General features: G+C 41.0%; 4 protein-coding genes across 11 annotated transcripts; 2 read left to right on the top strand and 2 right to left on the bottom strand.

The window, feature by feature from the left end:
- Nucleotides 1-4061: 4061 nt before the first annotated feature.
- Nucleotides 4062-43639, bottom strand: PROS1 (protein S). The gene is made up of 15 exons (XM_083736684.1): nucleotides 43328-43639; nucleotides 35744-35901; nucleotides 28633-28657; nucleotides 25883-25969; nucleotides 22379-22501; nucleotides 22108-22239; nucleotides 21148-21273; nucleotides 17256-17377; nucleotides 15676-15794; nucleotides 15272-15461; nucleotides 14551-14718; nucleotides 12199-12367; nucleotides 10494-10645; nucleotides 8600-8816; nucleotides 4062-7134 (listed from the first exon to the last, which is right to left on the bottom strand). Exons 1-15 carry the CDS (start codon nucleotides 43404-43406, stop codon nucleotides 6947-6949), a joined length of 2055 nt encoding a protein of 684 aa, XP_083592810.1. The 5' UTR covers nucleotides 43407-43639; the 3' UTR covers nucleotides 4062-6946.
- Nucleotides 43640-46303: 2664 nt separating this feature from the next.
- On the top strand, nucleotides 46304-87258 carry ARL13B (ARF like GTPase 13B). 8 transcript variants are annotated; one of them, XM_083736990.1, is made up of 12 exons: nucleotides 46315-46471; nucleotides 46944-47104; nucleotides 48484-48554; nucleotides 52845-53094; nucleotides 72180-72285; nucleotides 73348-73550; nucleotides 77508-77622; nucleotides 79483-79738; nucleotides 81440-81556; nucleotides 82576-82647; nucleotides 83763-83806; nucleotides 85671-87258. In XM_083736990.1, exons 2-11 carry the CDS (start codon nucleotides 47046-47048, stop codon nucleotides 83768-83770), a joined length of 1257 nt encoding a protein of 418 aa, XP_083593116.1. In that variant the 5' UTR covers nucleotides 46315-46471; nucleotides 46944-47045; the 3' UTR covers nucleotides 83771-83806; nucleotides 85671-87258. The 8 variants fall into 8 exon arrangements, with proteins under 8 accessions (XP_083593117.1, XP_083593111.1, XP_083593116.1 ...); XM_083736991.1 differs by lacking the exon at nucleotides 82576-82647 and having other exon boundaries at nucleotides 46304-46471; XM_083736988.1 differs by lacking the exon at nucleotides 83763-83806 and having other exon boundaries at nucleotides 46317-46471.
- STX19 (syntaxin 19) lies at nucleotides 62803-71313 on the bottom strand. Its single transcript, XM_083734861.1, has 2 exons — nucleotides 71057-71313; nucleotides 62803-64688 (listed from the first exon to the last, which is right to left on the bottom strand). Exon 2 carries the CDS (start codon nucleotides 64630-64632, stop codon nucleotides 63757-63759), a length of 876 nt encoding a protein of 291 aa, XP_083590987.1. The 5' UTR covers nucleotides 64633-64688; nucleotides 71057-71313; the 3' UTR covers nucleotides 62803-63756.
- Nucleotides 87259-88349: 1091 nt separating the features above from the next.
- NSUN3 (NOP2/Sun RNA methyltransferase 3) lies at nucleotides 88350-104530 on the top strand (the record flags this gene model as incomplete). Its single annotated transcript, XM_083735023.1, has 6 exons — nucleotides 88350-88487; nucleotides 90937-91046; nucleotides 92628-92971; nucleotides 94766-94920; nucleotides 95774-95895; nucleotides 104263-104530. The coding sequence occupies 6 exons, from the start codon at nucleotides 88350-88352 to the stop codon at nucleotides 104522-104524; spliced, it is 1131 nt and encodes a 376-aa protein (XP_083591149.1). The 3' UTR covers nucleotides 104525-104530.
- Nucleotides 104531-121896: the final 17366 nt, after the last annotated feature.

Genomic DNA, 121896 nt, shown 5'->3' with positions numbered 1-121896 from the left:
GCAAAGGGACAAAACTGCTGAGTGTGTGTTATCACCCAGTGATAGCCTGGGCAGCAAGGTCAGCAGCCAGCTTTGAGTGCTGATGTACATTGAGCAGTTTGATACTGACACAGTACACAAGTAGTCAATCCCCATTCTGCTACTTCACGAAACTGTCAGGGAAGGTTGTTGTGTTCCTTTCTTGTGCGCTTCAGCACTCGGAAGCTCAAGGTACTGGGATTCAGATATGGAAACGTTAAATTCAAAATTATTTTGCATCCTATAGTCCTGAGAAGCATCAGAAACCCGTCATCAGCCTTTCTGAGTTCAAGCTACCAATAGTGATCTGCTAGCTGGTTGCTGGGGAACAAAACAAAGCAATTGAATAAATATAAAGAAGAAGAAGAAGAAGAAGAAGAAGAAGAAGAAGAAGAAGAAGAAGAAGAATTAGAAACAGCATCAGACAAAATCATTCATATGAGGGTCAGCAGTAAAATTAATAAATATCTTAGGAGAATAAAGTCATTCCGTATAGTTACTCTGTATAGGTCAAGCAGAGTTCTTGGGTGAGGGAAGTCTACAAGTGCATGAGGCCATCGGTGGAAACAGCCTGACCCTTGTATCCACCAACTTTATAAATCTTAAAGAGTGGGGTCTCTGAGGCTGATCTTAGGACCTGGGCGTATGGCTTTAAGAAGTCGTTCAAGTGACTGGGTCCCAAACGGTTCAGGGCTTTAAAGATTAATATTGGAATTTTAAATTGAGCCTGGTAATGAATAGGTACACAATGCAACAATGTTGTGAAACTGGTGTGTTAAGATTAAACTGCCTGGGTCCCACCAGCGTTCTGGCAGCTGAATTTTGCACCACCTGAAGTTTCCAGCAAACCTTTAAAAGCAGTCCTATGCAGAGAGCATGACCGTCCTTTGGTCCAGAAGTAACCAACACATGTGTGGCCATGGCCAAACTGATTTCTCCAGACAGGGTCACATCTGGAGAGCCAACCTAAGCTGGGAAAAGTCATGAAAGTAAACTGCAAAGAAGACACATTGTGAAAATAAGCAATTGCTCATTGCAATCAATAATTCCCTGAAAGGAATATTAGTGGCACAATATTGTAATGATGCACCTACATAGCTCTCATATGCTTGAAAATATACATTTTCAGTTGACTGGGCCTTTAAAGCAAAGGAAACCCCAAAATAACATGGTTTAAGTCCATAATCACCATTTCTGAATATTCAAACAACAATGTTCATGATGAAATGCCAGATTTTGGGTTTAAATAAAAATCTGCTTTCTACTTCTTTGATAAGAAAGAGTCCAAAGTGTTTAGTGAAATGATATTTCATAAGTTATTAGCATCATTTGAACTGAATTATTGCAGTCACTCAGCTCCATCTTCTGGTCTCCAAATGCACAACACCAGTTTTTTAATATGTACATGGATGGAGTGGAGTTTGGCTTTTGGTTGTATAGCTGCCTTATGAAACATTAGCAGTCATTTATATTGCAATGTTTAGTGTGCAAAATGCATGAATAGTCCATTCTCCTTTCTGAATCATTATCCGCCATCCCTGTAAAGAAAACCGAAGCTAATAGACAGATTGATATATAAATAGTTTGTTCCACCCTTCCTACAAGGAGCTCAAAATGGCTCGCTGCAATTATTTGAAACAGGTTAGACTCAGACGGTGACTTGCTTAAAACACCACGCTAGCCACAAATCTCACTGGACCATCTTTTGATTTGGCAAACCCACCCAAGGGAAGTGTAACTTTCAAGCTACATGCTGTTTGTTTGGGGAAGGGCTGGGCTTAGTGGTAGAGTAGCTGCTTTGCATGCAGAATCCCCAGTATCTCCAGGTAGGACTGGGAAACACCCCAGTCTAAAATGCTGGAGATCTGTTTCCAGAGAGTGTCGACCAAAGATTTGACTTGGTGTAAAGTTGCTTCCTAAGTTCCTGATTGTTCTCTGGTCCTGACTCCTGGCTGGTTCTACCCCTTCTGCATTCTTGTGTTGTCCTCTGATCGCAATTGTTTTCCAATTCTGATTTACAGCTCACAGATCCTAATTCACTCTGGACTGCTGCCCATAGCCTGTCCTTGACAGTTAAGCGGGAAACTGGTGGTGTTTAAATGTGGGTAACAGTAGTGTGTATGCTAAAGTCTGCTGAAGGGTAGTGAGACGAATGTTTGCAATGGAGGGAGCAGATGTTCCAGACTGAAAGGTCGACCCTGCTGTGAAGACATAGCAAAATACCTATCTGTGAGGGCAGTGAGACAGTCAAAAATAAAAATACTATTTAATAATAATAATATTCACAATTGGAAATAATAATAATATTTTTTTATCAATGAGAAGAAAATAGAAGTGTGTGCCACATAATTAGGCTATTGTATTGCTGGCTGGTTGGTGGCTGCTTAGCAATTGGAAATAATAGTCATTATAGTAATGTATTGGAATGTGTACAATGTAGTCACAAGAAACAAAATACTGATAAAGACAGAAAGAGAAAACTGAACACAGCTGTAAAAAAGCCTAAAAACTAAAAATTGGCAAAATCCTGTTCAGACTTCAAAACCCCTAAGCAAATAGCAGATTCAACTACTATGATCATTCTTGCTCAGTATGGCAAGAGTTGGAAGAACAATAAGACATACCACCAGAAACAATAATATTAATCTCTTGTTGCCATACATGGCACCATGAAAATACCCAAACATAGTACAGAAATGGAACTGGTTGTATTTCACTAAAAAGGACACATCCAAACTTATCCCCCCCCCCAAAAAAAAAGAAAAAGAAAAAGAGAGAGCTTGCTTCATGATTCAACTAAGATGTTAAAACTTAGTTATTTAGCAGCTGTTCCCATTCCCTGTAAACTGCACGGCTTTCCGTTTATATTCCTCAGCCGAGCGTTGTAAAGAGTTCATAGCTGAGCTATTAAAAAAGACCCCCTGGTGCTACTCCAGCTAGAATCTGAGCAGCCCGGATGGACTAAGACATGCTTTCCTGTCAAAGTGACATCTCTGTTTCAGGCTGAAGAGAAATGGCAGAGTCACCTGCTTCTTGGGTTCTCACAGGCTGAAAACTCTCAGTGGATCTTGTAAGCTTGACTTCGCTACAGTGCTACGTTTCAGACAGTAGGCAAGAAAAACATGGGGTGGGGGAAAGAAGGAGAGATGGCAGCTGTAGCACCACCTGAGTACCAACTGCATGAGGCATATAGGGTTGTTTATCTGTGCACCCAGGTAAGATTGAGTGCCTGTGCAGAAACTGCGTTTTGGCATTGCACTAGGGACATAAACCTTTTTTTCTGAATTGTGTGCATCAGGGGTTGACAGCATGACACCCTTGGGTGCCAACATGCCCACCAGTACCTCCTACTGCATGTGTGAAATCTCTCAGTGAATATTCCCTGAAAAATCCACAAAGGATATGAGACTGTTTCTTCTTTGCATAGGGGCTCACCTCTCCTACATCCTGAACACATCCTGTTAAGCAAGCCTACATTTCACTGGGGTTTTTTTCCCATTGATGGGAGGAGAGAGGAGCAAGGCTGCATCATTTTGTGATCCTTTTCCTTCCTGCTCTTTCTGATGCGGCAGTCAGTTTGTGCTACTTCACGCCCCTTCCCCAAACAGTCATTTCACAACTGGGATTCACACAGCAATTCCTCAAAATATCAAATGGCCTCCGAAAGGTTAAGCACCCCTGGTGGACTGGTGCAGAGAGAAAGCCTACAAGGCTGGCTGGCTGGCTGGCTTCTGCTTCTGTCTCTTGCAGGAAAGACTATATGACAAATAAGAATGAAAGCAAAATATACAAACAGACATTCGTATGAATAGTCACAGTAAGAATAGGAGTGAAGATGCTTTGAGCAAATGTGAACTACCCAAAACTCTAAATCAGTGTAGAAGATATTTGGAGAGGAAACACACATTTTTGTCTGTTTCTAGATTGTAAGCCTCTTGGGACAGGGACCAGCTCACTCATTCTTTGTAAAGTATAATGTACAGGGATGAGGCTACATTATTAATAATACTAAAGCAACAAGCATAGGGAAAGAAAATGAAAGGTTATTTTTTATTTTATTTTTTGTTAAAACAAAGCAGCATTTACACTTTGGTGAAAAACCCACCTCTGTAATTTACATTACAATATCCATACAGAAAAACAAAATAGAAATCAATTAATTGGTTTTGCAAACTTCTGTAGCAATATATTTGCTCAAACAGATCTCATTCTGAAAAATAATTACTGTCCACTACACTCTATGACTGCTACTATTAAAAAGACTGACATTTTTTAAAAAATAGGGGAAATGTTTGTTTGGTGATATTTTTTATCTGTTTGCATTTAACTACTACTTACATTTAGTGTTCTTAGAAAGATGTCATTTACAAACAAAACTATACAAAAAAAAGCCTCTGTTCATGACACAAACTTGCAATCTGCACATGACTTGCAGAACACAGTAAACCAAGGTTTGGCATAGCAAGTTGTCTGAACCCACTCTTGTGGCTAAACTTTGTTCTCACTAGCCACAAGCTGTAACCAAGGTTTGCTCTTGCTTTAGCTCAGCATGGTGCTGGACCAAAAGGGGGCTTGCATGTCCGTGCAGGCTTGCTAAGCTGTAGTTTGGCTTGCTGTTGTGTTGAACAAGACCAATATGTTGAGTATGGTTCCAATGCTGTGAACTGTGGCAGCATGTCAGAAAACCTCAAACAGATAAGTGCAAAGAAGTTATCTGACTATGCGGTGTCACTGCACCCAGGAATTCAGCCTGCCAAATCATTTTTAATACCTTTATTTAGAGCCTATCTATATCACTTTCTGCCAAAGGTGACCTCAAAGCCACCTTGCATATAACAGTCACACAATTTCAATTCAAATCATAAAAGGCAATAAAAACACCAGCCATAAACAATGAAAACCAATTCATCAAGAATAGTTGAGTTTGTAAAGCTCTCGAAAGGAAGCAACAAAAACTGGGCGTCTTCACACATTTCTTATGCTGGGCTCTGTCCAAGGATGTCAGGTGCTGATACCAGCCCTCTTCACCATATTACTTAAACTCAGTGCTTTTTTACTAAATAAAATAAAAAATGTTCAGGGGTAATCTCATTTTCCTACGCATACTGAAATCCTGCCCCCCCAATGAGGCCTAATTTAGATTAATAAAATGTTTAGGGGTATGCCCCCAGGAAAAAACACACTGCTCGTACTATTATTTGAGTTAGGTTGAAAAGCTTTTACTTGGCTCTTCTGAATTACAACCTCAATTATGCAAAAATAAGTTCCGTTAACACTTACTGTAAGCTCTAGGCTCTTGAGACTGTGATCCTAAGCATACTCACTCGAAAGTCATTCCTGTTGGCAACAGTGGGGATGTGTATCTTTAAATATGTGTAGGGTAGGATCAGGTATCAAAAATAAGGTTTGGGCTCAGATCTAAGCCATGATCCTAGGCATGATTCTGAGGGATTGGAGATCTCAGTTGTGCAGCAACTCCAGTAGGCTGAACTCCCCTCCTTCCCAGATCAAATGATGAACAGTGAATTCAACCATTCTTCCTGGATGGATAGACCATGTGAACTTGGTTGCTGAGCCAATCCAGCCACATATCTACCAACCCCACATCTGATGTCACATATGGATGTGATTTGGAGGAAATAGTCTTGCAGGCCAAAATGGGCCCAGATTTGGCCCAGAGGCTGGAGGGTCAATACCCCTGACATATAATTGACTTCTATTTGAAACTGCAGGTTTCCATTTGGAATTAAGGTGCCAAGTCATGAAGTTCTGACGCACTGGAATCATGATTCTAAACACATTCCCGTGGTTTATTTCATTGGACCTACTTAAGTGTGTCAAGGACCAAATTTGTAAAATTATTGTATGATTGGCATCCAAAGTTCCTTAAGCAGCATATAATGTTTCTGAGCTATGTTCTAGCCATGGCTAAAATATAGTGCAGGTTTCAGGCCTTATGCATGTTTTCCACTTAGAAATGGGAGGAGCATACTCTGTCAGCAACAGAGGTGTTATGCTATGAAGAAATCTAAATGGGATGTGTAGGAGGCTATCACGCTGCTCGCTAATAAAACATATATAGCATTCTTCCTAGAAGTGAAGCGCAAAGCTGGGATCCCTCATGGTGAATGGACAACATACTTTAATATCCATACAGACTTTCAAACTGTCCAATAAGTCAGATATATCGCTTTCATCATATCTTCCTCTATGAATATCATAACTTGAAATATAAAGTACAATGAGATCTTCCTGGCTCAGAATGTTTTATAAATGGAATGTCAGGTTACTCTATTATGACAACTTTTTGATAATAGAAGTTGTAGCCTGGTTGCTGCTGCTAATAGATCTGCTCTGAGAAAGAGATTGGACCCATTTAATATAATTGCTTAAAAATAGTAAAAATGCGTTGGGGCGGGGGTCTCATTTGTAATTTTCTTCTAAATATTTGTGTCACTATTATTTACCTGGGACCTTTGAGACAGGATCTTCATATATACTTGATTTGCTCTACCTCTGTAGACCTGTAACACTCTTTTCGTAGGATCTATGTGCAATATTATTCTTTAGAAAAAAAATGAAATGTCTTGGTTCAGTTTATTCAGTGTGATTATTTGCAGCCACAATACAATATATTAGAACCAAAACATTAAACTGAGTGCAGATAGATGTTTCTGGATTTATTCTCCAAGGTATAAAATATGAATGGTATAATTGTTGAACAGCAAACAATTGAACTAAAAACTCTTGAAATGTTATAACTGAAACTATTTTGATGAAATATTAATCTTGGTATAGTCCCTTTATTTTGGAAAAGGATGCAATTCTTTTGTTCTCAAAACACATTATTAGAAAAGGAGAACCTTTACAGTTCAATTTCTGTCCTTATTCATGTTGTGCAAAACAACCTGGATTTTCTCATGAGAGATTAATGAACAGATGGGAGATCAGTGGCAGCAACACTCAGCATCTCATCCATAAGCAATGGGCATGAATGCGATCTAATGTCATTCTTTTTGGAGATGGCTTCATCCAGATCCAGCTGTTTATCATTGATCTTCACCTCCATACAGCCATTATAAAACACTGTTACAGGGGTTGCCTCAAGTGGAACATCTGCATTAAAAAAAATCAACACTCTTTATTTAAATATTGATCCATGCTTCTTTTTATTTTTTGACATGTATAAATGCTAAAAGATGTATTCAGTTGTGTATCTCGTATTACACGTATAGAGACACACACATATTCAAATAAATGTAGAAATCAAACAAGAGTGAGGAATGTCACACACAGAGATAAAACAAATAAAATAACATGGAAGACAAACATTTCAGCTATTGAAAATGCTCTGCATACTCCTGACATTGGGCTCCAATCCTTTCTGCAAAACAGCGACAGTCTGTAGGTGTGTTCATAATGTGTTCATGCCATTTTTTGTTTTGTTTTTGTTATGGGTTTTGTTGTTAAGCCTAATTTTGCCGCATGAACTTCAAGCTGGAACACTTTTCAAGGAGGCTAATGGGATGGGGAGTAAATCTTATTGAAAAAGCTCCTCTTTATCCAGTCATTCCCAATCTCTTTTCTTAAAACATCTCATGGTTAAACTGTAGCCACATGGCTCAAACTATGAGGGAAACCTCTCTTAGGTGGCAATTGATGGTAGAAGATTGGGATTTTCCCAGAGAATTTCCCATTGACAAAAATGTGACTATAGGTGATGTGTCCTTTGACTTTCTGTTGTGTTGATTTATGTACCTGGATTATTTCTTTGTGTGTGCTAATTCTTTTCATGGTCCTTGAGAACTATGAAGCACGTGGTGGTTCCATGTGATTCTAATTTGCTCTTTCCCCATTACTTCTATTGCCAAGGTTTAGATCATCAGCATTATTTTTCTCAGCTAATCTCCCCTTTCTCAAATGAGAGGAAAACACACAAAAACGGCAACTACTGACCACTGGATAGCAAAGAATATGAAACTTCCATACAATGTGCTGAAGCTGATTCCACCCATAGCTAATCTAAACTCAAAGCTTACTTGCACCAGCTAGGTAACATTATTTATTAATGTTACCTCAGTGAATTTCGGTTATTCACAATTTCCAGGTTGATATTTACACACAGCATTTTTACACACACAGGGAAGTTCACCAAATCATAATAGCAGGTAGCATTTTGGATGGCCTTTCATAAAAAGGCTTTCCTTCACACATCTCCAAATTATTAATATGGAAATAATAGGTTGCAAAATACACTAGCTTAGTTACATTTCACATGTAATTCCTCAGTCTAGCCAGCAGAGGACACTTAAAGTATGCTGTAACAGCTTCATAAGATTACAGAGGGGGGGAAACATAAAGGAGTGGGCAGGGAAGGAGGGAAAATAGGTCCCCTAGGGTCATGTCCAAAAATAGACTTTGTGAGAGAAAGTCCTCTTCTATCAATGCTAAACTAATGCAGTTTTAACCACTATTGCAATACCAAGGAAACAAAAGGACAAATAAAATTGAAACAAAAAAGTATTAAAGCATAACTTAATTATTCTAATCAATTAAATTAATTAAAGGGAACAACACTTACCAGGAATGCCACCTAAGTAGGTATCGATAGAGCCATTCATCGCTTGATCAAGAGCAGAGAGCTCCTGTTCCAAGGAGGCAAGCAGCGTGTGTGAATCAGCTGTAAGTTCAAGCTGCTGTCTAGTCACTCTGAGTCTCAGCAGCGTTCTTCCTGAGGTACACAATCGCTTTGACTCCAACTGGGCCACAATGACATTCTCAACTGATACAATGATATCCTATGGACCGGAAGCAAAGAATGGCCTTGTTAATTGAATTTATTTATTTATTTTCTATCCACAAGGAAACTCGAAGCAGTAGAACAGTAAAACAAAGACAGCGATATCAAAAATCCACAGACAAACATGAAAAAAGTTACAACAAATCAACAAATGCTCTAATATCCTATAAATAAAATACCCAAGCAAAAAACCCATCACTTACCAAACAATGCACAATTCATAAATATTCAATCAATGCATCCTGACAGCAAAAGCATGGTAATAAACAACAAGGGGACATGTGCTTTAGTGGAATATAACCCCCAGCTGAAAATATACTGAAAATATTGTGACGCACCATTAAAGCAGGCAAATCCACTCTAGAGCCAGCAGGAGCTAAACAAAAGCAAAAGAGGAGCCCTGATGGATCACACTAAAGGCCTATCTAGTCGAGAATCCTCTCTCCAGGTGTTTATGGGAAGGCTCCTGGCAGTTTATTAACAAGATGGCCAGGCTAATCACAAGATCCTCTAACCAGGGAGGCACCCATTAGTACTCTTTCATCATAGGGAACTGAGAGTCATTATACCCCAATAGACCTTTATGGCAAGCCTGATGGCTGATACCAGGGGCTTCCCTAGACAACCTGTTTATTGAACATTCAACCTAATTTACTTGTACAAAGCTTACACAGTGGCTAGACAAGGTTCCAGTCTTTACTGAGCATTTCTTGTGATTTGTATGTGGGATGGATAACAGTGAGCACTCTTTCTGGTCATTCATCATTCATTCATCCTATATTTTCCAGTGCCTTCAGTGATAACTTCCCCAATTGCAAAGTCCCAGCTGTTGCTGTTTTAAAGTGGATTTGATGCACCAGGGCGAGAGAGCGCTTTAACTGCACAAACCTAAATTTACAGTGTGTGCTTGAATCCCTCCCACCGGAAAAAGAGAGACTGGGAAATATGGAGAGCCAGCCTTCTCCATTCTCCCAACTGGCAACATAAAGAGATGAGCTGCTGGAGGCAGTACTGGTTGTGACTGCAGCCCAGCCTGGGGAGTCCACACAAGGTGACAAAGCTGTACTTCAGTGCCAAGGGAATCTCTGGTCTACTACCTTTAGTTGTTACATGTTTTATTTTCACACTGTAGCACACGAGGAACCAACTGTAACAACGTTTTCAAAGAACTTCAAGCTCAGCATCATTATTTCTGATGAGGTAAAAGAACCTTTGCGGGACTGCAGTAACTGTACTATCATCCAGAGAAGAGTTTGCTTTAAAGAATCAGGTCGTAAAAATTCTGCACATAGTAAGCTAGCAGGTCAAGGAGAGATTTCAAGCACGTCATCTCCCCAAGGGCATTCTGGAGTGGTGCAGCCAAGAAAGGAAAGCTGCCCCTTTGAGTCACCTCAGAGTTCACCACTCTCAGTGGAAAAGCTCCATTCACAATTCCAAAACCAGCCTAGTCATTCACAAGTCCTAACAGTAGAACTGTCCCTCGAGACTTCACCTTGCTTTAAGCCTCTGTGGGGTGGCGGGTGGAGGAGGATACCGAATTTCAGTCAGATCAGATGCCATGGAGAGGTTGAGGGCTAAAATAGTATTCACACTTTCCCTCAACAAATTATCCCCCTGCCCCACTCAGCAAAAGAAAGAATCTGGCCAGCTCTGTCCACCATGCACGAAGAACTACCTGTGTGCCCTTGGAGTTGGAGTCAACTATGGACAAAGCAAGAGGCACCGTTTCACCAGAAACCAAGGCAAGCAGGACTCCAGTGCCTGTGGATGGCCGGATGGCCAGGGTCACGTTTATTAACCAATCTTCGGCGTTGTTCAGGCTGCTGTCTGTTTTATTTTAAACAAAGAAAGCAAGAGAAAATTGTCGATTTAGCAAGCCACAAAAGAATTGCTTTCTAGGTTTCTTGGAAAACTTGACTCTCTAACCAAATATTTAACAGTGGGGTTTTGTCCTTCCTGAACTTTTTTGTTTAACGACCAGTATGTAATTTCCTCAGAGATCCCCCTTTTGATGGTTATAAGCCTCCCAGGAAGCCCTGATAAAGAACAGGATCAGAGTGTGCCAGTTGCCCTGACATACTTATTCTTGGTTATTGGTCAAACTGTATGATTGCAATGTTCACAGAAAATAGGTAGCTGTTGATCTACAGCACATCACAAGAAGCTTTTCACCCGATAATCTAGTTAGAATCACATTCTGACAACAATTTAGGCCATCTAAATCTGAAGGACTGCCTACTTCCTTTTGCCTCCCTTGATGGTCTGATTTACAAGTGTTTACCTATATATGTTCAAAAAAAAATACGTCCCACCTCTCAGGGCAAAAGCAATTATATATAAAAAAATCAGAATGCTGCTTCTTAAATATTTTGAAATAAAAAGATGTATTGAAAGATGGTAGGGTAGGAGCCACTATATATCTCCCTAGGAATGAAATGGGGCAGGAGGCCTGTACTAAAAATGTGCTCTGACATTTCATTAGCCATACACAGAAGCAGAGCTGAGGCCTGGGAAATAACTCAAACTAAATACAGTGGTACCTGGGGTTACATATGCTTCAGGTTACATACACTTCAGGTTACAGACTCCGCTAACCCAGAAATAGTACCTCGGGTTAAGAACTTTGCTTCAGGATGAGAACAGAAATCATGCTCTGGCGGCGCAGCAGCAGCGGGAGGCCCCATTAGCTAAAGTGGTGCTTCAGGTTAAGAATAGTTTCAGGTTAAGAACGGACCTCCGGAACGAATTAAGTACTTAACCCGAGGTACCACTGTAGAGGACGCTGCCTCCTACTTTGGGTATTCTGGTACCACCTCAAGCCTACCACCCACATGGTTAGATGGAGAACATTTTTATAGTTCCACTGATTGCACTGAGGGCAAAGTGAAAGGCAATGCCCTCCCCTCTCTGTGTGCTGTTTCTTAAATATAGTAACTAAAAGGTAAAGGTAAAGGACCCCTGACAGTTAAGTCCAGTCACAGACGACTCTGGGGTTGCAGCGCTCATCTTGCTTTACAGGCCGAGGGAGCCAGCGTTTGTCAGCAGACATTTTTCCCGGGTCATGTGGCCAGCATGACTAAGCCACTTCTGGCGCAACAGAACACCGAAACAAGAGCAGCGCATGGAAACACCATTTACCTTCCCTCCGGAGTGCTACCTATTTATCTACTTGCACTTTGACGCGCTTTCGAACTGCCGGGTTGATAGGAACTGGGACTGAGCAATGGGAGATCTGTTGCGGGGATTCGAACCACCGACCTTCTGATCGGCAAGCCCAAGAGGCTCAGTGGTTTAGCCCACAGTGTCACCTGCGTCCCAAATGTAGTAACTACCCCAGCTGAAAAATGTTTTCAGAGAAAGTATGAGAAATAACTACTTACTGTAGTTAATATGAAACTTTGCTACTCCAGTGCCAGGATAGTAAGATCCTTTCCCAACGCTTACTAAACAGTGTTTGCTTTCTTTCTGTTGAATGATGTCTTTTACACCAGAATTTCCCTGATTCAACAAGTTCCAGGCACGAATGCAGCCATCCAGGCGTGGGTTAATCTGAAGAAAAAGTTGCAGCATTGTTTGTGGCAATCCACAATGGTCCAAAAACACATCCCATACTACATGTTACCAAATGTCATCTAGACACCTTTTTCTTTCTTTCTTTTTCGGAAAAAATTAATTAGTAAGTTTTATAAATATGCCAAATAGTATAATTTTATATGCTAACAAAATTATAAATGACATATTATATAGTGTTAAATTAGTACATTGAGGTTTGTTAGGAAAGTAAGCATTTTTTCCCCCAGTTTGCTCAAATATTTCACCACCAACCACAAAAATAGAGAACATGGGCTCTCTATTTCCCACAGAAATCCCACAGACTTTACATCAGTACCCAGGATTTCCCAGATCATGTACTTAGCTGCAAAATGAATTATGTTCCTAACTTGCCATAAATCCAATAATGTATACTATAGTTTCCGCCCTCTACAAGAATTGATAAATGTCACAAGGTTTGCACGTCAGCAGAAGAAAAGAATTATAGGCGAGACAAGATAGATTCACGGTTCTTTTTCTCTTATTCTGAAAATGCATAGTCACCCTGACACAGCAATTGCAATGAGCATGTGCAGTGGTATTCAAGGAAGGTCTGCTTCCACCCCCATCATAGTTCAGGAAAGAAAGAAAGAAAAATCTGCTTGGGATCAAGAGTTTTTTGTCCATCTCTGAAGTAAGATACAAAAGTTTTTTTTTAGCTCACAGTGAGGTTTTATCTAGCTAAAGAACTGTCAGTGCCCTGTGTGGTGCAGCTCAATTTTGCTTTCTGCTCTTTCTTCAGAGAGGTGGATTTTATTTTTATTTTTTGTCAACTGGACAGCAAGCTATACAAGAGCAATGAACAAAAGGACCTGAATTCTAATTTTTGGACAAGCCAATTTCCATGTAACTCTCGTAAAATAAGAGCTTGCAGTATGGAGACAGCTTTCTGTGGTCTGACTGGTTCTCAAAAAGAAACTTTAATTATATGCCCATCAAGCTAGATAGGGCCAGTGTTCACACTTGCAAGGAAAACTTCCATTGCAGCCACAGTTTGCTTGTATGCAAATGCTGCACAGGAGTCTAAGAACCCTTTAAATTCCTTTCCTTTTTACCACTGTTGCCGCAAGAGTCCAGGAGGTCAGTGCATCTGGCTGTTAACCAGAAGGTAAGGGGTTGAGCCCACCCAGGGCAGGATTCCTGCATTGTGAGTGCTTGGACTAGATAACCCTCTACAATTCTATGATGCTTGAAACTTAAAGCTGCTTCTTTTATCTGCCCCTTGTTTCCTGGCCTTTGCAGGAGTGGTTTCAAGGATATGGAATGGCTGGGGAAAACCCAGCCAGATGGGCAGAGTATAAATACTAAAATTACTACTACTACTACTACTACTACGGAATGTCCTTCCTTGGAAAACTCAGCAAGCTCCTTCTCTTTCAATCTTTAAGTCAAAGCACTTGAATTTAACTGGATTTTTGGATGTTTCTAAGTTGCATCCTGCTGCTACAATTAGTTTACTGTTGCTCTGGTAACCTGCACTTTGTTTCATTTTTCTTGAGGGAGTATATATTTATTATGATACATATATATATATATATTAAACTGCTATAATGTGGCCAAATGGCAGGATACAAATCTTCTAAAGGAATAAATCTAGCACAAGACTGCTAGCACAAATGGGCCTGTTGCAAATCTGGTGTTTCCAAGCCCTATTCTAGTCTTCTCCATTACAACCCTCAATGAGCTGAACCACTTTTTCCTCCATTCCAGGATGGCTTCCCTTTTTACTGAAGTTATTTGAATCTGCAGCAGTAGATACAATTGGTTGCATGCATCCTTGAATATTTGTTTCTGTTCTCCCCGACTTGAATGCCTTTCAAACTAATGTGTTTCCTTTTTTCTTTTCTTTTTATCTGGGGTCTGGAATTACCTGGAACGAGGAAAGCCAGACGTGTAGATTAATCTACAAAGTGGATGTGTGTTCTAAGAATAAAACTAAATAATGAAATTCACAAATCTACCTGGAAGGATAATCTCTCACTGGCCACTCAAATGCAGTGGTACAAAGTTTCGTAAAAGATCTCAGGAAATATTGTCCATGGTGATGTTTTTAAAAGGGGAGGGGGAATGCATTAACTCTAATTACAATAAAGGAGATAACGCAACACCTGATGTGTGACATTAGCACTGAAAACAATTACCGGTTTAATGAGAGTGTTGTCCACTTTGCGAGGTAGTCCTGCAATATACACCTTTGTCTCCAGAAAGCCATTGGAGGGCTTAAAAAGATTTCTTGGGCTATTGATGCTCATAACTGCTTCTTTTGCTATTTTTACACTGATGCTGTGCTCTAGTTCTTCCACGGAGATCTAAAGGTAAAAGAAACAGATATACTTGTGAATGTTGAGAGAAGTCGTCCCAAACCAACAAAGGGGATCTGTATTCAAAAAGCATTCTGCTTTGACTGGCACAAGGGAAAAGGAGCTCAGTTTGGTTAAAAAGATGAAAAAAAACCTGTGTCCAGCACCCAGGGTATGTGCACACTGATAGTATGTGCATACATCCATATACAGAAGTGTTGGGAGCATGAAACAATATCCACACAAGTGCATGTGCTCACAAAGGATAGGATCTGCTAGAAGTGAATTTTCCAGTTTTTCCTGCCATTCTTTAGAAAATGCCAGTATGAGCTCCTCTTGTCTGAATGAAGAATAGGAACTGTATCGAATCTTAGACTCAGAGCTCCAACGGAGGGTTCTTTTATTATGAAGACAAGGAAGTATTTTGAGGATATGAAAGTATTTTCTGAAAATGACAATCTGAAGCTAGTATTGCATATTCATCGAGGGGCTTTAAAAGTGGCTTCTTCTTTTATAAGCCATAAAATGTTCAGTTTCCTAACTAATGGGGGAGGTGGCTTACCATGTGCCACAAACCATCGTTAATGGCTTTGCCACCACTTGTTACTTTGGCTGCCAGTTCATTCTTGAATTGAATTTCAATCTTTCCATCACGCAGTGCAAGCAAAAACCATTCTGTGTTGTCGTGGGATTCGGCATACAGTATCACACCCTCATTATCGTAAGTCCGGAAGTCAAATTCTGCAGAAAATCTGGGTTGTTAGGAAGGGGGAGAATGAAATATGACTGATAAAGGAACTGGATCTGTACTTTAAGAACTTTGTAACAGAATGACAATACAATTAATAAATGGTACTGATAAGAGAGCTGCACGCTACTATTCAATAGAAACTGATAATAATAGGACTAAATGTGCATTCATACTGCTATCTACTTAAATGTGCATTCATACTGATATACACTTACCTTGTAACTTCTGGCAATCTGAACCTTAAATACAAAACAGGGATCCCTGAAAATTGCTCTGCCAGATAAAGCAATTCATAATACTTTTCAAGATTCAGGGCGAGACAATTCTGCACAACCTAGACATAACAGAAAATGAAATGTTACATTATGGTTTGATCAAGTGAGTCCACATTTCTGTTCTGAGCCAGTTTTTGTAATTTATTCCAAATCAATAGGATGAATTCAAGCAACTACCTCCTCCCCAACTATCTCCATGTACGTTGGCTCTTGCAGTCACCATGCAGTGAGGAGGTTTTACACATAAGCAATAATATTGATTATACTGGAATGATATTTAATTTAACTGGTTCCTGGTACTGAATTTCCCACACATTAGATTTGGAAACAGTTTCCACCCACTAAAGGGAATATTGTTAATAATCCTGCCCAGATTAACAAAGACTTCTGTTTATTCTGCCTAGTATTAAAAAATAAACCTATGAAGCTGAAATTTTCTAGGGCAATATTTACTCGGAAGATAAATGGCCTGCTTGCCAGTTCCATTATCTTCAGGGAATGGAATCACACTCCAGGTTGCCTAATCATTAAATCACAGTTAACTACCACTCACTAGGTTCTCTTAAGTACGTTCAAGCACAATAGCAACCTTTGATCTGTGAACTATTTAAGCCCCACTACATTGAACTGCGTCAAAGCTTGTTTTAAGTGGTAGCTGTCTGAATACATTTCAACATGCCCAGCCTTGCCAAAGAAGTATAAAGGAAGCTATTCATAGAGGAATGTTTTCATTGAAATCATGCACAGCCTCATGGTTTCCTCAGCAAGAAGTGTGCATGTTAAACTGCTTTGCCCACTTACTACACCTCTTACGAATTTTTAGCTTGCTGCGAGAGAATTAAATTATTTTTGAAAAAGCGGAGCCACATGTTAACGTTATAAAACAACTATACTAGTGATGGATAGTACAAACACAGGCTTTGAACCTATTATTAAACACTTCCTTTGGAGAACTATCTGAAGAAGTGTGCAAGCACACAAAATCTCATACCAATAACAAACTTAGTTGGTCTCTAAGGTGCTACTAGAAGGAATTTTTTTATTTTGGAGAACAGAGAAAGAGACAATCATTTGCAGGACTATTGAAAGTGTTATGATATGGACATGCCATTCTTAATTGTTTTCCCCTTTCACTGTCTCCGGTCAAACAGGGTTTAGAAGTTTCTGATGTGCTAGAAAACCCCTGCAAATTTAATTTTATGGATACCCTCAATGAAGGGTCTCCATCAATGACCTCAGGGCACAGGCAGGGATGTATGAGATGAAATGTTCCTTTAGGTATTGGGGTTCCAAGCCATACAGGGTTTTATAGGTCAAAACCAGCCCTTTGAATTGGGTCTGGAAACAAGCTTGAAGCAACTGAGATAGGGAGCGAGGACCAGCTTTATGTGGACCCAGTTTACATTCCCCTACCATATTCTGGACCATTTTGGACAAGTGGCTGGTGCACGTGTGGTTTTTCTCAGCCTCATTGGGGATAAATATTACTTTCCAAGAAAAGTAAGGAGGGGATACTTCACCTCACAGGTTTTCATGTCCTTAGAAAGCTTGAAGCCCTTCTTGCCATCACAATAGCAGGTGTAGCTTCCAGGAGTATTGACACACATTTGGGAACAGGCATTTTCAGCACATTCGTCCACATCTGCAGTGAAATGGGAAAAGGCAGTTTGACATTAGCACTTATCACGAGCCCAACCTCCTGGGAAGCAAACTGACATTTAAGTGGCATGAAGCTCAGGCAGTGTTGGGATTGCTCAACACATCCACTGTTAAATTACATGGCATGCAAGTTCCAGGTAATGGCTCCATGGTTCCCGTGCCTTTTTCCCAAAATGAATTTGGCATTCACCTCCTGTAAAACTGAATGGTCTGTGGACAAGAAACCCAAATGCAGCCCACCGGTTAGGTATTGTGGCTTAGCAGATACTTCACCCACACTCCAGTTTTGTAATCCTAGACTACCTCCACCAACTTCATCAAACTTTGTGATATTTTCATGCATCTTAAGGTGCAGCATGCATGAAATTTCACATTATGTGCAAAGGATGATAGGCAAATCTAACTCCCTAAGTCCATGTTTAGCTAAAAAAAGAGAAGGTTAAGAAGAGACATGAGAGTGTCTTCAAACACCCAAAGGGCTGCCATGCAGAACATGCAGAAGACTTGTCCCTGTAGATGGCAGAATGAGAATGAATGGGTGGAAATTGCAAGGAAGCAGATTTCGGCTAAGCATCAGGAGAAACTTCCTAATGGTAAGAGCTGCCTGACAGTGGAACAAGCTGCCTCGGGTGGTCCTTTGCTGGAGGTACTTCAGCAGAGGCTGAGTTCAATCTGTCAGGGATGCTGCAGTTGCATCCTGCATTGAAAATCCTGCACTGAGCAAAGGCTTGGACTTCAATGACTTCTAGAGTCCCTTTCAACTAGTGGAAGCGGTCCATTAAGATGAATGAAGCACTCCCCCACCAGCCTCCGTCTGCCCTCAGCCAGCCATCACCTGCCTGCCTTCTTATTGCAGGGAGTTGGCACTGACTGTCTGCTTCCTTCTTCTAGTCGTGGTTTTGCCCTTGTAAGAATCAGCAGGGAGGAGGATGAGGAATAAAAGCAGAATTAGTTGGCTCTGCTGATCCTTGGTTCTGGCTCCACCTAGCTTTGGCCACCTTGCCTTCTGTCCTACCACCCTTAATGGGAAACAGCCACTATTGCTTCTAGCTCTAGGCTTCCAGTTTATGTGGCTGTCTTTCTCAATCACAGCAACTCCAAAGCAGTTTCCCCAACCAACCACACTCCACTCATACAAATATGTTCTTGTTGGCATCCGTCTGTCTCGGGAGACAATGTAATCGCCTAGAAAATGTCTATAGTGGCTGTGAACTGCATAACCATGACTAACTGTTGGAGAAAAATATTCACAGAAATGAGCTGCAAAGCTAAAAAATAACAACAACAATAATAATCAGAGTGTAAATTGTGTGAGCAAGCTCAGACCAAGGTGCCTTAACCATGATATGATATACTGCTATTTTTAAAAAATGTAGCATCTCAAAATGGTCCCTATTATATGCTCAAACACTATGCACCGCATAGATACATGCTACCTTTGTGAAGCAAAAATCAGCTTGGTACAATTGCAGTGGGAGATGAGTGTGCGTGCCAAATTGCAAAGCCCAAGGGGCTTGGGAAGCATTCATTCAGAAAAGAAATGTGGGCTGACCAGGGCAAAACACATTTTGTCCTGACTGAGCGAAGCTGACTACGTTCTCTGCTTTGTTGACTAAGCACAATAAATAATTTAGAAGTGCAAGGCTGTGTGAAAGACAGCATTAGTAACTTGCCTTCTCTGAGAGTAAACAAGACTCCCACTGCCTGAGAAGATCCCACTGGGATCAAGCCCAGGAAATCTTGCAAATCCTGTTCCTAAAATATCACGCTTGCATGATAAAGACTTATCATGCCCTGAGATGTATAAAATTTAAGTTGCAGAGCTTGGTTTTGCAGCAGCCTAAGCATTTATGTGCATTGTCTGATTTGGAAAGCTAAAAATTTCCAGTGTATTCTAAACTGCAAAGTAGCTATAACCCTTCCACAGCTGCAGAAAAATATTGCTTTTTGCAATATTTCTGCCTCATTTTGGGTCACATAAACATGGTAAAATATAGTTTAACTGATAGAATGGAAGATACTTAGAAATTAACTAGGAAGATCTCATTTACTTAGATAATAAATTCATTGACTAAGGGTGGTTTTACCCTTTACACAGCAGGTGCCAGTTCTGTGAATACATGAGCATTACACCAGTCTTTCTGCAGTAGAACTTTACAATGTGCGGATGTCGTACCAATAGCTTTAAAAGTGGGTGGTTAAGCCTTTTCAAGCCAAGTATGGCAATCACCCATCAGCAACATGCGGGGGTGTTATAGGGGGCAGTCAAAATGGGTGTGGCCAATTGGTATTTTATAAATGGGAAAATGTGGAGTTCCTTTTGACATCACAGAATCATAGCAGCGGACCTAGCAGGAGTGGACAGGAGTGGACAGTACAAAAGAGTCTTTTTAAAAAAATAAAAGTTGACAAAATTTTGGGATGTCACAGAAAGCCCTTTGACATGATGGTACCACAAAGGAGCTGTAGGGGGAAGAGGCAGGTGTAGCCTGTGGGACACAGCTTTAAGCATTCAGCAGGGTGCCACAACTGGAAATATCTCGTCTCTGAGTGGCCATTGCAGCATACTCCAGGTCACATCTGCCACATGAAGTATGTAACTGCTTTCACCAAACCAAATTAGTAAAATGTTCCGAGAACTTTGGAAGGAAGTTTGCATGGCAATCCGTGTGGTGTGATGGCTACTGATCTTGGGTCTGGATACAGAATAGGCACATCCAAACTCCTACTCAGCTTTGAAGCTCAGATGGTGCTCTTATAGTTCAATCCTCAATATGTCTACTCAGAAGCATGTCCCACTGATTTCAAGTTTGCTTGTTTCTTTCTGGCATTTCTACGTAGCCTTTCAAGATAAGTTTTTTAGGTGATTTAAAATAATGTAAAAAAAATAGCATAAAGGTTCTTTAAAACCTTTGGTACTGAAAACGTAGGAGCAACGGAACCTAATTGACACCAGAGCTATTAGGAAGCAAAAAATATGGCTTGAGCCTCCCTACGGAAGGATGAGATGCAAATAACTCAACAGTGGAAACAGACATCACTAACCACATGGTAAAAGATTACATAGGGACAGAAGCTAACTGGACTGGAAGGTGAATCTTACTTCAGCACCAACCATAAGACACTGCAATTTTGAATAGTAGGGTAGTTTAGGGGGTGCAGAGCAGGCCAGTGTTGCTGCTTTAAACTGTTTTTATTGTTTTATTCCCAACCCCTTCAGCTGATGGAACCTAGGGTGGCTAGGACACACAGCTCTGTCCTACATCTTACTGCTACTTTCTGCCCCTCTGGCCTCTGCATCACTCTGCTGAATGGTAGGGTTAGCCCTGGAGAAAGGAAGGCAATAGTATAGGGCTCACTACTTCACATGTAGATGGTACATACAGATATTTTTTCTGTATTCTGCATATTTATTTGACTTCTTCACTGCTGGGTGGGCGTATGTTGTATATATTGATGGATATGGTGTTTTCTTTAAAGAAGATTCCCTTCTTTCAGCTTACTTTATGTTTTAGAAACAAGATGGTAGAAACTCAAGAGGGCTAATTTGGGTGGCATCGTCACAATATTGTGACATTTGCAATCTGTGTGAAAAGTAATCTAAACTGCCTATGCATTACCAAAAAAACCATGAAATCTATAAAACAAACCACACACAAACAAACGAAATAGAATGTGGAAAATCTGCAGAAAATAATGATGAATATGTCGAAAAAGGTAAGCTAAAACATCATTTAAAAACAAAAGTTCTACCTTCACACTTCTTTGTAGTTGAGTTATAGGCATAACCTGCCGGACATTCACACTCGTACTTCCCAGGAGTATTCTTGCACTGTGCTGTCCCACAAATCTTTGGGTCCAACATGCATTCATTCATGTCTGTAAATGCAAAATGCTATTATAAATTTCCCACAAAAACCGGAATGGATTGATTTCTGCTGCTATTGGCTATTGTTTCTTGCCACTTGCCCCAAGGGTAGAAGGGATCTAAAGAGACAATAGGAAATGGTGAAATATGCAAAATGTGAACAGCATAAACCAATCATGGCCAAACTTGGCCCTCCAGCTGTTTTGGGACTACAATGCCCATCATCCCCAGCTAACAGGACCAGTGGTCAGGGATGGTGGGAATTGTAGTCTCAAAACAGCTGGAGGGCCAAGTTTGGCCATCACTGGCATAAACCATAAACTCACAGAATCTAGACATTTCAAAAAAGTTGATAGCCATAAGAATGGGCAGTTTTCCAGAGATAATTATATTATTTTTCATATTTTCTCACAGGGCACTATATTTTCCTTGCATGTGCTTACTCATGGGGCAAGGTTCCATGTGATCAGGCTAAGCAGCTATTTTTGATATTGGAAGTACATGCTCCCCCATTTCCTTTTAATTAAGCAGTACGATTGCAATCCAGGGCCCTGCACGGGGTGGATGGTTAAGCAGCAAGCTAGACAGATGGCAAATTGTGAACACATGGGTCACACCAGGCATTAGTGGATTTACTGGTGTGTGCCAAAACTCTAAGGCTTTGCTACTCCTGTGGCGAAGGTTGCTAATACACACAGTTCCATTTAAGATATAAGACAAACATGTTGAAACTTGCCCGTATGGACCTTAGCACTGAAATCAATAGGTATAAATCCTGTTACATAATAAGACTGTCTTTTTGTTTTATGTGTTGCTGACATTTCTATGTTGAGCTTCTTCCTTACCCTCACAGTCCAGTTTATTTGGATGTATATAATAACCATCTTCACAATAACAACGGTAGCTTCCAGGAAAATTAATACAAGTTTGACTACACCCTCCATTTCTGTTTGTTAGGTCTTCACATTCATTGATATCTAGGGGGAAACAAAACAAAACCTTTACTAAGAAATTGCTTGCATCAATAGTGCTGGTTTGATATGGAAAGATATATTTAAAAGTGAGCCAGCTCTATTTTCCACCGTAGGGAGAGAGAAAAAACCTACGATTACGTACCCTCTTCACATTTCTCTCCTTGCCATCCAGGTTTACAGACACAGGTGAACTTGGCTTGCCCATCTCTGCATTCCTTATAACCTTCTTCATTGCATGGCAGTGGAATACACTGGTCTGATATTACTGCAAAGGCAGGTAGACAAAGCAGAAAAAGTGTCAGTCTTATGATCCACCTTTTCTTAATCTTGATAGTTCATCTTTTCTCTAAGAATGGAAAAACTTATCTACAAGAACAATAATTGACAAAGCCAATTCAGCCCTGAAAAATGTATTTTATTCCTTGCGGGGTCTTTGGGCACAGCTAATGGATGCCCGTTTGACATAGGTTTTATTTCCAACTTCTTTCACCGGTCTGAACAATAGTAAGCTTCCTATTTCTGATGAAGTGAGTGGAAATTCCTCAAGAGTTATGGTTGCCCCTTACATATGCAGCCTTTAGGAATTAGATCCAGAGACCTTTTTTTCCCTCCAGCCCTATAGAAACAGTTGATATAAAACATAATCTCCTGCTGGATCTAATTTTGTTAGTTTTGTTTCTTCCGATCCTTCCTCCTTTGAGAGGAAAGGCAGAATATAAAGCTAATAAATAAAAATAATATATTGTTAATGTTAAGAGCATTGTATCAATGTATATGTTTTACTAAATGTGTGCTGCCCTGGGAACCTTCAGGTTGAAAGGCAGCTGATTTTTTTTTTTTTTGAAAAATTAAAAATACAACACAATACAAATAGTAGGCCTTTCTTCCTTTGTGACCAGTATATGAAAGAATACAAGAACAAACAAAGGTTAAGACACCAGATTGCAGAACAATGAATTTGAGAACTTCATTCAGCATCAGTGTGTGTGCTAGAACAGAATGGGCAGATATACATTAAACATTTAACCAATGTACTGTACTTTTAAATCATGTGATTTCCCCCAAAGAATCCCGAATTGGAATTTCCTCCTCACAGAGCTACAGTTCCCAGCATCCTTGAGAAGCTACAGTTCCCAGGATAGCACCCACTGAGTTTTTACTCATTTCCCCCAAGCCAGTTTTGATCTAAAATGAGAAACCGAATAGTTATGCTTACACAGCCGTAAAAGCTTCTTGAAATTGCTGTCAAAGAGCAGGTGGAATAGAGAAGGGGGAAAGCAGAAAACCAGGAAGTGGAGGCGGGGGGAGGAAGGAACTGTGAAGCGTATAAACATAACAGAGAACATATTAGAAGGCTGTTGCTGCCAATAAATGTTTTAATATTTTTTAATACATTCTCCCATTAATAATTTTTCCATCCCGTAATTTCCAATGCATTTCCATGGCACTTTCCTAACCACAAAAGTCTTTTCTTTTAAAGTGGATTTATTGCGTCAGGGTAACAGAACACTTTAATCCATTTTAATTGCACAAAACTAAATACCTAGTATGCACCTGAATCTCTCCCGTAAAAATAGTGACAGTCTGGAGGCAACCATAGTGTCCCTAAGCCTTGGGATTCACCGAACCGTGAGATCAAGTGTTATGATTTCAGGCGCATCAACCAACCACTTCGAAAATTCTTATGTGGCAATGCTAAGACTTGTGGCAATGCTGAGACACAAAGTGCTTGCTGCAGGGCATGGGGCTCCGATACTCCTGGCACATCACTGCTACTGCAAGCCCGGTGCATCTCATATTGCAGGCATCCCCAAACTCGGCCCTCCAGATGTTCTGGGACTACAACTCCCATCATCCCTAGCTAACAGGACCAGTGGTCAGGGATGATGGGAATTGTAGTCCCAAACAGCTAACAGGACCGGTGGTCAGGGATGATGGGAATTGTAGTCCCAAAACATCTGGAGGGCTGAGCTTGGGAATGCCTGTCATATTAGCTTGAGATGCTACAGAATTTTTGGGACTGGATTGCCAGGTTATGAAGTCGCAGTTACAACATTTTTGTTGTTGTTGCTGCTTGTAATATCGTCAGAGCTTCTCCAGTGGGTAATCTGTGACAACCGTTTTACGGCACAAGCACGTATGAGGAATAAAATTAACATCAAGTACAGCGACGCTCCTCACTAGAGACTATTCAGCAAGATAATTTGCTCACACTTCCCTGCCACCCCCCAAGAGCCTCTAATGAGAGTAAGGAAGAGAGAGAGAAACAAGGGATGAATAAGAACACACTTTAATTTGTGACTGCAGGCATGCTAGCACAGCAGTCTGGGAGCCGCACTCCATCTCTGACTGCACGTGTGATAATGATCAAGGATTCCTTTTTGCCCTTATCTGTTCTCAAGGACAAAAGACAGAGACAGATGCTTAAGGATTAGAATGTATGCCTCGCTTGGGATCGCTTTCCAAACACCTCAAAAATGTTGCGATAAGAACAATGAGAAGGAGCATTTACAGCAAAGGAGAGAAGCTGCTTCTGAGGGATTGCTTCCTACTCATGTCTTACACCATACTTTGGATTTGTTTGTTTATTTGAAATAATCTATATATTGCCTTTCCAGCCACAATGGTTATCAAAGCTGTTTGCGCCTGATCAAACAGACTGAATGAACTGCAACGTTTGGAGTTGGAACTTTTAAGGATAAAAAGAAAGGGACCACTAGAATCAGTCAAGAATTTAGTGCAATGGTCTCCAACTTTTTCAGACCCCTAGAATCAAATTCATGTTGTAGAAATTGACCTGTTATTGGGGTTCAGGAAGGGCCAAGACAGGGGAAGCCCTCAACATTTGCGGCAGCCCTGTTAAGGGAGATGTCGTCCCTCTCAGAGTACTATGCCTCAGACTGTACATGCACACCACAGCCCAGTTCCTCGACCCCATGATGAAAATAAACTCTGGGACTTTGTGGTCAAAGTTCTTAGATACCCAGTCAAAGAAGACTTCTTGCAGAGGGCATGGAGAGCTAAGATGGGGCCAAAACAGTGATAAAACCATGATATTTCCTGACTACATGAAGGAGGCCCAGGAGACATTTTCTGCTGCAGAAACACAGCTCAAGAGCACAGCATCATACTGAATTATCTTCATTAAATTTCCCACATTTTTCTGTGTCAGCATTAATGAGAGAGTCCAGTCCTTTCAGGACCCCAATCTGGCTGAAGACTTCCTCAGAAGCACTTGCATAGTTCTATGCTATGCCTCAGAATAAAGGTCAAGTTCTCTTCTTGCTGGAAAAGCACTGGAGAAACTGAGTCTGTGTAGACATTACTGGCTTAAACCGCAGCTGTGTCATTCTTTTTCACAATTTGGATTGAAGACGGTTTTGGGGAAAGCACATCCAAGGGCAGTAAAGCACAAGAAATGACAGGATAGATAGAGGATAGATATGGTTCCTGACTAATGCTGAGCGCACTGGAAGCAGAGTAAACAGAGAGGGGGGTTGGGTTTACACAACATGATTAACTGTGTTATCTGCAATCTGTATTTCTGGTAGACCAACTGGTGTTAGTTACAAGAAAGGCTGGGACAGAAAAAATAAAGGTACCTCTCAACTCAGGAGGTATGGCATACATAACCACAAATGCTTACCTTTCACACAGGACCTCAGGTCAGCTGGAATCCCAGAAGTCTGTAATGGACTCGTGAAAATTTCCGTTCGAAATGAAGCCAGGCAGTCTGTGAAAGCACAAGCAATTTTAGATGTTTATTTATTTACTATCTTTATGGGCTGTTTTTCAGGGCTGTCCCTCTCAAGGAAAATCAAGCTGCATATTGAAAGACAGTAACCACTACAACTACAATCTACTATTCTAAAGATTCTTAAGGACGGTGTTCCATATTCAGCTAAATCACAGTGAAGGAATTCTGGCATTGTCTTGCTTCAGACTGTAGAGGACTATTGGTGAGTTGCAGGGAGGTTGCTTTTTAAAGGCATCCCACAAAGAAAAAGAGTTTGAAGTAGACTTCTCCCTTCCATGCTGGCTTTTCATGTGCACAGGTAACTATAAAAAACTTGACCCTCCACCTGTAGACTGAACGTGAAATGGTAGAACCATGTGATTTTGCTGTGTTTTGCTCAGGGCTCATCCACACTTCTGTTTGTGCTGCGATTTCTAGGCACAAGTCTCTGATTTGTGAGCATGGGTCTAAGTGGGTTTCCCTGGGGAAAGGGGCAGGACAAAAAATCAACAGTGCTCGGACCCGTGCCTACAGATCATGGACCTGTACCTAGAAATTGTGGCACAGACGGAAGTCCTGTCAGAATCAGAAGAGGCACATTTCTTTTTCATTACAAAAGAGATCATAGGACTGGAAGAAAATGAAGGCCACCCAGATGTTCAAACTAAGTTCCATCAAGTGCTAGAAATCTATAAGAGCTAGTGATGGGTAGCATATTTTGCTAGAGCTTGAATAATATTATACTCTTTAGCAGTGCTTTTTTTCCAGAGGGTACTCCAGGGTACACAGTACCAGCACCTTTTTGTTGTTGTTGTTGTGAAAAAGTGTGGCACTTGCTGTGACAGCTTCATGGCAAGTAGTGGCACCTATTTTTCCAGAAGAAAGCACTGCTCTTTAGTGGTAAAGTTATGTAACATTGTTTTGGTACTCCATATCTGACTATTTCTGCCTGGTTTCACAACTGATAGCAATCTGATTCTGGCAAAAAACAAAATACCAAATGTGCTAAATACGATTAAACCATTATTATTTTTTCTTTTTTAAAAAAGCATGTCAAGACAGTACAACATCATAGTGCGCCCACCAAAGCTGACAAATCACTCCAGGTACAGAAGGTGGGTGTAGACAAGGAATACGATTCCTCAAGCATAAAAAGAGTGCTTTATGTTGTACAAAGAAGGAAAGAAGGAGAAATCTCAGAGTAATCAGCCATTACAGCCCAAAAACTGGCTAGTATTGCAGCAATCCTAAACACATTTACCTTGGAGCAAGTCCCATGAAAGTCCCAGCTAAGATTATTTCAAATTGTTCATTGAATCAGGCAGCAAAAGACAGCAACACCTGGCTTGCTGCCATTTCATGTGTCCCTCAATGCTTTTAGATCAATCCCCACACTGCTAGGCCTACTGTGGAATATGAGACAGCCACAAAGCTGCTGCTTTATTTATTTGGACAAAAAATAAGTTGTCCTGCCCTTCTGTCCCAGGAATGTGACCTCCAGGGCAGCTAAGGTTACAGTACAACCATCTAAAATCACACCAACAAAAAGCAATATCCATCAGCCTGAATGTCACTCGATAATCAAACTTTGCCAGTAGCAAAGGCCTGTTGAAAGAGCAGCTTTTTTTTCACTTTTTTGCAGAAGGCAGGGAGAAAAGAGGTCAGCCAGGTTTCCAGGGGAAGGTGTTTTGGAATCAACAAAAATGTCCCCATTTATGCCAGATGCTTACTCTGATGACCACAATGAAACTCATATGGAAGGAAGTTGCCAAGGTAACTATTTCAACTTGTAGGTCCCATTTCATGAATCTTTCCCATCTGATTGCCACCACATGGGGAAAGCATGTGGAAAGCATGTGTGGGTGGGTGGGAGTATTGCACCTGCCAGACCTCCTCAGCCATTCTGGGCAGCTCCCAACAGAATATTAAAAACACGATAAAATATCAAACATTAAAAACTTCCCTAAACCAGGCTGCTTTCAGATGTCTTCTAAAAGTCAGATAATTGTTTATTTACTTGACATCTGGTGGGAGGGTGTTCCACAGGGTGGGTGCCACTACCGAGAAGGCCCTCTGCCTGGTTCCATGTAACCTCACTTCTTGCAGTGAGGGAACCACCAGAAGGCCCTCGGAGCTGGACCTCAGTGTCTGGGCTGAACAATGGGGGTGGTGGAGATGCTCCTTCAGGTATACTGGGCTGAGGCTGTTTGGCGAGCTCTTTAGTCAGTCATCTTTCAATGACATAATTGCTCCCAAGAAAACTTTCAGATGCAGTTTCTTTCTCCATATAATTGCTATTGCAGACAGAAGCTAGAATGCAGGGCAGTGGGTGATCTCATAGGGAGATGCTAGCCTTGCTGGATTGAAGAAAATATGGCATTAAGAGAGAACAGTTCTGTGCTGTGCATCCTGCCCTCAATGAAAAACATCCCATATAGTGTCACAGTGGGGCAGCTATAATGGGAGATGCTGCCCACACAGACAAGTACTTATATGCTTTGCAAATATAATCACATTAAGCAGTCTCACTGACTGCAAACCATTTCATTGCAGCCACCTTCCAATTTTCTCCTAAAATCTTTTAAAGAAAAAAATGTGTTTTTTTGCCATCTAAATGTTAAATAAGTAAATAAATTAGCACTTTTTAAAACAAAACTTACCTAAATATCGGGGGTAGAAATAATCCTGTGTTTAAAAAGAAAAAGGAAGAAAGACAGATCCCATTAGAATGTAAATCAAATAGGAGAAACAGCTTAATTGTTTGCACTGCTTAGGATGATAATTAAAATCTGCTTGTGCTGTAACTGTAATAGGTCATAAAGAAATTGATTTTATCCATTTTTAGTATTTGCCGCTTGTTTAATAGTTTAATTAAATTGTTTTTTTAATGCAATTCACAAAATATTTATTAAGTAAAGTGTGGCAAAACAGCCTAACTTTGAAAATACTTCCTGAGGAACCAACAAACTGAGATCAGGTTATCCTTTCTAATTATGTGGCTAAGAACCTGTAACTGAGCTCACTATTCAATCTCATTTGTGATTGCAAAGAACAAGATGGGAGCATCTTTGCTTCGTCACTCTAGAACCTGGAGGTTCCATAATTTTAAGGCCACACCTTAAAGACTTCAATGTATACTCTGTATAGTCTGAGATCAATCATGGTCAAGTGCTAAGGGCCACCTGACATCATATCATATATATATATATATATATATATGCAGGTTTTGGTGTCCTCGGGTGTCTTCCCGTGTAAAAGTTGGGGTGTCTAGGCGACGTTTCGACGAGGTCTCACTCGTCATCTTCAGGCTGGTGCTTTCGGCTTCTTGTTACTGGAACAGAGCGGGATCTCAATGTTTGAGTTCCTATAAATACTGTAGAGGGGGTGTGGTGTCTAGCCTCCAATGTTCTGGGCAGAGAGGAAGTTCCCAGGCTAGTGTGCCTTTTCTTCTTTTGTTCCTTAATTACTTGAGAGATACCTTGAGTGATTTCTTGAGTGATATCCTGAGTACCACTTAGGTGGGTCATTAGGTGTGGATTAGTTGCTAAAGTCTTTGTGTCTTGACCTCTTGAACTTTGTGAAGAGTTTTCCTGAGAAGATGGCTGTATTGCACTTAGTTGTGCTTTGGCTTGGCTTCGTGTATAGGGGCGAGCTGTGGTTTTGTGGCTTGTGTCAGCCAGATCTGTGTAGGGATTGCAGGGGGGTGCAGCATCCGGAGGTGCCACCATGGATTGGCTACTGGATGGTGTCAGTAATTCATCTGTGGAGAGGGTCTGGGTTTGGGTCTGGTGTGGTTGATTGGTGTTGGCGTTCTGTGTGCCTCTGGATCTGGTGTCAGTTTTTGTGGAGAGGGCTAATTTCCAGATGTCTGGCAAGCGGGATGTGTCGTCACGCTTGTTCATGTTGTGAGGGTGTTTCTCTATCTCGATGGCTTCCATGATTATTCTCTTGTGGTGATGTTCCGTGTTAAAGAGCAATTTGGAATCTGCAAAATTAATTTCGTGTCCTGTTTCTTTCATGTGTTGGAAAAGAGAGGAAGTTTTTTCTTCTTTTTTGACGGCATTCTTGTGTTCTGCGATACGTGCATTTATTCGTCTGTTTGTTTGTCCAATGTACGTGGCTGGGCAGACTTTGCAGGGTATTTCATAGATCCCTTGGTTTTCCAACTGGATTTTATCCTTGGGGTTTCTGAGGATATTGGCTATTTTTTGGTTGGTGCAAAAGGCTGTTTTGATATTGTGTTTATGGAGGATTTTGCTAATTTTATCTGTAGTGCCCTTGATATAAGGAAGGAGGGCCATGCCATTGTTTTCTTCTGTGTCTTGGTTTTTGGGGGGTGTTTCCTTTTGGATTAGCTTCGTAATCCTGTTTTGCTGGTATCCATTGGCAATTAACACATTTGAGAGATTCTGTAACTCAGTTGTCAAGTGGTCTTTGTCAGCCAGGCGTTTGGTTCTGGAGATGAGAGTCTTGGCTACGGAGTTTATTTGTGCAGGGTGGTGGTGTGATTGTGCATGTAAGTAGCGGTTGGTGTGTGTTTTTTTCTGGTAGATAGTGTGTCCTAGGGAGCCATCAGGTTTTTTGTAGATTAGGACGTCAAGGAAGGGAAGTTGGTTGTTGGCTTCTATTTCCATAGTGAATTGTATTTTGGGGTGTAAGTTGTTGAGATGTGTGAGGAAGCTATCCAGTTTTTCCTTCCCGTGTGGCCAAATTACAAAGGTGTCGTCAACATATCTGAGCCAAAGTTTGGGTTTGTGTTCTGACTTGTCTAAAGCATTGGTTTCAAAGTGTTCCATGTACAGGTTTGCGATGACCGGTGAGAGGGGTGATCCCATAGGTGCTCCTTCTATCTGTTTGTATCTTTGTCCATTGTGGATGAAGTACGTGTTGGTTAGGCAGTGGTTGGTCAGGTCCAAGATGTATTCGGGGGGATTGTATTTGTTTTGAATAGCTGTCAAGGCTTCATTAATGGGCACTTGTGTGAAGAGAGATACAACATCGAAGCTCACAAGTAGGTCATTAGGATGTAGGTTTTGCTTCTTTATTGTTTCTATGAACTGGAAGGAGTTTGGTACGTGTGAAGAGATGGATTCTGCATAGGGCTGAAGTTGCTTGGCGAGAAATTTAGCGAGATTTTGTAGAGGTGAGCCTATGGAGCTGACTATTGGTCTGAGTGGTGTTCCTTCTTTGTGTATCTTGGGGAGGCCATAGAGTTTGGGGCATCTGGATGATTTTTCTCTGGGGATGATTCTTAGCTGGATTTCTTCACTGATAGGAGAGGCTTTTATTTTGGATTTGGTGGTTTTTTCCAGATAGGTGGTGGGATCTGTTTTTATAGGTTTGTAGGCAGGATCTTGGAGTAGCTTTGATAGTTTTGCTTGGTAGTCCGATGTGTTCATCACCACTGTGGCATTACCTTTGTCTGCTGGGAGAATGATTATGTTGTTGTCTTTCCTCAGGTTGGTGAGTGCTTTCTGTTCTTCTTTGTGTAAATTGCTTCTGGGTGGTTTGCTGGAGCAGAGGATGTTGGTGACTTCAAGTCTGATTTTATTGGCTTCATCTGGGTTGAATTTGGTTAGGCTAGCTTCGACTCCGCATATGATGTTTTCCGTGGGGATGCGTCTCGGGGCGACTGCAAAGTTGAAACCTTTGGAGAGTACTTTGGTTTCAGTTGTGGTGAGGATCCTGTCTGATATGTTATGTACTGTTTGTTTCATGGGTTGCTGTGGAGGGTGGCCGGGCTTCTGGCGTTTCTCTAGTTTGTGGAGTTTGTTGGTGTGTGTGTCTGTCTTATGTGAGGTCTCCGTTTCAGCTCTCCAGACGGCTAGTTGTTTGCATTTGTCCCAGAGTGCAGGGTGGATTTTGTTACAGAGTTTGAGGTGAAGAGTGAGTAGATCTTTGTTGGTTTGGTCTAGTAGGTATCTTTTCTTGTGTAGTTCGTTTCTGATTAGGGATAGTTCAGTTCGTTTCAGGATCCTTTCGGTGGCTGGGGTTTTAGAATGGAATTTAAGTTGGAAGCATGTGGGAATTAATTTGTTGTCTCGGCAGTTGCGTAGGAACAAGAGATCACATAAGATGGTGGCTCTTCGGACTTCTAGTTTCTCGTAGGTTCTTGTCAGCTGGAAGGTTTCCTCCCCGTAGAGGTAAGATATTTGCTTTCGTAGATTTTCACGGGTACAGGAATGCAGGTTTTGGTGTCCTCGGGTGTCTTCCCGTGTAAAAGTTGGGGTGTCTAGGCGACGTTTCGACGAGGTCTCACTCGTCATCTTCAGGCTGGTGCTTTCGGCTTCTTGTTACTGGAACAGAGCGGGATCTCAATGTTTGAGTTCCTATAAATACTGTAGAGGGGGTGTGGTGTCTAGCCTCCAATGTTCTGGGCAGAGAGGAAGTTCCCAGGCTAGTGTGCTAAATTTCTCGCCAAGCAACTTCAGCCCTATGCAGAATCCATCTCTTCACACGTACCAAACTCCTTCCAGTTCATAGAAACAATAAAGAAGCAAAACCTACATCCTAATGACCTACTTGTGAGCTTCGATGTTGTATCTCTCTTCACACAAGTGCCCATTAATGAAGCCTTGACAGCTATTCAAAACAAATACAATCCCCCCGAATACATCTTGGACCTGACCAACCACTGCCTAACCAACACGTACTTCATCCACAATGGACAAAGATACAAACAGATAGAAGGAGCACCTATGGGATCACCCCTCTCACCGGTCATCGCAAACCTGTACATGGAACACTTTGAAACCAATGCTTTAGACAAGTCAGAACACAAACCCAAACTTTGGCTCAGATATGTTGACGACACCTTTGTAATTTGGCCACACGGGAAGGAAAAACTGGATAGCTTCCTCACACATCTCAACAACTTACACCCCAAAATACAATTCACTATGGAAATAGAAGCCAACAACCAACTTCCCTTCCTTGACGTCCTAATCTACAAAAAACCTGATGGCTCCCTAGGACACACTATCTACCAGAAAAAAACACACACCAACCGCTACTTACATGCACAATCACACCACCACCCTGCACAAATAAACTCCGTAGCCAAGACTCTCATCTCCAGAACCAAACGCCTGGCTGACAAAGACCACTTGACAACTGAGTTACAGAATCTCTCAAATGTGTTAATTGCCAATGGATACCAGCAAAACAGGATTACGAAGCTAATCCAAAAGGAAACACCCCCCAAAAACCAAGACACAGAAGAAAACAATGGCATGGCCCTCCTTCCTTATATCAAGGGCACTACAGATAAAATTAGCAAAATCCTCCATAAACACAATATCAAAACAGCCTTTTGCACCAACCAAAAAATAGCCAATATCCTCAGAAACCCCAAGGATAAAATCCAGTTGGAAAACCAAGGGATCTATGAAATACCCTGCAAAGTCTGCCCAGCCACGTACATTGGACAAACAAACAGACGAATAAATGCACGTATCGCAGAACACAAGAATGCCGTCAAAAAAGAAGAAAAAACTTCCTCTCTTTTCCAACACATGAAAGAAACAGGACACGAAATTAATTTTGCAGATTCCAAATTGCTCTTTAACATGGAACATCACCACAAGAGAATAATCATGGAAGCCATCGAGATAGAGAAACACCCTCACAACATGAACAAGCGTGACGACACATCCCGCTTGCCAGACATCTGGAAATTAGCCCTCTCCACAAAAACTGACACCAGATCCAGAGGCACACAGAACGCCAACACCAATCAACCACACCAGACCCAAACCCAGACCCTCTCCACAGATGAATTACTGACACCATCCAGTAGCCAATCCATGGTGGCACCTCCGGATGCTGCACCCCCCTGCAATCCCTACACAGATCTGGCTGACACAAGCCACAAAACCACAGCTCGCCCCTATACACGAAGCCAAGCCAAAGCACAACTAAGTGCAATACAGCCATCTTCTCAGGAAAACTCTTCACAAAGTTCAAGAGGTCAAGACACAAAGACTTTAGCAACTAATCCACACCTAATGACCCACCTAAGTGGTACTCAGGATATCACTCAAGAAATCACTCAAGGTATCTCTCAAGTAATTAAGGAACAAAAGAAGAAAAGGCACACTAGCCTGGGAACTTCCTCTCTGCCCAGAACATTGGAGGCTAGACACCACACCCCCTCTACAGTATTTATAGGAACTCAAACATTGAGATCCCGCTCTGTTCCAGTAACAAGAAGCCGAAAGCACCAGCCTGAAGATGACGAGTGAGACCTCGTCGAAACGTCGCCTAGACACCCCAACTTTTACACGGGAAGACACCCGAGGACACCAAAACCTGCATTCCTGTACCCGTGAAAATCTACGAAAGCATATATATATATATATATATATATATATATATATATATATATATGCGCCACCCATATGACTGGGTTGCCCCAGCCATTCTGGACGGCTTCCAGCAAATTAAAACATCAATAACAAGAGCTGATAAAAGCTTTGTTGCATGGTCATTCTCTATCAAAGTGGAACAGGAGTGAAGATGAAATATGAGCAAAAATTAAATGACACAAGAGCCTTATAAAGAGCAGTATAAATCTGAACTAAAGCCATAATATGGAGAAATCCCATATACCGTCACTTGCTTAATGATGTGAAAGTGTACATAGGAATTGGATTTACTATTCAAACCCTAAACAAAGGCTCCTAGTATTTAGGTTTGCTGGAAAATTCAGAATAGTGTATAAATGTGTGCTTAATGATAGCTGTAAAATAAGTGTATGTGCACATATTGAACATTAGAAGGGCATGTTACTGGCTGCCCTTACACTGCCAGGCTTGGTTCAAGTTTCTTTCATTAATTTACAAACTCTTAACAACTTGGGAACAGCATACCTCAGAATGTCCTGCGCTGTCACCAAGGAATTTTGGGGAGTCACTGTTAGTGGTCCCCTGTGGCTTGGATACATGGCTCATATCCATCAGGAGCCACACATGCACAGGGCTCAATTTTGTGGAACTCCCTTCCAGTTAAGTCAGCTATTTCCCTCCATGTTAAACTTCCAGTGCTTATCAAATGCTTACTGAAGCCTTACTGAACTGAATTCTGATTTTATAGTATTAACTTGTTTTTAGTCTTATTGTACGCCAGTTAGAGACAACTGTGATTAACTGGTATACAAATTGTTGAAATAAATAAATAAAAGTTCTGCCTTGGTCACACCACACCTGGAGTACTGTGTCCAGTTCTGGGCAGCCTACTTTAAGGAGGATATTGACAAGCTAGAATGTTTGCAGAAGAGGGTGACCAAGATGATCAAAGGTCTGGAAACCAAGCCCTATGAGGAACGGTTGAGAGAGTTGGGTATGTTTAACCTGGAAAAGAGGAGACTGAGAGGAGATGTGATAGCCATCTTCAAATATTTAAAGAACTGTCAACATGGAAGATGGAGCACGCTTGTTTCCTCCTGCTTTAGAAACCAAAGGTTTCATGTTACAAGAAAGGAGATTCCGACTCCCCATCAGGAAGAACTTTCTGATGCTAAGAGTTGTTCAACAGTGGAACATACTCCTTCGGAAGGTGGTGAGCATTGCTTCACTGGAGGCTTTGAAGCAGAGATTGGATGGCCATCTGTTGTGAATGCTTCAGTTTAGATTCCTGCTTGCAGGGGGTTGGACTAGACAACCCTCAGGGTCCCTTTCAATTCTACAATTCTATAAATCACAGAAGCAGGCTATGCTCTACCAAGACTACTTGCCACCCTTAGTAACTGTCCATAGTCTTAAGAGCTCTTACCGTTTCAGGGTTATTTTCAAAGACCTCTCTGGCTTCTTCCTTGTTGCAGTATTCTTCAATGCACTCCCGCTCCAAATTCCCCTTCTTGCTTTCTTCCATAAAGGAGTTTGCTCGACGTTTTCTGGCAAGAAACTCTGATGCATGGTGCTCAGATAAAACTTAAAAAACAACAACAAGCATTTTGCATGTAAGAGGCTCTGCTGTGCAACCAAGCAATGTCTTAGATTATAACAAAGATTTAAATTTAAGATTTTGGTGGCCACATGGACCACTATTAAAGCAGTATAACTAATTAAATGTCAGCATTGCTTTGTTTTGTGTGTGTGTGCTAAAAATTCTAACCCATTAAGAACCTGCTAAACATATTAAGAACAGGACAAATTCCCGATAAAGCCAGCTGGGATAATGAAGAATGAACCTATGGAGTGCCATGAAGCTTGGAAAATCTTCCACAGGAGCAGCCGGTTTCTGGTCTAGTCAATTTCACATGGCTACAGAATTCTCATTTCCAGTCAGTTAGATGTGAAGATAAGTAGACCTGAAGATGCTTTTCAGGACAGCAGCAAGCAGGAACCCTCCATACATCCTCAATAGAATAGACACCATATATTTAAAGCACCTGGCTTTCACCAAAGTGTACTGGTAACTAGATTGTTAGAGGTGCTGAGAATTGTAGCTAAACTACAGTTTCCATGATTCTTTGAGGACAGCCATGTGCTTAAAATTAACAGTGTGAGTGGGAACAGGGCAGTGGGGCCCAACAGCCTAGCAAGTTTCCGGCACCTATAACCTGTCATTTCATACAGAAAGTATCATGGTGACCAGGCTCCTCATGTGATGCGCATCCACATAAGAGAGAACACTGAGCACCAGCAGAAAAGGAGCCAAAAGACCAGCCAATGAAAACTATAAGTGTTGTATCAAATTGGGGAAAATAAGGACCACCCCACCCCTTAAAAACAAAACAGCCCAATGAGCACTGAACTGCTTAGCAGCCACAGACTATTAAGTGACAGATAGAAAATGGCATGGAATGGGGAAACTGATTAGCTGCCCCTCTGCAGCAAATTTATCCACCTACCCACCTACTCTACCAATGGATTGTCACTGAACAGTTGCTTGTGTTAGTTATATGTCAAAATGATAGTGAGGATAACTTTAAGAATACTTAAATAATCTGTTTTAGAGGGAATCTGCAAGCAATGAAACCCGTGCAGCAGGAATGAACAAGCTCACTTTCCCACATACTGGGCAGGGATGTATAAAAGAGGCCCCTGACAGCAGAGACTGATTGGCATGCAAAGCACTCTAGGGAGAGAACAAGGACACTCCAGCTAAACTAGGCTCAACTTCTTCCTACTGGCTTGGACTGGACTGGTCTGTGGGTATTGATATGTATATGTGAAAAGGGTTAAGAAGATTGAACATTTCTAACTAGGTGACGGGGCAAAATGAACAAAATATTGAAATAGCCTAGTTATGCAGCTTTGTATACCTGAGACACAACTGAGTAAAGAAAATACTACATTGGCAAATACAAAAACAGCAGATTTGTGCTTGTACAACTGCACAGCAAGACCATTCCATAGTTGTGTCTGTAATGTGGGATTATCTGGAACTGTGCATTCTTTCCATATTTTTGCCTTGTTAATAATGTCCTGTGATTAAAATCCAAGCAGTGAATAGGCAGGAAGGCGACTAGTAAAAAACTTCCATGGCCCTATGTAAATTTTAGTAGACTCTTCTTTGTATGGTTTTTTTAGACTGGAACTCAAGATATTTTACAAATTTTAAAAAAGTTATAAAATTAGTAAATGAATGTGCTTATATCTGTAGGATATAATTACATGGCTTATAATATAGCACTAGCAAAATGTGGTTCAAAATTGGGAAAGGAGTACGACAAGGCTGTATTTTGTCTCCCTGCTTATTTAACTTATATGCAGAATTCATCATGCGAAAGGCTGGGCTGGATGAATTCCTAGCCGGAACTAAGATTGCCGGAAGAAATATCAACAACCTCAGATATGCAGATGACACAACCTTGATGGCAGAAAGTGAGGAGGAATTAAAGAACCTTTTAATGAGGGTGAAAGAGGAGAGCGCAAAATATGGTCTGAAGCTCAACATCAAAAAAACGAAGATCATGGCCACTGGTCCCATCACCTCCTGGCAAATAGAAGGGGAAGAAATGGAGGTAGTGAGAGATTTTACTTTCTTGGGCTCAATGATCACTGCAAATGGTGACAGCAGCCACGAAATTAAAAGACGCCTGCTTCTTGGGAGAAGGGCAATGACAGGCCTAGACAGCATCTTGAGAAGTAGAGACATCACCTTGCCAACAAAGGTTCGTATAGTTAAAGCTATGGTTTTCCCAGTAGTGATGTATGGAAGTGAGAGCTGGACCATAAAGAAGGCTGATCGCTGAAGAATTGATGCTTTTGAATTATGGTGCTGGAGGAGACTCTTGAGAGTCCCATGGACTGCAAGAAGATCAAACCTCTCCATACTGAAGGAAATCAACCCTGAGTGCTCACTGGAAGGACAGATTGTGAAGCTGAGGCTCCAGTACTTTGGCCACCTCATGAGAAGAGAAGACTCCCTGGAGAAGACCCTGATGTTGGGAAAGATGGAGGGCACAAGGAGAAGGGGATGACAGAGGACGAGATGGTTGCATAGTGTTTTCGAGGTTACCAGCATGAGTTTGACCAAACTGCGGGAGGCAGTGGAGGACAGAGGTGCCTGGCGTTCTCTGGTCCATGGGGTCACGAAGAGTCGGACACGACTAAATGACTAAACAACAACAACAACAACAGCAAAATGTGCACACCAGTGTTTACTAAGAAAGAAACAAACACTGCCACCAAAAACTAAGTAATAAAATGATGTGTTGAGCCTTCCTGGGGAGGGTGTAGCATAACTTCAATACCACTAGCACTTCTTTAAGCACTAAAATCTTATATTCCTGACAGAGGGAACATGCAGCAATATATCATACAAGTGGGCCTACAACAGATAGTTATGGAGTGCTCCTATTCAGGGTACCAGACATGACTTTCCCAAAGACACTCCATCCCACCACTACCGCCTGGTTTTATATTCCCCATCCTACAACAAACACTCAGCATCCTGTGGCCACTTAGAATGCAAAGACTGCTTTGAGCTGTTTTGGGGTGTCTCATCTCCCTGGTTAGACTTTCTCCCTCTGTATTTTTTTTAAACTTCTGCGAAGCTTGGGTTTCTCTGAACACTGCTGTGAATGGTGCTGTTTTGGTTACTTAAGGAACAAAAGGTTACTTAAGAACAAAAAATATATACAGTGGTACCTTGGGTTAAGTACTTAATTCGTTCCGGAGATCCGTACTTAACCTGAAACTGTTCTTAACCTGAAGCACCACTTTAGCTAATGGGGCCTCCTGCTGCTGCTGCACCACCGGAGCACAATTTCTGTTTTCATCCTGAAGCAAACTTCTTAACCCAAGGTACTATTTCTGGGTTAGCGGAGTCTGTAACCTGAAGTGTATGTAACCTGAAGGATATGTTAGGATACACAGCTGTAGGATATACAGCAACTGCTGCTAAAAAGGTATTTTTAAAAAATCAATTTTGCTAGTCCGAATGGTTCAGAGCATTTCTTCATAATCAGGAGCATTATTCAGATAATAGACAAGGACAGTAATTTGGATAAACAAAGCTGCATTTCTAAATAAAAAAATAAAACCCTATTTCAGTGGGACACCTTCTGACCAAATAAGATTTTGTTTGGGCCGGTGGGGGGGGGGGAGGGAGGTTGAGCAGGAACTCAGGGGAGCTGAGTTCCCTTAACTTTTTTAAATTAAATAAATAATTTGAAGGGGGCTGTCCTGCAGGGGCTGGAACTGATATACCCCCAATGCCTGAGCCAAAAATCAATACAAGTTGTTGCCATTTCTAATCCAGATCACTGTCTGCTTGAGTTTATTAATCACATCTTACATTTAGCCATTGCTATATGTGTATGGCACTGCGACTGTCCCACAACAAACAAGCAAACAAACAAACAAACTTTGCGGTGAGTCCTCCAACCTTTTTTTCCAGAAAAAAAAAAAGCACTGGCTTGGGCTTTAGGAGTTGAATATCACTGAAAAGTGATTGATGAATAAGGCTTTTACTGTCAGGGAAAGAAGAAATCTTCTTGCATGTAGGTCATATGTTTCGATTCAAGTGAGAAAGGAAACTGACCCATTTAGAAGTGCTCCACTACAATGCAGTGAGGCCTGCAAATCAAATGAGCTTTGGGCACCTTCCAATCAAAAGTAGAGAGTATATTTATTAATTTCTTATCTATTTGGGAGAAATTCTATACAGCTCAATATAGAAAATGCTAGAAAATGGTACATTTTGAGTCTTGAAAGAACATATAAAATACAGAAAAAAATTGTACAGTGGTACCTCGGTTTATGAACTCAATCCATTCTGAAAGTCAGTTCTTAAGCCAAAACCGTTCTTAAATTGAGGCGTTATTTCCCTAACGAAGCCTCCTGCCGCCAGTGCCCTTCCACCATTCGGCTTCTGTTCTTATACCGAGGTAATGTTCACAAGCTGGGACACTACTTCTGGTTTTGCGGAGTTCGTAAACGGAATAGTTCATAAACAGGGCTGTTCTTAAACCGAGGTACCACTGTATAGCATCTTCAATAGTGTGGACAACAAGAGGGCAATAAGAAAGAGAGAGAATAAGAAAGTTCTAACAAGGGTCTAAGAAGGATGGGAAACTTGAGCCCTTCAGATGTTGCTGAACTACAACTCCCATCATCCTTGACCTTTTGCTATGCTGTTTGGGGCTGGTGCAAGTTGAAGTCCGGTCCTGGTCCAAAGCAAAGCACATTGGACACTTGCTGGATATCCAAAAAGAGGGAATTCCACTAAATTAGGGTTGCCACATGCCTGGACATTACCGGGATTTCAATGGCAGAAATCCAGAGAGAATTTCCGAAATGCTAAAATACCTTGTTCCTGGTGGTTATGGAATGAATGTCAGAGTGGTTATGGAGTGGAACAGTTATAAGTGCCTCACTTGAAAACTGGAATGCCTGGCACACAGGAAATGAAATACTCAAATACTCTGGTCCCAAATTGTGTACAGTGGTACCTCAGGTTACATACGCTTCAGGTTACATACGCTTCAGGTTACAGACTCCGCTAACACAGAAATAGTGCTTCAGGTTAAGAACTTTGCTTCAGGATGAGAAATCGTGCTCCGGCGGCGCAACAGCAGCAGGAGACCCCATTAACTAAAGTGGTGCTTCAGGTTAAGAACAGTTTCAGGTTAAGTACGGACCTCCGGAACGAATTAAGTACTTAACCCGAGGTACTACTGTACAACTTCAGTATCAGCAAGACCTCACCCTGGCCTAGTAGCACAGCCAGCGCAGTCATTTCAGCAACATTATATGCTGATGACAGGTTGTTCTAGTCAGGAGTCTTGACTGCTGCACTCTGAGCTAGCTGGAGAGACCAGAGCAACCAGTAATCAATCTCTGACGTCACCAATGCCTGAACTGCTGTGGATACAAGTTACCCCTGTCCAGGAACAGCTGAAGTTGATCAGAGGTACTCCTCGCCACCTATTTGACCTAGCCTCTTTCTCAAGTCAACAGGGCACTTGCTATTGGCTTCCAACGGATATGGACTTCATAGTTCAATAAAACAAAAGTAAAAGTGAAACATTTTATTAGCCCCATGTTCAAATTATTGAATGCTTTGAGTTACAAATAACTTTCCTTCCAATGCAGATCTTTTGAGGCAAAAACATTTTTTACAGCAGCATGGCATACACTGCACTTTCAAGATATATCTCAGTTCTACTAATACAATTGTAAGTTTCGCACAAGTTGCTTTCTGCTTTATAAAAGTCAGTTGGCATTTGCTTGTTGGATCCTTGTCTTTGTTTAATTTGTTGAAAATCTGTTTCTGTATTCTGCCAGAAGTAATATATCCAGGAAAGCAAATCTATTAAGATTTATAACTTTGCAAAAACTTTTCTATGTACAGCATATCATTTCTGAATGAAAGCAATTCCAATCAAAATGTCCATCAAATAAAAGTGTTTTCTCATAGATCGCTGTGAGATGCAGAAGAGCTAATAAAGCTTGTCAGACTTCTACAATAAAAATAATAAAACTTTTCTGCTATCTTAAACTCCCCCCCCCCAGCTTTCCTAGCTATGTAACATCATTCTTTTAATTTAATTTTAAGTCTTAGTTTTGGATACCAATGTTGAAAGCAGAGGTAAATTCTGTGTTACTTGATAGCTAATATTTCTGACATTTTGAACAAGCAATCCTAAACACATTTACCATGGATAACAAATCTTTCCTCATCCTCCTACATCAGGCTAGTGGGCATTGTGGTCATAGGCTATGAAAATGCCTTTCCCTTTTGCCCTCTATTGTAAAAGCTCAGCAACTTTTTGCCCCCCCCCCCCCATCCTGGCTATGCCCATGCTTAGGCCCACTTTGCAAGTCACATTGTGCCATAGTTTAAAACAAACTATGGTTTATTGTGAATGAGCAGTGTGCTGTTGCATACTGCTGAAAAGTTCTTGTGGTGCTCCTCCTCTACTTCTGTTGCTGCTACACCAAGAAAAAAAAACCTGACAAATCCATCATGGTTTCCTTAGGAACAACCCATAAGCTGAGGTTGTTTCCAGTGTGGTGTGTGTGTTAGGAGCATCATGGGAACTTTTGAGCGGCATGCAACAGCACGCTTTTTGTTCACATTAAACCATAATTTGTTTTTAGCTATGGTTTAAGGTGAGAGGCTACTATAGCATACCTCTTGTGATAGAAATAGCACAGTACTTGAAAGAAAGAAAGAAAGAAAGAAAGAAAGAAAGAAAGAAAGAAAGAAAGAAAACCAGGAATGTAATGGTGAAAGAATACTGCCAAAAACTCGAACAAAAAGAGAGCTGACTCTTGATCAGAAAAAGAATCATTATTATTATTTGTTATTATCCTGTGTCAGATATTGCATAAACATTCTGCAGCACAGCATTGTTTTTTAAGTGACCTCATTATTTTGCAGTAGTGGAAAACATGTTTATTTGTCAGTATTACTAATTACTTCTTCAGCACGTTGATTGCTTCCTAGTCCTTAGCTCTGCTTTGCACAAAAACTGATTGCTTCAAGATGGGGGATGGGGATTTGCTTGAGCAGAACAGGGTCACTTTTCCAACAAGAGCAGCTCTTTACAGTCAAAATCAGCATCTCTCAGCCATACCTGATACAAATGAGCCAAATCAAGTTTACAGTTGTCCTCCGCACACATTCTGGAGAGCAAATTTCCTTGAACTCAATGGGATTTACTTCTGAGTAAATACACAAAGAAAATGTGCTGCATCTCTACTATTGCAGAAATTTGTTGATGCAGAGATACATCCTTCGCACCCTTTTTGTTTTTAGAACGGTTTTGCAATTGTCATTACACACTACAAGCACCCAGCTGGAGCAAGAGGGCACCGGGACACAATTCTGAGTTTCACTGGAAAAGCAAACAAAAACGAACTTTTAACTAAAGTTGGGAATCCAACTGATTTTACTTACATGTCCTAGCTTCAGAGAGAGCGATCGCTGAAATATACAGGCAGGAAATAAACAAGCAAGCCACGCAGTGAAGCCTCATCCTTTGGGGGAGTAGCTGCAGTGGGTTATGTAGGGCGTGTGTATCTGTTGCGGGTTAGGAAGGGGAGGGGGCTATTTGCATTTGCTGACAGGTCGCCTTCTTGCTGCTGCTTCTCAGTTGACACCGTGCCTGGAATCAGGGAGGCAGCAGCAGGGAAAATGTTCAGACCTCCCCCTGCTGAGGGAGGGGAGGGAAAGGAGACTGGCTGGGGGCTGGAATCTGGTTGCATACAGAGGCATTTCCAGGAAACATTCCTGCTGCATTTCACATGGTGGGTAAACAGGAAGCACGGGAGGGAACCTCGAGTCCATATCTCAGAGGCCGTTGAACCTCCCTGGTGCTGGTTTCCAGCAGCTGACTGGAAAAGAGTGGCCAGAGAGAGAGAGAGAGAGTGAGAGAAGGGATATTAGAGACAAAGCTGCCTTTCCATCATATTTCCAGTTACAGATAGGTAGCCGTGTTGGTCTGCCATAGTAAAAAATAATAATAATAAAAAAATTCCTTCCAGTAGCACCATAGAGACCAACTAAGCTAGTTCTTGGTATGAGCTTTCGTGTGCATGCACACTTCTTCAGATACACTGAAACAAGTTTCCAGACCCTTCTATATAGTGAGAAGGTGGGGAGGGGTATTACTCAGAAGGGTGGTGGGAATGGGTGATTGGCAGATAGCTGTGATGAGCCTGTTGACGACTCTTAAGGACTGCAATAGGTCTTACAGGAAAAAGCAAGGGGTGAGAAGGTGAAAAATGGCTTTGTCATGTATAATGAGATAAGAATCCAATGTCTTTGTTCAGACCAGGTCTCTCCATGGTTTTAAGTTTGGTAATAAGTTGCATTTCAGCAGCTTCTCTTTCCAGTCTATTTCTGAAATTCCTTTGTAGTAAAACAGCTACTTTGAGATCTTGTATAGAATGTCCTGGGAGATTGAAGTGTTCTCCTACTGGTTTCTCTGTCTTGTGATTCTTGAAGTCAGATTTATGTCCGTTTATTCTTTGGCGTAAGGTTTGGCCTGTTTGTCCAATATAGAGAGCTGTAGGACACTGTTGGCATTTGATGGCATACACAATGTTAGACGATGAGCAATTAAATAGTCCTGAGATGGTATGTGTGATGTTGTTGGGGCCAGTAATGGTGTTGTCCAGGTGTATGTGGCAGCAAAGTTGGCATCTGGGTTTATTGCAGGCTCTGGTGCCAGTGTCCGTGTTAAGTCTGGTTGTAGTATTATTGTGGGTTAGGAGTTGTTTAAGATTGGGTGGCTGTCTGTAGGCAATGAAAGGTCTTCCTCCCAGAGCTTGAGATAGAGAACTGTCATTGTCCAGGAGAGGTTGTAGATCTCTGATGATGCATTGTACTGTTTTAACTTGGGAGCTGTATGTGATGACTAGAGGTGTTCTGTTATTTTCTTTTTTGGGTCTGCCTTGCAGCAAGTTCTCTGGGTATCAGTCTGGCTCTGTTGATCTGTTGTCTAACTTCATCTGCTGGGCATTTTAGTTCTAAAAAGGTTTGCTGTAGATCTCTTAGGTGAGAGTCTCTGTCTGTAGAATTGGAACAGATACGGCTGTAACGTAGTGCCTGGCTATATACAATGGACTGTTTGGTACCATCCCAAACATACCATTTTTTTTGTTTTTTCCATCATATGTTTCCCCACTGGTTTCTTTAGCATTGCACTGCATCACCGGCCCACCGGCCTTATCCTGCTTTTCTTCCCCAAATCAAAGGCTGTTACTTGCCAGGTTGAGTTTATGTTTGACTGGACTTTGGTTTCTATTTATGTATTGATAGCAGCTAGTCTTCAGAAGGTACTGGAGACAGAGCCTAGCCCATGGGTAGGCAAACTGAGGCCCGGGTGCCGGATCCGGCCCAATCGCCTTCTAAATCCGGCCTGCGGACGGTCCAGGAATCAGTGTGTTTTTACATGAGTAGAATGTGTGCTTTTATTTAAAATGCATCTCTGGGTTATTTGTGGGGCATAGGAATTCATTCATCTCCCCCCCCCCAAAAAAAATAAATATATAGTCCGGTCCCCCACAAGATCTGAGGGACAGTGGACCGGCCCCCTGCTGAAAAATTTGCTGATCCCTGCCCTAGCCACTGAGACTAGCAATCATTGGAGAGCCTCATCATCCTTGTATCTGTCCTCTTTTAAAGCCATCGGAGATGACCATCACCACTTCCCATGGAAGTGTCTTTCATTGTTAAAACTATGCTCTGTGCATATTTCTATCTTGCTTTTCTATCCAGGTGCTCAAGGCTGTGTGCGCTTTCCTCCTCTCCGCCTTGTGAATTCACAACAGTCCTGTAAGGTAGGCTACGTTCTAAGTTACCGTGTGTACATATAAGCTGCCGTTCTTGTCAGTCGATTTGAGATGGGAATCCACGGAGGGAGCGTACTAGCCCAGGAACTCATGCTGGCTAGTAGGCATGTAGGCATTGGACTTTTAGGGAGGAATTATTATTTATTGGGTCACTCCCTGCCTCTCCGCCAAACCTACCTACCTCGCAGGGTTGTTGTTGGGAATTAAATGAGAACTATGCGTGCAACCTTGAGTTCCTCGGGCAAAAACATGGGATATAAATGCATTTTTTTAAAAAAGTGTCGACTGGTGGTAACACAGGTTTTACGTGCTTAGAGAGAACACTCTTATACGACGAGAAAGCGCCTCTCAAAAGGCAGCCTTTGCTGCTGCGCATCCGCATCGCGCGCGCGAGCTCTGGTCACCCTGGAAACCCTTCCCCGCCTCTTTCGCAACTAATGGTCGGCGGGCAGCCGCCAATCCAGCCGCCGCCCGCTCTCCATTGGCTCCTTTCCTTTCCTTGCCCCCGCCCCCGTTTCCTTCGCTCCGCTCTCCTGGTAACCATTGGAAACCGGCTTGGTTACGCGTCCCTTGCGCGCCCCGCGTCGTTATCGGCCTGCCTCGGGGACCTGAACCAATAAGCGATCTCCCGAGGCGTCACGTGAAAGAGGGGAAGGCGGGGCGAAAGCAGCGGCGGTCACGTGGCTCCGTTGGACGGGCCGCTCTTGAGAACCGGCGGCCGCTTTGGGGGCTCCCGGAGTGACGGGTGAGGCGGAGAAAGGGCGGTTAGCGGGGAGGGCGGGAGGGGCCGGCGAGTCCCGCGCGGCGCCTTCGAAGAGGATGCCCCTCCCCTCCGCGAGGGTCTGGCTGTGATGGGGAAGCCGGGGGTGGCGGACCTGTCTCGGTGTGTTGACGTGCTCCTACCCTGAGGCGCTGGTAAAAGGGGCTCGTTAGGCTCGGGCCCATTTGCCTTCTGGGCGCTTGGTTAGGGAAACGAGGCTCAATCCAGTGTGGGGTGCCGGCTAAATATTCCCTGAGGTTAAAATCCAACCTCTGGGAATATTTTGTATCCATTATCTAGGAAAATTTAGGATCCAGCTTGCACCTCTTCACTGCGCTACAAAATTGTGTATCTGGCGCGAAGAGATAAAAGCTGTTGATTTCTGAGTTGGTTTTGGAATAATAAAGTTTGGTGATTCATTATTCATTGTATCTCCTCCTCCCTTTTTTTATTTTAGGTGTAAAACAGCATCCGAGTTGCTCATGTCTTGGAACTCCAGGATCCGTCTACATGCTGCGTGCTTAATTTATTTGGTGTGCTGAATGGCTGTTAGATAGGGATGTATAGTCTGATGGCCAATTGTTGCAACTGGCTAAAGCGGTGGCGAGAACCTGTCAGGTAAATTACTAGACGTTACAACCAACTCCTTTTCAATGCCGTGAAGTAGTCTGAAGATTGTACTATGTCTGGCAAGTGTCACAAAGAGGATGAATATGTCCAGTGCTGTTCTACTTGTGCAGCAGACTTCTGCTTGTGCAAAGGAGCTCTGATTTTCCTACAGGCCACTGCACAAGCTCAAAATTTGTTCCTGGGATCCCTCTAGAGCAGATTTGTGCAAGTGGAGTGCCACTCATGCAGCACTGGATACAACCCAAAGGCTTTAAAAACAACAATAGCCCAACCATTTTGAAATGGTATATTTTTAAAACTGTAAACTGAAGAGGGTAAAAGAAATTGGTAACATTAAATGTGCACTTTGAAAGGGCATGTGGATGTGAAAATACAATAGACCTTTATTAGTGGCATTCATGCGCATGTTCTTATTCCCCAGTCTTATTTAAAAGCTTATTGGAACTGTTTGCAGGTAAAGGTCCCTGTGTCTCTCCATTTTCACTAACCCAGGGTTTTATTTGAACCAGTATTCAGTCTCTGTAGCACTTTCTGCTGGAGATTAGTTCAAGAACAAAGACCTCTGAATATGAGCATGATGTCTTTGTTAACTGGGGGAGCATAATCTGTATGTGGGGAAATGTGGTGGTTAAAGGCATGGCAACATGGCACAAGGAAACCACGACAACATTTCTGTTCAGTGCTACAATTGACATCATCTATCCACATTAATCAAGAGGCAAAAACAGAATCCCACTCTCTCTTCTTCTTCTTTTTTTGCTGAGAAGCACTGCTGTGCTTTTTTTTTTTTTTAAACAGAAAAATGATTTCTTCTACCCAACTCAATATCCAGAGCTTGCTAGTTCTCCCTTGGTACTTGTTTCCAGTGCCACAGTATGGCCCAATAAAAACACAGGTATCTGGACATAGCACGAGAGGAAAGCAACACAATGCTTAGAGAAATTTCAAAGTTTGTACAAATGTGGGGGGGAAACTTGACAAAAAACATATTTAAGTACACAGGGAGACCTCTACTTCTTCATATTTATGTAACTGCATCTCAGGATCCCTCTGTGCTCCAAGTCCCTTCTCAAAACTTGCATTTTCCAGGAAGCCTTTGGAGTATCTCCCCTAGTCACATTACCCTATGGTATGAGTAGTTGAATTTTTTTGCATATTCTTCCCCTGTTTTCCCAATGCCTCTATTCCCAACTCTCCATTGCTTCCATGTAAGATTACAGTTACAAATGGTGCTGCATATAAGTAATAGGTACTTGGTGGTGTTGATGAGTCTCGATGATACATTCAGTCCCTCCCCCCTAAAATTCTATATGGCATTTAGTCAGGACAAAGTCTGAAAATATTTTTTCTTTGTATATAATTCAAAGGAGTGTGACATTAATCATGGTGGGTCTTGATAACGCTGGAAAAACAGCAACAGTGAAAGGAATCCAAGGAGGTAAGTAATATCTGAACTATTTTTGTATTTATAAAAGTATTAAAATGAGCTTTTTAAAATATTGTTTGCACAGGAGGAATTTTTTTATTTATTGCCCTTGGCTAAAACAAGGCCAAGACTGCAGTCCTAACCTCCGTTATCTGGGAGTAAACCCCACTGAATTCAGTAGATTTACTTCTGTGTAGACATGGTTAGGATTGTTCTGCAAGATGCCATATAATGCTAGTAAATACGAAACCCCCAACTGAATAAAAAAAGACTTTCTGTTAATGGCTATACTGTTTAATTACACTCAGGATATTTAACACTTTCAGGCATACGTTACAGATACTGCACTTCGTTACTTCATTAAGGAGGGACCAAATACAAATGAGTGACCAAAACCACAGATACAGTGGTACCTCTAGTTGTGAACACCTCTGGATACGTATAATAATAATAAATAATAATAATAATAATTTATTATTTGTACCCCGCCCATCTGGCTGGGTTTCCCCAGCCACTCTGGGCGGCTTCCAACAGAGATGAGAAATACACTAAAATGTCACATATTAAAAACTTCCCTGAACAGGGCTGCCTTCAGATGTCTTCTGAATGTCAGGTAGTTGTTTATCGCTTTGACATCTTATGGGAGGGCATTCCACAGGGCGGGCGCCACTACCGAGAAGGCCCACTGCCTGGTTCCCTGTAACTTGGCTTCTCGCAGTGAGGGAACCGCCAGAAGGCCCTCGGAGCTGGACCTCAGTGTCCGGGCAGAACGATGGGGGAGGAGACGCTCCTTCAGATATACTGGACCGAGGCCATTTAGGGCTTTAAAGGTCACCACCAACACTTTGAATTGTGCTCGGAAACGTACTGGGAGCCAATGTAGGTCTTTCAAGACCGGTGTTATATGGTCTCGGCGGCCGCTCCCAGTCACCAGTCTAGCTGCCGCATTCTGGATTAGTTGTAGTTTCCGGGTCACCTTCAAAGGTAGCCCCACGTAGAGCACATTGCAGTAGTCCAAGCGGGAGATAACCAGAGCATGTACCACTCTGGCGAGACAGTCTGCAGGCAGATAGGGTCTTAGCCTACGTACCAGATGGAGCTGGTAAACAGCTGCCCTGGATACAGATTTGACCTGTGCCTCCATGGACAGCTGTGAGTCCAAAATGACTCCCAGGCTGCGCACCTGGTCCTTCAGGGGCACAGTTACCCCATTCAGGACCAGGGAATCCTCCACACCTGCCCGCCTCCTGTCCCCCAAAAACAGTACTTCTGTCTTGTCAGGATTCAACCTCAATCTGTTAGCCGCCATCCATTCTCCAACCGCTTCCAGACACTCACACAGGACCTTCACCGCCTTCACTGGTTCTGATTTAAAAGAGAGGTAGAGCTGGGTATCATCTGCATACTGATGAACACCCTTCGGGTTACTCACGCAGCAAACCCGGAAGTAATGGGAAAGGTTTCCGCTGTGCATGCATGAGCAGAAGCGGGTTACCGCTGCATATGCAGAAGTGGCGCCTCTGGATGCGAAAGTTTCGGGGTTCACACGGATCCCTGGAACTAATTAAATTCGTATCCAGAGGTACCACTGTAGGTCTAGGAAAAGCTATGTAATATAGCAGGATAATTGCTTTCTGTTTGATGCTACAAGTTGCACTTTTTAAGCTGAATGTGGGTTCTTTTCTAGTTGAAAGCAAAACTTCTGTTGTATGGCTGTCCCCCTCCTTTGAATTCTGCTTGGGCTTATATTTGGAGATGCCATAGGCACTTGGGCTGCAAACTCATGCACTTACCAAGGAACAAGCCCCATTGAAAAGAGTTGTGCTTGCTTCTGAGTATGCCTGTATAGAGGGTGCAGTGAATCACTGTCAGAACATCTCACTTTTTTGTGAGCATTGCTTTCATTTGTTTTGTACATCTTTAGCCACATGCACATTTTTAGTGCTTCCAGAGCCTCTGGATATCACTAATGCTTTGGGAGCAATGTAGATGCAAAATGAGGCTGTTATGCTCAGATATATGCACTTCAATATATATACACTACTACTGCATGTTTCCAAAGTAAAGGGTTTACAGACAGTTGTTGGAGATGATTGGTGCCTCTATCATGGTAGAGAAAAATAATGTTTGTTAGGAGTCACCTTGTGTCATAAAATGGAAGGGAAACATATTTCGTAAGCATTTGAGGAACTGCTGACATAAATTATTTTTTAATTATAGCACATATATAAAATATCCACATTAATGAGGCATTTCACATTTTAGTTTAGGATAGAAAATCAATGGTTCCCTTTTGCCTCCCCCCTTTGTATGTGCAGTAACTCTTATTTGCTGAAATGCACAGTAATGAGCAGACATCAGTAAATTTTACCTAAAAATCAATGTTGTAGGTATTACCTTTTTATGATATTGACTTGTGATATAATTTGGAAAGAAGGAAATTGTATGTGCATAACAAAGTGTTATTCTAATGATATTTTTATATCCCTATTTATAATTGGGAAGGTACCAATAATTTGCCAGATCACCTTTATCCCTTCAACCATAAAAATCTCTTTTAGCATCACTTTCTCTCCTCTGCCAGCTCCAATAAAACAGCATGCAAGCTTAGCATCAAATAAAATTTCTGTTTCAGCTGGGGAGAAGTTTCAGAAGTGTCTGTTCTGAGTGCTTGACAGTTTATTGACATACATGAACACATTGTTTTGGATGAATCCAGTCCAGAATAACAGTGGATTTTTCATATGTGAAAATAGTGAGTATCTTTTCTAGGTGAAAAGATCATATGACTTCAGTATGACCCAGATCCAAAGGGGCCATGGGCAAGGGCTTTTCATTTTCAGCATCTCAGTGGAAGCTCCTGACAACTGAAAAGTCGTTGTGAACATCAGGGTATTCCTCATTATGGTTCTCAACTGAAACTGGTGAAAAGAGAAAGTCACTTCACTTCTCCCCTGCCCTGAAAGCTCTTGGCATGGGCATCCTTTGGCACAGTGATGCCTGTAAGGTAAAGGTAAAGGTACCCCTGCCCGTACGGGCCAGTCTTGACAGACTCTGGGGTTGTGCGCCCATCTCACTCAAGAGGCCAGGGGCCAGCGCTGTCCGGAGACACTTCCGGGTCACGTGGCCAGCGTGACACCGCTGCTCTGGCAAGCCAGAGCCGCACACGGAAACGCCGTTTACCTTCCTGCTGGTAAGCGGTCCCTATTTATCTACTTGCACCCGGAGGTGCTTTTGAACTGCTAGGTTGGCAGGCGCTGGGACCGAGCAGCGGGAGCGCACCCCGCCGCAGGGATTCGAACCGCTGACCTTTCGATCGGCAAGTCCTAGGCGCTGAGGCTTTAACCCACAGCGCCACCTGCGTCCCAGTGATGCCTGTAGCTCCAAACAAATTCTCATTCTAGCTTTTCTTGGGTTATGAAGCCGTGGCAGAAAGCATTCCAGCAACAAATTATCTTCATTAAAAACAAATCTGTATTGAAATGTGGGAATATGAAATCAAGTGAAACAAGATCATTTTAATATGAGGAGTTTGTCACCTCCACCTGTCTTTATTGGGTTGCTTCTTCAAGGTTTCTACTCAGGGTATGGTATCTAGCTCTCTCAGTTCTTCATAAACGTGGCATTGTTTTGCATATGAAGTAGACATTATTAACATGAATTTCTAGTCCCACCGTGAAATATTGCCTTAAACATGTCCAGGATTTGTATAGTTCTGTTCTACAGGCTGAAATTGGTAGCCTACCATCAGTTAGACCATAATTTGCAGCAAGACAGGTGATAAGAAATTTAATTTGCATTCATTGTGATCACAGCAGCTTATGCATTATTGTCTGTCCACATGACATCTTGTGATCCATGTTTGTAATATTTGTAGCCATTATATACATAGAAAAACTAGAAACGGGTCTGTAAAATTCATGTTATTCTGATCCTGTAAGTACATCAATCTCTCTTACCAGATTGATGCATTGCCCCCCCCCCCACCTCATCAAAAATAGGCTGGAGAGAAATAACATTTTGGAAATAGGTTTCCCTTTCTCCAAACTTGATCTTGAGTTGGAAAACATTACCCTCTTCTTACCTTTCCTTTATTTGATACTTTGAGGATTATGGTCCCCGATATTCATTTTAAGTGTCTCTCTGTGTGTGCTCACACATGCTTGTGTGTCTGTTAATGTAAAAAAAAATTAACACTTTACAATTTGAAAAACCAGTATTCTGTCTTAAAGTGCCCACAGCCCCCCAAAAAAGATAAACTGTATCGCAAGTGTCTCATAACTTGTTCTTTAATTTCATCAGAGTCCCCAGAGGATGTGGCCCCAACTGTTGGCTTTTCTAAAATTGATCTTAAGCAAGGCCGGTTTGAAGTCACAATCTTTGACTTGGGAGGTGGCAAGAGAATCCGGGCTATCTGGAAGAATTACTATGCTGAATCATATGGGGTAATATTTGTTGTGGATTCCAGTGATGTTGAGAGAATGGAAGAGACAAAAGAAACTATGTCAGAAGTTCTAAAGCATCCCAAGATAGCAGGGAAACCTGTACTAGTGTAAGTAACAAAAATCAAGAATTATTTTAAGTACTGATCTATAACTTGAATATATTTCCTAAAACATTGAGTTTGTGATACTACTTTTTCCTTAAGTTGCCTTTAAAGCGGAATATTTTCTTTCCAACCAAACAAGCAGAGAAATTAAATTGTATTGTGTTGCTGTTGATGTCATTAGAAATGATGGCTTCAATATGGCAGAACTATTGTCTGTGCAAACACTCTTGAAATGAGTTATATAATTTCTGCAAACATTCCATTATGGCCTGTAGTGATAACTCTATAATTGTTTTGACGAATAACGATGTCAACACAAGTAATATGACCCTTGTGTTGTCTAACATAAGCATGTTATTAGCTAACCATTGGTATTAATGAGGTCTCCGTGTTTAACACCAGGGGGTGCAAGTGATGCATTATCAGAAGAACCTGGTGTCTAGAAACTGAAGTTGTCTCATGCATAATTCTGTATCTTGGGATGTCTGCAGGTCTTTCTCCAACATGTAATTCCAACATCAGTGTAATGATGTAGCAGAAAGTGGATGCACTGCAATTTAGACACCTGCAGAGTAAAATACCCTTCTGCCTTTCTGAACAATATGGTCATGATCCAGCCACAGTGAGGCAGGTTTAAGTCTATTTTAATGTAATGCTAACTTACATGTTCTTAATTCTTCCATTGAAAGCAGTGGGGCTTGATAGTCAGTTTAAATTAGAACTATGAATTTAGAATTAGAATGAAATGAGAAAAGTGACACTCAATAGCAACTGGTAACATTTTGATCTGATAGGGCTGCAACTTTTAATATATTGTGTTTTCAGCACAACAATAAACCCACTTACTAGAGGGTTTATTAATTGACAGTAACGTTGTGCTTAAAATATAATTGAACAAATGCCAGACATTTAGAGATGAATTTCATATTGTTTAATTATAAAAAATCAAAGTTTCATGTAATTATTAAAACCGTTAACTTGTTTAATTTTTTGTATTAATTACCCATGAGTAGTATTATTTTTTTGGTAAAAAAATAAATATGAAAATTGTATTTGTGTGAAATTTGTGCTATTACAATGACTTTCTGTACTGCATCACCTGTGACCAATCTCACACCCTCCCTCATTTTGCACTCATTGTTCGGACACCAGTTGCACCACCCTAGTTACTCTTCCGATTGGCAACTTAATTCTGATGACTGTACAAAATAACTGGCAGAGGAAACTGAGCAAACCATCCTGCCAATTGCAGAGAACACTCTGAATAATCTTTTATCTCTGATGTTGGATTTTTGGAACTCAAATGTGATTCAACTGACGAGGATTTCAGGAAATTCAGTTTGGAAAAATTTTGGTTGAAATATCTCCCTGTATATTCCAAAACAGGAGAAAGGCTCTCCACATCATTATACAATTTATGCCTTAGTGAATCTGATTTTGCTGTGCAACAGACTGGATATTTAAAGTGTTCTAAGATCTGGCTATTTGAAATTTTAAATTTCATGTGCATTTTTTGAATTTTTGGGGGGAATATATATATATACATTTAAAAAGTATTCAGGATTTGTTTTTTTAATTAAGCCCCAAAATACTGTTTATGATTAAAAGTCAGCAATGTTTCAATACTTTCTAAAAATTAAAATAGGGGCACCAGATGTGGATATATAATCTGAGAGAGGGCATGGGTTAAAGGTTCAGAAATGCTGCTTTAGAACTCTTTCCACATTTCTTTCTAGGAGCTTCTTGTTTATAGATAAATCCCTACAGGTGAAGATCTTGCCATCAGTTACTTCAATCATTTCATAATAAAAATTGTTCAGAGTTTTGTTTTGGAATGAGTTAGCTATAGCTGCCAGCTGCTATTTTTATTTCTTAACTTAATTATTGAGCTACATATTTGGGGGAGGGAATTGATCATACTCCTAGTCCTACCATCTTCACTTTAGACAACTGAAATACTGACAACATTTTGCTCTAAAACAATTAGGGTGAAATGAATGAAGTTTTGCTTCTAGGCAATTTCTTGTTATGATCCCTTTAAGCTAGTATAAGGTTGTAACTTTAGGATGGATGGTTTTGCAGAAGAATATCTAACCTTTTTTTATTATTATTTCTGGGCCACTATCTAGAATTAGATTTGTTTGTCTCTGTTGAAGTTTCAGTCAATACTTGCTGAAAGTCCATCCGTCTTCACTGGCCACAAAGAGTGAATGTGTGTGTGTGTGTGAGAGAGAGATGTATGCCTATGTACTTGTATTTCCCTGTGACACATAATAATATACTTACCCGTTATCTCAAAAAACTTTCTGCACCTATTTGGTATAAAGGATTTGGAGGTGACGTGATCTGTCTTACTAGTGACCTATGTTAAATTGTAGAAACTGAGAACTAGATTGGCTCACCCACTATAATCTAAAAACACTGAAATGGTTGTGAGGTATCAGGCCCATGGATGCTTTCCTCTTTCATACCCGGGGCATAAGCATGAGTAGTTATGTACAAAAGTAGATCTTAGTTGTCCATAATATTTTCACTCGAAGTCTTGATGGATGAACATGTTGATAGCTTTCTTCAATATAAACATTCTCTAAATTTCCAAGTTTGTACAAATACTGTATTTTTTCCCAGCTTACCTAGTGCAGCCATCTTTAACATTTTCATACCAAAAGCTCCCTCCTTTAAACCAATAGGTGCAAATTGGCACACAGTTTTAATTATATGTGCACACGCCTGCCCATCTCCCTCCCTCCATCCATCTCTTGCCAAAGGAATTCTGGCAGATACTTAATGGGCTGAATTTTTCTCTTTCATGCCCATGTTCTACCCTCCTTTGCATCTGGTGACCTATTAGGCTCTGCTTTCTTGTAGTCTAATGGCAGATTACTATACCCCAATCTTAGGTAAAATCAGTGCTATTTTTCACTTTTCTATGCCCCTTATTTATCTGATAAGAAAAACAAATGTTAAAGAAGCCCTGAAAGTGGTTTTACGATATTAGTGCATCTCATATGAAGTCAGAAAGAGACTGGTTGTGGGTCCTGATTTAACTAGTTGGACCAATTATTCTAGTGTGTGTGTTTTAATATATTTTGAACAGACCATATCTGTAGCATTACTTTGCATGCTGTTTAAAAAGGTAAAGGTACCCCTGCCCGTACGGGCCAGTCTTGACAGACTCTGGGGTTGTGCGCCCATCTCACTCAAGAGGCCAGGGGCCAGCGCTGTCCGGAGACACTTCCGGGTCACGTGGCCAGCGTGACATCGCTGCTCTGACGAGCCAGAGCTGCACACGGAAACGCCGTTTACCTTCCCGCTGGTAAGCGGTCCCTATTTATCTACTTGTACCCAGAGGTGCTTTTGAACTGCTAGGTTGGCAGGCGCTGGGACCGAGCAGCGGGAGCGCACCCCGCCGCAGGGATTCGAACCGCCGACCTTTCGATCGCTAAGTCCTAGGCGCTGAGGCTTTAACCCACAGCGCCACCTGCGTCCCTTGCATGCTGTTTAGTGGCACCTAATTGTAAGCCACTGTTGGTTGGAAAGGCATGCTATACATGCCTCCTATTGATAGCATAACAGATTCCCCTTAACTGCACCTCCGGCTTGGCTGGGGAAATTAGGATCGTGTTGTTGCACTAAAGCATGCATGGTTGTTGCATTAAAGCATGCACAGTATCTGAATGGACCTGCTGCCTATATGAATCAAAGATATTCTCAGACTAAGTGCTCTTCAGCCAAAAGCCCCTTTATAAAGTGATCAATATTTGTGAGCACAATCCTAGTAAAACAAGAAAAATACCATTCTGGTATAGAACATAGGAATTTAATATAGAAGGCTTAGTTACAAATACCTATCTGGCTATAAAGCTCTATAGATTACGTCTGGCATTTATATACCAGCCTAAACTATTTCAGAGGGATGTGAGGATTTCAGTGCTGAAAGTTGTAGATAAAAGTGAATACATTCTGAATGTGTGTTCTTGTACTGAATCAGTCAAATATGTTTAGAAATGCAATACCTTTTTAAGGGGATTAGAAGACTTAAAAATGTTTATTGCTTAAAATCCTATACACAGAAATGAGAGTAAGTCTCATTGAATTCAGTGGGACTTGCTTCTGAGTAATTTCACCAAGATTGTACTAGGAGTTCTCTTCTAAACCAAATGGAGCTTTCCATCAGCCAGACTGTATTTTGGAGTCAGCGTTCAAAATTAGCTGAGCGCCAGTCACGTTTTTTGACTGGCAAATGGCCTTTTGTGACTGGATGATGTCTGGGTGCCACCCTTGGCAACTAACATCTCCCTCTGCCTGGCTGCAGTCAGCTGGTCTGCAGGCACAGCAGCAGCAAAAAAGGGTGCATTTGTGGGGTGAATCAGCTTCTCCAGGGAGGGAGTTCCAGTGTCTGGGAGCAGTCACCAAGAAGGCCCTTTCGTCCTTTCAGGCATGCCTGTGAAGGTGGTAGGACAGAGAGAAGGGCTTCATTGAAAATCTCAAAACCAGGTCATATTTGTGTGAGGGAATACAATCTTTCAGAAAGCTTGGACGTTAAGGGTTTTATAGGTAATAACCAGCACTTCTGGTAAGCTAGGGCCAGTGACACAGAAGCAGGCGGGAGACTTGATGTGCTATTCTGAGATGTGAGACTCTTTATGAATACATTTTGTGGCCTGCAAAAAAATCCACTGTTTACTTCTAGATAGAAACATTTTTGTCCCTCTTGTCCATAAAAATAAACTTAGCTCAATACTTTTCCGTAATCATAAACAATGTTCTCCTTCAAACGATGTTTGAAGCTTTGTTTTAGATGGCATCCTTGTCACAGTCAGGAAGAGATAAGTGAGTAGCACATCCTTTCAGAAGGGAGCTTGTTTATCAAATCACGCAAAATAATTATTCTGATAGGATGTGTGTGGTGCTGTAACATAGCTCTTATTCTTAAAATTATTTAATTACTCCTGAGTCTGAGGTTTCAAGTGTCTTTTTTGTAGCAATAATGACTAATAATAAAAGCAGAGATTTTTAGGAAGTAAATTCAGCAGTACATCCTGTACTTTTTAAGCAAATGTTCTGAATTGCAGCAACATGCAACTTGCAATATTGTAATATGCCAAGGCAAAAATCGTTGTCTGTTCTTTCTGAAAATGTTTAATTGTTTCCCTAGGTTGATGTATGTTCAGTTGCAGGGGAGGGGAGGGAAAGGTATTGCTAAAGCCAGATACTTCATGTATAGGGCCGGTTAAACAGAACTTTGCCACATAGATTAGGAGATTAGGAGTGGTGGTGAAGTAATAAGTAAGCATGGTTTCTGTACCACTTACATAGTGGTTATTTAAATACTACTGAACCTTCCAAAAAGAGACTCCTATACCATTGCCGTAATCTATTTCAGGCACTTTTTCTTAGACTCTTTATGCCAGTGAGCATAAATATCAGTTGCAGCCAGTTATAGTGGATCAAGAATGGTCTCTTACTTGTCTTTGCCTTTGTATATGCCTGTTCCTACAGTGTTGTGGACTATTCCATGCCGTGACTATTTTATTTGTCTCCAGTGTCAGTAGGAGGAGTAGGAGTACAGAGTCAGTTGGAGGCAGATCTAAGAGAAGGAGTATGACTAGGAAAGAATGACTGTCAATAATGTAACAGATGTGTTTTCTGATATCTTTTTGTTTCAGTTCATGTTGGATTACAGTGGTACCTCTGGATGCGAACGGGATCCATTCCGGAGCCCCGTTCGCATCCTGAAGCAAATGCAACCCACATGTGTGGTTTGCAACTCACCGCTTCCACGCATGCGCGTGACATCATTTTGAGCACATGCGCGAGCTGCGAAACCTGGAAGTAATGCACTCTGTTACTTCTGGGTCGCCATAGAGCGCAACCCGAAAAGGCTTAACCTGAAGCGACTTCAACCCAAGGTATGACTGTATCTTGGTGACCTATAAGCATGTTTAGCTGATAACCATTCCTAGGAACTACATGGCAGTGTTTGTGTCTATGGCTTTCCATGCGCCCATGGCTTTCCATGAATGGGGAAGTGTGCTGATGCACCAGGAGGAAACAGTGGCTGCTTCTTTCCTCTCCCATGGTTTCACTCACTGTTGTGTCCAAATTTGAGCTTGTGGTTTGCCTGACTCCAAATGCCTGACTAAGTTAGCAGTAACTTAGATTTATTATTGGCCTCTTGCTCGAAGTGTGTTTGGGAGAGCCCAGGATCCTAGGTATAAAGGTAAAGGTAAAGGTACCCCTGCCCGTACGGGCCAGTCTTGCCAGACTCTGGGGTTGTGCGCCCATCTCACTCAAGAGGCCAGGGGCCAGCGCTGTCCGAAGACACTTCCAGGTCACGTGGCCAGTGTGACATTGCTGCTCTGGCGAGCCAGAGCCGCACACGGAAACGCCGTTTACCTTCCCGCTAGAAAGCGGTCCCTATTTATCTACTTGCACCTGAGGGTGCTTTCGAACTGCTAGGTTGGCAGGCGCTGGGACCGAGCAACGGGAGCGCACCCCGCCGCGGGGATTTGAACCGCCGACCTTTCGATCGGCAAGCCCTAGGCGCTGAGGCTTTTACCCACAGCGCCACCCGCGTCCCCCGTCCTAGGTATGCAGAACACTAAACCAAGCCATGGCTTAGCTCTCAGTAGCAGAGGAGTTTGGAAGGAACTTAAGTGGCTGCAGTTTCATCACTGTGCAGCAGCACACTTGCTCATTCATAGTAAGCCACAGTTTGGCTTAGTGTTATATGTGAATGAGACCAGTGTAGAAGAAAATATAGCCATTACACTAAGGAGCTATAATGGCTGGTTGGTTGAGGGGGTGGAGAAACCGGGTGTTGTAAAAATAATTGAGGGAAACTCTGTCCTAGAGTCTTATAAGGATAACCAGTTCATCCCATAAACCATACTTTTTTTTTTCATCCCATAAACCATCATTTTTTTTACCACCTTAAACTGAAAAGCCCTTGCTTTTAAGTACAAAATTTTGTAAATGGCAAGTGTAAAATCCTTGGTGTTGTATTGCTATGTTTTTGCCACAGCTATTCCTTCAGGTTACTTTAAATTACAAGGTTGCATGAATGTAAATACGCTGCTGTTGGGAGAAAATGTTATATGAGATTTTAACTGGACATGCTTGGTCTGAAAAACCTGACTAGCTTGGTAGTGACTATTGTGTGCTAGTCTTGCAAAATGGGAAGGACTGATTTTTTAAAAAAATGCTGCCAGGGTGGGGGAGAATTTTAAGTGTTAGGGTTGAACAACAGCATCAGCTTTTCATGCTTTCCTTTATGAATTGATATAAGAGTCCTAAATTTTACGTGTCTGGTTCAAATTATTGTAGAGTCAATTCCCATTTTGTTCTCTCCAAAATGGGGAACAGTGGCTTAATCTCTGTGAACAGACCAGGATATTAAGATGGATCTGATCTTGTCTTACTGTCCTGGCTTGTTAACAGATGAGTAAGTCAGCCATGGAAATAAGCCAACAAAAGGAAGCTGCTAGCCTGCTACAAATTTAGCACTCTTCATTTCCATGTTGTCCATAGAAGAATAATCCCATACAGTACTTGGCAGTTCACATGGGAACTTAGACTTCTAACCTCTTGGCAGACTTGTTTTTTGTTTTTTAAAAAGCCTTCTATTAAGCAGACTAGATTCCACTAGCCTATTGCATTTTCCTACTAGTCACAAAGGGTACATTCTTCTTTTTCTGATAGCACACAGTTCCCTGGTTGGGACATAGGAAAGAACTCTGGGCTTTTCCATGCACAAAGTGATTTAATATAATGCTACCCTCTAGTTGGGGACGCAGGTGGCGCTGTGGGTTAAAGCCTCAGCGCCTAGGACTTGCCGATCGAAAGGTCAGCGGTTCGAATCCCTGCGGCGGGGTGTGCTCCTGCTGCTCGGTCCCAGCGCCTGCCAACCTAGCAGTTCGAAAGCACCTCCGGGTGCAAGTAGATAAATAGGGGACCGCTTACCAGCAGGAAGGTAAACGGCGTTTCCGTGTGCGGCTCTGGCTCGCCAGAGCAGCGATGTCACGCTGGCCACGTGACCCGGAAGTGTCTCCGGACAGCGCTGGCCCCTGGCCTCTTAAGTGAGATGGGCGCACAACCCCAGAGTCTGTCAAGACTGGCCCGTACGGGCAGGGGTACCTTTACCTTTACCTTTTTACCCTCTAGTTATGTACCAGCAAGGAATGATTGCCCAAAGCTAAATGGAAGAGGGAGTGTTCTTTGCTTAGCCCTGACACTTATTCCCAGATTCACAAGCCATGGTTTTTGAAAGGTTGTCTGAACCTGGTCTGCAGATGGGGCCAGATCTCATTTGCTCCTTCCATGTTAATTGTGGGGGACACCTAGCCAGCACATTTTGTACTAGAATTCAAAATGTAATGCTTGAATCTGCTCTGAATGTAGTCTGTATTCTTAAGTATTTATTTTAAAAGCTTCATTTTAATATGACATGTATGAAGTACTTATCAATTACAGTATATTGCGTATAATAAAACCTTTATAAAATCGGTAGGGGGCAGAATAGTAAATACGTATAATTTTCTTGACCTGACAATGTCCAGTGACTTTTCTTGCATACTTAGGCCAACATTTATTTTCCTGTTTTAAGGCCTGTTTAACTTTTAACTTTCAGCTACACATTTCAAATACGTTACTGGCTTTTCATATAATTACAACAAAACGTGTTTTCTTTATATAGTTTTCTAATATGTAAATTGGCAACATGGTTTAATTTAATCTTCCCCACACATACTTTTCATTCTTGTCTCACACTAGTGATAGGTTTGCACTTTATGTAACAAACTGTATATATGGTAATAGTCTTTTTACTTTTCTATTCTGAGTAAAAATAAATTAGCTTTTTAAATAAATTAAATTAGCATTTGTGAAATGTGGTAATTTGACAACTATGGAGAGCTAAAGCTGCTGGCAGCAAAAAAAGTTCTTCTGCAGATAATAGCTCTTTCGTTTCTGAATAACTATGACTCCAGTGTTAAACCACATTCAGAGTAGACTCAGTTGTAATCAATTGACTTAAGCTCCTTAATAATAAGTCTTTAGTTTTGTGTTTTTAGTAGTCAGTGTCATGTTACTGTATTCTGGCATAATTGTGGGGGGAAATATATTTATGAGATGACCACAAGAATCTCATGCCCACAAATGGACGGATCCCTTTTATGGTCTAATTGTTGCAATGCTTACATAAACAGATGTTATGCTCAGGGTCAAAGAACCACATACCTATTTCTATGTGTCCAATACAACTTTCAGCTTGTGTTGTATGCTCTATGGCAAAACATTTGTGAACAGAGAGAACTTTTGAAAATAACTTTTTAAAAAATAAAATGGCTTAGTAGATGGTATTGTGATTCAACCAGAAAAAAATCTATTGAGGGTGATGAAGCCTTTGGACATGCCTAAAATAGATCTTTTGGTTCTAGCCTGTGGCATGATAGCAGCTTATACATGCCCTCTACACCAGGAAACTGGAACTGGCCACAAGGAAGGGACAAACAATTTTTTCCCTGTATAATGTACGAAATAGCCTTTCCCCCCATTTTTATTTTTTACCTTTTTGACCCTAGTCTTCGGATAAAATTAATAAACCTGTATTGCTAACACTTGTTTAACAGACACAGAAAAGCTGTGCTGCAAGAATAATTCCCTTTTTGGAATAACAAATGTTCAAAGTTGGTTGAAGCATGCTATGCATTTGCACCAATTTTTGTTTTTTTTAATCATATATATTGAAGAAACTTATTATGTTTTGAAAGTATAAACCAAGACCTTGGTTACAGATGCACATCTCCCAAAATATCATAGAACTGTTATGTTTATACAAATGACATGGAAGAAAACGTGTAACATACAAAAATAGCTATATCCTTTACTGCATTCTTAAAGATTTTACACATACAATGTTTTTGTAACAACCTTTCCCCCTTTTAACCTGTTTCAGTGCAGCTCTTTTAGCTGAACAATCTATTTCCCTGTTCTTCAAATAGTATTTTGTCAAATACCACAGTCACAAATTATTTCAAACTCTTTGTTCTTAGAAAAGCCAGACAACAGAGGAATGTGAACTCACTGCAGATTTGCTGAGCACATTCTGGATTACATTGTCCTAGCACTTATTACACTGGGCTTGCAGTTTTCCTTCATCTAAACTGCTGAATAAAATTGCTAGGAGCATACAGTCACTTCCCAAGGAAGTGAATCGAATGTGGAGGCGAGTGCTGTGTGGCACATGGTTGCACCTGTTGTCACAAGCACCTGTTTGACTAGTTCCTGTGACCTGTGACTGGTAACAGAACTCCATCCTGCTACACCCAGCACTACCTTGTTCCCTTTTTTGAGAAACTCTTCACTATTATAGCAAAGTCCTCCACTAGATCTTAAAAAGCAATGGCAGGGGATGAGGGTCAGAAAGTCTGCCTGTTCCCTTGTAAGTCACCCCTTTTGTTCCTTAGATCCCCTGCCAAATTTGCAGCATTCAGGGCATGTGAAAAAGAGAATGTTGAATCAAACTGTAGCTTTGCCTGATAGTGCAACACACACACCCCCAGCAGGGTCACCTATGTTCATTACATACTGGATTAGGGCTATAGCAAAGAACATTTAACTGCCTGTATCCCCCCCCCCCCCCCCCGCAAAAAAAACAACCTATTAACAGCAGGGGCAGCACCAGCAGCATATTGCTCTGCACGGATGCTTCTTTCGATACCTTGCCGCCAGCCTGAATTTCTCTGTTGTCGTCTGAACATAGTCCTGAGTTTTGACAACTTCCATTTCGATGCTGTCGATCATTTCGCCTTGTTCTTCCACCAAAAGTGAGATTTGGACAAAGAGGCCCTTCAAGTCTCTCACCTGGTTCTCCAGATTGACCAGTTCTTTGTGTCTCTGTTCAATCTCAGATAGCTGAGCTTTTGTGATATTGACCTCGGTGAGCAAGTTTTCGTTGAAGATTTCCCATTTTCCTTGCTGAACCATGTCGTTCACTTCTTCCTCGGAGACTTCTTTTCCAGCCACTTCAAGCTGCCGCACAATAAAAGCTTTGCATTTTTCTTGCTTGGCTGTTATGGCGGCGTTATACAGAAACATGATATTTTGGAAGCGACGGAACAGGACCGCCCGCTGAGCACTCAGAACCCTTATAATGGCAGATGATGAACCATGTTCTTTCTCTGCTTTCTTCAGTGTTTTTGACAAGTCTTCCAAGCACTTGCTAATGTGTTCTGCTTGAACCTTTATCCCTTTTGTGATGCTGCACTCCTTTTTAAGTACGCTGAATCTCCTCATGGAAGCCACTAGGCTTTTTTGCTGCTGGCTGAACTTTTGGACGTCTGCTGCCAAATTGTTAATATCATTGTGAAGTTGCTGGATTTCATTCAGGTACCTTTCAGTTATGGGCTCCTTTTCAAAAATGACAGCTGTTTGTTCAAGTTCTTTTTCCTCTGCCACAACACTAGGAGAAAGACTGTTTTCTTCTATTAATTGCAGTTCCTTTGCTCGCAATTTAAGCTCTTGAAGGCGGTCTTTCATCTTCTGTAGAGTTTTCTGCGGTTCTGTTCTTTTTAAAACCAGACAGTTGTGTAAACCTAAGGATTAAAAACCACTTTAGTAAGCTGTTGTTTACCCACAGAACTATTACAAGGATGGCAGAAAACCTTTAACGGAGAGGGAGAGGGAGTCAGAAAAATGCAGCAGCATAAGCTACCATAAATAGGTTGCACAGAAAGCAAAATTTATTTTTTCCCTTAGACATGCTCTTTGAAATACTTGGTCCACCTCAAGATTCTTTGAAATGTGCAGGAAATACACATAATTGTTGACTGTCTAATACTGGTCCAATATTGTACTACATCTTATTATTATTATTTTTTGGTGTGATGGGCAGAAGGAAAACTCAAGTGGTTTGCAGGCTGACAATATCTTGAAAATTACACATGTAAACATTTTTTTTAAATCCTAATCATGAATTGGAGACTTGCATGATCTTTCACTTCTTACCTTCTCTCTCCAGAGCTAACCATGGTGCAGCCTAAACTTCGCAGAGCTAACTGCTTGGTGTAGTGAAACATTGTACGAAAGTAAAGAATAACCATGTCTGGTTAGAATGTACTCTTCTGTGTTTATTAATAAATACAACTGTATTTATTAAAGGAATGAAATAGGTAAGATTGTGCAAGAAATCTGCTAATCATGACTACAAAGTCAGAAACATTACTTCTGCACTTTGGAAAGAACTAAATCTGTGACATTAAAAACAAATACAAAAAGCTTGTTTCTTTTTTGGCATGGAAGCAGTCCAGTTATTTTGTACTTCCCAAGAAGAGATACAGCTGTTGCTTCTAAAACCTGAAATGCTTGGTAAACTTAAAGAGTCATTACTTTAGTTTGGAGATGGTGGATTATTTATATCAAGGATGGGGGGCTTTTTTTCAACCTGGGAGCCACATTTTCCAGGGAATGCATGAGAGGGTTGGGTGGGATGACAGGCAAAAGTGAGTGGGATGATGGCTTGAGATTCTTACCTTTTTGTACATTAGGCTTTGTTGCATCCACGCAACAAACACACACACAGGAGCCTACATACTTCACTTTATCCAGGCAAACACAATTCATGGAAGCATTCTAGTCAGGCAAAAGCAACTGAGGGCATGGAGCAGGGCTGGTGAGAAGGGGTCTGGTCTACAAAGGTCCCAAGGGCCTGATAGCACATGCTGGGGTCCATATTTGTCCCCTGGGCCTGAGATTCCCCACCTCTGCCTTACATAATTTAAATATGTATATCCTCTTTCCACCCAATGGTGCCCAAGGTTGCAAACAATAAATAAGATAAAACAACCATATGAAGTATAAAACAGCAGATAAAACAGGCAGATAAAAATACAGGTCTTTAAAAAATAATAATAAAAACCCAGCCCATTATATTGGAAATTTGGATATTGTAGGGATTTTTTTCATTACACATCTGTAAACTGTGTCTTGAAAGATACACATGCATGCACACACCACTCCCAATTTGAATAACTTCTTTTTAAGAAAAGAATGGCTCAGCCAGTTCAAAGGATCAGTCATTGCCAATGACATTACCAGAATGTGAGTAGGATTATATATAAAAACTTGTTATTCACAAATGCTTTATTCTGTACTGGACTGAGGGAAGTAATATCAATGTCTCTTTACTCTTTGGTTTCTACTCTCTGAAGATTAAATAGCTTGTTGATTGCTGACTAAGGATCCAATCCCTTGGGGGAAATCTTCTATTCATGTTTTTGACATTTGCAAATGGACTGTTCCCAGTAGAGTGTGCCCTAACATGCAGTCCCATGGCCCTTTGATAAAAGTGTTCATCTCACAGGATTATGCTCCAAATTCCAGCTCTTGCGATGCTTGTTTTTCATTGAAGGGTGGAGAGATGGGTGGGAAAGAAGGAGAAGGTTTATGGCCTTGGAGAGAAAGAAGCAAAAGTCTTGGTAGGCTTCAGTTTGACTGACCTTTTGGTGCATTGCCTTCATGTTAAGGCTATGCTTGCTGGTTTGGTTCACTGATTTTTCTGTTGTTTACCATGTTTTTGTATGCTGCTGTATAATCTATGGTGTCCCTTTATTGTAACTATATCCTGTACCCATATGCTGTGGACTTAACTGTGAAAACTGGATAAGAATTGAGTGGCAAGAGCTGTAGGCTTTGAGCTGTACTCAGTGGGATTTTTCATACATTGGTTCACTCGACATTGCTGCCTGAATACAAACTTCATTTTTATATGAAGCAGGAGGTTTAATACTCAAAAACCACTTACTATGTTGCTTGGCCGATCACAAAGGACATCTAAAGTAAATGCATTTGCAGTTCTGGTGTCAAGACTTTGCACTCAGTTTGGCTAACACACACTGTGTAATGAGTGCTGAAACAGTTTCCAGTTGTCTCAGTTGGCAATTGTAAACAGTGGAACTTTCCTAAAGTGCTTGGCTCAGGAATAGTTCCCAGATCAATTAATGATTTGGTTAGAATGCAATACATATTTTAATTTAATAAACTGGGTTTGGCAGCAGTTCTTATCTGACGCCATACAGACTGCCTTTAAGGAAGGTGGTGAGTAAGTATCAGCAATATGGTACCTTGTTGTAAGCATATTAATGAAACCATTTAAGCATCTGAAAATTATATAGCTGGGGTTTATGGCCTGAGATCTGTATTTGCTTGTCATATGATTCTGTGGGAAACACCTAATTCATTGATACAACTGCTGAGTATGTCCTATTAGTCCCTTTTCAAATGTGTTTTTCTCCCTCCTTAATACTGAGGTATAATTTTCTGTGCCTCCTTGTATCATTCTCCTAAAGTGCAATCTCCAATCCCATTTCCTTAGAATACCATGAGTGTTCTGGAACTTAATAGGCAAACATATTTCAGGACCAGTTGTTGGAAACTTGCAGTCTACAAGAAAAATAAGCTTTGCTCTGATAATACATTGCAAAACGCTGTGACTTCTAGAGCAGAAAATTTTATGATGACTTTCTTCAGTAATGTTACAAAACTGCTTGGTACAATTTAGCATATTCTTTTTTCTTCTTAAATCAGTTTGGTGCATGTAAAAATGAACTGATGTACTAAATTGAGACTTCAGGGTACCAACCTGAAAATATCTCTTAGCGCAGTCTAACACATCCCTGGCCAACATTAATTTAGTATGTCTAACCACTTAGTAATTAAGTGGCAGAACGATAGTCTCTATTTTGTCACCTACGGAAAACACTAACTTGGATTGCATTAAACTGAATTAATGTAAAACTGTAATTCTTGAAGCCTTGTTATTACAGTTAAAAATAAAACCTTTAAAAGTTGGCTGTTGCTCATATGCTTTTTAAGAGGCTCAGTACTCCATTGCTACATCTCTCTAGCTGTGAAACACAAGTCTACACAACAAAGAATAGAAAATGGCTGTAATAGACTTTGCACTAGCCTCTTTTGCTTCCAGGAACAATGCAAAACTGCTTTTAACTCAATATGATTGCCCTGGTTTTAACTTAAAAAGCCTTGTGCAGTTTGGGATCAGAGTATCTGCCTCTGTATGAATTTGCCTGAGTGTTAAGATCTTCCTCAAGACACTATTCTGTTGGTGCTCCCATTTCCAAGGGTGAAGTGACTAGCAGCTGGGATAGCTTTCTTTAAATTTTTTAATAGTGTTATCTCATTCTGGGTGCACTCTTTCTAAAGGCCATCCTTTTCTTTAGGCATCCGGACAAACTATTATTATTATTATTATTATTATTATTATTATTATTTTAATGACAATTACCCCCCCCTCTGTTACTTGCTGTTTGGCATTTTATCATTCTGCTGCTGTTGCTTTCTAAAAAGTATGCAACATTTTGAGATGTTAGGCTAGTATTTGAATTCATCCCACTGGTGCAAGGACTTCTGCTGGCTCAGTAGAACTTCCTCATCATCTCCTCTCCTCTCAGGCCCCCCATTTGCTCCTGAGGCTTGGGGGAACCCCTAGAACAGATTTGCTGGCGCACAGGGTGAGGAAAGGAAATGGAAGTTCTTTTGCACCAGCAAAAGTCCTTATGCAGCAACTTCATTGGCCACAACTTTATATTTGCTGCTTGCTTTATCATTCTATTGTAGGCTGCTGGGATATAAGAAACTTTAATTTAAATATAAAATGTTTGAAATTGTAAATATATCCCCTCCTACCACTTTGTTGCAGTACTGCACGCACGCGCGTGCCCTCTCTCTCTCTCTCTCTCTCTCTCTGTGTGTGTGTAAAATGCCTTGTGAAGATTCTACATTGCTTTTTCTATGACAGAAGTTTGCATTCCCCTTGCCTCAATCTTTTAAAGTCTCAAATAAGGAATAGAATATCTTCATTTTTCAAGAATAGCATTGCCCTTCTATTAAGGATTGTTGGTGTTTGACCTGGGTCAACACATGTATCGTTTTTACAACAGCTTTATTATATAACGAAGTATTGGATGAGAGTTGATTATTCCAGAGGTGAGAACCAAATGATACAGGGTGGAGATCACAAAATGAATACTCCCAGAGAAAGGCAGTGTGATTCAGAAATGAGGAGGAGGAAAAGCACTTCGTAATAAGAAACAGCTCATAATGAAACCAGAGCTCCAGTTGCCAATCGGCAGCAACAAACTTGAAAAAACCAGCACCATAAATGTATGCCTTACTTGGAAAGAGCCATAAATAAATTGAGTTAATGTTCTTGGTGACTGGAGAAATCAATTGTATTTGTAACTGCAACTGTACTGTTTGTTGAATAATGTTATGAACAGTTTCATATGGGCTGTGCCAATACTCTTGGAGGTAGGAATTGTTCTCTGCAAGAGTTTTGGTTGTCATTGCAAGACAGATTTTGTGTTGCGAGTTTTGCAGGGCAGGCATGATTTGTTCCCTTGTTGACACTTTCCCTGGTAAACAGGGAGTCTTGAACAGCTGCTTAACAAAATGTCTACTTCTGTATTGGTGAAATACTCTAAGGACTTGGATACCCTGCAGTTGAGCTAGTCATTGAAATCTTTACAGTGGTTATTGCACATTTAATCAGGCTAAGAGATACAAAATCTGTTGATAACTTAATTTAATGTTTCCTTTGAGTGTTTGCAGTGTTAACATTGCAGCATTTGTCTAGAACAGCCTTTTCCAAACTGTAGGAGAATAACAAGAATGGCAGAAAAATATTTCCGAAAGGTGGGTCCCCAGTGTATCAAATGCTGCAGGTGTTTTAGAGCTGCAATCTTCAACCTTTTTAGACTTGGGATCCATTGTTATCCCCAAGAAGGCTTTCCAGAGCTAACTTTTTAATGTTTTAATGTATATTTCTATGGTGGTAATGTTACAGTTGAGACCCACTTTAGGTCATGCTGTGACTCACCATCTGAAGACCAGCATTCTGCAATATGAAGTGACTTTGGGCAACCTGGCAGTGAAGGCTCTTGCCAGCATGCCCTGATAGAATACTCTCTGGTTTTAGGGGAGTTGTTGACGGACAAGTTGGTGTACAAGGCAGTTTCTGAATGCAGAAAATATGAAAAGCCGCTATCTAAATTCAGAGTACAGAAACAGAATATTTTTAAATCACTTGTAAAGCCAGACTTTATAGGAAATTTCTAATGTATCAATGAAAGTGCCATCTGAGGCATTACATTGTGCTAACCCTGCAGCTTGCAGCAGGCAAGTTTAGCTGAACTTTTTAAAAAATCATGTTTTAACCTTTTATAATAATACCCCAGCTTTTTGAGGATTAAGGAAATCCTGGAGTAAAGTTTCATTACATCTGTTATCTGTGAGCATGACCTTTGACTGCAAGCGTTTCCACATACAGTACTCATATTTTTTTTCATAATTGTAAGATGATGTCATTTCTGTCAAATGTACACATACACTCCCTTTCCCATGATTCCTAAAATAAAAGTGCTGAAGTTCTCCAACTGTAATAAAGTCCCCCGAGGCTCTTACAACCTTTTTCTGTTTCCTTGATTCCACACCATATTCAAGTAGGTATATTAAGCATACAAGTAAATAAAACAAGAATCCTTCACGCAGTGTTTAGCTTTGTATTCTTAACTTTACAACCACCCACCTCCCAGAATATTGCTTTAAGTATATATTTTGCTGTGGACTTCCTCAGTTTTAAAATGGGGAATTTGTGCAAAGAATGGTTTTATTGACTTGGAAAATTAAAAATGAACTCTCATCTTTTAAGCTGCTGCTGGCATGCTTCCAAATGAAACGAGTTTGGGTGCATAAAACACGTCTAGCAGATTAGTATTCATGTACCTAAGTAATAAAGCTCTACAAACATATCTATTGGAAATGTTTTCAAACTTTGCAGAGGGCAGACGTCTCCTGTATTCTTAACACATCTTAACATTGGGGGCTTTTAAATTACTCAGTGTTCTACTTTGTATTATTTGATGTAAAATAAAACCAAACTACTTACCTTTTCTTAAAATCCTGAGTTGCCGGAAGCCTCTTTAGGATCTGGTGCTTCAAGATGCTTTGCAATATCCTTGTGAGGGTAAAGAACAGAGCAAGAGTGTGATTTCCATTAAAACAGTTTCTGCTTACTTAATCCTCCTAGACCTTAATGATCATTGGGAAAGTGCATCTTAGAAAGCTGTGGAGTATGAGAGCCTTCACTAGTTAAGTTGTACAACAGAGCAAATTGCTTACTTTACGCTTGGGGAATCTGGTTCTGCCTGTTGGAAACCCAGCCTTGCTTTCAGGGCGGGCCATTCTATTCTAATGAGGCAGCACCAGGAAGTGCCCTTGCCTGCCTTCCTCCTTACTGGACTTGCTGGTTTACATTGCAAATGCCTGTTGCTTAATATGATTCTACTCCTAAAAATAAATCCCCTGAACACTTGGCATGCAAATAATAGGAATTTTTAGACTCTGCATATCAGTGCCAGGGATCACAGATGATATAGAGGGGAGGAAATGCTGGGGTCCTCAGAGGCCAACAAGCATGCACAAAGTGCTATCGTGTGAATGTACAGAGTGACTGATCCCTCCCCACTCCATGCCATCCTTTCACATGAGATGCTGTGTGTGTGTGTGTGTGTGTGTGAGAGAGAGAGAGAGAGAGAGAGAGAGAGAGAGAGAGAGAGCGCACGTAGCGAGATAGAGCGCCAGCCCTTAGGAATAGCTATCATGCAGGCATGAAACACCATACAGAGCTTTTGGTTCTGGCCACTGAAGATACACAAGTTTGAACTCTACTTAAAAATTCTTTGAATTTGTTCATTCCTTTTGTTGGAACAATTTACAACAAAACGATAAGCTTGACATTCACCTGCTTCAAAAAAAATAGAAGTGTATACTGTGTGTTTTAAGAGTAGTTAATACAATATTATGATTTTCCTTTTCTGATAATTAACTATTATGTGCAACCTATTTCTCTGACGAGTAATTATTGTAAATGGGCAATATCGGAGACTGTTACTGCCTTCTATTGCACACATAAATTGAGATTTTCTCCTGCTATTGCTTGTTGTCTTGTACTTTTACTAATGTAAACAGCGCTGTTGCATCTTCTCACTTGGTGGCTTTCTTTTTCTTAGGTTAGCAAATAAGCAAGATAAAGAAGGCGCCTTGGCAGAAGCAGATGTAATTGAGTGTTTATCTCTCGAAAAGCTTGTCAACGAGCACAAATGTCTCTGTCAGATTGTAAGTGCATTTTAATAAGATTAATTGTAGGTTCATTTTAATAAGATTGATTAACTTCCCTAAACCTGATGTGTGAGCAGAACTTTGAAACTAGAATTGTGTAATCCCATTGTTCCCATCCACTTTACAACCAGCCATTTTCTCTTCTTCTGTGCTCCTGAGCTCTGGTTGTGATTGCTGCACCAGTTTTAATACAAGACAGGTAGACTTGCTTCAGCGGCTTAATATCCAGGCTGTAAGGAAATTAAGGCCAAACCCACCCTAGCCTTTGCCACCACTCAAATGCTTTAGGCTACTGTTCCACTGTAGTGTCCATCATTGCACTGAATTTAACTTCTGCTCTTGAGCTTTATTAACTTATTTATTTAACAAATGTTGCTAATAAAAGGTGGTGACGGGGTGTGGTGGGGGATCAGTAACCTTTAGAGTAACCGAGTGAAATAGTTTAAGCAATGGCAAATCTTCCCAACATGTCCTTCACGATAAGTTTTATTCCTGGGTTCTGGTATTTGTTGGAACATTTCTATCTGTGGATCTGTGCAATATGCTGGTATGCACTTACGCCAAACACATGGGAGTGGGGCTAATAAGCTCAGCCCCACAACCGTCCTCACACGCCCCTTGAATGCGTGGTGGTGTCATCCTTTCTCCCATTTTATTCTTTGACATGGCAGATTCACTTAAGATGACAGCACTTTAAATTCCATTAACATTATGCCACATGTGTACTGCTTTCGAAGAACCCTAGTGAAAAAAATTTCCAGTGTCTAAATCCTCATTTAAATTACTCTTGTACCAAATTGCCAAAGTGATCATTTCCCTCATATTTTGGGAATATATATGAGGGCAGCTTCTGGGAAAGCCATTTTTGGAGTGTGTAGGCAAACCTGCACCTGCATCTCTCTGGATTGCAGCCTTTACAGTTCAGTACTGAGATGAATCAAAATGTGTATGAGTTCCAACTGACAAGCACCTGTATAATTGCCAGTGAATTAGGATCTCTTCGTCCACGTTGATAGTAATTTAACAATATAATGCTGCTGATTTTTCTCTTGCATATAGGAACCTTGTTCAGCGATCATGGGCTATGGAAAGAAAATTGACAAATCTATAAAGAAAGGTTTACTCTGGCTGTTACATATTATAGCCAAAGATTTTGATGCCTTACATGAACGAATCCAGAAAGACACCATAGAGCAAAAAGCAGCTGAAGAACAAGAGAAAAGAGAGCGGGCAGAACGAGTGAGGAAGATACGGGAAGAAAGGTATGTTTGTTTTGCTTTATTAGAAGGGACTGTGAAAGAACACTATTAAGTTTCTTTAAAATATATATTTAGTTATTTAAAGAATGTCATTTGTTTAGTTTGAAGTAGCATAATAACTTTCATTTATTTATTTTGAAGTAACGTAACAACTTGAAATAACATAATGTTTATTTACTTAAAAATATTTATTTTGAAATAAATATAATAGCAACCCCAAAGGGAAATAAAAATACTTTACCAAGATATGTAAGTAGTTACATAAAACATTTTTTCTACTGCCTTTCATCATACCAAATGTCAGTGTTGTGTTCAGCATGAAACAACATCGTATCTCAGACAAGTGTAACGTGCTCACCCTTGTTTACTGATGTCTTTATGGGTGCCCTGGAGGGGAACAGTCAATGAATCTTCCATGACAATGTTAAAGTTACTAATTAACTGAACTAGAAAAGTACATGTGTTGGAGATTGCTAAATCATCGAATCATAGAGTTGGAAGGGACCAAGGGTCATCTAGTCCACCCCCCTGCAATGCAGGAATTTCAGCTAAAGCATCCATGACAGATGGCCATCCAACCTCTGCTTAAAAGCCTCCAAGGAAGGAGAGTCCACCGCCTCTCGTGGGAGTCTTGTTTCACTGCCAAACAGCTCTTACTGTCAGAAAGTTTTTCTGAATGTTTAGTTGGAATCTCTTTTCTTGTAAATTGAAGCCATTGGTTTGTGTCCTACCCTCCAGAGCTGTTATTTGTCGCTTTCCAAGTGTATTGGTAATCACGTGGTAAGGTAAAGGGACCCCTGACCATTAGGTCCAGTCATGACCGACTCTGTGGTTGCAGCGCTCAACTCACTTTATTGGCCGAGGGAGCCGGTGTACAGCTTCAGGCTCATGCGGCCAGCATGACTAAGCTGCTTCTGGAGAACCAGAGCAGCGCATGGAAATGCCGTTTACCTTCCCGCCGGAGCAGTACCTATTTATCTACTTGCACTCTGACGTGCTTTTGAACTGCTAGGTTGGCAGGAGCAGGGACCAAGCAATGGGAGCTCACCCTGCTGCAGGGATTCGAACCACCGACCTTCTGATCAGCAAGTCCTAGGCTCAGTGGTTTAACCCACAGCGCCACCCGCGTCCCAATCATGTGGTAGAAGTTGTCAACTACTTCGTCAGAGCCTGGAGCATCATTAGAGTGAGGCTGTTACAGTGATGCCTGCTGTGGTAGTGCCTGCTGTTCCTTGCAAAATCTTAGGGTTAGATTCAGGCTCTTACATGCTGTTATTATGATGTGCACAGCATTCTGTAGTAAAACAACCATGAGTGATTTTATTGACGGAACACATGAGGTTTTTGTTTACTTTTTTAAAAAAACAATCTGTGTTCATAATTCCTTAACATGCCAATCTTTCCCACTGATTTGTGTTTTATTCAGCACAGGGTGTACTGTACACACATTAAATGACCATTCTAAAGTACAGCACTCCAGTATCATTTAATCAGTCCAGGTAATAAATGTATTTAAATGTATTGTGCTTCAGTGCAGTTTCTAAACTTTCAAAAGCAGCAGAGAAACATTGTGTTTACACACTGAGCATACAGAGTCCATGTTCTCAAGCATCAGCCTTGCTTGCTCTAATGACCAGGCATGGTCATTACATTGAGGCTGCAACATTAACTCTACTTACCTTGGAATAAGCACCATTCAATTTAGTGGTAGTTGCTTTTGAGTAGATATGATTAGGTTTGCCCTGTAAGCTTGTTTTTGGTAGACGTTGTAGATGATGTAAGATTGCACAGTATCAAGTTATTTCTATGACTGCATGCATTTGGGAGCACTTTTTCTCATACAGTAAAGCATGTAAAGATTAGAGGCAGGCAGCTGCAGAAAATTCTGCATGGTTCATCAAGAGGCGGTAAAAGGCAGATACTTTGCACCAATTTTTCTCACTTTAGGTCAGCATCCTAGAAATGGCTGCTCAGTAGTCTCGTGTTCCTATAGTTTTCTGTTCCTATTCTATGATAAATTTGGTGAAAATAGTACCATGCTTCGGAGAAAGCTTTGTAGACAGAAGTCCAGACAGTGATCTCTTTCCAAACTGAAGTTTTATAACAGAAAAGAGATGTTGATATTTTGATCATAGTAATGACTTGTTTTCCAAATCTCTCTGCTCTCCTCTTTCACTTCTGTCCCCATGATTTCTACAGTTGCTGTAGGATTGAAAATATATATATTTTTAAAGCAAACAATGGATATACAGTTACAGATAGGTAGCCGTAAAACGGACATAAATCGGACATCAGGAATCACAAGACAGAGAAACCAGTAGGAGAACACTTCAATCTCCCAGGACATTCTATACAAGATCTCAAAGTAGCTGTTTTCTACAAAGGAATTTCAGAAATAGACTGGAAAGAGAAGCTGCTGAATTACAACTTATCACCAAACTTAAAACCATGGAGAAACCTGGCCTGAACAAAGACCTTGGATTCTTATCTCATTATACATGACAAAGCCATTTTTCACCTTTTCACCCCTTGCTTCTCCCTGTAAGACCTATTGCAGTTGTTAAGAGTCGTCAACAGGCTCATCACAGCTATCTGCCAACCACCCATTCCCACCACCCTTCTGAGTAATACCCCTCCCCACCTTCTCACTATATAGAAGGGTCTGGAAACTTCTGTTTCAGTGTATCTGAAGAAGTGTGCATGCACACGAAAGCTCATACCAAGAACTGACTTAGTTGGTCTTTAAGGTGCTACTGGAATGGATATACAGTATTACAAGTCTCTGTGGAATTTATGGGAGCATTGTGTTTGCTTTTTCTGGTCATTTTAGTATATGGTGTGCAGAAACATAGATGAGATAATGTAGGAAAGATTAAAAATCCATGTAATATCCAAGTAATTAAGTTACAGTGGATGCAGCATGTACATTGATCATACACCAAATCTCTTACGAAAGTTTTCAAAACTTTAACAAAAGATCAGTATGTTTCTTGTAGCTTGTACCTCTCAGAAAAGTGCTTTGAAATACAGATTTGGTTCCAGCAGAGACTTTCCACTGGAAGAAGTGCATCTAACTGGATCTAACTCACAAGTGTTGTGTACTGAAAACTTTATATGGTTGACAACCATAACCTCCTTTCCTAATTCTCCCCCTTCTCCTACACAAGCCTCTTTGCCACTGTTTTTCCTCTTCTCTCTCCTCCCCACCTTTTCCCTAGCTGCCCCCATGCCTTTATTTTCCTTTTGGTTCCTGACTGTTGTTTCTCTGAATTAAATTGTCCAGAAGCACCACATGCACTACCTCCAAGCTAGTCAAATGATTCCTCTTTATGGAGTGTGCTGTATCAGAGGTTCCCAAACACACTCAACTCCCTTCTATCTATCTTCCTACTCACTGCACCTGGTAAATAAGGCTGCCCTTGTGTGCTTTCAAAGAACAGGCAAGTCTCAAATCATCCAAAATAGGTGCTGCTAACAATACCACAACAACAAAATTGGAGAAACCTGCCATGAGAATCAGGTGGTGGTCTTGTGTGCGGTAAAATCTTTGGAAAATATAGGGATATTGAATTTTATCTTGTTCTTATTTGCACTCAATTTTTTGCCTTAAGGATAGAACAGAATGCATGTTCAAATGCATATTGAAAGCTGGTGGTGCTAATAGCTAAAAGAGTGGGTGCCATCAGCCAGGACATTTCAGAATTGGATCTCATTTCAGCCCCTGCTGGCTGGCCTCAAAAAAGCCAGTGCTCTCACCTTCACATTCGTTCTTTGCAATTTGAGGCATAATACACATTTGTTACAAGGGGTGTTGTAAGGATGACTGACATAATGTACATGAGATGCTTTAAACACTTATAATGTGCTAAGGATCATAACCTCAATGGCATTTCCTTTGGAATCGTGTTGATTCAAGATCTTCTCTCTTTCTTTTTTTAAAAAAACACAACAATAACAAAGAGATCGGAAAGAGCGAGAAGAAGCAGAACGTGAAGGAAGAAGTGTTCCTAATGAAGATGACACTGAACCAGTAAGAGGCAACCCATTCCAGCCTATATCAGCTGTAATCACTGAGGTATCGGAACATTCGTATGTTTTAAAAAATGTTTTTGATAATCCATATATTTAAGACTGATACTGTTCAATAATGGATATGGATTCTGAGTCAGAGTGTTGATTAGTAGTGATTTTTCCTGCTCAACCTTCCCCTTAATAGAAAAAGTATTTGGAGTAACACAGCAACTGCTCCTACCAATATCGAGAATCCTAGATAAGTGCTGGTTTGGGTTTGAAAGGATGGTCTAGAAGTCTTAAAAGAGGTACATTACAGTATACATGTTCAAGTAAGGGAGTTTCAACATGATCATCACCATTTTTTACTTGGAAGTTATTAACATTGACTAGTCTGACTGTGGGAACGTATTTTAAATATTCAATGTATAATATTAAAAACTGGTTTGTATCCAGTGCTGCGTGAGCATGGTATTCCACTTGTGCAACTGGACTTCCTTTCTTCTCCTCCTCCCATGTGCCTCTCCTTAATCTGCTCCAGACGGTCCCTCAACCCTGTGGAGCAAATTTTGAGGTTGAATGTGGGGGTGGTGGGGGGTTTCAAGGCAGAGGAGGGGGAAGTTCTGTTGTGCAAATGGAACTCTGCTGTACAAACTGAACAGCAGCATTAGCTACAACTCAGTATCTTAAATAGTCAAGCGAAGACTGTGGTGGACATCTCGTTTGGCAGTTCTCCAAAACTTAATCCCAAACTATTTGGTATTTCATATTATAGTACTGTACATATACAGTCCAGTACCCCTCTTCCATGTCTGCACATCAGGCAGCAGCCCCTTGCAAGTAATGCAAACAAAAGTGCCATACTTAGGACTGTAGGCTTGGCTCCTATCCAGGAGTGCCATAAACCTCTGCTGCTGCACCAGGTATTGCACTCGTTCTATAGGAAAAATACTAAGTATGGGCTTGTTACATCTATGCAAACTAACTTTTAATAGATGCTTTATTTCTATGAGCTTCTTTGAAAATGTATATGCCCCTGCTTTTCTAAGTTTGCTGAAAACATAAAATATAATTCAAAACAAATACAAGTGTTAACAAAGGAGCTGCATTAAAATCAGCTTCCTTGTACTCAGACCACTCTTGATTGTTCCTTTCCTCATGAGCCAAAGACCTTTGGAAGCATATATTAAGGTCAGAACTGCCTTCATAATAGCAGCACTTTTTTTTTTTAGTTAAACTGGTTTAGAATAATATTACCAAAAAATGTCAGCAGCTCAGCTTCCGAAATCAATGTAAGTGATTAAAAGCTTAGTATTCTCAGCAAGGAAGAAGCTATATTACAAAGTCTAAGTACATTATACACAGTGGTTTGTTTGTGGAATCCCCCAGTAATCTCTGTGTACATACACGGGGACTAAACTAACACTACTGAAAATATTTGTAAAGCTGAACCTTTAAATACCTGACATTTAAAAACAATTAAAATGTAAAGTTGCATATAGCATGCCTTTACTAAGAATACAGAAATTAATTAATATTCAGAGATTAAGTCTTCTATATCTGAAGTTTCATTTTATATTATTGATTATGATCTAGCAGAAAGGATGGTGTGCTACCTAGATTAATAAAAAATCTAGGCTGACTGTGAACTCACTTCAAATAGAGGAACCCTTTCTCTCTCTGAAGATTTATTGCTGAGCTGAATGTAAACAATTATAAAACGTTTTCCTTAGTTTGTGCTACAAATGATGATGATGATGATGATGATGATGATGATAATAATAATAATAATTTCACTGATCCTTGTAGAGTTGTTTGTTTGTTTTTCTTTTGCTGACTTTTCCCCTGTTCCGCTGTCCACCCCAAAATTTCATGTCTTCACTGCTGGTTTACAAAAATTGCATTTTTTTCTCTGCTTTGTTAGAATGAAAAGAAAATTGAACAAGAAAAGAAGAGGCAGCGGGAGGAAAATGAGAAGTCTTCCATGGCCTTGAAACCTAAAACAGATCAGGAGCAAATGGACACTCAGAGCCTGAACAGCCAGCGATCAAATGAGAGTAGATTGGTAGAAAACTATAAATCTGCATTAACACAACGTTTGGAACATGAAGATGAGAATGAACAGCAAATCTCAGAAAGTCTTGACTCTGGTGATAATGCCACTTTGAATTCTGGAATAGGTGGGTTGAGTTTCATGCTTGTAGTATAAACACTGGCTTCACTTGCTAGCCAGCTTCTATTGTGTTTGCCACAACTCCCCTTCTCTGTCCTCTAGCATGCACATAATGGTTGGATGAAATGCAGGAAATATTTTTCACTTGCACTACAGTTTGGAGAAGTGAAGACCCAGCAGGATAGCTGCCTTTTCCTCCTGCTTCTTATTAAAAAGGATTTGGGAGAAATGTAGGGGTTCTTACCTCATTTGCAGAAGATAAATGGCATAAGAGATTCCTGCTTCCGTACTGTAGTGTAATTTTCAGCTCAGAGATGAAGTGAATGGGTTGGGGTTTTAAAAGCTGCTCTAAATCCTTCATCTTTGATGCCTAAGGGGGCCCTTGTTGAGTGGGTTTTTATTTTTAATTCCTTCATATATCAGTTATGATACCATGTTACAAATGTTGCTCTTAAACTTAGATTGGACTGTTTAAATTGGATAATAGGTATGCAATATGTTTCTGTGGTACGTTAGGATGAAAGTTTGCCTTGTTTATTTAAGGGCAAAGTGGTAATGGTATAAGTTGTAACTTATTATAAGATGACATCCCAACATCATGCAAGCAGACAGTCACTCATGCAATGGAACTTCCCCTTTCCCCATACCGTCAGATGGGCACAGTCAAATTTTATCTTTTATTCTGAATGATGATGATGATGATAATAATAATAACAACAATAATAAAACAAACCCAAAATAAGTTTGCAATTCTGTATACAGTGGTACCTCGGGTTACATACACTTCAGGTTACATACGCTTCAGGTTACAGACTCTGCTAACCCAGAAATAGTGCTTCAGGTTAAGAACTTTGCTTCAGGATAAGAACAGAAATCGTGCTCTGGCAGCGCGGCGGCAGCAGGAGGCCCCATTAGCTAAGGTGGTGCTTCAGGTTAAGAACAGTTTTAGGTTAAGAAAGGACCTCCGGAACGAATTAAGTACTTAACCCGAGGTACCACTGTATATTTCACAGAGTGCACTTGTGCTTGTTCTGAGCAAGCAGGCATTGGATTGATAGGGTCATTCTGGCTAGAAGTTGGAACCTTGCTCATCCTGCCTGATGGAAAGTCAAAAGTCTTACCATGCAATCCTAAACACAAAACTAACTTTCCCTCAACATTGTGCCCCCCAGGTGTTGTTGGGTTATAACTTCCATCAGGATGTTCCACTCTGGTCTGCGGTCAGGGATGTTGGAAGCTGTAGAACAAAATATTCAGTGGGCACCAGGGTAGGGAAGGCTAGCCTGAAAATCGTCAGGTATTCCCATATTGGCCTGCCTCTTTGGAGGCTCTCCCTAAGATGTACCCATTATCTTAGGTGAGAGAAAACTGTAGATAGCCTTCTTGATTATGACAGCCAGCTTTTAAATGGTTGCCCCAGGGAGGCTTGCCCAATGTCCATGTGGATGTCCTTTCAGTACCAGGTGAAAACTTTTTTTCTTTTTTCAGGCCTTTTAACCTCTGAAAAGGTCGTTTTTAATTTTGCAGTTTATTTGCTGTTTTTATTTGATTGTCGTTTTAAAGGATTACACCGTTTTTACCATTTGGAAACTATAAGCCATTCTGAAAATAGAAAGGCAGGATACCTATTTGTTAAACGAACAAGTAAACATTAGAGTTGGTTAGATGCAAATGCTAAATTGCAAGTGCTGCTTGTGTTTTGCTTTAGAGAACAGCAAAAAGAAAACAAAGAAACTAAAATTGAAAAGGAGCCATCGAGTAGAACCAGTCAATACGGAAGAGACGGTTTCCCCGAATCCTACACCAGTAGCACCTCTTGCACCAGGTTCGTAAACATGAATAACTACTGGTATGTCAGTTTCAAAAAGGCCATTTCACGTGACCTTTCAGATAATAAGAAAATAGATCTCACATGGCTTTTTTCATAACATACAGAAATTTTAAGAATAAACCTGCCGCTGTTGGATTTTATTCCAGTGTGAACAATACTCTTGCTAGGAGGGATTCCCCCCACCCCACCCAGCACACACTGGGAGATAGTTGGGAGCATCATTTTACAACTCCTGGAATTAAGATGCTTGAGGAATTGGATCTCCATTACCATAATTCCGACAATAATTGACCTGATTCAAAACTCTTGGGGTTAATGGATTAACCACCACTTTTTCCATTTCCCAAATGTTCTGGTGGCAGTTCTTGGTGAAAGCCATATTGAAATATCGAATCAAAATTGAAGGAATATACAAGCATTTGTGCCCTTAAAAAATAATAATCCTAGATTAATGAGAAACATGACAGAATGAATAATAAGTGAACAGATGTGAAAGTGACACAGATTAGAAATAGTCTGATGACTGTGGGCATATAGGGAATATCTTTCTCTCCATGCCCTGCTTACAAGTTTCCCAGAAATATTGGCTGGTTACCGCTAGAGACAGAAAACTGGATTAAATGGCCCATTACAGATGGTACTTGTCATTAATACCAACAAAAAAGGAGCACGACTGTTCTTACGTTCTTTCTCATCCCTGGCAGCTTGTTTTAAAATGGAATTTTCAATGCACAGTTTATATTATGAATTTCTCCCCAACAGCCTAGATCTCTGCAGACATGTTGTGTTTGGTTCCCACTGACACCTAAAGGAAAATGTTCAGTGAGATTGTGTAATTGCGTATTTTGATTGTCTCGGTGATATGTTGTTTGTTTGCCTTTAAATATATGTGTGTAACCTTTTCTGGGTTATGAATGAATGAATACATTCCATCTTCACAAAGATGAATGTTTGCATCAGTAGATTTCTGTTTGACAATGTGGTGTTGCTCTTTGATATTCTTTTTCCTGTAGTTGGCTGGGAAACTCCTACTAAAGTTAACAGAATTCGAAAACTTGAACCTCTTGGTGAAACCCGTCGTAATGGTAATTTCAGAGGAGATCACAATTTGTTGGTTTTCCTCAGAAACCTGTTCCATTTTGCATGCTGGCTTTTTTCTTTCATTTCAGCTAACCATGTGCAGCTTTAATAGCATATTTTTTCAAGTTTTGAAAAGAGCTCATTCTTTGTTCTAGCTCCCCCTCTCCTGTTTAAAGCAAAGTGTGGGCTGCATGTTGCTTATACAGTATTTGCTTCATTCTGTTCGTTTCAATACAAATTGGTCTCTGGTGTGCCCCTGCACCATGATTTACAAATAAAGCAACCAGCACCCCATGGTAACGGATCCCATTGCATATAATACTAAATATGTACTTAGGTATAGACCAGAGGGGGAAAAAATGAAACAAATTGCATATATTGCCAGCTTTACATATATCAATGAATTCCTAAAGCTCAGGTGGGGTGTAGGGATAAATCTGTTTTAAAATAGACCTTTGTTCTAAATCTCATTGATTGTACAATAAATGAACCGATTCTTTTAAAAATTCAGCTGCCATTTTCTTCTTCTCAGATGACTAATGGAGGGAAAGTGTTTTAAGACCTGTGAAATACATCTAGATGCTTTTGCACTATAGCATATCCTCATTGCTTAAGCATTTCTGTTGAGCAATATTTCAAAAAAATGGGGATGCCCTTAGATCAGTGGTAGAGCACATGCCTTGTATATACAAGACCAGACCTCATATCTCTACTTTAAAGGATTTCCCCTAGAAAAGGCTGCAAATGATTTATGTCCTAGCGAACTGCTACAAGCCAGAATAGGTACAGTAATATTAAGGTGGATGAAGATTCAGGTAGGTAGCCGTGTTGGTCTGACGCAGTAGAAATATATATAAAAAAATTTAAAAAATTGTCCAGGAGCACCTTAGAGACCAACTAAGTTTCTTCTTGGTATGAGCTTTCGTGTGCATGCACACTTCAGATACCAAGATGGATGAAAGCAGCTTCATACATTTGCAGAACTATTATTTTTCCAAAAAAGTTTAAAAAAATGTTAATACTTGTAGTGGTAAGCACAAATACTTTGCACTGTAATGAAACACTTACGTAATATGCCTTTCCACAAATTTGTGTAACAAAATGCATCTTTCTTTTTAAGGAGTATAAAGAGAAGAAAGCAAGAGAAAAGAGAGAACAACAGAGGTAGGGAGGAGAGTGAAGGGCTTGCATTTACTGATTTCATTCCCTTTGCTCAAAACAAGGCAGCCCAATTTGTGGCTGGAGCATGAGAATGGAAATCAAAGATATATATATATCCTTGGACCCAAAACGGAGCGACTTTCCCTCTTTCTGATGTGTAGAGCCAAAATGGAAAATCTTCTCTTGCAAGAAATACTTCTGATTGCACTTGGTAACTCAGCTTGGTGAATTGCTGACACAAGAATACATATGGTATTCATCACCCATAGATTTGATTCCCAGAAATACAGTTAATAATGTTTATCTGTCATTGAGTTCCTTGCATTCTTGTCTGCATTTCATTAACGAAGACCCACAACTTAGATTTGAGATGATAAAACAGAATCTGGGGACAAACAGAGAGTCATGTGCCATGGCTTTTTTGATGCTACTATGGGCACTAATGAAAGTTTAGAATCTTCTGTTAGAAAGTGTACATTTGCGAGAATTCCAATACTTTTCAGCTTCAGGAGAAACAACAGACTTCATCAATCTTCCAAAAGGTTTGGTCTACACTTCCCATCATCTTTAGTCAGCATGGCCAGCCAGGACTGATGGGAATAGTAATTAAAAACATCCGGAAGGCACAAGGTTTTGGGGATGTTGAGACAATTTCCCTCAAATTCAGACCATTTTAAAAACTCCCCTATGCAAAAAAAGAAAGAAAAGCCATTGGATTCATGTATATTTTTACTAGAGAAAACTGTGTAGCAAATATTTATGACAATACTTAACGTCATGCAACGTCATGTATGAAAAAATAATTAACTTGACAAACTGAATCAAAACTAGGGGGCATAAGATGTATGTAGCTTACCATCTATTTTTGGTGCCACAGATTCAAAAATATCCTAAGAGCTGCTTGCATGCACTTTTCCTGTTTGTTCTCTTACTTTCCTGCTGAGCACATAAACCAATAGTTTTCTTTTTCTTACTTGATAATTTTGCACGTACTGTATTAAGCTTGCATGTCTCACACGTGGATTTTTTTAGAGTGTAAAGATGAATGTTTTCCTTCTTTCTTAGCTATATTTATTAATTTGGCTGTGAGGGGTGGGATGTCTCCTTTTTCCTTTTCCAAATCCTGTTTATCTTAGGAAACACATTGTATTGTCTTAAAAAAAGAACTCTCCAAATAACTATTCAGAAGTGTACAAGCAAATCTGAAGCTAGTGTGTCTGGACAACATTACCGTTGAAGGTGTCCACTTAAAAGCTCCTAGTATAATTTGCTGCTGCTTTGTAGCTAACTATGTTGATGTGGAAAACAGTGGAAGAGAGGGAGGAACCCTGCAAGTGAATGGTCGCTTGAAATTCTTCCTTCCCCTTTCTTTATTGCTCCTGGTCAATGTGGGCTTCACACGGTTAACTATAAAGCAGTTGGGGAAAATAGAAGCAGCAACAGTTTGGGGTGCGCCTGTGTATATAATCAAAATTATCACCCCAACAATTCAGGTTAGACAAGTTTTCAATTCCGTCCCCTTTTTTCTTCATATTACGTTTTGACCCTATTCCTATATTTCCTTAACATACTATGATTTTTCTCGCTGGAATACATTATCTTGTAGACAAAGTATCTGCTGGTGTGAAATGTTTCAAGCATTACCATTTTTCTTCCGCAAGCCTTCATGAGAAAATGTCATTAGGAGAAATTGCAAAATATGGGTTAAAAAAGTTACAGGCAAAGGTATACCTTTTCAGGATTGTATGTTTTGCCATGCCCCCATACTTAATAAACCAGCAGACATTGGTGTTCCTCTTCTTCAAAAGAATGGCTAGATATATGGTATTTTATATATTAACTTGGTTTCTTTTCTGATATGTGTTAGATTTCTATGGAAAGCCGCTGCCTCCACTGACTATACGGCAAAGACCTAACAGCGATACCCATGAAGTAATTTCTTAACCAACAGTCATGTGGCAGTTTTTAAAGAAGCATGTATCATGTAAAGGGAAGACCTGTATAAGACACTGTGTTCTTGTTTCCAGAGACACCTGCTTTTCTTAAACGTTGCTGGGCAAGGACAGTAAGGCTGCCTTGATATCTCAGCCGTGAAGATGGCCCTCACAAACTAGCCTACTTCCTTCTTGACTCACCAATTCTTCTTCAGGGTTAATGTGGAACAAGAGAACTTACATAAGTAAAACTCTTGGGAAATGGAACACTTTTTTTCCTTTCTGGAAAGGATAGTTGCAATCCTGAAGAAAACATTTTCAAGACCAAATGCAACTTAACTGTGCACCTGCAAGGACTGTTTTTAAGTTTGGCTCAATGCAACAAGGAGACTTTTTTCTTTTATTCTTTTTGGGGAGTTGTAAAATACATGCATGTTCAAGTGGGGGGGTATAAAGTGTACATTTTAACTATTTTTATATTTTTCTAGTATTTTGTTTTAACAGAACTATTTGGTTAACAGAACTATTTTGAAATATTGAAGTCCATAGCTATATTCATAAGCAAAACATATTTAAGAATGTCACATTTTCACAGCACTTCACTCTTGCATGTGATTTGCCTCACAAATTGTCTTGTTAGTTTGCCATGCTCTGATCCGCCAAGAGGAAATGTGAGTGCAAATGGATGTTGTGCTCATGTCTTTAGTGAACCACAGCTAGACTTTCTGGAATAGTACCATTTCTATCCTCTGGAGGCAAGATTTCAAACAGATTATTAGTAATAGTCTGTGTGCAACGACCATTCCTGGAATTGATTTTTCATTTCTTCCTGTTAGATTGTGTTGCTCTTGTGCAACAAATGGAATTGTATCCAAAATTATGAGAGTTTTCTTCATGGAATCATTTGATTTTGACTATAGTAACCTAAAATAAATTATCTGAGAACAAAAGCCCCAAGGTCTAAGGATGGAAACTACAAGCAATAAAAAGTTGAAAATAATTTAAATTTCCTGGAAAATTAAATCACTTATTGCAGAAATTGGGAACCTGTCACTCTCCAGATATTGTTGGACTAAAGCTTCTGTCATCCATCACTTTGCAGCTGGCTGAGAGTTGCAGTCAAATAACATCTGGAGGGCCACAGGTTTAGTGTGTATGCATTTTTCTTAAGATAACATTGAAATGGTACTTTTTCACACTTTTGTGTTCAGATTTGTGCATATGAAAATATATGATCAGGGAAGCCCCTGTACATTTAAGTATGATGGGCAGCTCTGAATATTCTTGTACACAGTGGGTACAAATTCGCACTAGCATTAAAGTGAATAGGGAAATCTCTTCTGTTGGAGCCCTCTGGATCTCTGAAAACTGTCATGTTCTGACAACGTATTTCTAAACTTTTAACAAACGACAGGAAAGGAACATGAAAATATTTATTTGGTACTATGTTTATGTGTGTTTGGATATCAGTTAAAGAGAATAACTTGTACACCAGAAATAAAACTGACAGTTGAAGCCTCACATTTGACTTTCAGCTTCTGTGAATTTTGCATAATTGTAAATTTCATTCCTTGAAATATATCTAACTTAAAAACTTGTGTGAATATAAACTTTATTTGCATGTGGATGTTATCCATCCACTGACTGATTAATTCCCCTTGCCTGGGAAAAGCAAGGAACCACAGGACCAGCTCTTACCACATCTGAGGATGATCCTGTCTTTGGGGGGGGGGGTGTATTTTAACTGGGTGTTTTGTTATAAAAACATGCTTTGTCCAAAGTGGTGGTAGAGCATGGCAGCATCATTTTGAAAAGCATTTATTTCCTGCATTTTCTCCTCCTCTCCCAAGGATCTCAGAAGTGGCCTACATTCTTGTTGTTGTTTAGTTGTTTAGTCGTGTCCGACTCTTCGTGACTCCATGGACCAGAGCACGCCAGGCCCTCCTGTCTTCCACTGCCTCCCGCAGTTTGGTCAGACTCATGTTTGTAGCTTCGAGAACACTGTCCAACCATCTTGTCCTCTGTCGTTCCCTTCTCCTTGTGCCCTCCATCTTTCCCAACATCAGGGTCTTTTCCAGGGAGTCTTCTCTTCTCATGAGGTGGCCAAAGTATTGGAGCCTCAGCTTCAGGATCTGTCCTTCCAGTGAGCACTCAGGGCTGATCTCCTTAAGAATGGATACATTTGATCTTCTTGCAGTCCATGGGACTCTCAAGAGTCTCCTCCAGCACCATAATTCAAAAGCATCAATTCTTAGGCGATCAGCCTTCTTGATGGTCCAGCTCTCACTTCCATACATCACTACGGGGAAAACCATGGCTTTAACTATACGGACCTTTGTTGGTAAGTTATACTTACCAACAAAGGCCTACATTCTTAATCCTCCTTTAATTCCCCATAACAACCCTGTGAAGTAGGAAGCTACTGTCCTGCCCAGCACCACGCTGCTTTCCCCTCTGGGTCGTAGCTTCGAGCTCCACGTCGGGAGAAAGATTCCCTTGCCCTGCATGGCCCTCGAGGTCCCTTGGGAAACCCAGCGAAGAAGCCAAGCCGCTCTCAGCCGCGGGAGGAGGGGCTGCAGCTCCGCCCTTCGGATGACCCGGCGCGCTCGGCGATGCCATTTCCGCTGCGAAGGGCGGGCCCACGGGGTGCCATGCGTGCGCTGCGGCGCTTGGGCCGGCTCGCCCGGCGGCTCCGTGGCTGGATAGACGTCTGTCGCCGGAAAGACACCCACTCTTCGGCCAAGGAGCAGGTGAGCGCCGAGCGGGCGTCGCCTCCTTCATCGGAAAAAGGCGCAGCCCGGGCTTCCGGGCCGCTGCGGGAACCAATCGCAAAGCAGAGCCTTCCCGGCCGCGCGCCGCTAGCTCCTCCCCTCTTCCCCCAAGGCTTTGAAAACGAAGCAGCTGTAGACGCATTAAAAATATAGATTGAAAGATGCAGCGCCAATTTCCGGACTCGATAGAACTTTTTCTTTCCCCCTTAAAGGGCTGCCCCTTGAAATCCATCCGTTATTTTAAAGCTGGCGTTCGTGCCTCCCCCCTCTTTCCCCACCCCGCGTCGTAGCAAAAAGGCGAGGCGGCGCTGCTGTTCTTGCACGCGGGTCTTTCATTAGAGTTTCGGAAGCTGCAGGCCTGCGCGCTTTCCTTCACTGGCTGCAGTTGGGGCTTACTCTGAAGGAGACTTGCAGAGGATTTCCTCGCGCGTAAAACGGAAAGCTCGGCCTTCCTGCGTGTGCGTTAAGGCGTCTCTGCGCGACCGAGCAAGGGGTTGAGACGCGTAGGGAACCTGCCGGGTTGCTTGGTAAGGGGAAAGGTTGGCCTGGAGACCCAGGATCGGCCCCGCCTCCAAGAGGCGACCTTAAGCACTTCGTTATATTTCTGGATTGCTGCATGCTGCTTGCTTATTTACTGAGCTTCAGTGTGCACCCCACCCCACCCTGCAATATTCATTCCACACCAAGTTGCACAGCCACTCTCGGGCAGCCTGAGCTAGAAAGAACTGAAGCCCCTTTCTCCCCCGCTGCTGTTTTTTGGTTGAGGAGCACACGCCTGCTCGATCAAAATGTTGATTCTTCTGCCCTAAGGGGGCATTTAAAATGGTTTCCACTTTCAGAACTGGGAGATCTTTACAGTAGAAGATGGGGAACAGAATTCTGATAAATTCACCACCACCTGTCTCCCAACTGGGTCCGAGTGGAGAGTAAATCTGCCTATGGTATTTTAAGTAGCCATCATCAGGCATGGCCAGTTCCAACTCCAGCCATGTTTATTTATTACATTTATATCCCGCCTTTAAAAAGCTGGAGGCAGCTTCCTTGGTTCTCCCCTTCCCCATTTTATCCTCCCCTTCAAGCCCGTTAGTTAATTTTGGGTAGAGAGACCAAGTCACCCAGGGAGCTTCATGGCTGAGTGGGGATTTAAAGCTTGATTTCCCCTGAGCCTTGTTTCTTGCAATCCTAGTAACCACAATGCTTCTGCCTCCAGCCCTTGAACTGCACCCACCAAGATAAAGAGAAACTGGAGAGAGGCATCTGATTATCTGTCTAGAATACCTTTCCCCAGTCGAGTGACCATCAGATGCTTTGCACTTCAACTTCCATCAGTCCCGGTTAGCACAGCTGGTATAGGAGATTATGAGCAGCTTGTTGGCAGCAGGTGTTTTAAGAGGTCCATTTGCTCTCACTCCCATTCAAGAGACAGGGTGGGGGTAAGCAAGTAGGTAGAAATGATGGATTCTGTGTGTATTTTCTTGGGGAACCAGGATTGGAAAGATTGGGCGTGATGCATCCTTGAGAGAGCAGTAGCATGTGTACAGCTTCCTCCTGCTGCTTGGGGTCCAGCAAGGAAGTTTGGGCAAGGGGAAGGTGCCTTGTCCTCTCACCGGCTGGCTCTTGTATGGATGATGCAGCACTGGGGACTTGGGCCCAGCGACCTCAGCCCTTCCTGACAAAGGCTGAGGTTGAGCAGGACCAACCCTGCTGTTAGGCAGAGTGAGGCAATCACCTCAGATGCAAGTACTTGGAGGAGGGAAGTGTCCTTAGCACTCCTGAGCCTCTGACATTTGATCTCCCTCTGCTGGAGATCAGAGCCACACACACACACGCCCTGGTGCAGTAAATGATGCCATTCTGTGGCCAGTGTTGTCAGCTTCCATACGTGGAATTCGGGGGAAATGGACCATCTTGTCCTTTGCCTCAGGCTGCAAAATATTTAGAACTGGTTCTGTGGACAGGCAGGAAGAAACAGTCTTTTGCTTGCTTATACTAGAGGTTTTTGCTGCCACATTTGCATTTTTCTAGAGGTTTTTTACTGTTGCTTCTGCATTTTTATATGTGTAAATGTATTGTAAAATGCTTGGGGGGAGGGGAGGGGAAACCTGGTAAGAAGCAACGAGCAAGCCAGTAATAAACAACTTACAGTGAAATCTTAACCATGTCTACTCAGAATTAAGCATTACTTAATTAATCAGGCCTCTCCTAGGTAAGTGGGGAATACAGAGTTATTTTCAAGTGAAGTGGAAGGGGAACTTATTCACAATTTTTTTGTATTAACCTTTTAAGAATCCATGCTGGCATAGAAACATCAGTTACTTGTTGAGAATACAGCTTCTTAAACTGTACCACGTAGAGTTAAAGTATAAGTACAGTACAGCCTTTGGGTAATTGGTATTCATATATGCTTTTTTTTCATATTCTCTCCAAGTTGGAAACAAAATCAGAAACAAAGCTTCAAAAGAAAATATGCCAAGTTGTTCTCAGTCATTTTGAGAAACAATACTCCAAAGAGCTGGGAGAAGTGTGGAACTCAATCAGGTCAATTTTCTGTTTCTTTTCTCTTCTCCCCCCCTCCCCCCCTTGTTCAGTGCACCATAAAATAATTACAGTAAGCATAGCTCCTCAGAATGCAAACTAATGCAAAGTTTTGAGTTTTCAAATGTGCTTTCTGTTTCCTCAGTCTTTTATACTGAGAAGGCGGGGGACAAATCTGATGACTACATAAAAAAGGGATGACAAAGTTCTGGGTTTTTAGGGGCCAACATCATGCCCTCCAAGTGTTGAACTTCAACTTCCATCAGCAACAGCCAGCATAGCCAGTGGTCAAGGATGCAATGCAGGGGATTGGACTAGAATGACCATCAGAGTCCCTTCCAACTCTGCAGATCTCTGATGGAAGTCAAACAGCATCTGGATGGCACCATGTTGTTCTATTTTTCATGAGTAGTCCGGGGCTGAAAGTACATTTTGCCATGTACCTTATTTATCTAATTATTTAGGAAGACATACCTTGTTTTTCAAAGCAAAAACAAAAACATTCACATGGCAGTTCATCGGTTTTCTGGTTTCATAATAAGATGTAGAGTATAACTGTTAACAACTTGAAAATATTGTTACTGTTGTTTTCCCTTGCAAATAAAAATATGGGCAAGCATTTGAATATACCTTGATTAAATTTGGATCACCAAGGACTGGAAGAATTATCCCAGGGATTTGATATGACCCTTTCACTGCTAGTTGGCCATCCCTAATGTAAAAGAAGAGTTCATAATTAGGCACAGGAAGCCTAGTATGCATGCAAATGACACAGGAACAGTTCTATTTAATACAGACAAATGGACTAAATTCTATGTTTGTCTGGGTTTGCTCAGCCAGGACTAAGCTGTGCACTTTTTAAAAAAATGACTCTTGCAATGTAAGATAGCCTTTGGGGATTTGCACAATGCCTTTTCTTTGTTTATAGATGATGCAAACCAACCTGTAGATCTGGAATAATGCTTCTGGGACAGAAGAACAAGGCTGATTTCGGCCTAGAACTTTTCATTTTAGAAATTTCCCTGAGCTTTACTTCAAACTCTCGGGTGCTCTTAAGAACATAATAAGAGCCTGCAGGATCAGGCCAATGGCTCACCCAGTCTAGCATCCTGTTCTCCCAGTGGTCAACTAGCGAGGCTGAGAAAGTGACTTGCCCACCCAAGCTGACCCAGAAAGCTTCATACCATTCAAACCTGTGTTTTCACCATCACGACTAAACGCTACACCACTCTGACTCTCCTGTAAGACCACAGAAAACAGAAAATAAATCATGTGATCAGGGAAAAATTCAAAGGCAGTTTCTGTAATCTAACTCACACTAAGAGTGACTCATTCAAGACTAAAAATTAGGTGCAATATGTTACCCTCCTGTAGCCTTTCGTTCAGTGTATTGATCCAAATGATCATGATGAAAATGCATTTGCATGTAATGCAGTCTGCAAATTAACTGTAGCCCATCATTTTAGCATAAATCTCTGCTTGGTGCTGAGCTGTTTCCTCTCCCCTTTTCCTGACACACTTTTGTCTTCTTATATCCCAGTGCATGCCTATGTGTAACATGTATTTTTCTTTTTTAATCTCCAGTCAAGTGCTTTCAACACCTCAGTGCTGGCAGTATGCTGTCCTCCTTAATAAATTCAGTTTTTCCTCTGAAGTGGAGAATGACTTGCACTTAAAGGGCTATCGCCTCATTTTCCTAGAAACTTCGTCCTGTTTTCGGCAGTCGCTCAAGTGTTACATCAGTAGCAGTCCTGGAAGATTCCCTGCTCAGAAACACAGAGCTGGCAAACTGAAAGAATATTACCTGCTGAATGCAGCGTCAGTTCTGGCTGTGCTGGCCCTGGAAGTTGAGAATGGAGAGAAGGTTTTAGATATGTGCGCTGCTCCAGGGGGTAAATCGATAGCAACGCTTCAGTATGCTTGGCCAGGTAAACCACTGCACTCCTAAACCAATTAGAACACACAAATTGGTTGCTAGATTGCTTAAATAACCTATTAAGCAGGTTATTCAGAGGCATTCATTAAGAAAGCTCTTGCGGCATTCTTTCCCCTCCCTATTGCAGTCAAAACCCAGCACATCAGGAACTGGAATCGGAGCTGTCTAATTTTTATTTCAAACGCAATCTGCATATTATGCCCTTGCTGCCTGACACCAATTTTTCTGTGCATTAGTCTGAAGGCACATGAAAAGAAGTGCTCTGCGGTCCTCTGATATTTTCACATCATCTTTGTGATACCCTGGTACTCTAATTTTGCAGGGTCAGCTAGAGAGGGAAACAACGCAACCTTGGCATGCTCACGAGGTGCTGATACATTAAAAGAACACTTTCCAGTTTGTTGAGTGCAGGAGGCAAAGGAAAAGAGAATGTAAGAGGATTAGCAGGGCCAGTGCTACTATTTGGCAGACTGGGGAGGCTGCCTCAAGCTGCAGATGTTTCAGGGGAAGCAGCAAGTTGATTGGAGGACAAGACTTTGTGGGCACATACCCCACCCTATGGGACGCGGGTGGCACTGTGGTCTAAACCACAGAGCCTAAGGCTCACTGATTAGAAGGTCGGCAGTTTGAATCCCTGTGACGGGGTGAGATCCTGTTGCTCGGTCCCAGCTCTTGCCCACCTAGCAGTTTGAAAGCACGTCAAAGTGCAATAGATAAATAGGTACCGCTCCGGTGGGAAGGTAAACGGCGTTTCCGTGCTTCTCTGGTTTGCCAGAAGAAGCTTAATCATTCTGGCCACATGACCCGGAAGCTGTACGCCGGCTCCCTCGGTCAATAAAGCGAGATGAGCGCCGCAGCCCCAGAGTCGGTCATGACTGGACCTAATGGTCAGGGATCCCTTCACCTTTACCTTTACCCCACCCTATACTCCCATAAGCTAGCCTGCTGCCCTCAGACCTGGTGAAGGATGCTGTCCTGTCATCACCCTCAGATCATCCCTTCCTATGGGTGCTTTGCAATAAAAAAGGGACAGTAGGTGCTTCATTGCACACACCTGGAGTATGATGTAGTTTGCCACCAAATGCAATTCTTACAATATTTTTATACTACTGTCAATATATGTGTTCCAAAAGAGACTGCTTGACCATTTGGCTGGATCAGTGCAGTGGTTCCCAAACCTCCATCTCCCACCCAACAACTTGAAAATGATTTTTCTCTGTGTTGTAGCAAATGTAATGCTGTGTGCTAGGGCTGTATGATTATTTTTAATTATGTTTTTATTGCTTCTTTTATTTCTTACATTGAAATCAAATGGTAATACAGTAAAATGCAATGTGACAAATAAAAGAAGCAAGTGAAATACAATTAAAATCAGTATTGATATTTAATGTGAAGGATTTCCTGTCTCCTGCCTTCAACCCCAGATCCACAGACACACTGTTGAGCACCTGAATGAAGCTCATGGATCAAGCAGTGGTCCAGGTTTTGGGTACCCCTGGGCTAGATCACTGTTCAGCAAATTGTTTCCATTCCTCGTATTGTGTACTGTCAAATCATCTGGCAATGGGAGAGACCAATCAATTGATTGCTTCACCACTACATGCTGATGTGTGTGTTTTTTTAAGTAGTACTAATTCTTGAGATAATGTTGCTACTTCTAGCTTCGGCTTCCGATTTCACAGGGATTGTTCTGATGGTCTGGTTTGCATGCCACCTTGCCAAGTTTGTTGGGACAAGTGGCAAATTGACTGCATGTATTAACTTATCTGAGATTCTATTTCTTTAGGGCTTCTGCACTGCAATGAGTATGACCATTTGAGATCACGCTGGCTGAAGCAGACACTAGAATCCTTCATCCCAGAATCTTTGATGAGTCTCATTACTGTTTCACAGTTGGATGGAAGGCAAATTGGAAATCTTCAGCCTGAAGGCTTCGATAAGGTATCTCTATCATGGCTGCTAGCTTCATGGGGCTCAGACTTTCTCATTCTCCCATCAACCCCTTTTCAGTTCAGGGATATCACAATTCTCAGTGATGGCTCTTGAATAAAATAGGAAGATAAAAACTGTAATTTATTAATTATGCATTTATCCTTTGGGTCGCAGAGGGTTCCATCAGATCTCTCATCAGGGCACTGATATTAACATCATTTTTTCAGTTTATATCCCACCCTTCCTCCAGAAGCAGCCCAGGGTGGCAGACACAGCAATATTAAAATATTTTAAAAACAAGTATGCCTTTTCAAACTATATGATTCTCTAAGATATTTAGAATAACCCCTCCTGGTGGTACCGTGGCCTGCCTTGATTCATCTGCCATCAACTAGGGAAAAGGCATTATTCGCAATGGCACCTACATTATGGAACAATCCCTCCCCACTCCCAAGATCCAGAACACCCCGCCAGTGCTGAGTTTTCAATAGCAGCTGAAGACGTTCTTGCTCACCCAAGCTTTCGGGGACCCCTGATAACCAGCATAAGGGCTCGCTATTTATTATTAGTGTAGTGGATAGCGTATATATTTCTTACATAGTTTTGTGAAGCTTTATTTTTTTAATGGTTGCACCTTTTGTGCAAACTGTTTTAGTAACTTTTTAATAAACATTTTTGTTTTGCATTTCCATAAATGTTTGCATTTGAATAAAATATATGTAGTGCTTGAAATGCAGTAAATATATATATATTTGATTTGTAGGGAGATGGCACTGTCATTGGGTGTATTCTCACAGTATGAGATTTTTCTGTCCAGAGTTTCCGTGTTCAGTTTATTTTTACTTTGCTATTGGTCACTCAGGTACTAGTGGATGCTCCATGCTCAAATGACAGAAGTTGGTTATTCTGTTCCGATACCCAGCAGGCTGCCCTCCGATTAGCACAAAGGAAGGCATTATCTGCTATACAGATACAGCTGCTAAGGTAAGAAACACAAAGGAAGACGACTGAAATTCAATAACGCTCAGCCCTGCACTGAAGGACGTGCTGAATTGTATTCTGAGGCTCGGTGTCTGTCTGACCCATATACTATCCTCTCCATATGCAGCCACACAGAGCCAGTCATCATTTAAGAAGGCATACAGCTACAGTGTCGTCTCCCAATAGCTGGCATGGTTGAGAGAGAGAGAGAGATTCTGCTCTTCATGCTGAGCAATAGGCCTTTAACTAGGACAGTCACAGGAGGCAGAGGAACAAGTTTGCGCTTACTTGCCTTTTAATGTACTTCAGTACAACACAGTCTCCTAAACCTTTTTTCAAAAAGCTTTTTCTTTATCCATAGAAAAAATAACACAATTTTTTATCACCTCAGTAGAGTTTGGGGGACAAATGTATCCTAAGAAAGCCATAAAAAATACATTACCTGAGTGAAGGTATGAAATGCAAGACAATTTGCACCTGTATTGAGAACTTCCCTTTTCCGGTATAACAATATTGTTGCCTGTAAGTCAGCGGGTCAACAGTACCCCACAATGTTAAGTATGTACACCTACAAGAATGGCATGTAGCGTCTAACTAACCCTGCAGTTTCTAAAATGTGAAATAGCACATTGCGTCATTAACATGCATAAAACATTGGCTGCTGCATTATTTTTTTTGCCATTGCCCTTCTCTTGGTGTCCGCAGTGGTAGGGCATTACTCTTGACATTTCAGGTAAGCTGGGTATGTTCCTAGACTCAGCCTAGGATTTGATCCCCTCCAGATCTGTTAGGAAGAGTTGGTTTTGGGTTGTTTTGTCCATTGTAGATTGTTCAGTTTCCAAATAATACCAGCATTTAAGCAGGAAATGTATACGTACTATGTTTGGGGAGGGGAGGAGAGGGGAACCACCATTGGTCACCATTTGATCATGCATTTGGAATTATCCACAACACTTTCTCTTTTATTATAATAAAGAACAATCTCATGCTTTCTATCTGATTTCTATCTGAAATTGCTGCATCATTATGCACTGAAGGGAAGAGAATCGCTGTTCTCTCTCTCTTTTTTGGCACATAACAAAAGTGTCAAGTCTTCTAAACCAAGAAAGCTGCTGTTGACACTTCTGGATTTGTAGACAAGGGTATGTGGCCACATTTCTGGTTTCATTGTTTTCCCGAGTCATGTTTTCCTTAGTCAACCTTCTGACTGGCGGCACACTGATCAGAAAGCTGTTAGTTGTTATATTCTGTGCAAAACCCTGTAAATGGGTTCTTAAGTTTCTTGTTCAACCAAGCTGGCCAAGATTATGAGCTGCTCAGGCTGACTGCTCACGAAGAGGCTTGAGGCAACTCTCAACACCACATTTCGGAAAGATCTTCCTGTAAACAGAAGAAGGGGGTCACCTAAAGGCCCTTGATGGGAAATTGCCATTAAGTCTGGCCACCTGTTGAGATGAGGGTCCATGTTGCTTGCAAACATTTACAGATGCAGTCGGCCTCAAAATGATCACAGAAGCAGAATCCGTATCACTCAACATAAATTCTACAACTGGCTATGATGGGAGAGGGGACAGGTTTGCTGGGGCACAAGGCAAGTTCTAACTGGGGAAAAAAGGTTTAAAAATTCGGATCAGATTTGCTTATTTGTATCTAATTAGGTTCATATGGGAAAGGGCTTACTTATCTTACTATTCCCAATTCTTACCAAATATGTTAATTTAACCAACTTTGTAATATGGGATATATTCTATAGTATTCCATGTGTCATACAGTCATAACTCATGTTATGTTTGCTTCAGGTTGAGCCTTTTCAGGTTGCGTCCCGCAGCAACCTGGAAGTACCGGAAAGGGATACTTCCAGGTTCTGCCACATGCGCAGATGCGCAAAATGACATCACGCACATGTGCAGAAGCAGGTTGTGTTCATCTCATGTTGCGAACGGGCCGCCGGAACGGATCCCATTCGCAAGGTACCACTGTATTTGACAATAGGGCATCCTAAATTTTTTTTTTTAAAAAAAACCTTGACTGCTCACTTACTTCTTCATAAAGAAAAATTATGTTCTATCCAGAGGAGGCATTTTCAGCTAGGATCTTGCCCTAAGAGCATACTCACAAATGCTCCCAGTGGGACCCTATACTATACCATGTATAGCCCTGGTGCTGTGTTTTATCAGTGTTCCTAGCCAGATCATGAGGCCAGCAGGAGAGTAGTGGTGTTTACATGGTCTCTTTCCAGCCAACATCGGGCTTGGATAGTGTTAACCTGCACTATAAACAGGAACCCATTTCAGGCCATTTTCATTGTTAAAACCTCCTGGAAATCGTAAGTTTGGACCCTACAGTGCTGTACAATGCTGCAAATCTTGAGGGTGGGGATCTAGGCTGTGTGTGGAGTACCTAGCCAGCTCTCAGAAGTAGAATTCCCAGAAATCCTCAAGAAAAAGAAGGGAGCTGTAATAGATAAACAATTAACAGGAAGGTTTTTTTCTCGCGTGCCTAATTAAAACAAGTGGGTCGGATCCAGAGGACATTATTCCTGCTTTGGTACCATCAAAATTAGTGGGACTAATATCCTGATTTACTTTATGTGGGATTGCAACTTTCAACAGTACTTGGTTATTGCTAGCCAAACCTATACAATTAGATTAATTTTCCAAATAATGTATTTGAGGTTTTTCATCTGTTTTCAAGAAAATTCATGGCTTGAATTAGGTGTATTTGGTTTACTGTTGCTAATACTGCTGCCCTTGCCTTATGTTTTACTGAGGCAAGTAGAAATGATTAGAAATGTAAAATGTAGAGCCATATAATATGATAAGGTTATATGAAAGAGGAGGCCAATGAGTTAAGCAAGGACCCCCCCCCCTCCTCCTCATTCGTTTTCTTCTGCTATATATTATTTTATGGCTATTGATCAAATACTAAAGCTTTTTAATGTAGTGCTATGTTTCACCTCAGAAGTATCCCAGCTGTCAGGATGAATTGAGAGAGAAATAAAATAGTTTGTTTTCCTAAAAGTAGTGTTCTTTATGGAACGCTCTCATAAATGGCAGCACAAGAGAAGGTTGGGGACTGTTTTCCCCCCTTCTCTTTGCATGACTTCCTCAAGAAAAGGTCTACAGGAAGCTTGTGATTTATAACCGAAATATGAGTGTCTTATTGCAGTAATGCATCATGTCACCCATTTCCTTTGGAGAAATCAATCACATTTAAAACACTGACCTCCTTCAGTTTTCTCTTTCCAATATTTGACATGTAAAATCCAATTTGTGAACTCCTGGCTCAAGGAAGCATACATCATTCAGTGAAATTTTTGCAAATTTGTATAAATCATTCTAGATTATAATGCTGAAGTGGAACATTCTTGACAGCAGGAACCTTGTTGGTAGAGAAAAATCCAAACAAACCAAAATTGCCCATCTCCCCAAAGCACATTTAATCCAATTGGGCCTGCTGTCTAGAAGAGAGAGAAATTGTGTGTTTGATGAAAGCATACCAGGCTACAGCAATAGCAGCTGCAAACCAATAACTTTTCTGCTATAGTTTTGAATATTAATTCAGCCATCCACCTCTCATTATTCATAAATAAATAAAACAATAAATGCATTGATTAATCCATTGTTATACATCCATTTTCTGTTATGCCTTCTGGCTAAAACAAATAAAAGTAAGTTATTAATACTATAACATTTCACTGTTTTGCCATGAATCAGCAAGACTCTGAAACAGTGGGATTTTACAGCTTATGTGTGTGCATGAGATCACTCCATGTGGTTTATTACCCATTAACATATTAACACGCTGGCTAAGGGCTAATGTCCTGAAGTGAAGTCTTGCTGCCGTGCTAACCAGGTCTAGGCTGTGGTCTGGCTTAGCGTTACAGTCAACCCTGAACTTGTGTTCATTTCCTCCAAACAAATTTTGGTTACAGCTCATGGTTTGGCTGGAGGGACTGTTGGAGGGCGAGTGTGATATTTGGCTTCCGACTTCACACAATTGCCCTCACACTTGTTGAGGTTAGCAACAGTGAAGAAGGGGGTAGGCTGGCATGCTCACAGCCCTTGGTGTTTAGTTGGCCGTGAAGAGGGCTAGCTTCAACTGTGCTTCCAGGTCTGGATTGCAGGTAACCGTAGCTTGCTAAATTTGGACGTTATGGTAACCTCAAAGTTATTGGAGGCCAGAAAGTGAAGGAGTGAATTGGAACTAATCGGGGAAAGAAGGAGGGTGAGACTGCACAGATTTGAGGCATAGCACTGGTAGCCAGACCGTGGTTTTCCTATGCCATGCAAACGGACCTAACAGCTCACTTCATTTTGATCAAAGAATCACAGTAATTTAGAGCTTTACTTTTTTCCACATGTTATAAATGGCTGCAATGCTGGAACACACAGTGGGAGAAGTGAGTGATGTACAGTGAGGCACAAAGTACTGCTGTGATCGTTCAAACATTTCTCTAGGTATAGTTCTATCTATAGTTTGGACAAAGTATGGCACCAGTTTCTGTCTGGTTTGGAGTTACGAATATTAATCTAGCCGTCTATATCAGATGTTCCTTTGAATCTTTCATTTCTTTAAAGGCAGGCATGGCCAAGTGTTAATTGGGCATGTTCTTAGGAGAAGGGGTGGAGCTACATTTATTAATTCATTGCATTAATCACCTTCCTAAGATCCTAGGGTAATGTACAATAAAACAAAAATAGCTACAAGATACATCAACCATGTTTTCAAAATACATATTTTTTTTTCCTTTCACCTTGCACTACTTATGAGAGAGTGCTGAGTTTTAGTGCCCATTCAAACTAAATCTTGGACCATGTAGAGAAATTTAGTGTGAAGCCCCATCACCCTAGGAGAAGGACTTATATGGGTTTCCGCTTGCGGGACCAGGTAGTTGACTCTAACTCATAGTGTGTTACGAGAATAGCCAATTTGATGCCCTCAAGATGTTACTGGTCTACAACTCCCATGAGCTTCAGCATGACCAGCAGTCAGAAATGATGGGAATTTCTTCAGTATTTGTTTTCTGTCCCTTGGGTCCATTAATACCTCTCTTGGTTTGCCTCCATCCAGATTTCCAAGAATGCTGTCAGTGCTCTAGATAAAAGATATATAGACTGGACTTAGGTTTGGAATTTAATGTACGTTTGGATATAAGCATCATCTTAGAAGAAGTGCTCCCCCTCTCTCATGCACAGGATGAATGCCTCTTCTGATGCCGTTATGACAAAGAAACAACACTTCAGAAAAAATGCTTTGCAGCCTCTATGCAAATTTAATGATGCAGCTAAAACTCATATGATCAGTTCAGTCAGGTTTCAGCCCTAGCCACAGTGCCCTGCAGCATCCCTGAAAGCCTTGTTCTTTTTTTACACACATACACAAATCCTTTTCGCAACATGCACACTCACATCTCTGTAGAACCTGAGAAACTGAGAGGGGTGACAGACCCCTCACAGAAGCCCCCCTTTTTGCCAATGCTTCCCTCCTCCCCCAGGAAACAGAAGAATCTTTCTTTTTCATTTCATAGGTTGAAAAGCTACACTAAGTTAGAGAGCTTCTTATACACGGCTTTAAGGGCAGCAGTATTGTAGCTATACCAGCTGGATAAACTAAAATGTAGAGATTAATCAAGATTGCAGCCTCTCTGTCTCTCCCCCTCCCTCCCCAGGCATGGTCTGTTTTGGATAACAAAAATTAGATGAAAACAGTGGATGACTCTGTGAATGATAACAGTTCAACTAATATTTCAACTTCATACATATCCCTTTCAACCTAAAATGCTGTTTTCTCTTGGCTGAGTTTTATACAAAAGGAGCTATCATCACCTCCATAACGAGAGGTGAGACATGTATGAAGCTTTCTGGCACTGTTTTTGGCACATCACCAATGCCAGCATGTCGCCACGCTTCAGAGGCATATGATAAATTGCATATTGTGGATACAGAAGGGATTTTCTGGCCTTTTCGGATTGATTTTGTATGGGAGGGGAAAGCCTACAATAACTGGGGAATGTAAGTGGAGTGACTGTGATGTGGCTAGGACAGGTTGATCTTTAAAAGGAAAACAAAATCTATGATCACTTTCATAAGAAGGAATGTGGGGATGAAAGTAAATGTGATTTCAGCTGCTGGAGTGGCTTAGAGGGGATTGCTTTTCTGCTGATCAGAAGCAGCCCGGCGTTCTCAGAAAATGACTTCTAATAGCAAACACAAGATGGCAGCGTTGAAGTACAGCATAATCTCCCATAACTCAGCCTGGAATTTTTGCTTTCTCTTCTTGCTGCTGTTTTAATACAAACAATGGATAAATTAGGGACATAATTAATGCTGGTCCTTCTAACAGGATAAAGAACATGCAATTAGTCTCTCAAGGAGTGGGCTGAGGAAGTGGAGTTTGTAATGTGAATGACTGTGCCAACTCTATTGCCCTATCTGTATGTATGTATGCCTATCTCTCTATACAGTGTGTGTGTGTGTGTGTGTGTGTGTGAGAGAGAGAGAGAGAGAGAGAGAGAGAGAGAGAGAGACCAAGAGCAAATAAATAGCAATTTATCACGAAGTTTAATGTGCCTTTATGTGAAGGAGTTGCTTTTTGGCAACTCCTAGCGACAAAAGATTTTTTTTGGGGGGGGGGGTGAGCTGACATTTAAAATGTCAAGTTTTTCAAAGTTGGTGAGAATTTGAAGTGATACTTATTGCTCCTATATTCTCTTGCTTTTTTTTTTGCTTTTCTTGCCTTTCTTTTTTTCTTTTCGTGTTTGTTTTCTCTCCAGCTACTGCTAATGGAAGCCTTTAAAGGATATTCAGAATGCGTTAACAGCTTTTAAGTCTTCAGAGCGCTTGGGATAAAAAAATGTTTATTGTCCCATTTATATCCATGGCTTAAATCCACATTCCTCAACTTCCCTGCTTTGTGATCGATCCATTTATCGTGTTCAATGGTCATTCTTTGAGCTGGCGCTAAATTTGCGATTAATTGAGCCTTGCTTAAACTCATAATAATGCTGCATATAATTTACATAGCCCTTTCCTAGAATGCTTAAAACACTTCACATTTTATATCAGTAATCCTTAAAGAAGCCCTGTAGGATTGACCAGTATTATTACCATATTACAGTCTGTGGGGGAAGTAAAGGGGTGATTCAAGAAAGTTGGTTGTGCTTAAGTTTAATTAAGAACAGTGGGCCAAGGTAGTTGCAACTTGTTTCTCAGTGATTTCAACGGAATACAAGTGCAACTAAATTACTTTGTATTAGGGTCACATCTACACCATACATTTAAAGCACATGGCCCTCCCAAAGAATCCTGGGAACTGTAGTTCACAGACCTACAGTTTCCAGTACCCTTCAACTACAGTTCCCATGATTCTTCAGGAGGAAGCCGTGGGCTTTAAATATATGGTGTGGATTTGACCCAGGATACAGATATGTTTTCTTCCACCTCCTTCTATCTCCCTGTCCTTTCTATCACTTCTCCCTAAAAGTAGTCTTAGTGCCATTGGCACAAATCAACCAAATGTAAGAGTATGGCCTATATTACGTGATGTCTTTTCCCAGTTTGTTGGCAGGTTACTGCTACAGAATTTTGGTTCACTACAACTCTTCAACAAATTGAAACTTTCACATACACTGTATAACTGTTTGTTGATGGTTTATCATTTGGCGAAGTTCTGATACAACAGAAGCCAGTTTGACCTTGTCCCTCGTATTCTACAGCACAATTTAAATAGTAGCATGTAATATCATTTCCAATAACAGCAGTGTATGAGGATATGTAATATTCCTGCACCAGGAGTGTATGTGGATAGTCTGCCCATTGCGCCCTAGAATGCTGTACTGCTAAGCAAGCTGGTGCCCTCAAAATAGGTACATTGTAAGATGGCGAAATGAAAAGGCGAGTTTCTAGTGAAAAGCAATTTTGGGTGTGAGTTTTGGAAAGAGATGCACCATAATCGATGTTTAACAACTGTAAATGCAAACACAAATGAGGACTTTATGAGCATGTGACTTACTTCATTTTTCAGTATGCATATCTGGTTTTAGCAGTTCTCTGTGCACAGTCAGCATCGCAGGTATAACACGATGCTGTTAATAATAAGAACCCCAAAATGCTATTCTAATAGAAAATTTAATGATACAAAATTAAGACTTTAAAAGTATTTTCTGAAATAACACACTAATGGTTTCTGTAATATAATTAAATTGGATTTTATATTCCTTAGTTGCTTGTTAAGAAGTGTATGACTTGCTGCTGATAAGCTAGGCAATGCCCAGTCCACAGAAAGTGTGGATCTTATTACAAGGCTTCCTCATTTGAAGTGCATACGTTGAATCAATCCAACTCAACATCTCCTGTTCCTTGCACACAGGTCTGCAATTAAAGCCTTGCGTCCTGGAGGATCTCTGGTTTATTCCACATGCACTCTTTCTAAGGCGGAGAATAGTGATGTCATAACACACATCCTCGACTCCTGCAGCAATGTTTGTCCAGTGGATATGAGCGCCCTGGCCAGTTCTGCATCCCAGGAATTCACTCTTGCTTCTGGTGTCCAGCAGCATGAACTTCTAGTACTTCCAGAAAGGGGGAAAGCATGGGGACCAATGTATGTATCTAAATTAAAGAAAATATGATTGATATTCTTCTTGTGGTTGCAGTTCTTTCAGGTCATAATGACCAATCCTTTTTTTCGGGGTTACAACTTTTTGAAGTGAAAACTTGAACAGGAGATTGAAATTAGTTTTATTATGAGTTTTATTATGAAGTAACTTGTTCCCGTAGAGGATTGTTTTCTGCCTCCCTTGGAGGTTGTAGATGACACATGGAGACCAGCTTATTGTTACTGCTTTTACCTCTGTCAGAATATGCAATGAAAGAGTTGATTGTGTTGAAAGGCCTCTAAAACAGCAGATTGTCAAGCAAATGTGGTGCTTTGGCATGGAGTTTGGAGACATAAATGCATCTTATCTGGCAGTTACAAAACAAAATACTTGAAATGAAACTAGGATGACAAATGGCAGTAGCCACCACACAGTGTTACAAGAGCATTTCTATGCAAATTCAGCCATAATTACTGGTATAAACAATCCTGAACAAATGGCTTGTCTAAAGCAATGTCAGTTCTATTCTGAATGCAAGAGAGAATGAAGAAATGGCACTCTCAAGCAAATGTCCACTCATAATTTATGAATTATTGCAAAACAATACTAATATTTATTTCTTCAGTATTGATCACCCGCTTATCACTGAATATTTCAATTTTAAAGCAGGGAATGATGAAATAAAATAATAGCAGCATGCCAAAAATAATATACAAATATTACAGAATCCATAGAAACAATCGATAAATAAATTAACAGCTCCATCATAAAACAAAACTAAACTGATGTTAAGGCAACAATTAGCATTTCCAATTTAACCAAGTATCTGGATATAGAAAATAGGATATTCAAAGTGAAGTAACCAAACGGCCTTAGCAGTTGTTCCCATCCCATCTCAACTGGAGCAACCCACTCCCCTTATTTTTCACAAAAAGAAGGCTGCACTACTCTGTGCCAACAGATTTTCACTCTAGAGCTTATGAGCAGCTTCCCACCCATCACTCTCAGTATCCGATCCAGCCAGGTTTTCACTCCGAGTGACATCAACCCTTGCCTCAATTCTCCCCAGCAAAAACCTCCCACCTTTTTCCACAATAGCAATAGAGCAAAATACACAAGAGAAATAGAGTTGAGATACCCAAGTAATGACAACAAAGGGGCACAACCCCTGGACTGTAACTTGCATTATTGGCCATGGTGACAGGGGCTGAGGAGTTGGGAGTCCAACCACATCTGGAGGGTCACAGTTTTCCTGTCCCTGATACACGATGCTGTGATAGATGGACCAATACTTCAATAGACCAAGGCCACTTCGAATGGACCTATGCTCCCAGGCCATTAGGATTTCCCACAAGGACAGCCTAAGACTGACTCATATGCAGAATAGCTCTCCTAAAACCTAAGAAGAGTCTGATGGATTAGGTGAGTGGTGTTAGAATTCCTCCTCCATGATTGCAGTCATGGGATTTTTGTCTATCACATGACGGTGCATGTTTTGACTCCACAGAGTGGGAAGTGATGGAGACAGGATGTTTGTGTTACTGTGTTCCATAAAGTGGGACTATTGTCCTTTGTTCTTTTTCTCTTTGCTGTCTGATGCTAGAGAGAGAGGGAGCCATGTTGCAGTGCTCCTTGAGTGTTTATATCTAAATAAAGTAGATTAGCCAAAATGCTGAGGTCTGTTATGCAAGCTGCGAAGACTCTGCGGATCCCTAAGTGTGTCGATGTCTGTTGGCATTGGTCGCTGTGATGTTTGGGCAGAAGAAAGATTTTGAAGCTCCTGAACAAAATACCAGGAGCTAGAGAAGAAGAAGAGTTTGGATTTGATATCCCGCTTTATGACTACCCAAAGGAGTCTCAAAGCGGCTAACATTCTCCTTTCCCTTCCTCCCCCACAACAAACACTCTGTGAGGTGAGTGGGGCTGAGACACTTCAAAGAAGTGTGACTAGCCCAAGGTCACCCAGCAGCTGCATGTGGAGGAGTGGAGACGCGAACCCGGTTCACCAGATTATGAGTCTACCGCTCTTAACCACTACACCACACTGACCCCATTCTGGCATGTGTTTCTGCAAGGGTCCTACTTGAGAGTAGGACGAGCTCCTGACAAGTGGCTCATCTAGTCAAGCATCGTGTTCTCACAGTAGTCAACTAGAGGCCCAATGAGAGACCCGCAAACTGGATCTGAGCAAAACATCACTTTCCTCCTGTGCTTTCCCTTCTGGAGTATGGAAAGCATACTCCAACTATGGAGAAAGAACACATCCATGAAGGTTAGTAGTCACTGATGGATATGTTCTACCTCCACAGTTTACTAAAACTGTTTACAGGAATTCACGCCACCATAAATGGTTATGTGTCTCCTTTAGCATCATACTGGTATTTACTTAGTAAGGTCAGTGAGACCTGCTCTTAAGTAACTGCACAGCCTCGCAGCCTTTGTTGTTTAAGACTGAGAAGTCCTCCATGCAGGGTGCCAATAGATTGGGCTAGCCTCCAAGGCTACAGCATTTAGTAACAGCATGTTTAAAAGCTCCCTCAGCCCACATAACAGCGAAGCAATTAAAAGGCACCACCAAGCTATAACATAATTTTTTAAAACCCAGCAATTCATGAAGCCAGCATGTTCATATAAAACTGCCAAAAATAATAATAAAAATGTGCAGATCAAAGTTTGTACGGACCACAGAGGCCCTTTAAACACACAATCCGCCTCAACCTAACCCTTAAAAGCTCTCAGAATGGATTTTACCGCATCTAGGTGTCAACATGCATTTATCAGCCTAATGATGAACTACACATGGCTTCCCCCACAAGAATCCTGTGACCTGTACTTACTGGTGATGGGAATTGTTGCTCTGTGAGGTGGAAACTAGAGTTCCCAGGATTCTTTGAGAGATTGACCTATGAATGTGCTTTCAATGAACAGTATGGTTGTGACCATAGGCCATATTAAAATCAGTTCTCCACCACAGTTCTACCCATGCTTATTTGAAAAACAATTAACATTGATTTCAGTGGGCCTGAGATTGCAGATCTGTAATGAAGCCCAGCTTTTCAAACATTCTTCCACTGTATTTTGGATTATGCTGCTTCAAGTTATTTTCAGCTGTGTGTTTGATTTGTGTGCTGAATAAAATATATTCTTGCTTTTCTGCTACACTTTCTACATGGTAAATGAAACTGATGGAAAGTGTTGCAACGGGGATATTGTGATTCACCCAGCTGAATTTGTATCTTGAAATGATTCCAAATTCTGGCATTACATGTAATATTCTAGGGATTACTGCTGTTAGGTGTTTTCAGATTGTCATCTGAATGTATTAGGAACTGTGTTTCTTCGTGTGATTATTCTTCAGGTTTCAAGGGCAATTTTATAACCTTTATGACTCTGATGATGAGCTTGTACACAGGGCACTGCCTTGAACGAAGTCAAACCACTGGTCCATCTAGCTCACAGCAAGTTCCAGTGTTTGTTTTCCAGTCGTACCTGGACATACAAGGAATTGTTCTTAAAAACTAGGGAACAAACAAAACTTCCAGCAACTGGCAAACCCGTCACACAACCCCCCCCCCCCACAAAAAACCAGCCATGATTGGGTCAGGCAAAGATCTAGTGAGTTGGCATCCTATTCAGATCTGGGAACAGCTTCCAGTTCCCAGTCTAAAGGGATCCTGTCAGGGTGCCTGCAAAGTGATTGATATGGTTAATACAAACTAGAGATTTCTGCTGAGCTGCCAGGCTGCACTCTTAGCCTTGCCTTTGAGGACGAGAAGCCTGAGACAGCAACAACAAAAGCATCACAGGGAATGCCAGGCAGCTATTTTTGCCAGGGTAACTGGAAGGACTCAAATGGAAGAAAGACAAGACATGCATTTGCTATACCTTTTGTGTGTTATCACCAGAGCAGTTTTATTTTAATTTTAAAAAGGCCTCTTTCTCTCAAATTTAATAAGCACATTTCTGGGATTATAGAATTAGAATTGGCTTTTTCTGTGTCAAACACTGCATTAACCAATCACAAGAAAGAGAGCGCACACTGGAGTCCAGCAATGCAATGTCTGGAAATGTCCTAGGAGATGCGGAAATGTATGGTAACAAATCATTGAGATGTGTTGCTTAGAACATCAGTACCCAGATAAGGCCGAGAAAAACTCCCATCTGAAAGCCTAGCAAGTCAGTCTTCCTATGTTCCTATGAAGTGTATTAAGGAAAAAATACAGCTGGTGCTCTCCTAAATGATTTGCAGCCTGTTCCTCTCTCCCATTTTCCCCACTGTTTCTTTAGACAGATTTTTTTTTTTTTTTTGCGTGTAATAAAAGTAGAAGAAGAGAAGATGGGCAATGACAATTAATATACAGTTAATTCATTGTTTCAGCTGCCTTGCCTAGCTTTGCCCAGACCAGAAATAAAGAATGTGGATATTGTACAATTGGGTGCAATCTGGACACTGGAATTTTAGTATGGAAGGAGAGAAAGCAAAAAATGACAACTGTAGCAGGAGCAACAACCACCAGGCAGCAAAAGAACCAGGATTTAAGCAAGGAGGTTGTATTTAAATGGGGAGTTAGGGCTAGATTGATAGCATTATGTCAGTAGCAAAAAGAGAAAGCCTGGAACAGTAGTAAATGGTTGTTTGGGTCTATGTTTAGCCACGTTATCTGTAAGTGTGCACAATGTTGGGATGCAAATGGTGTTTCCATATGCCATCTCTATATTTCCTTCAGACTTGCTTACATCTTTTAATTGCATACATAAATGAGCAATTTATTCTCTATCACTCTCAATTCCTATTTCCAGACAATGTGATCTCAAAGAATGGGTGTATTTGACTAAAGGTGTATTGAGACACTTGTGTCCTCCACAGTCCTAGAATAATACAAAATGTGTTCTAGGAAAATCATGTCCTTGGTGCCAACTCATCACTCCATTTCATTTTTCTTTACCCTGAAGCGGTTAACAATTTAAAACACCATAAAAATACGATAAGCAATAAAATAACTATAGAATACAACAAGCACTACAACATATAAATAAAGCAAGGCAAGAACCGTCTCAGCTGCATGGAAACCAATACAAAAGTAGCTATACAGCAACCAGTTAAATCTATTTCCCCAAAGCCCTTTCCCCTGTGTAATTGTCTCTGAGTTACTATGATGTTATTGAATTTGTATTAGTTGTTTTGATGAATTTGTTGCTGTTGTTTGCTTTATTTACATAATATTGTGTTTGATATTACAATAATCGTGCTGTTTGGTGTGTGTGTTTTTTATAATGTTGTTGTGATGGTTGTGAACTGCATTGAGCTTAATGTTTGTTGTTGGAAAAGCAGAGTACAAATATCAAATCAAATTTGTCTAATTGTCTTTTAAAGCCACTCAAGTTGGCATCGTGTAGGAAACTTGACAAAGTATTATTGACCATGAATCCAGCCTTGCTGCCTAGCCTCCCACAATTGTGTGTGCTGCGGGGATTCGTGCGGTTCTGACAGCGTCCCACTGTTAAATACAAATGAAGGTAAATGTGGAAGTTATTTACCTATTCAGTAATCAGGTTGTCAAACTGAAAAGGCAAGCATGGGGACTACACGTGAGCTCCTCTCATCTTTGAAGCTGTGTCGTGTCTCCCATACACAATTTTGACTGAGGAAAATTTTGCATAAACTGTTTCTTAACAGCAAAGAGACATCTGTCAAAAAGGACTTTCATCGGCTAGTCTTTCAGCCTTCCCAGAATGCCTGTTGAGCCCTTGAGGGGGTGTAGTGGGCTTGGCTATATATATATATATATATATATATATATATATATATATATATATAATATTCCTGATTCCCCCACCCCTTACAGTTTACAGAACCACATGCAGTGTGTGGCAGACATCCCACAGCTCAGAGGGCCCTATTTAAAATGCATTGTAGGTAGTAACTAAAATAAAATGACTTCCTTCTTCAGCAAAAATGTCATAACTCTCTTTCATGGCTGAGTGGCTGTGAAACCATTCTCAAGGGGAGGGGCTGGTGTCAAATTATAAAACCGAGCTTGGTATAGCTTTCATTATTTATGTGCATGTGCACTGAATTTTTCTAGTTTTTGCTCAGAGTTACAGCCTTCCCCTTAACATGCAACAAAGAGATACCTCCCACTCCCCCACAATTATACACTTATTTTATCCAAAAAATATTCAATTTGGATTATGTATTATTAATATTTAATAGTCCTTAAATATTTCATATTACAGTCTGAACACCTGTGTGATTCACGGCCAGTGGTTCAGCATTCATTTAATAACTCTGGGATGGAACTCAAGACCACAAGTGTTTAAAAACTGTCCATTATAGCTGTTTCATCCACAATTTCTTAGCCTCTGACTCCAGTAGGAGGTCCTTGTGTGTGTGTGTGTTTGTGTATGAATTGCGTTTTGTGAATTGTTATTGTTTTATGTAAATTTTTAACAGTATTCGTGTTTTTAAACGTAAGTCACTTGGAGACCTTGAGAAAATCCAACTCATAAATCTAAATCTTAACAGAAAATAAAGGAATAAATAACACAAAGAACTGGACAGCTTGAAATATTGCAATTGGGGTAAGGATAAACATGGGATGTGCTACGTCCAATGCTGCAACCAGGGAGAGCTGCTACGGTGAGGGCTTCCAAATAGGGATAATGTTAAAGTCTAGAGTGACCCTAGATAAGACTAGCAGATCATGCTTCGTATGAGTTGGCCTCCTAATGAAGGGATGGGGAACCTTAGGCCCAGGTGCCGAATGTGTCCCTCCATGCCTTTCTATCTGGCTCCTATAACTGTCTCTAGGCCACTCCTTGCCAGGTCACACTCCTGACTCACCCTGCTTCACACCCTGCAAATTTTTGACCAGCTGTCCTGTGTCCTTGAATTATGATAATGTCTCTTGTGTCATGAACTGGCAGACTGTGGGGAGGAAGAAAAGGATCCAGGCGAGGGATGGAGCTGGGACTGGGACACACTGGGGCAAGCTGGGGATGGGGGAGGAGAGGTTGGCATAGGAAGTACTCACAGGGTGACGGAGGATGGCAAGGGGATGGAGGCCAATACACAGGAAGCAGAGCAGCAGGACCCATTCTGAGAGCCAGGGGAACTGCTGTCTCCATAAACATAGCGGGCTTTGAGGTGTGGGGTGCTCCAGGAGGCAGAGGCAGGCATGGGCCCACGGCCCAGTTCACTAGCTCTAGGAGGAAGTGTGTGAGTCCTCAGCTGGAACAGGTGAGGGTCACCTGCCACATCAAGCCCAGATGCTACAGTCATCATGTTAAGTATAACTGGGCAGCAGAGTTGAAGTGCTGGGTCTGCTCAACTGCCTATGTTGATAGACTTTAGCTCGAATGCACCAGGATCTCTGAGGCACCGTGCTTTGGTCTGGACTTTGGACACGTGGATTGACTCTGGACTGGGGACTTGATATCCCGACTTGCTGCCAAGTAGGCCAGGGGTTCAGGACACCTTGCTTGGGTATGTGTGGAAACTAGTCTATGATACAAAGGTTCTGTCTACTGTTCTGTCCATTTTTGCCTCTAGTCCCATCCATATTCTGGCCTCATACAGTGGTACCTCTGGTTACGAACTTAATTCATTCCAGAGGTCCGTTCTTAACCTGAATCCGTTCTCAACCTGAGGTACCACTTTAGCTAGTGGGGCCTCCTGCTACCGCTGCACCACTGGCACAAGCTTTCTGTTCTCATCCTTAGGTAAAGTTCTTAAACTGAGGTACTACTTCTGGGTTAGCAGAGTCTGTAACTCGAAGTGTTTGTAACCTGAGGTGTTAACCTTCAGTGGTAACCTGAAGTACCACTGTATTTAAGGCCCCCAAAAATGAGGCCCTTGGGATGAAAAAGGATCCCAACCCGTGACCTAATGGGAGTTCACATATTTAAAGTGTTGAGTGTCCACCCACACATTGTGAAGCCCTTATTTGCATCTCCTAGCCATGCTTCCATTGAAGATAATATGTCTGACAGATAAGTGGAAATTATTTATGGTGACTGATGATGTTAGCACCATGCATCCATGCAATCAAGTAATAGCTTGACATGATTTTATCCTAATTCTCTATCCCTAACAGAGACAGTTAAGGTCAGAAAATAAATCTCAAAAATCATTTGGGACATTTTCACAAATCAAGAGAGTTGAAAGCCAACAGAGGGGTAATTTGGATAACTTCAATGTGTGTTTGTTCAATGTACAGACAAGCCAATGAGAGGACAGCAAAAAAAATTATGGTGATTCTATTTATGTGTAAATCTTCAAAGCAAAGACAGCACAGATGACCAAACTATAGATGACAGGGCTGCCACATACATTTTTTCCATGGATCTCTTCCATTTGCAATTAAAGTGGGAATGCGAGAGGTCTATTTTGTTCTGAAAAATGTGCAATGGGGGATGGGGGAATTAAAACATGCCCCTTTCCACTAGCGTATCTCACTGTGTTCCATTATGCTGCACATTTTCTCTGAGTTCAGGTGTGGGAGTTGACTTGAAATTGTTTCAGGCACTCTACCCCAATCTGGTGCACAATGGCTGTGAGGGCCAGGGATGATGAGCATTGTAGTCCCAAACACCTGAAGTGGAACACAGACAGGAAAGGTGATAGAAGAACCAGTTTCACTCACATTCATGAAAAGAGGAGCCGCTCACCTTCCTCCATCCCTGCTTTACATGTGAACAGTGAAGACAGGGGTGACTGTCCTGTCACATCCCATTGGGCCCCAAGCATGCTGCTATACCAAAATGGGGGATGTTTGCCTAGCAATAGAGAATTGGTCAGCCATTACCCTGTTTAGGGAAGTTTTTAATGACTGCTGTTTTAATGTATTTTTAATATTTTGTTGGAAGCCACCCAGAATGGTTGGGGAAACCCAGCTAGAAGGGCAGGGTATAAATAAATTATTATTATTATTATTATTATTATTATTATTATTATTATTATTATTTCTAATATCATTGTCATCATCAGGAAAACTGTTTCTGCTGTTTCTGGTTAAGTGCAAGTCTCTTTTTCTTTCTCTCCACTTACCCACTATTGCTTAGAAGACAATTGAATGAAGCTAATGACTAGTAGCAGACGCTTTCTGGTTAGTGCCAGTGACATAAACTGGACATCATTTACATTTTCCGAAGCTAACTCTGGTTGGATCAGACTGCAGAGTGTTTGATAGAGACACTGTATGAAAAACAACTCCTCCCTTGCCTATAGCAGCATTTTAATAATTCTACTCTGATCACATGCTTGTCAGTTAAAACTAGGATAGCTGTGGCAGTATATTTTTATTAAGACTACAGTATGTGTTTGTGTGCTTTGCTTTTAATTGGGGAAAATGATTATTTTTGCATGAGGTAGTTCAAATCCAGCATCAAGGGAATGGTTATGGCATTTCATCTCGTACTCTGTTTGGCAATACACAGCAGCTGCTGGTACTCTCCAAATTAATTTTCCTCACCTTCAGTAGCAGATGCCACCGTGGTGGCTGTAAAATACCGTGAGCTCTGGAGGTTTCAAAGATTAAAAACAAGCCAAAGTCAAAGCTGAAAATAAATAAATAAATGAGCATGAAAAGAAGCTATTTCCTGTATTAAGAGGATAGATTGCCTCTACTATGGTTACATTGGTTCTTCACTTCTGGCCCCCCCCCAATAGATTTAAGAATTGCACGTTATGGTTGTTTTGTGATAGCAGTTCCTGCGTTGGAATCAGAGAACTGGATTGTTGGAAGGGCCATCAAGTCCAATCCCCTGAAATGCCAAAGCATCCCTAACAGATGGCCATCTGATTTCTGCTTTGAGACCTTCAATGAAGGAGCGTTCACCACCTTCCAAAGTAGGCCACTGTCTACTTTCCACTGTCAAACAGCTATTATTGTCATGAAGTTCCTCCTAATGTTTAGCTGGAATCTCCTTTCTTGTAATTTGAATCCATTGGTTTGGGTAAAGGTAGAAAGACGCAGGTGGCGCTGTGGTCTAAACCACTGAGCCTCTTGGGCTTGCCGATCAGAAGGTCGGTGGTTCGAATCCCTGTGGCGGGGTGAGCTCCCATTGCTTGGTCCTAGCTCCTGCCAACCTAGCAGTTCGAAAGCACACCAAAAAGTGCAAGTAGATTAATAGGTACCACTCCGGTGGGAGGTAAATGGCATTTCCGTGCACTGCTCTGATGTCAGTATTCCGTTGCGCCAGAAGCGGCTTAGTCATGGTGGCCACCTGACTCAGAAAAACTGTCTGTGGAACGGACAAACGCCGGCTCCCTTGGCCGGTAAAGCGGGATGAGCGCTGCAACCCCAGAGTCGGTCATGACTGGACTTAACTGTCAGGGGTCCCTTTACCTTTACCTTTACATTTACCTTTACCTTTAAAAAGATAAAGGACCCCTGGATGGTTACGTCCAGTCAAAGACAACTATGGGGTGCAGAGCTCATCTCGCTTTCAGGCCAAGGGAGCCAGCGTTTGTCCACATACAGCTTTCCGGGTCATGTGGCTAGCCAGCATGACTAAACTGCTTCTGGCACAATACTTAAATTCCAGTCCTCATCTAGAATAACTGCTGATTAAACACTCCTCTAGCAGTTTTTAATCAAATTTGTTTTCAATGCAGCTTTTTAAACCTTTTCTGATATGAAGTCCCTTTCATCTTCCCTTTGTAAGTTTTATATTTGGATTCATGTAAGTCTGTAAAGAATGTATGAGTTTGCGGAACGTACCACACTTGTCTACATGCTTACTTCTAGAAGCAGCTTATACGAATGGAAGTGTTCCACAGAGGGATTTTTTCTCACACACACTTTATTAAAATAGCAGTGAAGCTGTGATGATTCATTTGGGCAAAAGGTGAGGGGGGAACGGTGAAGTCCATTGTTGTTCCTGGACTTTTAAGATTTTAGCTATTTTTCATTTCCTACTGTATTTCCAGAAACCACTGGTAGTTGGGCTGGCAACATGATCAGATGAATCACAATCCTTCATAAAAGGTGCTTGTATATATTATAGCAGTACAGTAGGTTGTAGTACATGCCTCAAAGATCCATTGTTGAGGAATGCTCCCTTCCACTCATGGTGTATATAATATCTACAGCCTTTAATGGCAAGGAGGAGAATGATGTTATAAAGTTCTCACATTAGTAGCACAGAAAAAGAGGAATAAATAAATTTAGCAGGCAACGGATGATTAGGAAATGGGAAAAGAGGAGAGAAAAACAGACAGAGGCTTGAGGGACAGATCTTAATTAAGGGAAGGAAGGTATCAGGGTCAAGTCTACAGCTTGTTAGAGCCATTACAGAAGAAGATGGAAAGAATCTGGCAGCAGTCCCAGTTAATGTTCAGAAGCAGGAGGTTTCTGATTATCAGGAATGCTTGATAATTGCAGGGCTCTCTCTCTGCGAGGCAGTATTTGGTAGCAACTGTTTAAATACCCTAGTAAAAGTATTTATTCATTTTTGGCCTTTGTATGCTGTCCAGTCAACCAAAATGATCAAAGGCCTGGAAACGATGCCTTATGAGGAACGGCTAAGGGAGCTGGGCATGTTTAGCCTGGAGAAGAGGAGGTTAAGGGGTGATATGATAGCCATGTTCAAATATATAAAAGGATGTCACATAGGGGAGGGAGAAAGGTTGTTTTCTGCTGCTCCAGAGAAGCGGACACGGAGCAATGGATCCAAACTACAACAAAGAAGATTCCACCTAAACATTAGGAAGAACTTCCTGACAGTAAGAGCTGTTCGACAGTGGAATTTGCTGCCAAGGAGTGTGGTGGAGTCTCCTTCTTTGGAGGTCTTTAAGCAGAGGCTTGACAACCATATGTCAGGAATGCTCTGATGGTGTTTCCTGCTTGGCAGGGGGTTGGACTCGATGGCCCTTGTGGTCTCTTCCAACTCTATGATTCTATGATTCTATTCTATGATTCTATGTCCTCTTGGGGTTTCACAATTTAAAATCCATAAAATAAATATAATAACAATTCAAAGAATCGGCATAAAACAAGTGTAAATCAGTATAAAACCCATGATATTTTACTGTGCTAACAGTGCCAGAATATGATAAACAAAAGTGTACCTGTGAGTGATTTTGTTTCTGTGTGTGTGAGCATTTGTGTCCAAGTAAGAAAGATTTTAAACAGAGAAATGACTTGTGATAGTCACCACTGATACAAGCACTTCAAACTTTGTCCCAGGCAGTTGCTACAGACTATAATACTATAGAAATGCTCTAGTTACCTATCTGGAATAGATAGCGTGTGAAGCCAGCTTCAGGCTTGTCTTTTGTTTATGTTCCTGTTTCTTCAAAAATCAAAAGAAACTACAAGATACTTGTCAGCTTTCTCATTTCAGCTCATGTAACTGTGTCCTGGAATCCATATTATAACATATTTTATCTTGCCACCACACACTACTGAGAAACGTCAATACAAATGATAGAGTAGAAGACTACCTAACAGCTTCTCTCTATGTGTTGACCCCCATTGCTCCGAAGTCATACTGAAAACATTATCGCCTTTCTATGCCAGGAGGTTTTTCCTAGTCTCTGTTGCTTTCTCTGAAGATGTATTGTACTGTATAGCCCATATTTCCATTATCAAGGTTGGCAGGTTTGGAGCAGTGTTTCTAAAGGGTTTGTTAAGAAATTACCCAGAGACTGTTGTGTCTGGTGAAAAAAACAAACTTAGCTGACTGTAGGTTTTGTTACAAAATAAGATAGCATAAAAATAAGCACAAAGCTCGGTAAAGTGGAAAGCAATGTCTTAATAGATGGAGCAACATGGAGTCAGTGGTTAATTGGAGCAACATGGAGTCAGTGGTTAATTGGATTTATTGTTAAAAATTTAAATAAATCCCTGCCCTTTCAAAAGCCGCATTTATGAAACCGCCTGTGCAGAAGAGATGATGAACACATGGAAACTAGGAGTTGGGCCCTACATTGCCATTTTGCTTCCTTGCCCTCCAAATATGTAGAATGCATTCAGATGTGGCGTTTATTGCATTAGTTTTATTGGTTATAATGCTAGAGCATCTGTCACAATTTCTAACATTCCTTTGATAATGCAGTGTTTATTTTTTTCTCTTGTTGTTTTGGATGGGTGTAACATTTCAGTTAACTAAATGACTCTTAACAGTTCCCAATTTTTCCTAATTAATTCTTGGTAGGGTTTTTGGTATCTGACTCTGCTTCCATGTCCTAGCAAAGTAAATTCTTGCACAAGCTGCTGCATATTTGTGTTTAATATACCTTATTATTTAAATTGCATCGTGTATAATTTTAAAAGGCATACAGTGGTACCTCGGGTTAAGTACTTAATTCGTTCCGGAGGTCTCTTCTTAACCTGAAACTGTTCTTAATCTGAAGCACCACTTTAGCTAATGGGACCTCCTGTTGCTGCTGCGCCTCTGGAACACGATTTCTGTTCTTATCCTGAAGCAAAGTTTTTTCCCTGAAGCACTATTTCTGGGTTAGCAGGGTCTGTAACCTGAAGCGTATGTAACCTGAAGCATATGTAACCAGAGGTACCACTGTACTTGTTTCCACCTAAAATATTTTCATAATGATTGTTCTAACCATTTGCTAAAATATTTTGGCTTTCCTACACCTACATCACATATGAAAAAGATATCCCTTTTCCTCACGACAGATACAGCATTTTCCATCCTCCACCCAGAGATGCCATTTTAATGCAGTTTTCCTTAAAAATGGTTGCAATTGAAAAGTCAGATCATTCCCTAAATTTCCAGACTTCCATTCTCATTTCTTTTGCATGTCTATGTTCCACTTCAACACACACACACACACACATTTTCAATGAGAAATATTAAACCATGTAGTTATGTTAGCGCAACAATTTTAGCTGTATCTCTCCCTACCCCCATCTACTTCATTGTGGCAATGAAGATAGTACAAAAATGAAGTAGTCGCCATGGCAGCAGAACCAGCCATTTTAAAAAAAAGGATGCAGAAGTTCTGGAATGGGGTAGATTAACATTATATCTCTCTTTCTCTCAGCAAGTGTGTAGATGTAAACCTAAAGCAATGTGACTTTGGAAGGGTTGGACTCAAGGAAATAAATTTTACTTGGCATTTCTGTGAATAAAGCAAATCCATCTCTCAAAATCTTTGCAGATGCTATCTCACCATGCACTCTGCTTCCCAAAACAAGATTTGAATTTCACAAATGAAATTAGAGTGGCAAGGCCTTGCCCTGAATAGAAACTAATTCTTCAGAGTCTTTACCCTGAAGCTGCTCATGTAATCTACAAACTTGTTAATGTGCAAGTTTTGCTAATTCACTCACAATAACCTGTAATATTAATGCAGGCAAGTGTCAATATTAACATTCAGTATTAGATGCATAAAATGCTTCCTGTTTGCCTTTTAAATAATAAAAAATGTGCACTGTAAGATTCAGGTATATCACTCTGAAATTTGTATTTTATTCGAGCAATCCAGATCTCATTACATTAGGCAAACACTGTACTAGCGGAAAGTGGATCATGTAAATACCTCTAATATTATTCATGAATTTTCCCTTCTGCAGTGGGTTGAAAATATGCTACAGATATTCTCTTATAAATGACCTTGTTTAAGTTTTAGTATTGTATTCCTATATATTTTCATTACTATTTAAGAGGCTTTGATTTACTTCGCTAGGTGTGATTTAATATTTCCCTGTTCTTACTGTTCATCTACATTTTCACTATATTTTAGTTCCTTTTCTTCCCCATATCCTCTCCAGACCTTGCTGGTCTGTTGTCGCTGATTTCTATCACTGGTTTGAACTGCCACCTATACTTAATACGTTTAGCCTTAGACAAAGTTTTAATGTAGCTTTTAAAAATCAGTCCATAAGTTATGACTACTTTTTGCTGTGTCATCCACTGGTAGAAATGAGCCCATTAAATACTTGTTATAAGCTGTCTTGCAGTGTAATGCCGCTAGTATATTGGCTGCAGGGGAAATAAGGCTTGCTGTTAAAACACTTCAGAGCATAGAAAGAGAGTTGTACATGCCATGTATAGTAATGTCATTGCAATCACCTTAGGGCACTGAACTTGTCTTGGTTTTTTAAAAAATCCTATTAGCAGAAAATGGTGCTTTTGATGAGCTTTTAGAATTCATAATAGATATATGTCTCATGAAAACATGCATGACAAGAGAGATATTTTATTTAATCCACATATATGAACAGACTCTCTCTCTAGTCTGCTCACACATGTGGACAACATCCTCATGTATACATACATGTACAGACATCATTGCTTACTATGATAGGAATGAGTCTATCCTCATATGCTTTCCCCTCTCCACTCCTCCTCCAGATGCTTTTGTTCCTAATTATCCAAGTTTAATGCAGGTTTAATGAGAGCTGGACCATAAAGAAGGCTGATCGCCGAAGAATTGATACTTTTGAATTATGGTGCTGGAGGAGACTCTTGAGAGTCCCATGGACCGCAAGAAGACCAAACCTATCCATTCTGAAGGAAATCAGCCATTCTGAAGGAAATCAGCTCACTGGAAGGACAGATCCTGAAGCTGAGGCTCCAATACTTTGGCCACCTTATGAGAAGAGAAGCTCACTGGAAGGACAGATCCTGAAGCTGAGGCTCCAATACTTTGGCCACCTTATGAGAAGAGAAGACTCCCTGGAAAAGACCCTGATGTTGGGAAAGATGGAGGGCACAAGGAGAAGGGGATGACAGAGGATGAGATGGTTGGACAGTGTTCTCGAAGCTACCAGCATGAGTTTGACCAAACTGTGAGAGGCAGTGGAGGACAGGAGTGCCTGGTGTGCTCTGGTCCATGGGGTTACGAAGAGTTGGACACGACTAAACGACGAAACAACAACAACAACAATGCAGGATTGGAGAACCCATGACGCTCCAGATGTTGGTAAACTGCAATTGCCAGATCTCTGGCCATTGGTTATCTGGGCTAGGGCTGATTGGATTTGAAATCCAACAACATCTGGATAGCCATGCATCCCTTACCCTTAGTTTCATGTTACAAACAAATCCTAAACTGTGGTTAATTCGAACTACAGTTTGCTGGGGGTGCGGGGAGGGGGGAACACAACTGCATACAGAATGTTGTAGTGTGTTTCAATCTGGTTTTTTGTTTATCACTGAATTTACTGATTTTTGAGTGCTTTATAAATAGTTGCTTTTAACTGATATTTTGTTTTATTCTTTTTGTAAACCACTTTGAAGTTGTATTACAACCAAGGGCAGTATACAGCTGGCAAAACATATAAATCTGTAGGTTTCGAGCCTGCTTGATTTAAACAAACCATACTTAGAGCCTAATAGTTTGCTGGGTTTAGGCAATTATAGCAAGCTAAGGTTGATCTAAAAAAAAAAAAAAAAATAAAAACTTCTGAACTCCTCCATGTAGCTGTACCAGAAGTCGGGGGGGGGGGGCTATAGTACCCCAGTAGAGCAGCTACTTTGCATGCAGAAAATCCCAGTTTGAATCTCAGGCATCTCCAAGCATAGCTGGGAATGTCTTCTCCTGGAAACCCTGGAGAATGTCTGCCAATGCTGAGCTTGAAGAGCCAACATTCTGAATCGGTATTGACCCAGGAGAGGCCAGGTTTGTGCCCATCACATTAATCTCTGTTCATGCTAATTTTGGTTCTTGAGGGGCTATGAAAGCTTGAAGCCTATTTGATGACAAATGATGTGATTCAGGAAAAGTAAGTGTATCACCTTGCTCTAACATGCCACTTTCAGCTCTCTAAAATGGAACTATAGTCCGCCTCTAATCTAATGCCGTATGAGAAGTGTTGCCCCTTTCCATTATTCTGTAGCAAAATTAGTGGACCTTAAAAATTCTGTCATAAAACCATATTGCACTAACAACATAAGGCTTTCTGTGAATGAATCTTCATAACATCTTTAGCTTTGCCTCTGGTCTTTAGCTCCCACTATAAAAAAAAACCCTTTTACATATTCTTTACCATTTCCTCCCTCCTTACTTCCTTTCCTGCTTAAGTTAAGCAATTTTAGCAACTGGTTCTAATTTTGGGTCTTTTGCTTCTGCCAGTGCACTTGTAAGAACTCTCAGTAATATTCTCCAAGCAGGTGATGGCTCTGTGGCATCCAGGGTCTTCTGTTTTATGACTCTAGTCATTACATTTTGGAATGCCATCTCTGAAAGGCTACTTGAAAACCCTTCACTCAGATTTTCATTACTACATAATAGCCATCCTTCTGGAGACGTGCCCTCTTGCATAAAAAATAAAATGAAGCAAGCTTATTCTGACAATAGCCCTAGCACATGCTATGCCTGAGAGTGAGGATGGTACAACACAAAAGCAACCTCATCTTGTTTTCTAATCACTTTAAAAAGCAAAGTCAAGACATTTTAATTTATTTTTTTGTTTTTGCTTTTAGATAAAAGG

This window comes from Podarcis gaigeae, assembly GCF_964106915.1.
Source record: "Podarcis gaigeae genome assembly, chromosome: 4".
Taxonomy (NCBI): Eukaryota; Metazoa; Chordata; class Lepidosauria; order Squamata; family Lacertidae; genus Podarcis; species Podarcis gaigeae.
This window is presented reverse-complemented; position numbering and strand designations above follow the sequence as displayed.

Bases quoted from the DNA above. Each gene is read 5' to 3' on its own strand.
- STX19 (XM_083734861.1), bottom strand. From the start codon at position 64,632: ATGAAAGACCGCCTTCAAGAGCTTAAATTGCGAGCAAAGGAACTGCAA.
- PROS1 (XM_083736684.1), bottom strand. From the start codon at position 43,406: ATGAGGCTTCACTGCGTGGCTTGCTTGTTTATTTCCTGCCTGTATATT. The intron at 25,970-28,632 runs GTAAGTTTTGTT...GTGCTTTCACAG, and splicing joins TTTCTACCCCCGATATTTAG to ACTGCCTGGCTTCATTTCGA. The intron at 7,135-8,599 runs GTAAGTGTTGTT...TTTTTAATGCAG, and splicing joins CTACTTAGGTGGCATTCCTG to ATGTTCCACTTGAGGCAACC.
- ARL13B (XM_083736985.1), top strand. From the start codon at position 47,046: ATGTATAGTCTGATGGCCAATTGTTGCAACTGGCTAAAGCGGTGGCGA. The intron at 53,095-72,179 runs GTAAGTAACAAA...TCTTTTTCTTAG, and splicing joins GCAGGGAAACCTGTACTAGT to GTTAGCAAATAAGCAAGATA. The intron at 73,551-77,507 runs GTATGTTTGTTT...ACAATAACAAAG, and splicing joins AGGAAGATACGGGAAGAAAG to AGATCGGAAAGAGCGAGAAG.